The 113,119-nt window shown below is 43.3% G+C and overlaps 1 protein-coding gene across 1 annotated transcript; it reads left to right on the top strand.

Moving 5' to 3' along the window:
* The first annotated feature begins 6,892 nt into the window (after nt 1–6,892).
* HORMAD1 (HORMA domain containing 1) lies at nt 6,893–96,892 on the top strand. The gene is made up of 15 exons (XM_089678957.1): nt 6,893–7,114; nt 15,470–15,525; nt 22,184–22,328; nt 34,325–34,388; nt 36,667–36,703; nt 43,359–43,379; nt 46,097–46,123; nt 48,330–48,397; nt 61,964–62,109; nt 66,844–67,100; nt 68,924–68,990; nt 77,016–77,083; nt 81,494–81,559; nt 84,538–84,609; nt 93,930–96,892. The coding sequence occupies exons 2-15, from the start codon at nt 15,490–15,492 to the stop codon at nt 94,014–94,016; spliced, it is 1,161 nt and encodes a 386-aa protein (XP_089535083.1). The 5' UTR covers nt 6,893–7,114; nt 15,470–15,489; the 3' UTR covers nt 94,017–96,892.
* Nucleotides 96,893–113,119: the final 16,227 nt, after the last annotated feature.

Below are 113,119 nucleotides of genomic sequence, written 5' to 3'. Positions count from 1 at the left end.
GTATCTGCGCATGTGCCAGTTTCAGGCATTAGCAGCCAATCGGCGATCTCCGGCACATGCGCAGATACGTCGAGGGGGACAGATCCTCATAGGAGACAGAAATTCATGCTACACCAGTCTTCAGGGCGGACTGTGAGAGGAGCCTAGCGGGAGCCTAGCTCCGCGGGCCGGATTAAAAGGTCCGCCGGGCCGTATACGGCCCACGGGCCGTAGTTTGCCCATTGCTGCTTTAACCACTTCGCGCCAGAGCCTCCCGGGCCTTTAAGGGGTTTCAGACGCCGCTGGGTTCTAAGGTCATGTGACCAACGTGATTCGCTGTCACAGCGATCCTATGATCGGAAAAGGTCCTGATCGGGACCTTTCCGTGAGAAACTGACATACGTGCTGGGAGCGCGCAGGGTGCGCACTCTCAGCACATATGTATTTTCAAATGGTACACAAATATGCGGCCGCTCTGCGTCAAGGCCTAGCCGCCGAGAGGCCGCATATTTGAGTACGCTTGGCGACAAGGGGTTAAGGAGCCACACTTTATAAAAACCCCTTTCCATTAGGAAACTCACGTCATTACAATATTACAATAACTATACATTTTTAACATGATCCTAATATGCAAACTATTTTAAACATTCTTGTGTTTGTTGAGTAGCCAAACTTTCCGCCATATTTATATAGAAATTGTCTATACACAGTGGCATAACAATTTCTTCCTTGAATATTACAGCGCTCAAGGAAGTACTTCCATATATACTTCATTTTTTATAACATCAGCATTGTAAATACGATACAAACAAAAGTTATACTGAAAAATCTTGAGAAATCTCTATTCATTTTGTGAGTGCTGCCGGTCTGCTGCCTCTTTCCACATCTTCCTGGATTCCCTGCCGGCTTTGCAACTTCTCCTTTGCTGTTTACTTTTCTAAGGACTACATATCCAATGGTACCTTGCTGTCTGCAAGCAGTGATCCCTATACTGGCTCCTCCTACTTAACCATTAGCCGCCCGGCCAATGGCCGTTTGGCGGCTTGAAAAGCGCTGCAGCTTTCCGGGTGCACGCCATTTGGCATGCTCCCGCACATGCGCGGTTTGCGTGGTTGCAGAGCGACGCAGCAGTGCGATCTGTCACCGCCCGTGCACCTCGGACACGGCCGATGACAGATCCGAGTACCGGCTCCCGTTGCCGGTACCATGTGACCTGCTGTGACCAATCACAGCAGGTCACATGACAGTTGTATACAATGGATGGCTTCATTCATGATGCCATCCATTGTATACTAGTGCCTAGCTGTGAATGGTCACAGCTAATCACATGCACATGTCATGTGATTAGCTGTGACCAAATCACAGCTAAGCACAAAAAAAAAAAAAAAAGCTGAATGAATCGATTTCATTCAGGTAAATGCTTGCTTATAGCAAAGTAATTCTTTGCTATAAGCAAATTGTGTAAAAAAAAAAAATACTGATCACTTCCCCAAAGTAGCACAGTGTTACTATGGTAACATTGTACTATTTTGGTCATAGTAAAATATGAAAAAAAATCTTAAAAAAAATAAAAAAAAATGTAATAAAAAATTAAATACAATAAAAAAAAATATATATATATATTTTTTTTTTTCCATACTGTCACCAGTCAGTGTCGCTGTTCACCGCCATGCCAGTTATATGATGACGCTGTACTGCACTGGTGACAGTATGTAAAAAAAAAAAATAGTGAAAATAATTTTTATAATTTTTTCATTTTCCGAAAAATTATGACAAAAAATACAACTTCAAAAAACTCGCCATGCCTCTTATGAAGTACGTCGGACTGTCTACTCTGCAAAAAGGGGTCATTTTGGGGATATCTGTACTGTTCTGACATTCTTGGACCTCAAGATATTAGATTGGCTGTCAGTACTTCAGGATTGATCAATATTCAGATTTATACCATAGTTTGTGAACTCTATAACTTTCCTACAAACTAAAAAATACATCCTAATTTGGGTTATTTTCACCAAAGACATGTAGCAGAATACATCTCGGCCTAAATTTATGAAGAACAATTATTTATTTGTAAACTTTTATAACAGAAACAAAGAAAAATTTTTGGTCTTTTTTTGTTAATTTAGCAAAAAATAAAAACCCCAGCAGTGATTAAATACCACCAAAAGAAAGCTCTAGTTGTGTGAAGAAAATGATCAAATTTTAGTTTGGGTACAATGTTGTATGACTGCGCAATTGTCATTCAAAGTGTGAGAGCGCTGAAACCTGAAAACTGGCCTGGGCAGGAAGGTGTAAAATTGCCCGGTATTGAAACGGTTAAGCCCCTCCTCTCAGCACCTCTACAGTTCAGAACGCAGGCCCTGTGAAATGAGTGACCCAGCAGTGCCTACAGGACATAGTGAATAGGTCTCACAGAATTCAAGAAAGTTTACAAACTTCAAAATGGTTCAGATTAAAGGAGAAGTACAGCCAAAGCTTTTTTGACTATACCTCCTCTATGGAGTGCAGTCAGTTCTGCACTCCGCGACCTGTTTTCCGCTAAAACCCGCTGTGAGCTGACGTCACAGACCTGGTCCAGGCTCTGGAAACATTCTGAATATATAGTCAGGATCAGAGGCGGACTGACAACTCATGGGGCCCCCGGGCAATAGGGGATCATGGGGCCCCTGTGTCCATGCCCAAACTCAAAAAAGCCTATGAAAAAGGTACCAGGGGCATCTCATGGGGCCCCCTACTGACCCTGGGCCCTCGGGCAGTGCCCGAGTTTCCAAATGGTCAGTCTGCCCCTGGTCAGGATCCACCCAGAAGCCTGGATCAGCACATAGCGTAGCCTCTCAGTGATCCGCCAAGAACCTGAGCCAGATGCCCCCCTCCACAGCCAAGCGCTCCAGTGAGCACTGGAGGCGCAGAACAGAGAGCCGGTGAATAACAATCCCGGATCTCCGCTAAGAGCGGAGGGGGAGAACTGAGTGATCAGCAGTGTTTTATCCTTCTGCAATATAAACAAATACAGACCCAAATTTTTTAAAATCAAATGTGTACTTTTTGCTGCATATCCAATCATTTTTTTTTTCTTTTTAATCTACAGTAATTTCCTCATACATTTAGGCCAAAATGTTTTCTGCTACATGTCTTTGGTAAAACAAAAATCCCATTAAGTGTATATTAATTGGTTTGCGAGAAAGTTATAACGTCTACAAACTATAGTATATACCATATACTGAAAATGTTAATTATTTATTTTTCTATACTAGTAATTGTGGCAATCAGCGACTTTATAGTGGGACTGTAATAGTGCGGAGAGCAATCTGACACTAACTGATGCTGGGTGGGAACTGACTAAATGGCACTGACATCTCCAGTGACACTAATACAGTGATCAGTGCTAATAATATGAACTGCCACTGGGTAGGAAGGCGTTAACATCTGGGGCAATCAAATTTTTAACCGTGTGCCTAGGAATTGTTTATGTGTGTAATGTATGTTGATTTTACTAAGGGATCTTCTTGTTTTTTTCCCTGCTTACCAGGGAATGAAAAAACAAGATCACCTGTCATTACACAGAGCTCTGTGTTGTTTACCAACAGTGATTCATTGTTTATCAATGAATCACTGAGCAGATTAGTGGGACCTTAGTACAGTGTCAGTACATTAGTATAGTGTCAGTGCTTTTTTATTAGCACTGATCACTGTATTGGTGTCACTGGGCATGTCAGTGACACCAAGTAAGTTCCCCCCAGTGTCAGAATGCCCGCCGCAGTCCCGCTATAAGTTGCTGATCGCCGCCATTACTAGTAAAAATATTTAAAAAATAAAAATCCCAGTACATATACCGCCATTTGTAAACGCCATAACTTTCACGTAAACCAATTAATTTACACATATTGGGATTTTTTTTCTAGCAAAGACATGTCGCAGAATACATTTTGGCCTAAATTTATGACTAAATTAGATTTTTTTACAATTTTTTTACTGGATGTGTTTAATAGCAAAAAGTCAAATATATATATATATATATATATATATATACCATATTTGCAGGTGTATAAGACGACCCCCTACTTTTCCTGATAAAATGTAGTGTTTGGGCTATACTTGCCGTATAAGACTACCCCTCTTCCAATGCAAAACAGTGGGAGGAATAGTGCCCCATCATCGGTGTCAGTGGGAGGAATAGTGTCCCATCATTGGTATTAGTGGGAGGAATAGTGCCCCATCATTGGTGTCAGTGGGAGGAATAGTGCCCCGTCATCGGTGTCAGTGGGAGGAATAGTGTCCCATCATTGGTGTCAGTTGGAGGAATAGTGTCCCATCATTGGTATTAGTGGGAGGAATAGTGCCCCATCATTGGTGTCAGTGGGAGGAATAGTGCCCCGTCATCGGTGTCAGTGGGAGGAATAGTGCCCCGTCATCGGTGTCAGTTGGAGGAATAGTGTCCCATCATTGGTATTAGTGGGAGGAATAGTGCCCCATCATTGGTGTCAGTGGGAGGAATAGTGCCCCGTCATCGGTGTCAGTGGGAGGAATAGTGCCCCGTCATTGGTGTCAGTGGGAGGAATAGTGTCCCATCATTGGTATTAGTGGGAGGAATAGTGCCCCATCATTGGTGTCAGTGGGAGGAATAGTGCCCCGTCATCGGTGTCAGTGGGAGGAATAGTGCCCCGTCATCGGTGTCAGTTGGAGGAATAGTGTCCCATCATTGGTATTAGTGGGAGGAATAGTGCCCCATCATTGGTGTCAGTGGGAGGAATAGTGCCCCGTCATCGGTGTCAGTGGGAGGAATAGTGCCCCGTCATCGGTGTCAGTTGGAGGAATAGTGTCCCATCATTGGTATTAGTGGGAGGAATAGTGCCCCGTCATTGGTGTCAGTGGGAGGAATAGTGCCCCGTCATCGGTGTCAGTGGGAGGAATAGTGCCCCGTCATTGGTGTCAGTGGGAGGAATAGTGCCCCGTCATTGGTGTCAGTGGGAGGAATAGTGCCCCGTCATTAGTATCAGTGGGAGGAATAGTGCCCCGTCATTGGTATCAGTGGGAGGAATAGTGCCCCGTCATTGGTGTCAGTGGGAGGAATAGTGCCCCGTCATTGGTGTCAGTGGGAGGAATAGTGCCCCGTCATTGGTGTCAGTGGGAGGAATAGTGCCCCGTCATTGGTGTCAGTGGGAGGAATAGTGCCCCGTCATTGGTGTCAGTGGGAGGAATAGTGCCCCATCATTGGTGTCAGTGGGAGGAATAGTGCCCCATCATTGGTATTAGTGGGAGGAATAGTGCCCCATCATTGGTATTAGTGGGAGGAATAGTGCCCCATCACTGGTATCAGTGGGAGGAATAGTGCCCCATCATTGGTATCAGTGGCAGGAATAGTGCCCCATCATTGGTATCAGTGGCGGGAATAGTGCCCCATCATTGGTGTCAGTGGGAGAAATAGTGCCCCATCATTGGTATCAGTGGGGGGAATAGTGCCCCGTCATTGGTATCAGTGGGAGGAATAGTGCCCCATCATTGGTATCAGTGGGAGGAATAGTGTCCCATCATTGGTATCAGTGGGAGGAATAGTGCCCCATCATTGGTATCAGTGGGAGGAATAGTGCCCCATCATTGGTATCAGTGGGGGGAATAGTGCCCCATCATTGGTATTAGTGGGAGGAATAGTGCCCCATCATTGGTATTAGTGGGTGGAATAGTGCCCCATCATTGGTATCAGTGGGAGGAATAGTGCCCCATCATTGGTGTCAGTGGGAGGAATAGTGCCCATCATTGGTATCAGTGGGAGGAATAGTGCCCCATCATTGGTATCAGTGGGAGGAATAGTGCCCCATCATTGGTGTCAGTGGGAGGAATAGTGCCCCATCATTGGTGTCAGTGGGAGGAATAATGCCCCATCATTGGTATCAGTGACACCAATGATGGGCACTATTCCTCCCACTGACACTTGCTGACCCTGTTCTAGTATGGTGCTGCTGCAGCCAGCATATGTGGTTGCAGCAGCACCTCTACACTGAACACTTACCTGCTGCTCCTGCACTCGATTTTCGCGGGGCCGCTCGGCTCCGCCCCCTCGCCGGTGATTGGCCGCCTGTGTGCCTTTCCTGAGCTACAGTTCTGGCGGCCAATCACCGGTGAGGAGGTGGAGCCGAGCAGCCGCGCGAACATCCAGTGGCCGAACTGAAGGAGCAGCCGCGCTTCCTGGACCAGATCGTCGTGGGACCGGAGCCAGGTAAGAAACAGCCCCTGCCCACCCCTGTACTTAGTGTCCCTTCCATTGGAAGGGGGGGGGGCGGCGGCACCGATCCGCCCCCTAAAAAGTGTCAGTATGCCGTATACCGGCGTATAAGACGACCCCCGACTTCAGAGAAGATTTTCAAGGGGTAAAAAGTCGTCTTATACGCCGGAAAATACGGTAGTTTCAAAATTGCCAGTCTTTGTTTATAGAGTAAAAAAAAAAAAACGCACAGGCGATCAAATACCAGTGAAAGCTCTATTTGTGAGGAAAAAAGGGCGTACATTTCATTTGGGTGCAGCGTTGCATGACCGCGCAATTGTCAGTTAAAATAACGCAGCACCGTATCGTAAAAAATGGCCTGGTCAGGAAATCCTCTGGAGGGTGAGGGGTGTAATCCTGGCACTGTGATAACAGACCGGGCCTGAAATGGGTCAGGTGTAGGCAACCTGTGGCTCTCTAGCTGTTATGGAACTACATTTCCCATGAGGCATTGCAAAGATTAAAAAACTGAGTTACAGCTATGACTTGCAGAGGCATGATGGAACTTGTAGTCCTGCAGCTCTCAGGTTGCCTACCCCTGGTAATGTATTCAGCAGCACACTGTCATGAGAATGCTAAGCACAGTACAGGGCACACATCCAGGGCAATGCTGGCTACACTGCCACCTATAGGACTCCCTCACAAACCGCCTGAGGTGTGAGGAGAAGCCGTCTGAGGTAATCATATTCCCGCCATTGCCTCAAGGGAAGGCACGTGAGGCATAAAGGAGGGCGGAGCAAAGAGAAGCGAGGTCCGGCGCGGAGGCGGGGAGATTCATGTGGTTCCCCCTCCCTCGTTCTGCGGGATGCGGAGGGCAGCAAGTCACAGGAGGCCGCCCTGTCAGACGGAGCGCGGCGCCATCTTGAATTGTGTGAGGTAATTGGATGGTGCGAGTCTCACTGCCGCCTGGAGTGACTGCAAGCAGAGACTGCCAGAGAAGAATGTATAGAGTGCTACAGGAGTGTATAGATGGCTCTTCTTTTATTAGCCTCAGCCAGGTTACCTGTCTAGTGTTGTGTTACTAATAGCAGATGGGGACACAGTTCAGGGACATATTGGTATCAGTGGGGTTGAATACCCTCCACCATGAATTACATTGGTAGCAATGATTGAGTTAAAAACCCTCCCCCATCACTTATATTGGTATCAGTGGGGTTAAATACCCTCACCCACCCCTTATATTGGTATCAGTGGGGTTAAATACCCTCACCCACCCCTTATATTGGTATCAGTGGGGTTAAATACCCTCACCCACCCCTTATATTGGTATCAGTGGGGTTAAATACCCTCACCCACCCCTTATATTGGTATCAGTGGGGTTAAATACCCTCACCCTCCCCTTCTACTGGTATTAATGGGGTTAAATCCCCTCCCCCTACCCTTAGTTTTGTATCAGTGGGGTTAAATACCCTCCCCTACCTCTTATATTGGTATCAGTGTGGTTATATCTCCCCCATCACTTACATTGGTATCAGTGGAATTAAATACCCTCCCCCACCCCTTATATTGGTATTAATGGGGTTAAATACCCTCACCCACCCCTTATATTGGTATTAATGGGGTTAAATACCCTCACCCACCCCTTATATTGGTATTAATGGGGTTAAATCCCCTCCCCCATCACTTATATTGGTATCAGTGGGGTTAAATACCCTCCCCCACCCTTTATATTGGTATCAGTGGGGTTAAATACCCTCACCCTCACCTTCTACTGGTATTAATGGGGTTAAATCCCCTCCCCCTACCCTTAGGTTTGTATCAGTGGGGTTAAATACCCTCCCCTACCTCTTATATTGGTATCAGTGGGGTTATATCTCCCCTATCACTTACATTGGTATCAGTGGAATTAAATACCCTCCCCCACCCCTTATATTGGTATTAATGGGGTTAAATACCCTCCCCCACCCCTTATATTGGTATTAATGGGGTTAAATCCCCTCCCCCATCCCTTATATTGGTATCAATTGAGTTAAATCCCCTCCCCCATCCCTTATATTGGTATCAGTGGGGTTAAATCCCCTCCCCCACCCCTTATATTGGTATCAGTGGGGTTAAATCCCCTCCCCCACCCCTTATATTGGTATCAGTGGGGTTAAATACCCTCACCCACCCCTTATATTGGTATCAGTGGGGTTAAATACCCTCACCCACCCCTTATATTGGTATCAGTGGGGTTAAATACCCTCACCCACCCCTTATATTGGTATCAGTGGGGTTAAATACCCTCACCCACCCCTTATATTGGTATCAGTGGGGTTAAATACCCTCACCCACCCCTTATATTGGTATCAGTGGGGTTAAATACCCTCACCCACCCCTTATATTGGTATCAGTGGGGTTAAATACCCTCACCCACCCCTTATATTGGTATCAGTGGGGTTAAATACCCTCACCCACCCCTTATATTGGTATCAGTGGGGTTAAATACCCTCACCCACCCCTTATATTGGTATCAGTGGGGTTAAATACCCTCACCCTCCCCTTCTACTGGTATTAATGGGGTTAAATCCCCTCCCCCTACCCTTAGTTTTGTATCAGTGGGGTTAAATACCCTCCCCTACCTCTTATATTGGTATCAGTGGGGTTATATCTCCCCCATCACTTACATTGGTATCAGTGGAATTAAATACCCTCCCCCACCCCTTATATTGGTATTAATGGGGTTAAATACCCTCACCCACCCCTTATATTGGTATTAATGGGGTTAAATACCCTCACCCACCCCTTATATTGGTATCAGTGGGGTTAAATACCCTCACCCACCCCTTATATTGGTATCAGTGGGGTTAAATACCCTCACCCACCCCTTATATTGGTATCAGTGGGGTTAAATACCCTCACCCACCCCTTATATTGGTATCAGTGGGGTTAAATACCCTCACCCTCCCCTTCTACTGGTATTAATGGGGTTAAATCCCCTCCCCCTACCCTTAGTTTTGTATCAGTGGGGTTAAATACCCTCCCCCACCCCTTATATTGGTATCAGTGGGGTTAAATACCCTCACCCACCCCTTATATTGGTATCAGTGAGGTTGAATACCCTCACCCACCCCTTCTACTGGTATTAATGGGGTTAAATCCCCTCCCCCATCCCTTATATTGGTATCAATTGAGTTAAATCCCCTCCCCCATCCCTTATATTGGTATCAGTGGGGTTAAATCCCCTCATTCACCCCTTATATTGGTATCAGTGGGGTTAAATACCCTCACCCACCCCTTATATTGGTATCAGTGGGGTTAAATACTCTCACCCACCCCTTATATTTGTATCAGTGGGGTTAAATACCCTCCCCCACCCCTTATATTGGTATTAATGGGGTTAAATACCCTCCTCCCCACCCCTTATATTGGTATTAATGGGGTTAAATACCCTCACCCACCCCTTATATTGGTATCAGTGTGGTTATATCTCCCCCATCACTTACATTGGTATCAGTGGAATTAAATACCCTCCCCCACCCCTTATATTGGTATTAATGGGGTTAAATACCCTCACCCACCCCTTATATTGGTATTAATGGGGTTAAATACCCTCACCCACCCCTTATATTGGTATTAATGGGGTTAAATCCCCTCCCCCATCACTTATATTGGTATCAGTGGGGTTAAATACCCTCCCCCACCCTTTATATTGGTATCAGTGGGGTTAAATACCCTCACCCTCACCTTCTACTGGTATTAATGGGGTTAAATCCCCTCCCCCTACCCTTAGGTTTGTATCAGTGGGGTTAAATACCCTCCCCTACCTCTTATATTGGTATCAGTGGGGTTATATCTCCCCTATCACTTACATTGGTATCAGTGGAATTAAATACCCTCCCCCACCCCTTATATTGGTATTAATGGGGTTAAATACCCTCCCCCACCCCTTATATTGGTATTAATGGGGTTAAATCCCCTCCCCCATCCCTTATATTGGTATCAATTGAGTTAAATCCCCTCCCCCATCCCTTATATTGGTATCAGTGGGGTTAAATCCCCTCCCCCACCCCTTATATTGGTATCAGTGGGGTTAAATACCCTCACCCACCCCTTATATTGGTATCAGTGGGGTTAAATACCCTCACCCACCCCTTATATTGGTATCAGTGGGGTTAAATACCCTCACCCACCCCTTATATTGGTATCAGTGGGGTTAAATACCCTCACCCACCCCTTATATTGGTATCAGTGGGGTTAAATACCCTCACCCACCCCTTATATTGGTATCAGTGGGGTTAAATACCCTCACCCACCCCTTATATTGGTATCAGTGGGGTTAAATACCCTCACCCACCCCTTATATTGGTATCAGTGGGGTTAAATACCCTCACCCACCCCTTATATTGGTATCAGTGGGGTTAAATACCCTCACCCTCCCCTTCTACTGGTATTAATGGGGTTAAATCCCCTCCCCCTACCCTTAGTTTTGTATCAGTGGGGTTAAATACCCTCCCCTACCTCTTATATTGGTATCAGTGTGGTTATATCTCCCCCATCACTTACATTGGTATCAGTGGAATTAAATACCCTCCCCCACCCCTTATATTGGTATTAATGGGGTTAAATACCCTCACCCACCCCTTATATTGGTATTAATGGGGTTAAATACCCTCACCCACCCCTTATATTGGTATCAGTGGGGTTAAATACCCTCACCCACCCCTTATATTGGTATCAGTGGGGTTAAATACCCTCACCCACCCCTTATATTGGTATCAGTGGGGTTAAATACCCTCACCCTCCCCTTCTACTGGTATTAATGGGGTTAAATCCCCTCCCCCTACCCTTAGTTTTGTATCAGTGGGGTTAAATACCCTCCCCCACCCCTTATATTGGTATCAGTGGGGTTAAATACCCTCACCCACCCCTTATATTGGTATCAGTGAGGTTGAATACCCTCACCCACCCCTTCTACTGGTATTAATGGGGTTAAATCCCCTCCCCCATCCCTTATATTGGTATCAATTGAGTTAAATCCCCTCCCCCATCCCTTATATTGGTATCAGTGGGGTTAAATCCCCTCATTCACCCCTTATATTGGTATCAGTGGGGTTAAATACCCTCACCCACCCCTTATATTGGTATCAGTGGGGTTAAATACTCTCACCCACCCCTTATATTTGTATCAGTGGGGTTAAATACCCTCCCCCACCCCTTATATTGGTATTAATGGGGTTAAATACCCTCCTCCCCACCCCTTATATTGGTATTAATGGGGTTAAATACCCTCACCCACCCCTTATATTGGTATCAGTGGGGTTATATCTCCCCCATCACTTACATTGGTATCAGTGGGATTAAATCCCCTTCCCCATCTCTTATATTGGTATCAGTGGGGTTAAATCCCCTCACCCACCCCTTATATTGGTATCAGTGGGGTTTTATCTCTCCCATCACATTGGTATCAGTGGGGTTAAATCCCCTCCCCCATCCCTTATGTTAATATCAGTGGGATTAAATACCCTCACCCACCCCTTATATTGGTAATAATGGGGTTAAATCTCCTCCCCATCCCTTATATTTGTATCAGTGGGGTTAAATACCCTCCCCCACCCCTTATATTGGTATTAATGGGGTTAAATACCCTCCCCCCATCTCTTATATTGGTATCAGTGGAGTTAAATACCCTCACCCACTCCTTATATTTCTATTAGTGGGGTTAAATACCCTCCCCCATCCCTTATATTGATATCAGTGGGGTTCAATCCCATCCCCCATCCCTTATATTGATATCAATTGGGTTAAATACCCTCACCCACCACTTATATTGGTATCAGTGGGGTTAAATACCCTCACCCACCACTTATATTGATATCAGTGGGGTTAAATACCCTCACCCACCCCTCATATTGGTATCGATGGGGTTAAATACCCTCACTCACCGCATATATTGGTATCAGTGGGGTTAAATACCCTCACCCACCCCTTATTTTAGTATTAATGGGGTTAAATACCCTCCCCCACCCCTTATATTGGTATCAGTGGGGTTAAATACCCTCCCCCACCCCGTATATTGGTATCATTGGGGTTAAATACCCTCCCCCATCCCTTATACTGGTATAAGTGGGGTTAAATACCCTCCCCTCACCCTTTACATAGGTATCAGTGGGGTTAAATACCCGCCCCATCCCTTACTTGGGTATTAGTGGGGTTAAATACCCTCCCCGTCCCTTACATGGGTATCAATGGGGTTACATTCCCTCTCCTATCCCTCACATGGGTATCAGTGGTGTTAAATCTCCTCTTCCATCCCATAGATTGCTATTAATGGGGTTAATTTCCATCCCTCAACATCTACATTGGTATCATCGGGGATAAAGCCTCTCCCCCACCCCTTAGTACTCACCAGAGGCGACAATAGGGGTCACAGGGGTCGCAGTTGAGACCTGGCCCCATTCTTCAGGGGGGTCTGTGTGGCTCCCCTGCAATATTTGATTCCACGCCTGGATAGGAAGGGCGGCATATAGAGGAACCAGTGCTCGCCTGATGAAAGCTCACTTCTCCTCCCTCCAGTGCTCAGCATCTACAGGAGGAAAACAGGGCATCAGTTCTTGCATATGCCGCCCCCCACCATCCTTCCTATTCAGGTTACTTGTTCCCTGTTGCCCCCCCTGTCCTTGTGTGCGTTCCAGGTCCCCCCTCCCCCTCGCAGCGCTGCCGGCTTCCCCTCTTCCGCCAGCTGCTGTGGGGGATGTTTCAGGATGGAAAGTGGGGGAAGGGGCCAGTAAATATGTTATTTATCAGCCTCTTGCTTTTCTGAATGAGCACATTTAGTGATCGGTACCAATTGCTTTTGTGTCCATTCATAAATGAAGCATAGTAATCTGTGTTTACTATACTTTAGTTTATGAATGAACGGGAAGGTCTGTACAGAGCTACTGTATTCCTGTCCATTCATTCTGTGCAGCTGAGGCTGCAGAAATGGAGAATGAGGGCTGTGTCCTCAATCTAATTTCTCTGTCTCAAAGGTAAATCAAAGGTCTGCTTAGACCCCTGATATCTCACCAAAGCCCCCTAACGGGGCTCCTAAAAAAATTGTAAAAAATAAACAAAAGAAATTGGAAAAACATAATTAAAAAATTAAAAAAAAACTACTGACCCCTCCCACGGCCCTACTGACCCCTCCCACGGCCCTACTGACCCCTCCCACTGCCCTACTGACCCCATCCCTAAAAGTTTAGACTTTCCAAGATGTTCTCTCCCAGTGATAATGAAGTCCAGAACACAGAGAGGCTGAACATCCACAGCAGTGAGACGGACAGAAATAAAATCCTGACAGAGGAGTTAACCCCTCGCCCTCCTGTTCAAAACTAAAGAAAGTTTGGGCTATAGTGGAACTACACTGCATCTGAGCAACACAAACCAAAACACTACTTCATTCATTTCTAATATTTACAGTAAATGCATCCATCCATCCATCCATGTCTCTTTATTTTGCTGAGAAACTACTTTGAAAAACACCCCTTAACATTTCTGGCTGTGACCATCTTGAGTAAGGGCAGATGCTTCTTGTAGCATTTCTTCCTGGAATCCGTTTGCCCTTAGCTCAAGCATGCAGGCGTGCTTAGTTGAGAACTCTCCTCTCCTCCTGAAGACACCTGGGATGTATGACACCATTTGCCTAGGCATGGAAACAAGGAAGTAACTGAAGAAATGATATAAAAAAAGTTTAAAACAAGTAAATATATACTTTCCTATTTACTAATGCTAGCAGGATACGGATTAAATGTTACATAGTCTGGCTGAAAAAAGACAAAATTCCATCCAGTTCAACCGTAAAAAAAAAATAAATTTGAATCCTACACCCACAGTTGATCCAGAGGAAGGCAAAAAACCCAGCAAAGCATGATCTAATTTGCTCCTGCAGGGAAAAAAATTCCTTCCTGATCCCCCAAGAGGCAATCGGATATTCACTGGATCAACTTTAACCTCTTCACACTGGCCGAAAGCAAATGTGCAGCCTCCCGACATCTGGGCCTAGATGCCGAGCGGCCACACATTTGTGTTCTATTAAAAAAGAACATATGTGCTGAGAGCGCGCGCCCTGCGCGCTCCCAGCACACGTCCGGTACTCACAGAAAGGTCCCGATCTCTTTCAATCGGGACCTTTCCCGATCATGTGACCGCCGTGACATGACCCTAAACCCCGTCCCGGCTTCTGAAACCCTTAAAGGGCTGGGAGGCGCCAGCGTGAAGGGGTTAACTATTAGCCCTGGTTCACACTGATGCAGTGTGGAATTTGCAGCGATTCCAGTGTGAATTCCGCACCGCATCAGAATCGCACCCCGTTCATGCGAACCGCCTGGGGTGTGTATGTTAACAACACACCAAAAGCGGTCTGCCAAACACGGTGCTATGTGCGGAATCGGATCACATAGGTGTGAACACCCATGCGATCCGATTCTAGTGTGGACCAAAAAAAAGGTCCTGCACATTTTTGGTGCGGTGCGATTAGAGCAATACAAAATGTATGGGTCCAATCGCACCGCACACAAATCACAAGTGATTTGCTCAGGAATACAGTGTGGTTCCTGTGCGAATCACATGCGATATACCGCACCGCATGCATGTGTACCCGGGCTAAATGTTAGTATCCAGGTATATTCTGTGTATCCAAGGAAGAATCCAGGACTTTTTTGAAGCAATCCACTGAGCTGGCCAGAACCAACTTTTGAGGGAGTCTATTCCACATTCTCACAGCTCTCACTGTGAAGAAACCTTTCCGTGTTTGGAGATTAAATGTAGATTGTAAGCTCCCAGGATCAGGCCCTCCTAACCCTCTTGTATTGAACTGTATTGTTGCTGTATTGTCTCCCGTTATATTGTAAAGCGCTGAGCAAACTTTGGCGCCATATAAATCCTGTATAATAATAATAGTCAGTATCAATTGAAAGAGTTAAGTTCCATTTTAAATTAAATACGCTATCAGGCCTATTTATTATAAAGCATCAAATATTCACTTGTGGTGAATCCATCACTGTCATTTAAAATACACACCAGGAAGATTCACCTGTAGCCAATAATTTTCCTTTTTTTCCTTCACTATAGCTCAGAAATTCACCTGTCACTTCCCCCAGCTAAAAGAGAAAGTTTTCTTGGAATTTATAGTGGATGTCATATTAAATGCTTTATAAATGTGCCCCCATGTAAACAGCCTGTACCTCCGCCCCCACCTCTTACAATCAATCCCTGCGTAGTGGACTTGTTTGCTAACTGTTTAGCTATTTATTTCGCTTTTTTGAATTTCAGGTTGAGAAGAAAAATTGGTAATGGCGACAGCTCAGATACAGCGAAGTAATGTGAAGGTGAAGGCATACAAGCTCTTTTTTTCAGTCATCAGTTTTTCTTTGGACTAATGCAGGCCATACATGCGTCGAATTCCGAACAATTTTTCGTCCGAAAATCGAAACCGTGGTTCTCTCAGTAATCCGATGGTGCCATCAATGTTTTAAAAAAATCGGCTGACCAAGTCATAAAGTTCACCCCATATAACAGGCGAAACTTCTGTTCCTTCCAGGTCACGGCTCGTGCACATATTCTTTTCAGAAAAACAATCATACGATTTGACCATCATTGAGTCAAAAATCGGTAGTTTTTCACACATTTTCCTACATGCCTGATCACCGAAAAGGGGAGGAACTACGAAAATTGGCCGGTGCCGTTGACCCACTAACAGAGCGAAAATTGGCCGATTATTACTAGGTCCAATTTTCGGACGAAAAAATCAGTTGAATTTCAACCCATGTATGGCCGGAATAATTTAAGTTTATTTTGTGCTGAGTTGGAAGCGGACACAGAACGACTCCTGAATGCCTTAACCTCTTCCCGTCCGGCCCACGCCGATAATCGGCTGGACGGGAGCATTGCCGATGTTTCCAAACCACTCCCTGCATCCATTGCCTGTGCGTGCTCCCTGGGAGTGCGCAGGGCCGCAATCTGTGCCCGCTGTGTCCACCGGATGTGTGAGGTCCCTATTCATGTGATCACTGATTGGCCAATCAATGATCACATGAACAGTAGTAAACAAGATGTCACTTCCTGACATCATTGCTTACTACATCTGAAATCTGTGAATGATCACAGAGGTCACATGGTACAAGCAGGGGCGGACTGAGAACTCATGGGGCTCCCAGGCAATAGGGGATCATGGGGCCGCTGTGTCCTTGCCCACACTCAAAGCACACTCAAAAAAGCCTATAAAAAAGGTACCAGGGGCATTTAATGGGGCCCCCTACTGACCTCGGGCCCTCAGGCAGTGCTCGAATGGTCAGTTCGCCTCTGGGTACAGGGCTATTCACAACAGCCTTGTACCATGTGACAAGCTGTGACCAATTACAGCTCTCACAATACTTCCCAATGGCTGCAAGAATGCAGCCAGAGAGGAAAAATTATTGCTTTTACTGCTTTTATGGGTGTAAAAGCAATTGGTGTAAAAAAAAAAAAAAATAAATCTTCATCACCCCCCACAAGTAGTACAGTGTCACTATGGTGACACTGTACCGCTCGGGTGACAGTATTTAAAGAAAATAAATACATAAATAATAATATAAATAATAATAATATAATATACCTGATTACCTTCTCTATCTCCTCATCCTCCAACGCCTACCCCTCCAAATGTCACACTTCTACCAGCCGTAACCTCCGCAACCTTAACCCTGCCTCCCTCCACTCCGCAGCTGATCAACTCCATGACCGCATCCTCCCCCTGTCCTGCCCCGACTTGGCTATGACCGCCTACAACAATGCGCTGTCAACAGCCCTTGACTCACTAGCGCCTTTAACCACACGCAACATCAGACCCCGACCGCTCCAGCCCTGGCAGACTGATCACACCAAAACCCTCAAACGACACAGTCGTGCCCTGGAGCGACTATGGAGCAAAACCAAATCCCAACAAGCCTTCACCCGATACAAATCTGCCTTCCACACCTACACCTCCTCCCTCCATACTGCCAAACAAGCCTACTTCCTGACCCTCATCAAGGCCCTCTCCTCCAATCCTCGCCGACTTTTCTCCCCCTTCAACTCTCTACTCTCGCCACCCCCACCTCCACCCAGCACCTCACTGCCCTTGAGATTGCCAATCACTTCAAAAACAAGATTGACACAATTCGCAAGGACATTGCCGCAACTCACACGCCTTCTCACACAGCTACCCCCTCATCCCCCCTCCCCCTCGACATAACCCGCAGGGACTTCGTCACTGCTCAAACTCTCTCCAACCCCCTTCCCCCTCACTCGGCTACCCCCTCTACACCCCTCTCCCACGGCCCCACCACTGCTCTGACCTCCTCTCCCACCCCACCCTACATTCCTCATACTGAAGCTCCCCCAACACTCCCCACCTTTGACCTTACTACCATCGAAGAAGTCTCCAAGATCCTCTCTGATGCCCGCCTCACCACCTGCCCCCTCGACCCTATCCCCTCACAACTCCTACAACCTCCCTCCCCCTCCATCCTACGCTCCCTCACCCACATCTTCAATCTCTCCCTCTCCTCCGGCACTTTCCCTTCCCCTCTGAAACATGCATACATCACCCCCATACTTAAAAAGCCCTCCCTGGACCCCAATGACCCGAACAACCTCAGACCCATCTCCCTGCTCCCATTTACATCTAAACTCCTCGAGCGCCTAGTCTACGCCCGCCTATGCTCTCACCTCAACGACAACAACCTCCTCGATCCCCTACAGTCCGGCTTCCGTCCCCTACACTCCACCGAAACTGCCTTACTCAAACTCTCCAACGACCTGCTAACCGCCAAAGCTAATGGCCACTATTCAGTGCTCCTACTCCTTGACCTCTCTGCGGCCTTTGACACAGTCGACCACCCCCTCCTCCTCAAAAAACTACACTCCCTCGGCCTCAGAGATTCTGCTCTCTCCTGGCTCTCATCCTACCTGTCACAACGCTCTTTCAGCGTTACCTATAATGCCACCACCTGCCTCTCACTCCCCCTCTCTGTTGGGGTCCCTCAAGGCTCTGTCCTCGGGCCCCTTCTCTTCTCCATCTACACCTCCTCCCTTGGCCAACTCATACACTCTCACGGCTTCAACTACCACCTCTATGCCGACGACACACAAATCTATCTCTCAACCCCCCACCTCACCCCCTCGGTCTCCGCCCGAATCACACACCTGTTGAGCGACATATCAGACTGGATGTCTCTCCACTTCCTTAAACTGAACCTCTCCAAAACCGAGTTTCTTGTCTTCCCTCCAGCCCGGACACCACCCCCCATTGACTTCTCCATCATGTCCAACAACGCCACCATCAAACCTGCCCCGCAGGCCAGAGTACTTGGTGTCATTTTGGACTCCAACCTATTTTTCCAGCCCCAAGTCCACTCTTTAACAAACTTGTGCAGACTCCACCTCCGCAACATCGCCAAAATCTGCCCGTTCCTAACTCCAGAAACCACTAAACAGCTCATCCACTCCCTCATCATATCACGACTCGACTACTGCAACTCCCTCCTCACTGGCCTGCGTCGCCGCTGGCTATCCCCGCTTCAGTCCATCCTGAATACGGCTGCCAGACTCATTCACCTTTCCAACCGCTCCGTTTCCGCCACCCCCCTCTGCCAATCCCTCCACTGGCTTCCGATTGCGCAACGGATCAAATTCAAAATCCTAACACTGACGTACAAAGCCGTCCACCATACTGCCCCGAACTACATCACTGACCTAATATCCAAGTACCACCCAACACGCACACTCCGCTCCTCACAAGACTTCCTTCTCTCTAGTTCCCTGGTCTCCTCCTCCCATGCCCACCTCCAGGACTTCTCCAGGGTGTCATCCATCCTCTGGAACTCCCTGCCCCAACCCATCAGATTATCATCTACTCTCCTCTCCTTTAGGTGCACCCTGAAAACCCATCTCTTCAGGGAAGCCTACCCTACCCCCTGCTAACTTGCCGACCTCCTCCACTCTTCCTACCACTCCATCCCCCACAGCTATCTCCTCCTGTGCCACCATCCCCTCCCTCCTAGATTGTAAGCTCGAAAGAGCAGGGCCCTCGATCCCCTCATGTTTTGCATTGTATTGGTATTGTTCTGTCACATGTTCTGTTCCCCTCTGTAATGTACAGCGCTGAGCGAACTATTGGCGCTTTATAAATACTGTATAATAATAATAATAATAATAATATAAAAAAATTAAACCTTTTTGAAAAATTATATATTTTTTTAACTGAATTGGGTTTTTTATTTTACCAAAAAGAGAGATGAATACATTTTGGCCAAAATTTATAAAGAAATTATTTGCAAAATTGTATAAGAAAAACACTTTTTTTTTTCATTTATATAGTAAAAAAAACATAAAAATCCCAGTGTTGAATAAATACTACCAAAAGAAAGGTTTATCTGTCTCATAAAAATGCTAAAAATTTAATTTGGTTACAGTGTTGCATGACCGCGCAATTGTCATTCAAGGTGTGATAGCGCTGAAAGCTGAAAATTGGCCTGGACTGGAAGGGGGTGAAAGTGTCTGGACTGGAAGTGGTTAAGAGCTCCTAAACCTAGAGCATTCAGTATGCAAATATCCATGTCCAGGAAGCTGAGTGACATGCATCCCCTGCAATGCTGTCTTCTTAAAATGGAACTGAACTCCACAATACTTTCCCTCGCTGGTGTCAGCATCTTCTACCTGGCTTCTTCCAGGTGCCGGGCTGCAGCTGTCTCATTGACCAGCCCAAGATGTCACTCCTGCCAATGCGCAGGAGTTCAGTCATCCCGCCATACAGAGCCTGTGCTGGAATGTAAACAGAGCTACAATCGCTCGGCTCCGTGTACTTTCCAAAGAAAACTTCTAGTAGGCAGGTAGGTTTCTTTTATCGTTTATAGTATAAAGTGCAGCGCTAAATGAATAAATTAGATAAATAATTTAAAAAGTATTATGAAACATCCAAGTGCAGTGCTGATATAGGGTACAGCACTCAAATAGCTGATAAATGTGGAACAATCAAGTGCAACATATAAAGTTGCAATAAATGAATAAAGTCCATATATATTCTAATGAATAAAGTCCATGGGACTATAAGTCACAGCAATCACAGTGAAAAAACTGAAATCATCCAGTGAAGGAATCCACCACCTCTGTCAGATGTAAACTCACCAGAAAGCTACTGGTAAACAGCATGTAAGCACATCACATCAGGACATAGGAAACAGCCAAAAGCCTCTATATGGAATGCTCCGCCAAGGGCAAACTGCATATGGACCCTCTCCTAGGAAGAACAGCTTCCATGAGGGCACGCCATAACCAGCTCTGCCCCATGCACTAGACTTCTTTGTTTACCTCCGCCGGTGACAGTTGTGGGTGGCGGAGGTGAAGAATGAAGCTGTGAATGGGCTGCCTAGTGCACGGGGGCAGAGCTGGGTATGGCGTGCCCTCATAGAAGCTGTTCTTCCTAGGACTGTAAACTGTGATCATGTGAACATGCAACACGGTCAGAAAGCTGGATAATGCAGGCCATAGACGGGGCGAAAACTGGCCGTTTAAAAAAAAAAAAAAAAAAATCTGTTGTTCAATCGGCTGATGTTATCACCAAAAAAAATCATCCGAATTTCGTCCCGTCTACGGCCAGCAAATATAATAGCGGAGTATTACTTCTGTCCCTGCAGAGAGCTCCGCTATTATATTTGACATTAAAAAGTATAGTGGTTGCAACATTGTATCTATTTGTATACATTTCGGATACAGATGTTTTTATTCGGATACAAATAGATACATTGTTGCAACCGCAATACTTTTTAATGTCAAATATAATAGCGGACTGGAATTCTTTTTCTTATTCTTTTTCTACTTTTTATTCTTTCTTCTTTTTATTTTTCTTGCAGGTCACGGATCATGCGCAGATTTTTTATCGGTAAAACTCCTTTTATCGGTAAAAAAATCGTCCAGTCGGCAAAATCGGCTGATTTTTTTCCAACTTTACCGATTAAAAAAAAATGTGCCAAAATCCCGAAAAACGGCCGACCCATTAACCCACTAAAGATCTGAAAATCAGCCGATTTTTTTTTTTTTTTTTTTTTTTTTTTTTTTTTTTTTTTTCGGCCGAGAAATCGGCCGATTTTCGACCCATCCTGCTTAAAGCTGGTTATACAAGCTGAGTTTTTTTTTTTTTTTTTTTCCATGCAGGACCAATGCACACCATGGTAAAATGTTTGTCACCGTAGGGACACATAGGAAACAATTGTTGCATTCACACTGCAACGAGGCATAGTGCTGTGCTGCAACGTGTTGAGATAAAATGCACACATGCTGTATGTTATCGCAGTGCACTGGCCCAAATTGTACTGAGATGTCAAGCAACGCATCCTGCCGCCTGACATTGCAGTGAATGACCTGCTTCCGTGGTGCTGTCAAAACTGCACTGCATCAGACTGAAAGCAGCCTAAGAGTTTTATGGGACAGTCACAGTGCTACTGCGTGGCATGTAATGCTTTTAGTTCTGAATATTTCTTATGGCCGTTGTAAGTGGATGATACGTAATCAACAGGCGGATTCTAGTCTGTACCCTTGTTCCAACTTGCTGGATAATTCTGTAATTTATGCATGAACTCCTTCACAAAGCCAACATTTGATATACAAACAGATACTATGGGGGGTAATTAATCCCCATGATGTGTTGTTTTCTACATGATATAAACACTTGACAACTGCCTGCTCAGATACCATACACTGTAAAATCATTTGAGGTGAAAGGATTAAATCTTGGCTGCTCCATAGTTGCTTTGCAGAGGAGGTAAAAACATGTCTTCTGACACAGCACAGTTTGCCCTTGTATGGCCAGAATTAATGTAACCGTTCCTCCAAAATATAAATCATATTTCAGATCCAAGTGGATTTGAGAAAGTGGAGGAATTACTCATTTGGAATATTCACTATGTTTTGTGTATTAGTGATGGCTGTTTACATGGTATTACAATGTTATTGCTTGAAAACATTTTACAGAATGCAGTGACTCTACCCAATCGCATCGCCACAGAGCAGCAGTCATTGGTTCTCATGAAGAGGCTGCTGGCTGTTTCTGTTTCCTGTATTACTTACCTGAGGGGCTTGTTTCCAGAATATGCATATGGAACCAGATATCTAGAAGGTAAGAAAGTATAACAGGTCATTGGAAAGCAAGTTCCCTGCCACCATTGGCCTAACCTGTTTGATACAATGCACCTAGGTTAGCCAAAAGAAAGAGAAAACAAACTTTGAGTCTGCAAAATGCAGGTAAATTCCACTTATATTTTTTTTTTTTGGGGGGGGGGGAGGGCTTAAGTCTGGTTATCAGGTCAGTACTTTTGTTTTTTCATTCCTTAAAGCAGATCTGAACTCAATTGCTGTACCTAAAAATGTTAGTTGCGCTTGAATATGCAAACCCCAAATTTTATATTCCTGATGTGTCTGATGTACCATGTACCTGTTTAAAAAAGTCTCCTGTTCTCTTTGTATTACTTTCTTCGTGTGGAATCCATGGTGCTCCTGCCAGTCTCTCTGCTTTTCTATTAAAACTGACCACAGTATGCTTGAGAGCACAGTGTGGTCAGTTTTCTGGCTGTGCTGGGAACTCGGCCTGCTCTCCTCCAATGATTGGATTTGTCCTGATGCCCCCCCGCCACAACCATTCACTGGGAAGATTCATGTACTGCTGTTGCTCAGCCCCCGGCTCTTACGCCGCTGGAAACAGAAAACAAGAGATCACTAAAAAAGATGAAAAAAGAAGTTTAAAATAGAAGTGAAAGGTAAAACATTTTTGTATAAATATAAAAACTTTCTAAACTGAATGAGTTGTTTTATAAGGTGAGGGTTTACATATACTTTAAACATTACTCAGAAAAATGTATCTTTTGTCTGGAATTTCCCTGATTAGCCCTCATGCACACTAGAGGTTTTAACAGCGGCTGTTTACTGGCTGTAGAAAAAAAACACCAAAAGCTATAAACTCCCCAGCAGGTTATCCTATGTGTCCATGCACACATAGACTGTAATCAGCTTTTTATGGCAGGGGCATTTTCTGCTGGAAAAAAAAAAAACAACTAGTGGGTTTCTAGAAGAGTTTTTTAGCTGTAAAAATGCTCTAATGCTGAAAAACGTGGCAAAACACAGTAAATCGCGGCAAACCAGCGGTTTTGGCCTTTTTTTTAGGTAAAAAAAAAAACTTTAAAAAATGCAAACGCAAAAAAAACGCCGCTAAACGCTAATACATAAGAGCTATAAAGTGCTGAAAAACTCACGTTTTTAACGTGACTTTACACAGCTGATGTTACCAGTGTTATTAAAACGCCCCGTGTGCGTGGAGCACTTAATAGCAGTGCACTTCGTGCTATGTGAGTGTCTACAACAGGGGTGTCAAACTGGAGGCTCTCCAGCTGTTGCGAAACTACAAGTTCCATCATGCCTCTACCTTTGGGAGTCATGCTTGTAACTGTCAATCTTGCAATGCCTCATGGGACTTGTAGTTTGGCAACAGCTGGAGGGCTGCCAGTTTGACACCCGTGGTCTACAATCATGTAGCTATATATATCTGCTTGTAAAACCAGCGGGTTGAATGAAAAAAAACAAAAACTCAAATCCTCCCTGCTGAGCTCTTTTATTCTTACAGCAGGGAGACTTCCCTGCCATCAGAATACATTGATCAAAGCTGCCTGTGGCACTGATCGAGAACGCGAGTGGTTGTACAGAAGTCGATCAGTAGATGGACTTCTATACAACCAAATTGCCCATATATGGATTGAAATTAGTCTGGTCTCAAAATAATTGATGTTTGTACTACTGCACCATTCACTGTTCTTGATGGAAGTTCTGGCTTTGAGGAGGTAAAACCCTGCCTCTATCAAGATGGTCTCCTTCACGCAGAAACACAGGGCAGAACAAGGCATGGTAAGTCAGTAATAGGAGAGATCGGCTGCAGGGGAACTACAGTCAAAACTGGTGACTAGGCCTTTTGCCCTCTGCCTGTTTTTACGATAAGTTTCCAGAGTTTATTTCCCTTTTAAAGTGTATGTAAACCTAATAATTGTAACATTTAATGCTGCACTCTGCCTTTAAATCAGCAAATGCCAAAAACACTTGTGCAAACACCACAGTATACAAACATGCAACTAAATAATCAATAAATAAGATTAATCAAATAAAGTTCATTATGTTTTACCTTTTAAATCAAAAATACATAAACATTGTGTTAACACCACAAATGTTCAATACATGCAAAATGCATCAATGAATAAATCAAAAATAAAGTCCATCAATAAAATCATACACTTCTTTGTAACTCCTTTGTGATTCCTCCACCATACAGAAACACCAGCTTCTTATCAGAAGATTAGTCCCCAGAATATAGGAGGTCTGTGTATGGTGCTCATTAAAGCAAAAGACTTTCCACTGTGTTCTCCTATCTAGACCGGGTATTGGAAACCACAGGCCAGCAGGGATGCGATGCAGTCCTGGCAAAGATATGGGTCACAGAAGCCACATAGCATAACACCATAACCACCAGTTTATTTTTTCTAAAAAGGTACTCATACAGCATAAATAGAGTTGATATTTTAAAGTGGACCTCCAGCAGCATGATGAGGTCAGCTTTAGCCCCGCCCCAATACTTTTCGTCGTAAGGAGATGTTCTTAAGGGGATCACCAAATAATTAACTTTTATTTGCTCCCTTTTGTTCTAGCAGCACAGTGGCTAAATGGTTAGCACTTCTGCCTGGCAGTACTTGGGTTGTTGCTTCAAATCCCAACCACGGCACCACCTGGCTAGAGATTGCATGTTCTCCCTGTGTTTGTTTCCTCTGGGTACTCTGGTTTCCTCCCACACTCCAAAGACATGCTGGTAGGTTAATTGGATCTTGTCTAAATTGGCCCTAGTATGTGTATGTATGAATGTGAGTTAGGGACCTTAGATTGTACACCCCTTGAGGGTTAGGGACTGATGTGAATGTACAATATATATCTGTAAATTGATGGTGCTATGTAAGTACCTGAAATAAATAATAAATATCCCCTTAAAATAGTTTTCATATCTATTTCATGAGTGTAAAATGACCTGCTCTGCCAGAAATCTGAGTTTGTAACTTCCTGTTATCACTAGTTCTACAGTCTGTGCTATGCTAAAACACCTTTGGCCAGCATGAGTGAGAAATTTTTTTTTAAATTTTTGGATATTATGAGGATAAGTCAGACCAGTTAAATTCAACCTAATCATTAAGTGTGGCCCCCGACACTTCCAGAGGGTTGCACAGTAGCAGTGAATTTTAATGCACTGTGTTGTGAGGCCACCTATTTAAAATAATTGGGTTATAATGCACCCCAAAGCCCAATAATTTCAGTCTCGCTGCATTCTTTGCAGCACATTGCAATGCACACTGAAGAAGTTGGAGTGCAATAACCCCAGCATTAGTGGCAGTAATAATAACCCCTAGCATTGGTATCAGTGGCAGTAATAATAGTCCTTAGTATTGGCATCAGTGGCAGTAATAGCCCTTAGCATTGGCATCAATGGCAGTAATAATAACCCCTAGCATTGGTATCGGTGACAGTAATAATAACCCTTAGCATTAGTGGCAGTGATAATATCCCCTAGTATTGGTATCAGTGGCAGTAATAACCCTTAGCATTGGTATCAGTGGCAGTAATAACCATTAGCATTGGTATCAGTGGCAGTAATAACCGTTAGCATTGGTATCAGTGGCAGTAATAACCGTTAGCATTGGTATCAGTGGCAGTAATAACCGTTAGCATTGGTATCAGTGGCAGTAATAATAGTCCTTAGTATTGGTATCAGTGGCAGTAATAGCCCTTAGTATTGGCATCAGTGGCAGTAATAGCCCTTAGCATTGGCATCAGTGACAGTAATAATAACCCTTAGCATTGATATCAGTAGCAGTAATAATAACCCCTAGCATTGGTATCAGTGGCAGTAATAACTCCTAGCATTGGTATCAGTGGCAGTAATAATAAACCTTAGCATTGGTATCAGTGGCAGTAATACTAGCCCTTTGCATTGGCATCAGTGGCAGTAATAATAACCCTTAGCATTGATATCAGTGGCAGTAATAATAACTCCTAGCATTGGCATCAGTGACAGTAATAATAACCCTTAGCATTGATATCAGTGGCAGTAATAATAAACCTTAGCATTGGTATCAGTGGCAGTAATAATAAACCTTAGCATTGGTATCAGTGGCAGTAATAATAGCCCTAAGCATTGGCATTAGTGGAAGTAATAATAACCCCTAGCATTGGTATCAGTGGCAGTAATACTAGCCCTTCGCATTGGCATCAGTGGAAGTAATAATAACCCCTAGCATTGGCATCAGTGGCAGTAATAATAACCCCTAGCATTGGTATCAGTGGCAGTAATAATAACCCCTAGCATTGGTATCAGTGGCAGTAATAACCCCTAGCATTGGTATCAGTGGCAGTAATAATAACCCCTAGCATTGGCATCAGTGGCAGTAATAACCCCTAGCATTGGTATCAATGGCAGTAATAATAACCCCTAGCATTGGTATCAGTGGCAGTAATAATAACCCTTAGCATTGGTATCAGTGGCAGTAATAATAGCCCTTAGCATTGGCATCAGTGGCAGTAATAATAACCCCTAGCATTGGTATCAGTGGCAGTAATAATAACCCCTAGCATTGGTATCAGTGGCAGTAATAACCCCTAGCATTGGTATCAGTGGCAGTAATAATAGGCCTTCGCATTGGCATCAGTGGCAGTAATAATAACCCCTAGCATTGGTATCAATGGCAGTAATAATAACCCCTAGCATTGGTATCAGTGGCAGTAATAATAACCCCTAGCATTGGTATCAGTGGCAGTAATAATAACGCTTAGCATTGGTATCAGTGGCAGTAATAACCCTTCGCATTGGTATCAGTGGCAGTAATAATAACCACTAGCATTGGTGTCAGTGGCAGTAATAATGACCCTCAGCATTGGTGTCAGTACATGCAGTAATAATCCCCAGTGCTGGTGTCAGTGCATGCAGTATTAACCTCTCAACATTGGTGTCACTGAGTGCAATAATAGCCCCCCATCACTGGTAGTTATAGCAGATCACTGGTAGTTATAGCAGAGAAGGTTAATCCCCCATTCACCCCCCGACCCCCAACCGGTGGGCAGCGTGTTGAGCACCAGGGGGTTATACTCTTTATAAAAGTTTTATTTTATGCCAGAGAAGAGGTTCAACCTGTTTGGGTGGATACAGCCATTGAGATGGAATGTAAAGGGAACTCCAAAAATGTTTGTTATTATCAGCGCAAGAGAAATGCTCTGATCTGGACACCTGTTTCTATAGCAACTCTCTAAGATAGGAATGCCTTTCACTTTGGGGAAACTTTCTCTCATTTTCTGATGCAGTTCTAGGACAGGAATTGAAGGAAAATCTCCCCAGTGGGACAGAATCAGCAAAAAATAACCTGATAGTGGTTTTAACTCTTCCCTACTGTCTAAAAAAGCCTTTTCTTTGGGGATTTATTTATTACAGGTACTGATATATACTGTATATGTAAAGCACTGTGTAAATTGATGGCACTATATCAGTACCTATAATAAATCCCCAAAGAGGCTTTTTATTTAGACAGAGTAGGGAAGGGTTAAAACCACTATCACTAAACTTAACCCTCAAGGGGCGTACAATCTAAGGTCCCTAACTTACATTCATACATACACATATAGGGCCAATTTACCTTCCAGCATGTCTTTGGAGTGTGGGAGGAAGTGCCCAGAGGAAACCCACACAGGCACAGGGAGAACATATAAACTCCAGGCAGATGGTACTGTGGTTGGGTTTTGAACCAAAAACCCTAGTACTGCCAGGCAAAACCATTTAGCCACTGTGCTGCCCACATGTGTTGCAGGGATTGAAGCTTAGGTTTCACAGCTAATTGACATACTAGTTGTTCAGGTGAGATTTAGATCAGGTTTAGGTCAGGATTTTATCCTGTTCACAACTGATGACTTTCGGTTTAGAAACGGTTCCCATAGAAGTCAATAGCCTGTAATCCGCACCTGAACCGGACCACACTGTTCAGAAATCGGACATGCCTCCTTTTTCAGTCTGCACTGAATCTGCACTGCCAGTGCACCGGACATATGTGAACAGGTACTGTAGGAAGCAATGTTATTTCACATGTCATGCGGACTGGATGCAGTTCAAAACGCATATATGTGAACCTGCACTAAAGACTGTTTTGGATTTTGTTTTTTCTTGAAAGTGTGGGGGGGGGTTACTAAAATTGGAGAATTCAAAATCTGGTGCAGCTCTGCATTGAAACCAGTCAGCTTTCAGGTTTTATTGTCAAAGCTTCATTGAACAAGTTGAAGTTAAAAGCTGATTGGCTACCATGCACAGCTGCACCTGATTCTCAGTGCTCCAGGTTTAGTAAATCGCCCCCTCAGGCTAGGTTCACATATGTGCGGGTAGTGACGCTGTGGAGCCACACTACCCACACAGAAGAATGCGGGCACACGGGCCGGTGCCATTAATTCTAATGGCACGCCAACCCGCAGTGGGAACCGAGGGCTGCGGTTTCCAAAGAAGTGCAGGAACTTCTTCCCTGTCTGTCCCAGATGAATGGGCTCTCGTGCCTGCGCAAAACATGGCCCGAACGGCCGCATATATGTGAACCAGGGGTAAGTGTCTGTACACTGTATAGTTCTTGGCAGAAATCATTGGTGAAATCCTTCAATAGTGCCATTTTCTTCTACATAACAGTGGAATAATTGCTGTGTCAGAGCTCTCATATTCCTGCCATTCATGTAAATTTTGTACAATTTGAGTAAAATTACTGGTTTTATCACTTCTTTTTTTTACCTTTTTCATTTCTTTAAGGTGTTATAAGAGTATTGGGAATGTCATCTTCTGGTGTCTGACTTGTTAGTTGAATGCTCTTTTTTTGTTAAAGGTCACGTAAAACCACTGCTTCCTTTCTGTATTTTACTGTATAATAGCTGTTTACTTCACTCGGTTTTTACATTGAGAACCGGTTCACACATATACAAATTGAATGCGTTCTGAACCGCATCCAATTCGCATGACATTAGTGTGAATGCACGCATGTATGGTGCGAATTGAAGCTCCGTTTTCAGTGCTAATTAACAAGTAGTTGTTCAGTGTTTCAGGTCAAGTTTAGGATCAGGTCAGGATTTATACTGTTCACAACTGAATGACGTGGGATTCAGAAGTGTTCCCATAGAAGTCAGTGGGCCTTAATTTGCACCTGAGCCAGACCGCACTGCTCAGAAAACTGATAGGACTGAATCCGCACTCGAGCTGCATCAGGATGCACTGCTTTTGACAGGTAGCCGGTCCACCTGGCTCAGTTCGCTGTGTGGTTTAAAAAAGGAGTCTTGTCTGATCTCTGAGATGTGTGGATTACAGGCTATTGACTTCTGTGGGAACCATTTCTAAACCTGACGTGTGTGAACAGGATAAAATCCTGAACTGATCCTGTCCTGAACCTGATTTAAACCTGAGCTGAACTGGCTACTGTGTCTGCTAGCTGTGAAACCTGAGCGTCAATCCGCACTGCACATGTGTGAAGCAGCACTAAAATGTGAAAAACTAAACCAATAGTTTTACATAATGCAGCAACATCCACACATGTATGACACCCAACGTTAGAGATGTATTCTTCCAAAGCAAATACACCTTTGCATTCTGGTGATTATTATTATACAGTATTTATATAGCGTCAAAGGGTATGCTCAGCGCTGACAGCAGCAAGGGGGACAGAACATGAGACAAGACAGTAACAATACAATACACGAGGGGTTTGAGGGCCCTGCTCTTTCGAGCTTACAATCTAGGAGATGACTAGTATTCCAATGTTTCTCTCACAACATCCTCCTCATCAGCCGATGATGTCATTTGTTGTTATAATGCTGGCAGCTAGAAGGTTTTTGTGGTGTACAATGAAAACCTTTGGCTTTGTGTAACTAAATGGCAGGCTTGATCCACCCATTGGCTTGTCTACAATTTTTTAAAATATACCTGAAGGCACCCCAGGTTGCCTGATTGAAAAAGGTTGATTTAAGGTACTACTGTGAATGGTACTAATACACAATGTACAGTTTACAATGGGTATAGAATGAATCCCCCCACCTTTTAAATGATCACATTTTATTGCTTTCCAGCCTGAAATGAAGACATACAGTTTTTGTTTTATCTACCTGTATTTACTAAGTGCAACTTATAACATCCAAGTGAAAGATATAACACCAGCATGTCAGAAAAAAAATCAAAACCAGAATCACTGAATTGGAAAAAAGATCACCCCCTCCTAAAAAATGTCTTGTAAACTCAATCAGGTGTAGCTAATCATCTTCTCAATGGCACACAAAGACATTTGACTTTCAGCTGTGGTCATTTGATTAGATCAGCATGAAAAAGATCTTTTCTGAAGCATTTCAGTCCCCGGTAGTGCAACTGAAGCAAACAATCAACTATGGGTGGCAAGGCACTGTCAAAAGATCTCTGGGGTAAAATAGAAAAGCACAAGTCAGTAGATGGATACAAAAAAAATTTTGAAGGCTTTATCAATGCCTAGAAGCACAGTGAAGTATATTAAGAAGTGGAAAGTATTTGGTACAACACAGACCCTCCGTGGATCAGGATGTTGCTCCAAACTGGATGAAAAAACCAAGAAGAAACTGGTCAGAGAGACCTACAGCAACTCTGAAGCAGTTGCAGGAATTGATGACAACGAGTGGTCATTGTGTGCATGTGACAACAAATTCACAAATCCTCAACCAATGTGGCTTGTATGGGAGGGTTGCAAGAAAAAAGCCGCTCCTCAAGAAAGGCCACATGCAGTCACCACTGAGCTTTGCCAAAATGCACCTTGAAGGTTCTGAGGCTGCATGGAAAAAGGTGTTCTGGTCAGATGAGACTAAAATGGAATTATTTGGCCTCAACACTAAAGGATATCCAGTCCAGCTCACCATCCAAACACAACCATTCCTACAGTGAAACAGGGAGGGGGGAATGCCCTGTTGTGGGGGGTTTCTGTGCAGCAGGGACTGGAGCAATTACCAGGATAGAAGGAAAAATGGATGGGGAGAAATACCGTCAAATTATTGAGGAAAATCTGCTCTCTGCCAGAAAGATGTCAATGGGAAGAAGGTTTACCTTCCAACATGACAATGGCCCAAAGCCCACAGCAAAAATGAGCCCACAGTGGTTGGAGGAGAAGAAGGCGAATGTCCTTGCATGGCCTAGTCAGAGCCCAGACTTAAACTCCATTGGAAATCTGTGGAATGACTTGAAGACTGCAGTCCACAAATGGTCGCCATCACATTTACTGAACTTGAGCAGTAGAGACATATCCCAACAGACTAGAGGCTGGAATTAAAGCAAAAGGTGGTTCAACAAAATACTGACACAAGGGGGTGACCCTTTTTCCAACTCAGTTTTTCTGTGTTTGATTTTTTTTCTTTAATTCTGATATATTAGTGTTATATCTTTCACTTGCATGTTATAAGTTGCAGTTATTTACTGAGTAACTAAAGCTGATAAAACAAAAACTGTGTTTGTCTTCATTTCAGGCTGCAAAGCAACAACATGTGATTATTTTAAAGGGGTGATTCTTTTCTATACCCACTACATCTAAAGACTAATAGAGTATTATACTGTGCAAGCCATAGATTGAACGTTTAAGTGATACCAGGGGTGTGGACATTTTTAAAAAAAAACTACTTGTCCAGGGACTAAATTGGGATCCAAATCTGCTTGTTCTTCATAAAAATCTACTTGTCCTGACAAATTTTTTTTTTTTAACCAAAACCGTATTTAAACCCCCAAAACATTCTATATTTTCTGAAAGCAGTGATGTTAGAGAATAAAATAGTGGTAGTTCCAATTTGTCACACGATATTGCCACAAAGTTTCAGTACAAAATACACTTCATTTCAGGGCACAAAACAGCAATAAATTACCCTTTTTTTGGGGGGGGGGGGGTAATAAATCATGAGGTTGCACCAAGTTTCAGGTGTGCTCATGAAATGGGGACAAACTTTAGTACCCTATATTTTCTATAGGTGATGCATTTAAAGCCCCGTATAGGTCACCAGTTTAGTGTTACAGAAGAGGTCTGGTGCTAGAATTGTTGCTCTCATTCTGGCATGCGTGGCATTACCTAACGTGTTTCTATCAACATTTTCATACGTAGGTGCCCTGTCATGTGCTTTTACATTTGTACGTGCGTTTATGTGGGGGTGGGGTGCCTCAAAATTTTTTTTGGGGGGGGGATTATGTGCTTGGGTGTAACTTTAATTTTTTACTTACTTTTTACTACTTTTTTTTTTCTTCATTACATAGGGGACATTTTGTCAGGTCAAATTAGTAATTATTGCCCTCCATGTGAATATACTTCTTGCGTGGCTGTCTCCAGCTTCAACACTTGGAATAGGGCATGCAGCATGTCAGAACTCTGCATTCTTGCTTTGGGCATTGATCAGAAGCCACTAAAGACAGTCAGCAATGGCAACCCATCAGCTACCAATTCCAGATAGAAATCAGCAATGTCCACCTGATAAGACAAACTGAATCTGTAGGCACATGCTCAGTTTAGTGTGTATTGCTAGAGAGGGTTTTTTTTTTTTCTTGGGCGAATACATGTGAACAGCACTGGGTCAATCAGCACTGTCTCGACAGAGGTCAGGGGTTCTGTATTCTCCCAGAGCAGAAAGAAAACTCCTACAAGCTTTAAGCAGTGCTCAGCTGAAGTCACAAGACTGCTCTAACTGCTGATGAGAACAGGTATTTAGCAGTTATATGTACTAAAATAATTGCATTTCCATGTTCTGTGTACTGTGGGAGACCAGATATAGTGAATGCAGGGTGCGGGGAGACCAGATATAGTGAATGCGGGGGCTGGGGAGACTGGATATAGTGAATGCGGGGTCTGGGGGAGAGCGGATATAGTGAATGCGGGGTCTGGGGGAGAGCGGATATAGTGAATGCGGGGTCTGGGAGAGAGCGGATATAGTGAATGCGGGGTCCGGGGAGAGCGGATATAGTGAATGCGGGGTCCGGGGAGAGCGGATATAGTGAATGCGGGGTCCGGGGAAACCGGATATAGTGAATGCGGGGTCCGGGGAGACCGGATATAGTGAATGCAGGGTTGGGGGAGAATGGATATAGTGAATGCGGGGTCCGGGGAGACCGGATATAGTGAATGCAGGGTTCGGGGAGAATGGATATAGTGAATGCAAGGTCCGGGGAGACCGGATATAATGAATGCAGGGTTCGGGAAGAATGGATATAGTGAATGCAGGGTTCGGGGAGAATGGATATAGTGAATGCAAGGTCCGGGGAGACCAGATATAGTGAATGCAGGGTTCGGGGAGAATGGATATAGTGAATGCAGGGTCCGGGGAGACCGGATATAGTGAATGCAGGGTTCGGGGAGAATGGATATAGTGAATGCAGGGTCCGGGGAGACCGGATATAGTGAATGCAGGGTTCGGGGAGAATGGATATAGTGAATGCAAGGTCCGGGGAGACCGGATATAGTGACAGTGGGTTTAGTAACAGTTTAAATAAGCATGTTTAGTCCAAGGGTAGAGGAATACAGTGTAATACTTACCTAGTTACTTGCTCCAGCAGAGTCTGGCGCCCTCCTTTTCTCTTTGAGTTGTGGGCAGACCATCTGTGTTGTCATGTACATTGCAGGACTTTTGGCCCTGCATTGTACTTGATAACGTTAGTATGTGACCACCCTACGGAGGCTTCAGGGGCACATCTTGGTATCAGGTAGGTTGCTAATGAAAAGCAGTGAATCTGTGGCTCCCCAAAAGTGAGATGGAGATATTCTCTGAGCACAGACATGCATATGCCATGGCTGCACCCTCATTTTTGGAAACATGATTCAAACAAAACGAAATATGCATTTGTTTTTATACCACCGTCTAATGTCTGTGAGCAGCTGGGGGACCTCGTTTTTGCGTGTTAAATCAGGTATTTCTAAGGTGCCAAAAACTCTTCTTGTTATATTTTATTAAAAATCATTTTGGTTTAGTATTAGCTAAGTTATGCAATGTATAAAAACACGGCCATTTCTGTCTGCTGAAAATCTAGTTTATCTTTGCTCCTAGACGTATGTGTGAAAATTCTGCGGGAAGATAAAAGCTGCCCTGGTTCGAGTCAGCTTGTGAAATGGTAAATGATGTGCCGACGAATCTTTATCCAAATCAGGGTCATTGATTGTACAATTCTGAGTAATTTTAGAAGCATGAGAAGACGACTTGTGAAGAACAGTCCCGACCCCTATTGTTTTGGGTATTAAATAGCTAATGTATGTAGTAAGCAACCTAATGGTGTGCTGTCTGTCTAGGATATCTATGAGGGGGAGATTTACTAAAACTGGTGCACCGGTTTGCTAAAACTGGAGCATGCAGCTGTGTATGGCAGCCAATCAGCTTCTCACTTCAGCTTGTTCAATTAAGCTTTGACAATAAAACCTGGAAGCTGATTGGTTTCTATGCAGAGCTGCACCAGATTTTGCACAGTTCAGTTTTAGTAAACCTCCCCCATAGTGTCCAAGGATAGGCAGAGAACACACTGGAATTTTGATGTATGTAATCACGTTCTATTGACTTCAATGCAAAAGCGCCCCCTATTGACTTCAGTGCTTTATTTTTTTTAATTTTGTATATATTTAATTGTATTTTCTGTCCAGTTTTTGTGTGTTTGTCTTTTTCTGATTGTAGCTGTACCAACTAGTGATGCACCGATATATCGGCCGAAAATAGGGTTATCTGTGTTTTGCCGGTAGAAGTAAAAAAAGGTGCCGATAATGATAATTGACTTCCATGCAAAATTGCGTCCCATTGACTTCAATGCAAAAACGCCCCCTCCCATTGACTTCAACGCAAAATTGTGTGCCATTGACATATATATTTCATTTTTTTTCTGTCCAATTTTTGTGTCACTTTCAATAAAAGTTATTTTACATTACTGGATTGTATTTTTTAAGTTCATATTCATTTAAATTTGTGATATTAATTAAAAAGTCAAATATAACACCATTATATATATATAAAAAATACATATTTTTTAAAAACTGTCCACTTCAGTTTCAGTTTTTGGCCAAGTGCATCCTGAATTTTCGGTTTCGGTCCAGAATTTTAATTTCGGTGCACCACTAGTAACAACCATCGCACAGCAGTGCCTTAGGCAGGCCATACATCATGCAATTTTCTTTCCTTCAACCAGGGTTTGAAGGAACGAAAATTGCTTGATTTCCCCCACCCCTTCCGCTGCTGTATTGAATTCTGACAGTGGGAGGGTTTCCAGCCTTCAGAATACAATGATCACTGGTGGCAGCCATAACCAAAAAAGCGACAAGCTGCTTGTACTGAAGTCGATTGATGGACAACGAGCTTGCCCATAGATGGATCGAAATTCAGCTGATTTTTGCTGAACCCGCTGAATTTCAATCCGCCTATGACTGGATTAAGTGGTTAGCTCTGATGGCTTGTTGCACTTTAATTCTCACCAGGTAGACCATCCTGAGTTTGCATGTTCCCTTTTTTGTGTACGTTTCCTCCAGGTAATTCTGGTTGCTTCCATCCTGGAAAGTTAATTGGGTCATGAACAATGTGATCTTTTGTGATTATGCCAGAGACATCGGATTGTGAACACCAATTGGGGCAGGAAGTGATGCAAATAGAATACATTTCAGTTCAGTATACTGTATCACGCCAGTGTTTTAGAAAAGTACAAATTAACTGAAATAATTCTAACGCTGGTTCCACGCAGTCCGAATATCGGCTGGATCAGCGGGAACTGGCCAACATTCTACGGACCGGCTTTTGTCGCTTAGCTAGTGCCTCTGTGACCGAGGTTGCCAATTTATTTGCTGTGACACTCTGCAGTCACTTTTGCAGCAGTTGTTTTTTTATTCTGGGTCACAATGCTGCGCAATGTCCTTTTTGTCTCTTTCGGTCAGCTGACCGCGTTGACTGCGCTTATCTTGATCAGACGGAAACTATGTATGCCATCATAACCTCTGATACTGAACCTCACCACACAGCAAATACTATAAATTGGCAACTTCGGTCACAGAGGCACCGGCTAAGCAGCACCAACAGTTTGCCCTCTTTGAAGCTCAATAAGCTCTGACATGACTCCATATTACTAGCAGCGCACGCAGTGAATGACAAAAGTGCGGTTTCCCACCTGTTAGGTGTCTCATCATGCAGCGGAAGCAAAAGAATGTTACATCACATCCGCTTTCAGCGCGAAACGTCATCACTTTCACACCTGCAAGTCATGGAGTGTTTCCATTTTTTTTGTCTAACCCCTGTATCTTGGCTGTCAATAAAATTTCATAGGGCTTTTTTTCAGGGATTTGTCCAGTTCTTTTGTTTATACATTTTGCTGTAATTTGTTTGTTTGTTATATACCTTGTACTGACATCACATATCTGTTCTAGGATGTTAGGATGTTACGATGCATTGCAAAAAAAATATGTGAGTATCCCAGTTATAGTTTGTGAGAAAAAATGTCCTCAGATTCTATAGGGTGCATGTTGTAGGGTGCGATCTGAAAGAAAGGAAGACTACTGCCGGAGGGATAAAATGTATGCATCACTCCTTGTAGTAATCCTCCCTTTTTTCCTGATTCCCCCTTGCCATCTGTTAAAGATTTAGCATCTAAAAAATAAAAAAGCATTTATATTGCAATTCTGTAAGCCAGTACACCGTGTTCCAAATTATTATGCAAATTATATTTTTCTTATTTACCTAAATAATTGATGTAAATAACAGTCAGCATAATTCTCATCTATTAAGAGTACAATTCAACTTTTATTGAACAAACCTCCTAATGATAACAGGATTTTTTTTTAAACATAAACTTACAATGCACTGTTCCAAATTATTACGCACTGTAAGTTTCAAAACACTTTATAGGTTGTAAAGAACTGAAAATTGTCATTTGTTGTGTTTGCAGCATATTTACTGAAATCAAAAGCTATTTCAATCAAACTTTTAACAACATTTTAACTTTTTAAACATTTTAACAGGTCACGTTACATTGTAACATAGGACCCCTTATTTGATAGCAGCTTCACAAGTCTTGCATCCATTGAACTTGTGAGTTTTTGGACAGTTTCTGCTTGAATTTGTTTGCAAGATGTCAGAATAGCCTCCCAGAGCTGCTGTTTGGATGTAAACTGCCTCCCACCTTCATACATCGTTTGCTTGAGGATGCTCCAAAGGTTCTCAATAGGATTGAGGTCAGGGGAGGATGAAGGCCACGCCATGACTTTCTCTCCTTTTATCTCCATAGCAGCCATTGATGCAGAGGTATTCTTTACACCTTCGGGGACCTTAAAGGGGCTGACCAGCTCTGTTCCCATGATTCCAGCCCAAAACATGACTCCACCACCGCCTTGCTGATGTCGCAGCCTTGTTGGAACAGGGTGGCCGTCCACCAGCCATCCACTACTCTATCCATCTGGACCATCCAGGGTTGCACGGCACTCATCAGTGAACAGGACTGTTTGAAAATTAGTCTTCATGTATTTTTCTGCCCAATGCAGCTGTTTCTGCTTGTGACCATTGGTTAGTGGTGGCCGAATAGAAGGTTTATGCACAGTTACAAGACTCTGGAAGACTCTACACCTTGATGTCCATAGGACTCCAGAGGCACCAGCAGCTTCAAATATCTGTTTGCTGCTATGTAATGGTATTTTAGCAGCTGCTCTCTTGATCCAATGAATGGATCTGGCAGAAATCTTCCTCAATGTGCCTTTATCTGCACGAACCCGTCTGTGCTCTGAATCAGCCACAAATCTCGTCATAGTACGATGATCACGCTTAAGTTTTCGTGAAATATCTAATGTTTTCATACCTCGTCCAAGGCATTGAACTCTTTCACTCTTTTCAGCAGCAGAGAGATCCTTTTTGTTCCCCATATTGCTTGAAAATGGTGCTCTGCTTAATAATGTGGAACACCCTCCTTTAGTAGTTTTTCCTTAAATTGGGCTCACCGGCCAATCTAATTATCACAGGTGTCCGAGATTGTTTTCAGTGATCAAAGGAGCCCTGACACACAATGCCATCCATGAGTTACACTGAAAAACAAAATATTTAATCTTTGTGACACTTAAATAGAATTTGCATAATAATTTGGAACACGGTGTATATTGTGACTTAATGTTTTTTGTTTTTATAAGACAATGCGGTAGATTTACTGAAGGCAAATCTACTTGGCACTCTGCAAGTGCAGTTGCTCCAAACTTAGAATGTTGTTCTGACCAGGATGTTGTGTTTAAAGTGATTCCTCAGTCTGTTTAAAAAATATTGTATCTGCTGACTTTTTAAAAAAAGGATACTTACCTGTCCAAGGACCAGTGCCATCCTCACCCGGCACTGGTCCTTCACTGGTCTTCGGGTCACCGTTGCTGACATGTTTAGTGTGGGAAGATGCTTGTGACTCCTTACGGCTTCACAGTCAGCTTCTCACTGCGCATGCGCCAGCTGTGCTGCACTGTGGAAATGGTCCCACAGCCGGCTGGTACCTGTGATGTGTTCCAAAAAGGCTCTAGACAGGGAGGGGGAGGAGAACTTTTGGTGGAATCAAATAGGCAATCCAACCGGCAATCCACCTGGAATCACCTAGGCCAGGGGGGGGCAACTGTGGCCCTCCAGCTGTTGGTGAACTACAAGTCCCATCATGCCTCTGCCTTTGGGAGTCATGCTTGTAACTGTCAGTTTTGCAATGCCTCATGGGACTTGTAGTTCTAAAACAGCTGGAGGGCCACAGCTGCCCACCCCTGACCTAGGCAATCCAAAGCTAGCACCTTTTGCACTCGGGCTCAGATCAGAGGAAGGTTAATCCAATACTGATCAAAGGTTGTGCAGCTCTAACACAAAGCTGGGGAAGCTTGATATAGACTGTAGTAGAGAACAAAAAAGAGCGCACCAACCTTGCTCATTACCTCAGTAAACAGTTCATGAATTTATTGATAAATTATACTCGCAAGAGTAGCAGCAAAAAAGGCATATAACATCCATAACCAACACAGGGTTAAAAGACACGTGCGAGTTCCATCCGGAAGGGAGATAAACATTTGGTCAAGCTGACGCATTTCGAAGGGGGATCCCTTCTTCCTCGGAGCTTAAAAGGTCTACAATGAGCACCTGGATTACTGATAGAAATATTCTATTTAGATTCAGTTCCTATTCATAGGAGGCATTCTGCCACTATGTGTCAGTGTTTCTGTCACTTTTGCGTCAGCTTGAGCAAGGGTTTATCTCCCTTCTGGATGAAACTTGCACGTGTCTTTTAACCCTGTGTTGGTTATGGATGTTAAAGAGCAGGGCCCTCGATCCCCTCATGTTTTGCATTGTATTGTTATTGTTCTGTCACATGTTCTGTCCCCCTTTGTAATGTACAGCGCTGAGCGAACTATTGGTGCTTTATAAATACTGTATAATAATAATAATATATGCCTTTTTTTACTGCTACTCTTGTGAGTATAATTTATCAATAAATTCATGAACTGTTTACTGAGGTAATGCGCAAGGTTGGTGCGCTCTTTTCTTTTGTTCTCTACTACAATCCAAAGCTAGCACCCGCTAACTCCCCCCTCTCACCAAAAAAAAGTTCCAAAAGAAAAAGAGTAGGAGGGAGGAGGACATAAAGCGGTCCTTTCCTTTTAGGGTGAAGCTCTGCTTTAACTTGCTCTCAGAAGCCAGGTCAGGCATACATAGTCAGTGACCTTTCAAACAGGATGATTCTCTGATCTTTGTCTTTCATGGGGAGGTCTGGGGGCACTAAATTTTTTAAAATATAGCAAACAATAGAGAAAAACTCCCCGCTGAGACTTAAGGCACCAATACATAAATTAAAATGTTCACATCGATCTTTACATTGTATCACAATAAAAAGGTCAGACATTTAGAATAGCATGTTGAAAAGGCTGTTATATTACATCACCATTATATCATATTGACAGATTACAGTTTATTATGCAAATCTGACGCATTTCAGAGTAAATTAACAGTGTCCCTGATCACCACCACACCAGTTACAGTATCCTGGATCACCGCCACTCACAGCCATACAGAGCAATACAAAGCAGTGTGCTTACAGTGGAAAGCACACACACAGCCCCCATAGTAAAAAAGCACACAGCTAACCAGATCGCCCCAGATATTAACCCCTTCCTGCCCAGTGTCAGTGCTTTTTATTAGCACTGATCACTATATTGGTGTCACTGGGGATGTAAGTGACACCAAGTCAGTTCCCCCCAGTGTCAGAATGACGGCTGCAGTCCCACAGTTCCGCTATAAGTCACTGATCGCCGACATTACTAGTAAAAAAACAAAAACAAATTCCAGTATCTATACTGCCATTTGTAAACGCTATAACTTTCAGGTAAACCACCTAATTTACACGTATCAGGATTTTGTTTTAGCAAAGACATGTAGCAGAATAAATTTTCCCTAAATGTATGCTGAAATTTGATTTGTAAAATTCTTTTTTAGGAATTGTTTAATAGCAAAAAGTCAAAAATATTGTTTTTTTTCTCAAAATTGTCGGTCCTTTTTTTGTTTATAGTGCAAAAAATAAATAACGCACAGGTGATCAAATACCAGCAAAAGAAAGCTCTGTTTGTGGGAAAAAAGGACATAGATTTTATTTACTATATGTAGAAAGCTGCATGACCGTGCAATTGTCAGTTAAAGTAACGCAGCTCCGTAATGCAAAAAATGGCCTGGTCAGGAAGGGGGGTAAATCCTCTGAAGGGCGAGGGGTTAAAACATATACAATGTACAGTAATTGGGACATATCTTGTTTATATACATATAAATATTACTCACATGTCCAATGAGTCTAATCGAAATGACCGTCAGCCATAACATAAAACCAAAATGAATTGTCACCACTCCCTGACAAGCACTTTGTTTTACTCTGAAACGCGTCGCATTTGCATAATAAACTCTGTAATCTGTTAATATGATATGATGGTGATGTAATATAACAGCTATTATAAATGTCTGAACCAGGGGTCCTCAAACTTTTTAAACGGGGCCAGTTCACTGTCCCTCAGACTGTTGGAGGGCCGGACTATAGTTTAAAAAAAAAGTTAATGACACCCGCAGTTTTGTTCACATGTTATGGCCCCCCATGTCACTGAACCCCCCCCCCCCACATGTCAGTGTGTAAGTGTAATCAGTGGTGCAGCAGAAAAGGGGTTAACTGTGACAGCTCTGTGCTATGGTTGTTGATCGGCGATCGGCTACTTCTGCCGAAAACAGTGACATGCGCAGGTGCGTCAGGAACACACATCTTCATAGGGGAACTCATCTTGCTGCTACACCGCCGTGGATCACAAATATTACAAAACAACCGGCGAGCCGGATAAATGTCCTTGGCGGGCCGCATGTGGCCCGCGGGCCGTAGTTTGAGGACCCCTGGTCTAAACTGTCAATGAATCCAAATGCAGTAAAGAGCCATCCATATATGGAAATATAATGCATGAAACGTATGAAACATGAGCACCCCACTGCTGCTGTGTTAAACACCTATGTAGTGAATCCAAGAGCATCAAAGAAAACAGCGCTGTGAGAGTGTCTTGACTTTATTATTATTATTATTATACAGTATTTATATAGCGCCAAAGGGTATGCTCAGCACTGTACAGTAGCAGGGGGACATAACATGAGACAAGACAGTAACAATACACTACACGAGGGTTCGAGGGCCCTGCTCTTTCGAGCTTACAATCTAGGAGGGAGGGGAAGGTGGCACAGGAGGAGGTGGCTGTGGGGGATGGAGTGGTGGGAGGAGAGAAGGAGGTTAGTTGTTAGGTGAGGTCGGGTGTTAGGTGAGGTTGGGGTAGGCTTCCCTGAAGAGGAGGGTTTTCAGGGTGCGCCTGAAGGTGAGGAGGGTAGGTGACATTCTGATGGATTGGGGTAGGGAGTTCCAGAGGATGGGGGAAGTCCTAGAGAAGTCCTGGATAAGGTGCATGCGCACGAAACGCATTGTCTAGGTTACTGGCCTCCATCTTCAGCTCGCGGTCAAAGGCAGGATTCTCCCTCCCGCTTCCTCCGTAGACCGCGGTGATGTCATTCGGGGACGCCGCAGTCTCGTTGTCCATCGCTGGTGACAGGAGTTCTCGCTGTCCTATACTACCATATCGGAGCGGACAGGCTGTCCATCCTGGCCCAGGCCTTCCATTGTGATCTACATTGACTCTTTTGCAATAAAGGTACACCTCCTAGTGAGGTTTAAACTACAGTCACTCTCACAGCGCTGTTGGATATTCTAAATGTCTGACCTTTTTATTCTGATACAAAATAAAGATCGATGTGAACATTTGAATTTATGTATTGGTGTCTTTAAAGTCCCAGTGTGGAGTTTTTCTTTGTTGCTTGCAATATTTAGGGATGTAGGCCCATATCAGGCATTACCTCATTGTTTCTTATTTTAAATATAGATACAGTATTTGGTAAAGATGAACACCTGACAGACAAACACAGAATTGAAATACAAACAAGCAAACTTTTTTTTATCAACTTTAGGATTTGTAAATCTGTTCAACCAGTCTTGTAGTGAAGTCACGATTGCCAGGTTCTATCTTGAATTAAAAATTAAATTAATTAAAAAATTAGCTTTAGCCCGGGTTCACATATATGCGGTGCGGTATATTGCATGTGATTCGCACAGGAACCGCATCGCATTCCTGAGCAAATCACATGCGATTTGTGTGCGGTGCGATTGGAGCCATACATTTTGTATGGCTCTAATCGCACCCGCACCAAAAACGCGCAGGACCCTTTTTTGGGTCCGCACTAGAATCGGATCGCATGGGTATTCACACCTATGCGATCCAATTGTGCACATCGAACCGCGTTTTGCGGATTGATTTTGGGGTGTTGTTAACTTAACATACACCCCTGCAGCGGTTCGCATGAACGGGGTGCGATTCTGATGCGGTGTGGAATTGGCACTGAAAACGCTGCAAATTCCGCACCGCATCAGTGTGAACCCGGGCTTAAACTTGTATTAGAAAAATTGAAGTTGATTGACTGTCTGTTATTTCAGTAAAAAAGAAAATGTTTAGATGTTTTGTGAACACTTTCTTAGACGATCTCTTTGTTTCATGCACAGCTGAGAATGGTGGTATTGGCAGTAAGTAGTTGATATCTCTTCTGTCTGTATTATATAACTTTCTAGTTCACTGGGATACGCTGGGCACCGCCAGGTACTTTTGGGTAGAGCTTTCTAGAAAATCTGTCTCTGCAGGATGTCAGAGAATCCCCTGAAAGCTGAGACTGTATGTAGTGTACCATTCTCTGATTCAGCAAAGACATTACTGAGGAACGCCACTGTTCTGCCCCACAATGCAATGCAGGGCGCCTCTCAGTAGTCTGCATTAGAAAAATGCCTCAATGCACTTCTTATGTTATGCAGCAGTTCAAAGCTGTCCACCATACTGCCCCAAGCTACATCACTGACCTAATATCCAAGTACCACCCAGCACGCACACTCCGCTCCTCACAAGACCTCCTTCTCTCTAGTTCCCTGGTCTCCTCCTCCCATGCCCGCCTCCAGGACTTCTCCAGGGTGTCACCCATCCTCTGGAACTCCCTGCCCCAACCTGTCAGATTATCACCTACTCTCCTCTCCTTTAGGCGCACCCTGAAAACCCATCTCTTCAGGGAAGCCTACCCCACCCCCTGCTAACTTGCCGACCTCCTCCACTCCTCCTACCACTCCATCCCCCACAGCTATCTCCTCCTGTGCCACCATCCCCTCCCTCCTAGATTGTAAGCTTGAAAGAGCAGGGCCCTCAATCCCCTCATATTTTGCATTGTATTGGTATTGTTCTGTCACATGTTCTGTCCCCCTTTTTAATATACAGCACTGAGCGAACCATTGGCACTTTATAAATACTGTATAATAATAATAATAATAATTTATTAAATAATCTCTGAGCCCAAATGTGAGCAGTTCATTTTCAGGGGCGGACTGACAACTCATGGGGCCCCTGGGCAATAGGGGATCATGGGGCCCCTGTGTCCTTGCACAAACTCAAAAAAGCCTATGAAAAAGGTACCAGGGGCATCTCATGGGGCCCCCTACTGACCCCGGGCCCTCGGGCAGTGCCCGAGTTTCCAAATGGTCAGTCCACCCCTGGTCCTGATTCACTCTCTAGTTAGGAAGGAAGAACATCCGAATTGGAGATAAAATAGCCAAGTAACACTCACTGACTTCCTTTGCATAGAACAATTGTACATGCAGTTTCGCAGGAGGGATAGCTCTGCTTATTTTTTAATAAATACACCTCATTATGAGCCATTATTTAATTTGTAGATGGTCTATGTACTGTCTTTAAGGCCTCATTCACACCATACGTGCAGAAAAACTGATGGAATCCGATGCACAGATTTCACTTGCAGAGACATCAGTTTACATCAGTTTTCATGCACCCTCCAATGAGTTTTATACACATTGCAGGTTCCTGTGCAGAAATAAAATCTGTACGTGATACCAGTGTTGTGGTGTGAACAAGGCACTTAGAGAACAATTGATTTAGTTGTGTCCTTGCAGAACGCGTGCAGAAAAACTGACATCTCTGCACCATGGTGTGCATGAGCCCTGACTGATCATCTATGGAAATTGTAGAGTGCAGAATTAAAAAAAAAAAATAGAATCAGCCGAGTGACCTTTTCTTCCGATCTACTTAGAGTGGGTGTATTTGTCTCATATTATCCATTACTTAGAGAGTGATTCATTGTCACCACTTGTGGTGGTTCCTGTCTCTGCCTTAACAGTTGTCACTTCTACATTAATATTATACAGGATTTATATAGCGACAACAGTTTGCTCAGCACTTTACAATATAAAGGGAGACAATACAGCAACAATACAGTTCAATACAAGAGGATTAGTAGGGCCTGATCCTGGGAGCTTACAATCTAAGAGGGAGGGGCAAGTGGTACAAAAGGTAATAACTGTGGGGGATGAACTGATGGGAGAGATAGAAGATTCCGTTATTAGCTGAAGGCTGGATAGGCTTCCCTGAAGAGATAGGTATTCAGAGATTGCCTAAAAGTGGGCAGAGTAGACGATAGTTGGATAGATTGGGGTAGAGAGTTCCAGAGGATGGGTGAGGCTCTGGAGAAGTCCTGGAGATGGGCATGGGAGGAGGAGACAAGGGAGCTAGAGAGCAGGAGGTCGTGGGAGGAGCAGAGGGGACGGTTTGGGTGATATTTGGAGACAAGATTGGTGATGTAATTTGGAGCAGAGTTATAAATGGCTTTATATGTGATTGTTAATGTTTTTAATTTTATTTATTGGGCAATGGGAAGCCAGTGGAGGGATTGGCAGAGAGGGGTGGAGGACACTGAGGTCAGTGGAGGGATTGGCAGAGAGGGATGGAGGACACTGAGGTCAGTGGAGGGATTGGCAGAGAGGGATGGAGGACACTGAGGTCAGTGGGATTGGCAGAGAGGGATGGAGGACGCTGAGTGAAGGCCAGTGGAGGGATTGGCAGAGAGGGGTGGAGGACACTGAATGGAGGCCAGTGGAGGGATTGGCAGAGAGGGGTGGAGGACACTGAGTGGAGGCCAGTGGAGGGATTGGCAGAGAGGGGTGGCAGATACAGAACGGTTAGTAAGGTGGATGAGTCTGGCAGCAGCATTCATGATAGACTGAAGAGGGGATAGCCTGCGATGAGGTAGGCCAATGAGGAGGGAGGAGTGAACATCATTCATACTTCAACTTTCATGTAATAAGCACATCTTCACCTGTCCTGAGAATCATACATTCAGTGCGATTATATTACCTTTATATTTGAGTTTTAGCAAGTTTAACAAGTCCTTCGTTTACATTTTCCCCTATAGATATATACAGATATTGATGATCCTCAGGTATGTTTGGTGCTATGCTGCCATCTACTGTACATTTATGTCATGTCACCTTACTTTGACTTCCTAGCTGTCTGAGTCGCTGACCTGAAACAAGTAGTTCAGACATTTTCCTGACATTCATTCACATCATGCTTGTTCCAGAACTGTAATTGAAATCTATGCGTCAGATGTGCCAGGCATCTAGCATTTTCAGAAGGCCTGCAGTGGCAGCCTACCATGCTTTCCTCATGACCGAATCACTTTAAAATTGCTGTTAAGAGAGAAATATGATTGCCTGCCTGTCCTGTTGTTTCTTACATTGTTACATAGTTAGTCGGCTGAAAAAAGACAAAAGTCCATCCAGTTCAACCAAAAAAAAAAAAGTTATAATCCTACACCCATCATTGATCCACAGGAAGGCAAAAAAACCCAGCAAAGCATGATCCAATTTGCTGCAGGGAAAAAAAACGTACTTCCTGATCCCCCGAGAGGCAATCGGATATTCTTTGGATCAACTTTACCTATAAATGTTAGTATCCAGTTATATTAGTTATACAGTTATATGCAGTTTCAATTCTTTATACGTCGCTTGGCCTCATTCACACAGGCAATCTGAGGCAGCTGCTGGCAGGCATGCACGTAGTGTGTGTGTGAACAGCTGTGTGCAGCACCCTGTAGAAATCAGTGACAGTCGCTGTCACAGTTTCACAGTTTGCATGTAACTGTTTATCTGAGTGGTTACATGCATTTAGGGACTGTGACTGGTCCTGGACCCACACAGTTTATGTCCGATGATGGCTTTTCTGGCTGCCACTAAATAGACAGTTTATGTGTCCATAGCATAGTGCGCTGTTGTAATCAGAGGCGTCATTTAACTGACTGTGAACGCAGCAGCCATAATCTGCTTGATTTCACCTACTCACTAGGTCACTGAATAATGCAACAAGCAATTTTAGAAGTAGGTTCAGAATGACAGCCAATGGGGTTGATTTACTAAAACTGGAGCACTGAGAATCTGGTGCAGCTGTGCATGGTAGCCAATCAGCTTCTAACTTGTTCAATGAAGCTTTGACAATAAAACCAGGAATCTGATTGGTTTCTATGCAGAGCTGCACCAGATTTTGCACTCTCCAGCTTTAGTAAATAACCCCCAGTGTATTTTTCCTACAACTGGTTTACCTAACAGGATAAGTTCACCTTTTGGACAAAAATAAATGAACATTTTTTTTGCAGGTAAAAAAATGCACATTTATTATTTTTGTCCAAAGGAGCCTGGAAAGCATTGAACCAGCGATCAGTAGATCACTGATGCCACGCAGGTCTCCTACAGACCTATCAGAATATCTGCCTGCCGTACGGGATGTATGAGCAAGTAGATATTCAGACAGGAATCTTCAATGGATTACCACGGCGCTCCAATCCGACAGCCGCTAAGGCTGCCGGGGCTTATAGGCACTCCTTCACAGAATTCTATGAATGCGTGACAGGGCCATGTGGACGGAGCCCCGCACGGCCGCGCTGTTTTCAAATCTGACAGATACCACAGGGAAACTTCTCCCCATACTATCTGTCAGAGGAGGGGGGGGGGGGGGAGGCTGCAGGAGCGGCTGCGCCTACGGGAACATCTTACATGTTCCACCCTAAAAATGGGTGGAACATGTAAAATGTTCAAAAGGCGTTCTTATCCTTTAAAGTCCAAATCCACATTTGTTCTAAAAATCTATTGCCCAGCATGTGTAAGATTTAAAAACAAAATTAGCTTTTGCTGATCTCTGTGGTCCATTGCTTGTCCTCTTCCAGTTGAATGAAACCCAGAGTCATTCAACTGACTTCCAGTGAGCCCAGGCCATCATGGGGGCACCCTGGGTGTACATGATCATGCAGTCTGAGGCTCATAGTACCACTGCACAGAACGGTGCTGACCTGTGAACGCCATTCTGTGCAGGAGTAAGGACCATGGAAGTCAGAGAAGGAGAGAAAGGACCCATGACACCACATGACTGGACGGAGGACTGCTGGATTTAAGGCATGTATAAAGGGATTTTCTAAAAAAAAATATGGCTGGGTGGAGGATGTGTGTGTGTATGGGGGGCGGAGGAGGTGAGGGGGGGGTGGAAGAGGTGAGGGGGCAAGGGGAGTCACAAAAGTTAGATTCCTCCAGTAAGCATGAAATGATAACATTTTAGCCATCTTTGTATGTGCTAAATACCTTTTTCTTTTTTCTAAGACTATTACAGAATGTTACCAGTTTAAGTTTAAATATACTCCTAGTGGGGCCACTATGGATTTCTCAAGGCAAGTAGCAATTTTTCTGTTTGATAATCACTGTAGTTTTGAGATGATATATTTATGTATTAACCAGCGAGTACCCAGATCCATTCATATCGGTATCTGTCCCAAAGAAGCTTACAGCCCTGTACCCAAACCATAGTCATATAGACTTACACACAGTGGAGCCACTTCAGGAGTTATCCAGGTAACCTACCTGTATATGTCAGGGAGGTAGCCAGAACATCTGGAAGAAAAATAGGAATAGAAGGAGAACATATCGTATACTACATGCAGAATTATACTCAGGGCTCCGGGGTTGTTGGAAGCCAATGGTATTGACATTGTAGAGGTATACACTTTATATCTGAATGACACCTAGTGCCTACAAAAAAAAAGTTTGACAACCTTTGTTTTCATTCTTATTAAAATGCGTCCTGCAATGGATCATGTCCACTTTTGACCCTTAGCTCTCTTCCTAATGCACAGTAAAAACATTTTTATAATTTTAGATAATACTTTTAGAGTAGATTATGTTTGTAGTTTGTGTGATATATCATCAGCTCCTTCCTGAAAGGCAACACAGGTAATTGGCGCTGAGAGAAGACAATAAACACCGTAACATAAGGTTGCAATATCAGAAAACCTATATTAACCACTTCAAGCCCGGACACTTGTACGCCCTTCCTGTTCAGGCCAATTTTCAGCTTTCAGTTCTATCACACTTTGAATGACAATTGCGCGGTCATGCAACACTGTACCCATATGAATTTTTTAGCATGAGAGAAGACAATAAACACCGTAACATAAGGTTGCAATATCAGAAAACCTATATTAACCACTTCAAGCCCGGACACTTGTACCCCCTTCCTGTCCAGGCCAATTTTCAGCTTTCAGTTCTATCACACTTTGAATGACAATTGCGCGGTCATGCAACACTGTACCCATATGAATTTTTTAGCATTTTTTTGAGACAGATAAAACTTTATTTTGATGGTATTTATTCATCGCTGGGATTTTTATTTATTTTTGCTATATAAATGAAAAAGTTCAAAAATTGTGAAATAAAAGTGTTTTTCTTATAAAATTTTGCAAATAAATAATATTTCTTCATAAATCTTGGCCAATATTTATTCGGTTATCTTTTTAGTAAAAAAAAAAAAAACAAATTAGTTTATAACCAAAAATTATCATTTAAAAAAAAATTTTCCTACATTTTTATTTTATTTTTTTAGATTATTTCAGTTTGTTTTTTTTTACATACTGTCGCCTTAGCAGTACAGTGTCACCATAGTGACACTGTACTACTTGTGGAGGGTGATGAAGATTTTTTTTTTTTTTTACACTGATTGCTTTTACACCCATAAAGGCTGTAAAAGCAATAATTTTTCCTTCTCTCTGGCTGCATTCTTGCAGCCATTGAGAAATACTGTGCGAGCTGTGATTGGTCACAGCTTGTCACATGGTAGAAGGCTGTTGTGAATAGCCCTGTACCATGTGACCTCGGTGATCATTCAGATTTCACTAGTAGTAAGCAATGATGTCAGAAGTGACATCTTGCTTACTACTGTTCATGTGATCACCGATTGGCCAATCAGTGATCACATGATCTGGACCTCACACAGAGGTCCCGTACAGCGATCGGTGTTCCCAGGGAGCGAGCATAACCTGAAAATGCAGGCACCGTTTATGAATGGCAACCCTCTCCTGCACTGCTCCCGTCTGGCCGTTCGTGTACATGGGCCGGGCGGGAAGTGGTTAAAAGGTCCTTAGAGTTCATGTCATAAGCACTATATAGCGGCAGCTCCCCATAGAGTGAAGCAAAAAAACAGTGGAAATATAAAAGAAAACATAAGGGGGCGCCAGCCTAAGTGCAGTACAAAATACAAGTTTATTAAAATTGGCCTTAGTACTGCTTGGACCTTGAAGAAGGCAACATACCCTGAAAGCTTGTCCTGAAAATTGTATGTTAGCGCAAATAAAAAATAGTATCACGGACAGTACTCAATTGTGTCTGTTAAAATTAGCCAAATTACTACGCACCACTGAGGTAAGTATATGGGCGTTTATCGGGTCCCAATAGGACAGATGCAGGGGCCTGTGTGTGTTCACTGGAGCCCGGGCACTGCGGGTCTGGTGTAAAGGTGAGCCTTCAGTTGGGAAGCCGTAACCACTGTGGAACGCACGGAAGACCAGCATCCAATACATACACACATCTAGAACAGGGGCATAAGAGATTGATACATGATATCTGCAAATCAATTATATTGAGTGACAATCCAGCCAGCCATTTGAAACGTGTCACCTGACTCATCCTTGCGTTCCTATTGGATGTTGCCTCTGGCCCGGTCTTCCGTGTGTTCCACAGTGGTTATGGCCTTCCCGACTGACGGCCCATGTTTACACCAGACCCTCGGTGCCTTGGCTTCAGGGGACACACACCGACCCCTGCATATGTCCTTTTGGGACCCACAGATGCCCTATATACAGTGGGGCAAAAAAGTTTTTAGTCAGCCACCAATTGTGCAAGTTCTCCCACTTAAAAAGATGAGAGAGGCCTGTAATTGGCATCATAGGTAGACCTCAACTATGAGAGACAAAATGAGAAAGAAAATCCAGACAATCACATTGGCAAATTATGGTGGAAAATAAGTATTTGGTCACCTACAAACAAGCAAGATTTCTGTCTCTCACAGACCTGTACCTTCTTCTTTAAGAGGCTCCTCTGTCCTGCACTCATCACCTGTATCAATGGCACCTGTTTGAACTTGTTATCAGTATAAAAGACACCTGTCCACAGCCTCAAACAGTCACACTCCAAGCTCCACTATGGTGGAGCTTCACTAGGTCCCCCCGTGTGGTCCTGGGATTTTTGCTCACCGTTCTTGTGATCATTTTGACCCCATTGGTGAGATCTTGTGTGGAGCCCCAGATCGAGGGAGATTATCAGTGGTCTTGTATGTCTTCCATTTTCTAATTATTGCTCCCACAGTTGATTTGTTCACACCAAGCTGCTTGCCTATTGCAGATTCAGTCTTCCCAGCCTGGTGCAGGTCTACAATTTTGTTTCTGGTGTCCTTCGACAGCTCTTTGGTCTTCACCATAGTGGAGTTTGGAGTGTGACTGTTTGAGGTTGTGGACAGGTGTCTTTTATACTGATAACAAGTTCAAACAGGTGCCATTGATACAGGTAATGGGTGCAGGACAGAGGAGCCTCTTAAAGAAGAAGGTACAGGTCTGTGAGAGCCAGAAATCTTGCTTGTTTGTAGGTGACCAAATACTTATTTTCCACCATAATTTGCAAATAAATTCTTTCCAAATCAGCCAATGTGATTGTCTGGATTTTTTTTCTCATTTTGTCTCTCATAGTTGAGGTCTACCTATGATGCCAATTACAGGCCTCTCTCATCTTTTTAAGTGGGAGAACTTGCACAATTGGTGGCTGACTAAATACTTTTTTGCCCCACTGTATATTCCCTCCCCCCACTCTTCACAAATTCTCTCTCCCCCCCTCCCCTTCACAAATCCCCCCCTCTCATCACATATTCCCTCCCCCCAACTCTTCACAAGTTCTCTCCCCCCCTCTCCTTCACAAATTCCCCCCCCCCCCCCACTCTTCACAAATTCCGCCCTTTACAAATTTCGACCACACTACAGACTTTGCTCGTGTTCATGACTCACCAGGGACGGACTGACCATTTGGAAACTCAGGCACTGCCTGAGGGCCCGGGGTCAGTAGGGGGCCCCATGAGATACCCCTGGTACCTTTTAGGCTTTTTTGAGTTTGGGCAAGGACACAGGGGCCCCATGATCCCTTATTGCCCGGGGGCCCCATGAGTTGTCAGTCCGCCCCTGTGGCTCACTCACATCTCCTCCTAGGACACGGTAGTCTGTTGGCCGTGATCTTCTGCCTCCTGCTCCTGCCAGATCCTCTCCAACAAAGCCTGGGGGTGCCCCAGGCAAGATTGTATTCCTTCTTTTAAGCTTTTATTATGTAACTATTTTATTATCTTGATTTATAGTATAATAATAATATCAGGTGATCCTACTATATGCTGTACAGCAGGGGTCTCCAAACTACGGCCCTCCAGGTGTTGAGGAACTGCAACTCCCATGAGGTCTTGCAAGACTCTGACAGCCACAGGCAAGACTTCCAGAGACAGAGGCATGATGGGACTTGTAGTGCCCAAACAGCTGGAGGGCCATAGTTTGGAGACCCCTGGTGTACAGTATATTGTCTTCAGTGAGAGGACATACTGTACTTAGCTTTACAATTGCAGCATCTTGTGGTGACTGATAGGTACTGCACAATGTATGATCTATAGACGCCACTGATAGGAAGAATGTTTTCTTAGCAGCTGGTAGAGCCAGGAAAGTTTATTCTGATAAGTAGAGAATGTGATAAACAGTTAAAAGAAACCTGTACTAAGAGTAATACAGAGGATAACAATGCTAACGTCACCTTCTGAAATTGTAATATCAGACCCAGGGATACACACAAAAGGATTTACTACTTACTTAATATTTGTTTCAAGCCCATAACTCAGAAAATATTGAAGTCAGAGACAGCCAGGTCAACAATGGCAACCCCTGTATTTCTCTTAAGGCTCCATGCATACTGGCTTAAAAAAAATATTATCCTATGTGTCCATGGACATTAGGCGGTCTAGAGGCATATTTTAATGCATTACTAAACCCACAACAGTACAATCAGTCTGTATATGCAGGAAAGCATGCTTGTTAAACTCACTGTGGAGCCTAAGGGGCTAATCCTCTGCATTGTGTAAAAAGGCGGTTTGATCCTTTGTTCTCTGATACTCTCCTTCTTCTACTGTCCCCAGTCCATCTGCTGATAGTACAGAGCTCTAGGAGTCACTCTGTACATGCTCAGTTTAGTGTGTATTGCTAGAAAGGTTTTTTTTTGCGAGGGTGCATGTGATCAGCACAGGGCTATTCAGCACTATCCAGACAAAGGGTCAGAGGTAATGCAGCCTCATAGGACAATCAGGACAGAATGAAAACTTCACCTACAAGCTTTAACTAGTGCTCAGCTGGACACTGATAGAAGTCACAAGACTGCTATATACTGCTGACAAGAAAACATATTTAGCAGTTTATATTTACTACAATAATCACATTTCCATGTTCTGTGTACTGTGGGAGACCGGATATAGTGAATGCAGGGTCCGGAGAGAGCAGATATAGTGAATGCAGGGTCCGGGGGAGACTGGATATAGTGAATGCAGGGTCCGGAGAGACTGGATATAGTGAATGCAGGGTCCGTGGGAGAGCGGATATAGTGAATGCAGGGTCCGGGAGAGTGGATATAGTGAATGCACGGTCCTGAGAGATCAGATATAGTGAATGCAGGGTCCGGAGAGACTGGATATAGTGAATGCAGGGTCCATGGGAGAGCGGATATAGTGAATGCAGGGTCCTGGGAGACCAGATATAGTGAATGCAGGGTCCGGGGAGACCAGATATAGTGAATGCAGGGTCTGGGGAGAGCGGATATACTGAATGCAGGGTCCGGGGAGACCGAATATACTGAATGCAGGGTCCGGGGAGACCAAATATACTGAATGCAGGGTCCGGGTAGAGCGGATATAGTGAATGCAGGGTCCGGGGAGACCGGATATAGTGAATGCAGGGCCTTGGGTTTAGTAACACTTTAAGCTCAGCATTCAGAGGCAGGAAAACCCCTTCTGTTTTGCATTTTTGAGAATGCTCCTAAACGCTAATACAAAAGATCCCAAAATTAGCGTTTTTTTTAAAGCCAGTGTGCATATACCCATAAACTGCTTTCCTTTAAAATTCTTTTGATGTGCACATCTCATAGTTGTTGTAATAATAACTCGTCATCGGTCAATACCTTATTGCAAAATCTTTCTTATTATCAGTAATAATGTAATGTCATATACTGATTTATATTCGGACCCATTACATGATATGAACCATTCTGGGCACTTCAGTGCTGCATCACTGTATTGTGCCTTCTTTCTATCACTAGCCTTACTTAGTATGTGAAGCTGGCAATTTCCTTTCATCTCTGTTTTGTTATGAAGCCTTCAGTATAGAATAATCTTCATGCAGTAGTCCAAGTGTCTCCACTTGCCCTGACCAACCGCATCACCAGAAGCCACATCACCAAAGATTGTGACAAGCTGCTAGAAAAACTCTATGATGCCATACATTACATGGCAACAAGAAGAATGGGTGCCAGACCACATTGCACATGATTTCAGGAGTAGAATAAGCCCTGGTTCACATCACTGTGGCTTTAAAGTTGCACAACTTTGACAGCTAACTTTTTTGTGCAACTTCATTTTTATTTATTTATTACAGGTACTTATATAGCACCGTCAATTGACACAGCTCTTTACATATATATTGTACATTCACATCAGTCCCTAACCCTCAAGGGGCGTACAATCTAAGGTCCCTAACTCACATTCATACATACACTTAATAGGGACAATTTAGACAGGAGCCAATTAACCTACCAGCATGTTTTTGGAGTGTTGGAGGAAACCGGAGTACCTGGAGGAAACCCACACAAACACAGGGAGAACATGCAAACTCCATGCAGGAGCTGCCATGGTTGGGAATCGAACCCATGACCCAATTACTGCAAGGCAGAAGTTCATTGAAGCTTACCCTAACTCACATTCATACATACACTTAATAGGGACAATTTAGACAGGAGCCAATTAACCTACCAGCATGTTTTTGGAGTGTTGGAGGAAACCGGAGTACCTGGAGGAAACCCACACAAACACAGGGAGAACATGCAAACTCCATGCAAGAGCTGCCATGGTTGGGAATCGAACCCATGACCCAATTACTGCAAGGCAGAAGTTCATTGAAGCTTGCTGCCGGTCAGTGCGACGTCACTAACTAATGTAAATGCAAGTTGTAATAAAGTCACACAAAAATAGCACGGGAACCTTTTTCGACTTGAGTCGCACTGATTAGAACGTGGCCATTGCTGGTAAAGGGATGCGACTTGTCATGCAGCTTGCAGGTTTGAAGTCATGCTGGTGTGAACCGGGTGTTAAATGATGAATTCAGTTACAGTCAGGTCCATAAATATTGGGACATCGACACAATTCTAACATTTTTGGCTCTGTACACCACCACAATGGATTTGAAATGAAACGAGCAAGATGAGCTTTAACTGCAGACTGTCAGCTTTAATTTGAGGGTATTTACATCCAAATCAGGTGAACGGTGTAGGAATTACAACAGTTTGCATATGTGCCTCCCACTTGTTAAGGGACCAAAAGTAATGGACAATTGGCTTCTCAGCTGTTCAATGGCCAGGTGTGTGTTATTCCCTCATTATCCCAATTACAATGAGCAGATAAAAGGTCCAGAGTTCATTTCAAGTGTGCTATTTGCATTTGGAATCTGTCTGTCAACTCTCAAGATGAGATCCAAAGAGCTGTCACTATCAGTGAAGCAAGCCATCATTAGGCTAAAAAAAACAAAACAAACCCATCAGAGAGATAGCAAAAACATTAGGCGTGGCCAAAACAACTGTTTGGAACATTCTTAAAAAGAAGGAACGCACCGGTGAGCTCAGCAACACCAAAAGACCCGGAAGACTACGGAAAACAACTGTGGTGGATGACCGAAGAATTCATTCCCTGGTGAAGAAAACACCCTTCACAACAGTTGGCCAGATCAAGAACACTCTCCAGGAGGTAGGTGTATGTGTGTCAAGGTCAACAATCAAGAGAAGACTTCACCAGAGTGAATACAGAGGGTTCACCACAAGATGGAAACCATTGGTGAGCCTCAAAAACAGGAAGGCCAGATTAGAGTTTGCCAAACGACATCTAAAAAAGCCTTCACAGTTCTGGAACAACATCCTATGGACAGATGAGACCAAGATCAACTTGTACCAGAGTGATGGGAAGAGAAGAGTATGGAGAAGGAAAGGAACTGCTCATGATACTAAGCATATCACCTCATCAGTGAAGCATGGTGGTGGTAGTGTCATGGCGTGGGCATGTATGGCTGCCAATGGAACTGCTTCTCTTGTATTTATTGATTATGTGACTGCTGACAAAAGCAGCAGGATGAATTCTGAAGTGTTTCGGGAATATTATCTGCTCATATTCAGCCAAATGCTTCAGAACTCATTGGACGCCGCTTCACAGTGCAGATGGATAATGACCCAAAGCATACTGCAAAAGCAACCAAAGAGTTTTTTAAGGGAAAGAAGTGGAATGTTATGCAATGGCCAAGTCAATCACCTGACCTGAATCCGATTGAGCATGCATTTCACTTGCTGAAGACAAAACTGAAGGGAAAATGCCCCAAGAACAAGCAGGAACTGAAGACAGTTGCAGTAGAGGCCTGGGAGAGCATCACCAGGGATGAAACCCAGCGTCTGGTGATGTCTATACGTTCCAGACTTCAGGCTGTAATTGACTGCAAAGGATTTGCAACCAAGTATTAAAAAGTGAAAGTTTGATTTATGATTATTATTCTGTCCCATTACTTTTGGTCCCTTAACAAGTGGGAGACACATATGCAAACTGTTGTAATTCCTACACCGTTCACCTGATTTGGATGTAAATACCCTCAAATTAAGGCTGACAGTCTGCAGTTAAAGCACATCTTGTTTGTTTCATTTCAAATCCATTGTGGTGGTGTATAGAGCCAAAAATGTTAGAATTGTCGATGTCCCAATATTTATGGACCTGACTGTACATAGTTTACAGTAAGTGGCTGAAAAAAGACAAAAGTCCATCCAGTTCAACCATAAAAAAAAAAAAAGAAGTTCTAATCCTATATCCACAGTTGATCCAGAGGAAGGCAAAAAAAAACCCAGCAAAGCTCGATCCAATTTGCTCCTGCAGGGGAACTAATTCCTTCCTGATCCCCCGAGAGGCAATCAGATATTCCCTGGATCAACTTTACCTATAAATGTTATATCCAGTTATATTCTGTGTATCCAAGAAAGAATCCAGGACTTTCCTACAGCAATCCACTGAGCTGGCCAGAACCAACCAACTATAACTCTAGTTGTAGTGAACCTACCCTCAGTGGCCCTCCTCCCTTCCCCCAAATTTTTTTTCGTTATTGCTCTTACCTGTAATGTCACTCCTCCATGATCACACAACCTCTTCTGCAAATTCTTACAAGTCACTCCCGCAGTTATGTACTGCACACTGCATTCATTACAGTGGATCGTCTGTACATTGCCAGTCCATGGCAGGAAGATTTATAGAAAGACTTTGTGGCACTGAGCAGGCTACATAGCAAAGTCCTCAGCTGGATTACAGGTAATTTAGTGGAAAACAAAAAAGATGGAGAAGGGGAAGGCACCAATGGCCAATGCCAGTGACAAGCAAAGGAACCACTTCCCCTAATGGAATATCTGCCTCACTGGCCTGCAACAGGAAGCAGAAAAAGAGGATGACATCTCCCTAATCTGGCTAGTGAGAGGCCAAATCCATAGGAAAATGCAAGTGGTCTGTTAGGGATACTGTAGTTGGTGAGCTGCCACCAGCACATGGAGTGCTCATTTGACGTGACCCTAAAGGTAAATTTTCAGTCAGTCATCTTCAAGCAAAGTACAAATATTACACCCTTATAGAACAACAATGGCAGCTGGCACATGAAGCTTGCTTTTGACATCAGTTTAAGATTTTTCTGCAATTGGGAAACTCATACAAATGAGCGCAGAGAGGCCACTCCAGATGGAAACATGTGAACAGTTAATCATGAGCTCACCACTGCTGCCTTGTTAATCATTTGCATGATGAAGAGAACTGAAAAAAATAGGCGCTGTGGAAAATGCTCTCAGACAAGCACCTTAACCTCCCTGGCGGTATTCCCGAGTGTAGCTCGGGGTAAAGTTTCAGTACCAAAAGCGGTAACCCCGAGCTACACTCGGGCTTACCATGCGGCGTTGCACAAGGATTCCCTACAGCGCTTACCTTGTCCTTCGCTCCCGCGATGCGTCCCCTGCAGCGTCCCCGGCCATCTCCTCCGGCTGATGCCGGCATCTGGCTTCCGTGTTCCGGTCCCTGTGACGTTGGGACGTACAGGCGCCGGAACCAGCGGCAAATTTGAAAATTTAAAAAAAATGACATTTTTTTTAAAACGATTATTTCATAGCAAAACATTGCTGTTTCAAACCATTTCACATACATGTTGTCCCTACTGCTTTGTCCGGCGCCCTGCCTGAATTTTGACTGTTCTTTCTGCCTGGAAACTTAGAAAAGTCCACGGCGTCCAAAAAGCGTCCCTTTAGGTCAAAATCGGTTTTAGACCGGCTAGAGAACAGCGATAGTAAATCAGAACCACTTGCAGAATTGAGTGATAATGATTCGTGGGGGAAATTCCTCATCAGACACTGAAAACGATTTTGCGACTTTGCTCAGCGATGTGCGAACTTGGCGCTATATTTCAAATTTCAGTGTTTTTGGTTTGATTATATTATTGAATTAAATTTATTATTATTATATTATTATTTTTTATGAGTATTTATTAAATTATAATATATAATTTCGTGTTTCAAGTTTTATCATATCTGGAATGTTTACTAGACTCTTGTTCGGACAGATTTCAGGGAGTTATTCCTAAATTACAGGCCTACAATAAAAAACTACATATTTCCATGCAAAAAAATGGTACCGCTTTCAGCACCAAAAATCTGAAATAATCATACCGCCAGGGAGGTTAATGAAGGTGCATCTTTATTGGGTGAGACAAAGTAGCAAATATAATAAAATGTGACTAGCCTGAAGTGAACAGTGTGACTCCAACGGACGGCCGTCTGTTCTCAAGGGAGCTGAGATCGGAGAACGCTCCTGTCGACTTCAAATCATGTGGTGTCAGCGTCCCGGCGTCCCGGGTGGTGTCATCATGGCAAGCGAAGGCAGTTGGCTTCAGCTGGGAGCATGTGTAGGGTTACCAAGACGACATGTTTTGCGCACTTGCGCTTTGTCAAGTTTCTGGTAACCTAGCGCCTATTTTTTTCAGTTACCATTTTTCTGCAATTCCCCATTATTCACTGACAGATGCATATGACCTTCAGTTGATCTTCTGATCTGCTCTGGATTCACACACGTGTGGTGCGAATCAAAGCTCAGTTTTCACAGTTAATTGACACAGTAGTTGTTCAGTATTTCAGGCCAGGTTTACATCAGGTTCAGGTCAAGATTTTATCCTGTTTACAACTTAATAACGTGCGATTCAGAAGCATTCCCATAGAAGTCAATAGGCTTGAATTCGCACCTGAGCTGGACCGCACTGCTCAGGAAACTGACAGGACTCTTTTTCAATTCTCACTAAATCTGCACTCTGGTTGTACAGGACATATGCGAACAGGCACAATAGAAAGCAATGTTCTTTCACGTCAAGTGAATTACATGTGATTCAAAACGCATCCAATTGGTATATGTGTGAACTGGAATCTGCTTTTGCAATGCCATGTACTTGTAGAGGGGGAAAAACTTTTTTTATGCAAACAAAACCCAGTGACCATGGGCCTTAACCTCCCTGACGGTATTCCCGAGTGTAGCTCGGGGTAAAGTTTCAGTACCAAAAGCGGTAACCCCGAGCTACACTCGGGCTTACCATGCAGCGTTGCTCAGGGATTCCCTACAGCGCTTACCTTGTCCTTCGCTCTCGCGATGCGTCCCCTGCAGCGTCCCCGGCAATCTCCTCCGGCCGATGCCGGCATCCAGCTTCCGTGTTCCGCTCCCTGCGAGCATTGGGATGTACGGGGGCCGGAACCGGCGGCAAATTTGAAAATTTTAAAAACCGTAATTTTCTGATAAACAAATATTACATAGTAAAACATTACTGTTTCAAAGCATTTCACATACATTTTGTCCCTACTGCTTTGTCCTGTGCCCTGCCTGCATTTTGACTGTTCTTTCTGCCTGGAAACTGAGAAAAGTCCATGGCGTCCAAAAAGCGTCCCTTTAGGTCAAAATCGGTTTTAGAACAGCTAGAGAACAGCGATAGTAAATCAGAACCACTTGCAGAATTGAGTGATAATGATTCGTGGGGAAATTCGTCATCAGACACTGAAAACGATTCTGTGACTGAACTCAGTGATGGGCAAACTTGGCGCTATATTTCAAATTTCAGTGTTTTTGGTTTGATTATATTATTGAATTAAATTTATTATTATATTATTATTTTTTATGATTATTTAATAAATTATAATTTATGATTTCGTGTTTCAAGTTTTATCCTACCCGGGATGTTTACTAGACTCTTGTTCGGACAGATTTCAGTGAGTTATTCCTAAAAATTACAGGCCTACAATAAAAAAAATACATATTTCCATGCAAAAAAATGTACCGCTTTGAGCACAGAAATATGGATATAATCAGACCGCTAGGGAGGTTAACTTTTACAGACCTTGCACCTGCTCAGTATAGAACACTGTAGCATCCAAAAACCCACAATTATAGTGAAAAAATCAAGACCCAAAGAGATTACCCAAAAATAAAAAATATCCTTGTTGACAAAGTCCGGAAGAGACGAAACGCGTCCAGGGCAGTGCTGCGGCAGCCATTTTGGATTCTGGAATCCCTGTGTGTTGGAGGTCTGGAGAGTAACGGTGCACTTCAGGTGTCCCCCAGAGCTACAAAGTGATAGTGCTGGATAGGAGTAGCAAGGGGGAATTACCTGGTGATCGGGAGACCCTCTACACACGGAAAGGGGATCGTATACTGGGCATGAGGAGTTTAATGCTGTCTTGCTGATCTTATCGTTTTTATATGTAAGTGGCAACAATAAATTTTATATATGATTATAATTCACATACTGATTCCTGGTCTGTTTGTGAGGTCCTGATGAACAAGAGGATACCAATCTAAGGACACTCTGTACATATGTGGTTGATTACAAGCTGGAATTTGTTTGTTTTAGGGTAATTATGCACTTTATATATAGTTTGCAGTGATATTTAAAAATTTTATTTTTTTTTTCTTCACATGAGTGCTGTGACACTGGAGTGTTTTTTTTTTGCATGATACACGTGTGGCACTTTAGTTCTGGGATTTAAAAGGTAATATACTATGTTGAGATTTTGTTTTTTGAGGTATTTGAAGAGCACCTGTGATTGATTTGCATCTTCTTCAGTGGAGTAGGAAGCGTCTTTCTATCAAGAAATTGATCTTTGTTTGGACACATTATTTGGACACTTTGCATATTGGGACTTTATTTTATTTTTGTTCTTTTATATATATTTGATATTTTTTATTTTTGGGTAATCTCTTTGGGTCTTGATTTTTTCACTATAATTGTGGGTTTTTGGGTTTAAGTCAATGAATATATGTTTTTTATTAGTACTTCAGGGGAAGGATATTGATATGACTTTAAGGGATTTCTGAGGATTTTATATATATATGTGTGTGCTGATTTATACTTATACTGTAGCATCCAGCCTCCATCCCTTTAGCTATGCTCTTGGATTTTTCTATTTGGATATGAGCAGATTAAAACAATAACAGAAAAAGAAACCTAATTTGTAAATTATGTGATTAGCAATCCCTCGGCATGTTTTCTTTTGTAGTTTACGTTTTCATCAAATTAATCTACAATTTTCATTTGCAGTGGCAAAGGCACTTCTATCTCTGCCAGCTCAGACGTGAAGAAAGCCAGTGTCCTGCTCGTCCGTAAACTCTACATCCTGATGCAGAATCTGGGCCCCCTGCCAAATGATGTCTGTTTAACCATGAAGCTGTTTTATTATGACGAAGGTACGTTGATGACCGCAGTTCAGCTCTTATGAAATCAGTCAACCTGTTAGATAAATTTACTGCTATGAAGTCTTAACAGTCGACAGTCTGTGTCCTTTGGATCATGAGCTGTTCCAAGCCTCCTCCACACTTTTTTCTTCCCGTCATTCTGGTACAGATTCATCTTAGTTTTATCCGTCCAAAGAATGCTTTTCCAGAACTGGTCTGGCTTTTTTAGATGTTTTTTGGCAAAGTCTAATCTGGCTTTTCTATTCTTCAGGCTTATGAATGGTTTGCGCCTTGTGGTGAACCCTCTGTATTTGCTCTCGTGAAGTCTTCTCTTGATTGTAGACTTTGACAATGATACGCCCACCTCCTGGAGAGTGTCCTTCACTTGTCTGGATGTTGTGAATGGGTTTTTCTTTACCATAGAGAGGATCCTGCGATCATCCACCACTGTTGTCCTCTGTGGACATCCATGCCTTTTTATGTTGCTGAGCTCACCAGTGTGTTTTTCTTTTCTCAGAATGTACCAAACTGTTGATTTGGTCACTCCTAATGCTGCTGCTATCTCTATGATGGATTTTTTTTTTTCATTTTTGAAGCCTTACAATGGTCTGTTTCACTTGCACAGACAGCTCTTTTGAACGCATGATGTAAGATTCCAAATGCAAATACCACACTTAGGATCAACTCCAGATCTTTTACCTGCTTAATTGATGAAGAAATAATGAAGGAGTAGCCTACACCTGGCCATGAAACAGCTTTTGATTCAATTGTCCAATTACTTTTGGTCCCTTGAAAAGGAGGGAATGGCTACTCTGAAGAGCTGTAGTTCCTAAACCCTTCCTCCAATTTGGATGTACATTCCCTCAAATTAAACCTGAGAGTGCACACTTTCAGCCCATATCCATTATATATCTATAGCTTGAATATGTTTTGGTAAATACCTGAAAAAAACTAAAATTGAGCCTGTGTCCAAATATATATGGACCTAACTGTAACTAAAAGGAAAACTTTTTTTTAGTTTTGGATAGAGTGGAGAAGGATTAGAACCCCTGTCAGGTCTTTATTGCTGTCTGTGCCCTCGGCAGGGAGATACATCCTCTCTATTTATCCTGTTTACTATTATCATTAAAAGTGAAAGTAAAAGAAACCCCATTAATAGAGGGTAAATCTACTATTGGGGACACTGGTTCTGGTGCCCTGGGAGGCCCCAAAGAATTCCCTTAATTTGCAGGGATTTCCTCTTACTTCCTGTTTTGTCTACGGGACAGGAAGTGAAGGTAAATCTCCCCACTGGATTACAGATGGCAAAAAAAAAACAGAAAAGGAAGTAATAACCCTTGTTTACTCTATCTAAAATGTGGAAAAAGGTTGCCTATAGTTCAATTTTAACTGTTTTTAAAAGAGGAAGAAACTGAAGAATGGAGACCCCCCTCCTCTCGTTTGCATCAGGAAGATAGGCAGAATTCTTTTTTTAGGTTATTGTTGAAAGCGGTAAACCTTTTTAATCCCAATGTGAGAAGCATCAGAAGAAAGCTGCCAGTATAACTCTTGGCTTCCTTGCAATGAAGCAGAATAGGTTCAGTTTCTCTGCCCCAGAAATAGCATGCAACCTAGAAATGAGAGTTTCCATCTGAGACTTCTCAAGGTATTATGTTGTACAATATCTATAATTGTAATGACTTATTTCAGAGCAGGTCATTGGCTAAAAAAACTGGTACTATAATAATTGGTATTAATATTATTATAATATAATTTATTTATTTATTTAATTAAATAAAATTATAATATAATGATTATAATAAATACCCTTTAGGGGGAATTTTGTGGAATTTCTGATTTATGTTTACAATATTTCCTGTTAGCATTAGTAGATTGTTGATTGAATCAAAGCATATCTATAGCCAAAACTTTTCACTTTTTGAATAATATGGGGAAGGATTTGAACCCCTGTTATGTTATATTGCTATCTAAGGCCCCTTTCACGCACGTAGTGAACGTCGATGTGATCAGCCCGCTGATCCCCTGATGATAACAGAGAGGGCAGATGGCAGGTTCATGTCCGCTTAGTTTCTGCAGAGCAGACAATGAGAGAGCCTGCTCTGCTCTATGGTTGGCTGAGAGTAAACACACTCCACTGTCCTTTTGCACCCGAATACCCTCTGATCCAGTCCACCCAGACACAGGGGGGCATACTCCCTTCCGTGTTTTTTTTTAATAGACAGGACAGGGGCGGACTGACAACTCATGGGGCCCCTGTGTCCTTGCCAAAACTCAAAAAAGCCTATGAAAAAGGTACCAGGGGCATCTCATGGGGCCCCCTACTGACCCTGGGCAGTGCCTGAATTTCCAAATTGTCAGTCTGCCCCTGAGACAGGATCAGATTGGAGGTAGGTGGATACAAGTTGGATTACACCTGTGTGTGAAAGGGGCCTATTTTTTATTTTATTTCAGGTACTTATATAGTGCTGTCAATTTACACAGCACTTTAGATATTGTACATTCACATCAGTCCCTAACCCCCAAGGGGCATACAATCTAAAGTTCCCAACTCACATTCATACATACACTAGGGCCAATTTGGACAGGAATTAATTCACCTACCAGCATGTCTTTGGAGTGTGGGAGGAAACCAGAGGACCTGGAGGAAACCCATGCATGCACAGGGAGAACATTCAAACTCCATGCAGGAGGTGCTGTGGTCAGGAATTGAACCCATGACCCATTTACTGCAAGGCAGACATGCTAACCACTAAGCCACTGTGCCGCCCGAAGCTGTTTTTGGTGAGATCTGTAGACAAAGTTTACCCAGACAGGAAATCTGGAAAATCTATGAAACAGACAACAATAAAAAGCTGACAGCAGTTCTAGCATTGCCCTGTTTAACTTTTTTGTCAGTGTTGCTGTTGGAGTGTTTGCTTCACTTCTTGTCTCATGAAAAGGTTGTCGCTGATACAACGGGTTATGGAAACCCCTTTTACTGCCACCACCATAAGTCTTACAGCAGTGGCAGTAGGGGAGGGGTTGTTTGCATACACTCCAAAAGCCAACTGTCAGCTTTCTGTTGATGTACATTTGCATTTTGTGACCTCTGGAGTGTGCCTCAAATCCCCACCCCCACCCCACTGAGTGTCACTGAGTGGGTGGAGGGGAGAGAGACCAGTGAACATCCACTTGCTGATCACCCCTAGCTAGATTAAACCCAGAAGCAGCATGTAAAAAGTATCTTCCGGATTCTGGTTTCACTTTCCCTGAAGCTAATGGACTGTGATCTGCACTCCATTAGCTTACGTGGAAGGCAGATGAGACATCGGGGTTCTAAAAGACCCCTGAATATCTTTTTAAAGAGAAACCATCTGAAAAATATTATATTACATAGTTACATAGTTAGTCTGGATAAAAAAGACAAAAGTCCATCCAGTTCAACCATTAAAAAAAAAAAAGTTATAATCCTATACCCACAGTTGATCCAGAGGAAGGCAAAAACCCAGCAAAGCATGATCCAATTTACTCCTGCAGGGGGAAAAATTCCTTCCTGATCCCCCGAGAGGCAATCGGATGTTCCCTGGATCAACCTTATCTATAAATGTTAGTTTCCAGTTATATTCTGTGTATCCAAGAAAGAATCCAGGACTTTTTTTTAAAGCAATCCACTGAGCTGGCCAGAACCAACTCTTGAGGGAGTCTATTCCACATTTTCAAAGCTCTCACTGTAAAGAAACCTTTCCATGTTTGGAGATTAAATTTCTTTTCCTCCAGACGTAAAGAGTATTACATAGGGGATTTTTTTTATATGAAGAAAGTTTTAGTGAAAAAAGTAAAAAAAATAATCTATACCCAAGTATTTAAAAGCCATCCCCAAAGCTCCCAAGTTTGCGCACATGAGAATGTAAACACACCTGTTGGGGGTGCCTAGGTACGAAAGCGACACTCGCAATACACATGTTACATATGGCCACGCATACCAGAGGGCAATAATTCTGGGCTCATTATTCATGGTTAGCTCACACCGATGAGCTGTAGGGCCTTTTAAAGTGTTGCCTATGGAAATATAGGGTACCGAAGTTCATGTCATTTTGTGGGCTCATGCAAATTTAAAATTTGACGTGTTGGGTTTATATTTACTCAGCATATTCTCATCTTTTATATTTTACCAAAAGATTGGACAACATATTGCGTTTTGTGCCCTAATATTAACTTTAGTGTAATTTTTACTGAAATTTTGTTCTTGATAAACCGTTGCACAGATATTGTGTATAATAAGAAATTGGAACTAACACTATTTTATTCTACAGGGTGTCTGATTTCAGAAAATATATTATTTATTATTATTAATAATAATAATGAATTAATTAATAATAAAAATTAATTAATACTTTTTTTATTATTAATTATAATAATAAAAAATATATAATGATTGGTTTAACTAATCTTCAGGCCTAAAATGATGTTTGCAACATGGACACAGACAGCATTGAAGAAAACACAGGGGTCCTAACCTTTTTCTGAGAAAGGCATTCTTCTTTCTGCCTGTGTTGGAGATTTATATTTTCTGTCTGGTGAAAGCGTTGTCACCATGACAGTAGGCAGAACACCAGAGAGCAGTAAGAACCTGAAATGGTTTCTAACTGTTCCCTACTCTATTCAAAACTAATTATTTCTTTGTGGGAAAGGCACTTTAATGTTTTTATGACAGCCGTTTCCAGACATACAGCTTTTGATCTTTGCTTCTTTGTTTGTTTATTGCAGTTACTCCAGTGGAGTACCAACCTCCAGGCTTTAAAGAAGGAAGCTGTGAAGGCATGATGTTCGAGGGGGAACCCATGTACCTTAGTGTTGGTGAGGTTGTCACCCCTTTTCATGCTCTGAAAGTCAGGGTCACTACAGAAAAAGACAGAATGGAGAATGTTGGAAAAAACATATTGAAGGAGTCGGGGAGTAAAATGCCTACACAAGCTATCAGGCTGGATATTGATGAAGCACAGCTCTCTGACTGCACTCTAAGTGTAAGATTAATAAATCATTAAATTAATTATTAAATTCACTCAGGAATTTCTCCATGGGACCTAACCAACTTCTTCCTACAGTTGGGTCTGGACCAGGGGCGGACTGATCATTTGGAAACTCGGGCACTGCCCGAGGGCCCGGGGTCAGTAGGGGGCCCCATGAGATGCCCCTGGTACCTTTTTCATAGGCTTTTTTGAGTTAGGGCAAGGACACAGGGGCCCCATGATCCCCTATTGCCCGGGGGCACCATGAGTTGTCAGTCCGCCCCTGGTCTAGACCAATGTTTTGGTCTCAGCACCATGGATGGCCAACCATGAAGGGCAACTCACAGCACTACTCCAGAAGAATGGACTACCCTGTCCAGCCAAGAGATCTCTGGGCTGCTTTAGATGATCATCATTCAGGCTTATGATATCAAGGACTGGATTCTCCAATTTTTATTCCAATTATCAGACAAACTAATAAAATCACAAATCCAGTTAATATCTTTTAAGCAGTTACAGGGACAGGGTTTGTTTTCAACCTGTGGGACGCGGGCCCCCCCCCCCGGAGCCCTCTGATGTGGCCCTCGACCTCAAACTGAATGCAGGAGCTTTGGTGCGCTTTCAGAAAGTGCACCACACTAGCAAGATATAATAGAAGTCTATGGCAAAGCGCAGCTGACCTGCAGGAAAGCCTCAGGTGCACTGTGCTGCACCCGTGGTGCGGGTAAATCTCAGTGCATCAGCAGCGAAAGCAGTCTTATGACTTAGGACGGTAAGGGCTCATTTACATTTGCAGTTTGGGGGGTGGTAAAACCCCATACTTGAGATGTGTTTTTACCACAATCCTTTCTCCTCCAAAACACTGAAGTTGTATCAGGTTTCACTCCAGGGGGCCTGTGTGGCTTCCCTGTCACATTCTCTTTTACACTTGGACAGGAGGGGCAGCAGGGGTGGCATAAACATGATCTGATCCTCTCCATTCTCCCCTTGCAACTGCTGAAATCTGGCTTCTCCTCCTCTCACTCCCACTGACATTCAGCAGCTGCAGGAGGAAAATGTTCATTATTCTGTTCAAAATAAAAAATATGAAATTCTGGACCATTTAATTTCATTGTGGCCTGTGACCAGTTACCAAATAATTTCAAAAGGTTCAGCATCCCTGCTTTTACCCTATAAATCAAAGGTGATCATTGTAAGCACCCCTGGTAGTAGCATATGGTTTGGCCCAAACTCTATAACTGCCACTTCTACAGGTCAGCTTAGCCTGCTACAGGAAGTGGGAAAAAAGTTTTGGTTGGAGTTAGGTCAACATTCCCTGATTTCAAGGATCGGGATGGCTAGAAGACCAGGTGAGATTGGATATTAGGCTGTAGGTGGACTTTAAGCATGGAAGTAACGTAAATTGTACATCCTTCAGATATTCCGAATGCTGTATTATGGGTATGATCTATTCTTAGTAGAAACAGAACATAATCTATACAACAGTAAACATGACGCTAAATGCTGCCTTTTACTTATTCTTACATTGCAGTTGAACAAATACTATTCCTTTGTTGCTGCTTATTTAATGTAATCAGACGTTCTATGCAGTCTTATGTTTAATAATGCACTGAATTTATCCATTCTATTTGAACTGAGATGCACATATATTGAAAGCCGCATTTCTGTGATTTACCTCGTAAATGCTGAAACCTAGTTATTATCTTCCTGGTGCTGTCTGGCAGTTAGATTTCTGAAGCTCATTCCGTTCTACTACACAAAAAGCAAAATCAATAGGCAGAAATGAAATCTGTTGCAGGAAGAATAAACGGTTTTCTTTTCTATTTACCTTTATGAAGGATGAGCCGCTGCGTTATCATCAGGCTGATGTACAGAAGAAGGACGTTTCATCTTTTAGTGTGGAAGGTAAGAAATGTGGCACAGGTTGGATATATACGGGCTATCACTGCTCAACTGGTATTAGTAAATCTAGTTGTATTTGCTCACTCCTGTTTCAAAGGGTATCTTATTGGTGAAGAAATAGACGGGGCATGTGAAATTAGAACAAAGCTGAAGCTGGACTTTGTTTGTTGTGCTTTTCTAAATCTGTTCTTTATCTCTAACTAAAATAGTAAAATAAATGTTCACATATCTGTAACTTCTAACATACCTTCGTGACCGGGCCAAATTTTAAAGTTTGGTTATGCAGCGTCTTACTAAGCTTTCACACTGATCCGAGGCAAAAACACAGCAACAACAGCACTTGTTCTACGCTTTCTGAGCATTTGTAAAGAACACGTAACTTAAAAACTTCACCAAAAACGCTTCTCAGAGGCGTTTTTTGAGGCGCTTTTCATGCATTTTCCATTGATTTCAATAGGAAGAGGCGTTTTTGGGGCATTTTTTTAATGCGCCAAACATGCCCCAAAGATGCAGCAAGCAGAACTTTTTACACCACACTGCAAGCACAACGCCTCTGTGAAAAAAAACATAGATGTACATTCACATACACAGGGAATCATTTTTCTTGAGCTTTTCAGGCGCTTTTTTTTAACGCAAAAAGCTTCAAATACTCCTCAGTGTGAAGGTAGCCTTACTCAACAATAACTTTTTTTTTAACCCCTTAGTGACTAAGAGTAAAAAAAAAAATTGCTGAACACATTTTCGCAACAATGACATGTGTTAGTATTTATTTCAGGTACTTATATGCGCTGTCAATTTACGCAGTGCTTTATTGTACATTCACATCAGTCCCTAACCCTCAAAGGGGTGTACAATCTAAAGTCCCTAACTCACATTCATACATACACATACTAGGGACAAATTAATCTAGCAGCATGTCTTTGGAGTGTGGCAGCAAACCCACGCAGGCACAGGGAGAACATGCAAACTCCAGGCAGTTGGTGCCGTGGTTGGGATTTGAACCAGCGACCCTAGCACTGCCAGGCGGAAATGCTAACCATGTAGACACTTTGCTGCCAACCAGTTAACAAAACCATACATACTGTATCATCGCAACTACTGTGTGCATCCAAGTGGATTATACCTTGTTTTTTTCAGGACAACTTGGGCTTTCTTTTGGTGCTCAATGGTAACGGATGTCTCTTGATTTTTTTTTTAATTATCATAGGAAAACTGTTCCACAATATTAAAAAATATTTTTTTTTTAAAATGTAGCTGTATATTTCTTGCTGCTTCCAACCTGCCACCAAAGAACAACCCAAAATAAATTCTCCTGCTCCTAACGATCGCAGCGATACCACATATGTGCTTGTAATTTGTTGTATGTACCCGTAGTACAGCCCAGAATCAGTGGTTTGCATTTCGCTTTTTTTTTATCCTACCTAAAACACACTGACAATAATGGGGGGATTTACTAAAACTGGTTCGCACAGAATCTGGTACAACTGTGTATGGTAGCCAATCAACTTCTGCTTCAGCATGTTCAGTTAAGCTTTGACAATAAAACCTGGAAGTTGATTGGTTTCTATGCAGAGATGCACCTGATTTTGCACTCTCCAGCTTTAGTAAATAAACCCCTAACTGACACTGTACTAATTTTCAAAAATTTAAAAAAGTCTGCACAAAATATACTGGCCATGACCTTTGACCCTGACCTTTGACCCTTGCTTGACCCAAACACTAACCCTGACACTGACCTAGATGAAAGATTGATCTAGCTATTTTTTCTTTCATTTTTTTTTTTTCTTAAATTTAAATTATTATTTTTTTTTTACACACTTTTGTTTATTTCTTTCTTTTTCCTTGCAAGGAGAGAGACATACAATGTCTCTCTCCCTCCATTCAAAGACAAAGAAAACACAGGGGTGGCCTGCACATTGACTGATCACTGTGATAGCCAATCAGAAGCTATGACAGTGATCAGGTGACCTGGAATCGAGAGTCCCGGGACCGCACTAATAGAAAAAGATAAAGACAGATATGCATACATGCAACCTCATGGAAAAAATCCAGTTCATATATGCGTACTGTAGGTGGGAAGGGGTTAATAATCTTTATTTAAATTTTTTGCAGAAGGACAATGACAATAATAAAGCATGTGCATGCATAAGTCAGCAGAATATTTGAACATACACTCAGCAGCCACTTTATTACACTCAGCTAGTACCACGTTGGACCCCCTTTTGCCTTAATAACTGCCTTAATGCTTTTCGACATAGATACAAGGTGTTGGGAACATTCCTCAGAGATTTTGCTCCATATTGACATGATAGCATCACGCAGTTGCTGCAGATTTGTCGGCTGCACATCCATGATGCGAATGTCCCAGTCCAGCACATCCCAAAGGTGCTCTATTGGACTGAGATCTGATGACTGTGGAGGCCATTGGAGTACAGTGAATTCATTGTCATGTTCAAGAAACCAGTTTGAGATGATTTGAGCTTTGTGACATGGAGCATTATCCTGCTGGAAGGGGCCATCAGAAGATAAGTACACCCTCAGGGATGGACATGGTCAGCAACAATACTCAGGTAGGCCGTGGGGTTTAAACAATGCTGAATTGGTACTAAGGGGTCCAAAGTGTGCCAAGAAAATCTCCCCCACACCACCACCACCACGACCACCACCACCAGCCTGAACCATTGATACAAGACAGGATGGATCCATGCTTTCATGTTGTTTACACCAAATTTTAACCCTACCATGAATGTTGCAGCTGAAATGGAGATTCATCAGACTAGGCAACATTTTTCTAATCTTCTATTGTCCAATTTTCGTGAACATGTGTGAATTGTAGCCTTCGTTTCCTGTTCTTAGCTGACAGGCGGTATCGTCTTCTGCTGTTGTAGCCCCTCTTCTTCAGGGTTCGACGCGTTGTGCATTCAGAGATGGTATTCTGCATATCTTGGTTGTAACGAGTGGTTATTTGAGCTGCTGTTGCCTTTCTATCACCTCAAACCAGTCTGCCCATTCTCCTCTGACCTCTGACATCAACAAGGCATTTTCGTCCACACAGCTGCCACTCACTGGATATTTTCTTGTTTTCATACCATTCTCTGTAAACCCTAGAGATGGTTGTGCATTAAAATCCCAGTAGATCAGCAGTTTTTTTTAAATACTCAGACCAGCCCATATGGCACCAACAACCATGACACGTTCAAAGTCACTTAAATCCCCTTTCTTCCCCATTCTGATGCTCAATTTGAACTTCAGCAAGTCGTCTTCACCACGTCTAGATGCCTAAATGCATTGAGTTGCTACCATGTGATTGGCTGATTAGCAATTTGTGTTACCAAGCAACTGAACAGGTGTACGTAATATAGTAGCCGGTGAGTGTACATGTAGAAAAGGATGTAATAACAGAGAATACGACTGGCTGCAAAGATACAGTGGGGTTTATTTACTAAAGCTGGAGAGTCCAAAATCAGACTCCCTTCTGCATAGAAACCAATCAGCTTCCAGGTTTCATTGCCAAAGCTTCATTGAACAAGCTGAGGTTAGAAGCTGATTGGTTTCTATGCAGAAGGGAGTCTGATTTTGGACTCTCCAGCTTTAGTAAATAAACCCCAGTATGTCTTCAAATAATTGCAGTCTGAATATAAGTTGTTGATGCAAATTACATGTCTTTCGGGGTCATCTAGATGCACCAGACAGCCAGTAATATGTCCAGTCCTTCACTGCAAGGCATATGGTTGGTGGAATAGCAGGAAATAAAGGTCAGGGTAGAAAAAGGAAGGGAAAAAGAAGAAGAGAGAAAAAAGAAAAAAGCAGTATGAGTGGATTATCTTAAAAAAAAAAAAAAAGAACCTGACTGACTGGTTGTACTGAAGTTGATTGCTAGATCAACCTCAGTACAACCAGCTTTGCCATAGATAGATCGAAATTCGTCCGGTCCTTACTGAACCGGACAAGTTTCGATCTGTCTATGGCTAGCTTTAAGGCTATCTATTGTGCAATAGATGTTTGTGTGAGTTCATTCTGACTGTGTATGTGTATTTATGTGCATGTGTGTGGGCAGGGGGTCATTACATTTTTTTAAACTATCGTTTAATTATATTTTACTTTTTTATCCACTTAAAGAGCACCCGCTGTCAGTGCAGCTACAGGATGTTTTTGCATCCACATATAAGTCTATGGAAAAGTATAACCCACTTGAAGCACATTAAATGCAGGTCAGAAGGAAATCAACAACAGGTCAGGTACACCGATCAGTGAATTCTTGATGATCTTAGACTGATGCCAATGACACAAGCTCAAAACCTGTTGAACCAGACCCTAGTGGCATTGGCATTCATGTAAGTCTGATCTGCATTACACTTTCTGTGCATCCTGTAGTGCAATGTAGTTGCCTCTCTATAGATGGCTGAGGTACAGTGAACTGTGGGATGCCGTGGTAGTATTCAATTAAAATTTGCAGGAAGGCTTTATATTCACACTACGTCCCACTCCTGTTATGTTCATGGGTTCCCGGGGTTTATTCCAGCCACCTTCTATTAAGCTAGCCACCTGATAATATCTCATTTCTGTTTATAAGCTTACATTTAGAAACATTTAGGAAATAACAGGGCTGCTTTAATAAAATTATGTGCAATGTTCAGAGTGCAGTAATGCATTTATAATAAAATAAAAAGATTGAGCACAGCTGGTGTTTCTTGTAACCATCACCTCAGGAAGGCGAGTGTCTGGTGGCCTTATTCTGCAAAAAAAAACCCTCTTGTTTTGCAGAGTGTCAAGGTGGTGGTCTAGTCCAGGACTTCTTTCTTGTATAAGAGGGTTCTGTCTTTCACTTCAACCAGGACATTGTTCTATCCTGCTATTACCAAAGGGAATATTCCCTACCGTGTTTCATGCTGTGAGTATCTATCTCTCCACCGCCAACCTGCTTCTTCAGGATGTCTGATTCTTTTTGTATGGGCTTCATAAGGATACTTCAGCTTTTCATTTTACCATCTCTAGGTAATTCAAGTTGACCATTACGGTCTTTAGGATCGGGTTCTACCTTTACTAGTCATGGCATACTTTACTAGATCTAGTGTTTCTTGACCTCTTAGACATCAAGCATCCTTTCCAGGTTTGCAAGGCTACCTGTTGGTCTTCTGTACTACCAGGCTGATATTTAGGTCTCCTCTGATGCCAGCTTCGAGCCGTGAGTCCCTCTAGTGGGAGGTTTGAGCTGCAGGCAATCCCCAGTTTTCTGTTATTTCTTTGCATATGTTAGTGGTAGTTGCTATGTAGCCCACCCTCTGTTGGACTGCTTTTGGATGTCCCGGCAGTCTAACAATTCCTGTGTCGCTCAATGGATGAGAATGAAGATATCATTTTTATACTGGGCAGCACAGTGGCTAAATGGTTAGCACTTCCAACTGGCAGTACTATGGTCGTTGGTTCAAATCCCAACCACCGCACCACCTGCCTGGAGTTTGCATGTTCTCCCTGTGCCTGTGTGGGTTTCCCCCAGGTACTCTGGTTTCCTCCCACACTCCAAAGAAATGCTGGTAGGTAATTGGATCCTGTCTAAATTGCCGTAATATGTGTATGTATGAATGTGAGTTAGGGACCTTAGATTGTACACCCCTTGAGGGTTAGGGACTGATGTGAATGTACAATATATATGTGTAAAGCGCTGCATAAATTGACGGCGCTATATAAGTAACTAAAATAAATAATAAATAAAATATACGCCTTGTAAAATCCTTTACATGGATGTAATAGAGAGGCTTGGGTGTTTCCTACTCGCGCAGCTTCCCTTTTTTCCGGATGTGTGCTCATTTCCGGTATTTGGAATTAAGATGGAGCCCAATTTATTCCAAATTGAGGTTTGGTTGTTACTTATATAAGCGCGATGGCAGAGGGCGGTCTCCTAGCCCTAGAAGACGTGTGGTTATGACGAAACGCGTTGGCCGGAGCCACCCTTCTGACGTCATTGCATAAGGATCGCCATTTTAGCTTGTTTATGCTGATTGATGTTTTTAAGCTTGTAAGTGCATTTTCGTTTTCTAAATAAATTAGCCTTAACTTACTGCACTATGAGAGGAACCTCTTTATTTTTATATGAGTATATGTTGACCCCATAACATCGGGACGGCCTGAGGAGCCTTGGGTGGTGCACATGATCCGATCTGAGACACATAAGCCTGGACGGGATTATATATATTGAGTGTGTATTGACCCCCTATAATTAAGGGGTCAAAGGATCTGGTAAGCTTCCAACTTGACATCATGCTGGTGCAAATTCACATTAGTGGTTATATTGGAGGGAAGATTTTTCATCATTTATCACAGAAAAAAGGAGCCTGTTCTATACACTCTATAAGGACTGTTTTATTTATCTTTATTTAATTTATTTGTTTTGTGGCAATGGTTCACTCTTGAGCACTTTCTTGCTTATCCTCTATTGGACATATATTATTTGTATAATATTCATAAATTTTTTGAGGTATTTATATTTAATTTAGCGCAAGACAAGTTTTTTATTTAATTTGTGATTTAGAGGGGATATCCTCTTGGCGTGTTTGCTGCTTTGTACACAATTAGGGTGGGGTATTTGCGCAGTTTAACTATTTTATATTACTGGGTGCTATGTTGCCCACCCTCTGTTGGACTGCTTTTGGATGTCCCAACAGTATAAAAATTCTTGTGTCCCTCAAAGGACGAGAATGAAGATATCATTTCTATACTCCCTGTAAAATCCTTTACTCAGAGTTCATGAAGATACATGTGGGTTAGGTGGCACGTGGTGCAGCGGCAGTAACGACACTGAGGCTCGGGATGCAGAAACCAATGTATTGTAGAAATTGGAGATCAGTCATAACAACTCGGCGGGGAGAATGTCTGTCCAGGATTTACAGTCAATGCAGCGGAAGGACATTGGTAGTAGGCCTGAGCTGAAGGCAGCGCCTGCTGAGGGAGGTGGAGTGCGACATGGCCGGTCCAACCCAAGAGGGAGCTTGTGGAAGTGTAGACGTAGGGCCTACGCTTTCCCTACTCTTCTGGAACCTTTCCCACGCTAGTGTTGTCCCCGGCAGGCGGGTGATCTCTCCCTACACTAGCCACTTCGCAAATGCACTCCTAAACCTAGGGGCAGGGACTTAAAGAGACTTTGCTTGACCCAAGATGGTCATCAGGGTCACCTGGATGCAGTGCAGCCAACTGGAATGCTGCCCCAGGGGACAGAGGAAACCATAGAGAAACAAGGTTTCTCTGGACTTCCTCTCTAGCTGCAGTACTGCTCTGGTTGAATGCCACCTACAGTGGCAAAAACAGACTGCACCTGCCTACATACAGGTCCCACCCATCTATGTTTATTTTCATGTTTTTGGTTTTACTTAGCTACAAAACTGAGGTATGATGGTTCTAGGTGGGGTTATCCCGTGCTGTAGTGTAACCCTTAGAGTTGCCTGTATTCCTCAGTGGACTCCAAGAAAAGGATTTTACAGTGAGTTCAATAAAAATATAAATCAGTGAAAACCTAAGCTGGGTATACACTAGTAGAATTTCTAACGAACATTTGTACGAACATTCTAATTGCATTCGAATGGCGTTCATTTTAAAATGAAATGAAAACGAAATGGAATGAATGGTCTTTACTGATTGAAAAACACATACACTGTTAGGAGTTCATACTGTACATTTGAAAAACATTTTCCATCCCGCTCCTTCGAATTTTCTCGTTGGTTGAAAATGAACATCAATTTGACCCACTAATGATTAGAAAAACAAACGTTCTTACAACCAAATTTGTCAAATGAATTTCTACTACTGTATAGCCGGCTTTATCAATTAAAATGCTTTTGCACCTATTTATTGACATAGCAGAAAAATTATAGTGTGTCAGTTTCCTCTTGTAAATGACTTCTACATATTCAAACCCTGGCCTTTCCTTTTTGGTAATAGTTGTCAATTTTTCTATTCTTAAACAGAAAAACACAAGCCAGTGAGTCTCCTAGCAGATGTTATTTTGATGTTTAACATTGCTGATCCTATTTTCAGATCTCAGTCTCGGTTCTCAGGAGGATGAAATGATGAAAACTGATCATAGAATTAATCAGCCCTTGCAGGTACTGTCTGACAATATTTTCTGCTCTATAAAACATGTTGTATTTATGTGTACTTATGACAAGGAGAGGCTGGCTGGTAAATGAATAGGTGTTTGCAGATTTTTAGGGAGCGGGGCAAAGATACTGAAGGCACAAGATGCCTAATCAGATGACAAGTCATAATTAAAGGGTAACTCCACCTTTATGGGAAAATAAATTTTGCAAATAAATACAATTGCGACACAAGCCATATTGTAATGTAACGTTATTAAAAAATTAGCTTTCCTTCTCAATCTGCAGCTCTGTAATTTCCTGTAAAATGCAATATGGCAACCTGGAGGTGTTCTGTACAAAGATGATGTACTGAACGTCCCCCCAAAACTTTTCATTTCCTGCTTGTGTGATTGGCTCACTGATTTTCCCAGAAGCCTGCACTAAGATACAGCACATACAGCGGGCAAACTAAGTATTGAACACATCACCATTTTTCTAGGTAAATACATTGCTAAAGGTGCTATTGACATGAAATTTTCGCCACATATCTGTAACAACCCATGCAATCTATACATACCAAAAAAAACCAAAACAAATAAGTTCATAAATTAAGTTATGTGTAATAAAATGGAATGAGACAGGGAAAAAGTATTGAACACGCTAACTGAAATTTATTTAAACTTCGTACAAAATCCTTTGTTGGCAATGACAGCTTCAAGACGCCTCTTGTATGGAGAAATTAGTTGCATGCATTGCTCAGGTGTGATTTTGGCCCGTGCTTCCACACAAACAGTCTTCAAATCTTGAAGGTTCTGTGGGCCTCTTCTATGAACTCTGATCTTTAGTTCAGAGCAGTGATGCAGTCGTGGACAGTGTTGGATTGGTGAAGGGAGGCAGGTGAGTATTTAGGGACAGTGGGGGGTGTAAACAGGTAGTGGGTAATTTTTCTACCATAATGCATAGGATTGCTTTAGGACCATTTCAAGGAACTGATGTTTGATTTAGACTGCACCCATAGCTGAAATGTCAGTTCAGTGCGGTCTGACCTTTTGAATTACAAAAGGCTCCTATATTACAGTCTAAAGTCCCAGTAGTAGGAGCAGGCACAGCCTAGGTGAGGGTGGTAACTCTGATCTGAAGTCAGGAGCAGTGCAGCTTCATTACCACACCATTAGAGGAAGCTGTATGAGCTGGACATCACTTGCAAGCTAAAGAGGCATTTGTGGTACCTTTCTTGTGTTCATTGTCATCAATGACCCGGATCAGGTGGGGCTGCGTTCATTTGAAAGTCAAACATTGTGGAAATACCCCGACTTAGCAATGAGCCATTCACTGTGCGCAGTAGTTGAATATACAGTTCCTCTGTGAAAGTGCTGTCCCGTATCACTACATACCCTGCTGCCAAGTGTTTTCATTTAGGCGGGACAGCGCTGAGCCTAGGCCCCCTCCACCCGTACAGCGTTCCTCTGCCACCTTGCTCCCAGTAACAGAATGGGGGGTGCACGTAGTGAACTCTTGCTGCTCTCTTGTACCAGTTGCCTTGGTGAACCAACCACTAAGAAGGAAGCCAGTATGCCAACCCTGGTTACCCATAGCAACTGCATTCCTCCTCCACTTGTTTTGCCGAGTTAAACCCTTTAGTAGGGGCTTTGCTTCTTACCCCACATGTGCTTTGCTGAGTTCTTGCATAAGCCAGAAACCACCATGCACCCCTTTGATCTACTTCACACCATGCTTGAGACAGTTTGATAACTTTTACTGAACTGTTCATGGCAGAACAAAGGACAGGCGTAACAACGTCCAGACCTAAACTAACTAACGGAGCTCGCTGCCCAGGCATACTTTTACAGGTGTTAGTCCATGATTGGTGATTTCCAACTGCTGGTAGTGTCTACTGGAACCCTGGAATCTCGTAGGGTCACATGCTGGTTCTCCAACTCCTTGGCTCCTTGACTCTCGCTCTCAAGCTCTCACACCAGCCAACCACCGAACCGGACCTTTCCCCTCTTTATGTATCACACGATGTTAAAGGCTGGCCCAAGACCAAAACGCCTAGGAACTGAGGTCGTGGAAGTTAACGCTATCACCAGCCTGGGCAAGCCAGCTACTATACCTTACTATTGTAGCAAAACCCACACTGTTGACAACCTGTCTGCAACTACATCTATGCAAGATCCCACAAAGGGGTAGATTACTGGGTAATCTAATGAAGCTGCGATGAAGGAAGGAGTGGCTGGGAAGTGCTGTGAAGAGGAGTATAAGTGAGTCAGGAGACTTTAACCTTTTCCCGATCGCCCTATATCAGAAATGCTGCTACAGGGTGGCACAGGTGCGCAAAATCACATATATATACGTGATTATGCATCTATGGGTAGGGGGCGCGCGTGCCATACCTGCACCACCATTTGAGGTTGCGGCTGTCAATCACCGGGTCCCGTGATTGATGTCCAAAAACTTGTGGGAAAAAAATAAATCTTCCATGGACTCAATATGCCTCTCAGCAGATAGCTTAGGATGTCTACTTTCTGAAAAGGTGTCATTTGGGGGTGTTTGTACTGTCCTGGTATTTTAGCACCTAAAGAAATGTGATGGGCAGTCAGAAAGTAAAAGCTGTGTAAACTCCATTATCTATACCAGCCTTTCTCAACCAAGGTGCACAGGCGTCCTGGGGTGCCTTGAGGTTTCTTCAGGGGTGCTTTGGCAAAATGTCTAAAAATTGCCCCAAACTTGTATACAAGCCAGCAGGTGCAACAAGCCCGCCTTTTAGTTATACAAAGTCACAGGTTTTCATTGTGCACCACGACCTTCTAGCCGCAGGCGTCCTGACAACCAATGACATCATCAGTTCATAAGGAGGATGTCAGCTGCCTTTACAGCATCCTAGTTTGACCCTCCCCTGCCTCTATCCGTCAGTGCTGGGGTCACATTAGCTCAGTGATGGAGAAAAACTGAGGGAGAAGAGAAACATTGGAATACTAGTCAGTACCAGTGTGCAGAAGTGTATTTGCTTTGAAAGAACAAATCCCCTCTAATGTTGGATGTCCTCCATGTGTGGATGTTGCTGTGTTATATAAAACTATTGGAATCGTTTTTCACATTGTAGAATGGGGTGCCTCGGGACTATCCATAATTTTAAAGGGTGCCTTGACTGAAAAAAGGTTGAGAAACGCTGACCTATACCATAGTTTGTAGACGCTATAACTTTCACACGAAGCAATCAATATACACTTATTGGGATTTTTTTTAACCAAAAACATGTAGCAGAATAAATTTTTGCCTAAATTTATGACGAAATTTGAGTTTTTGGATATTTTTTATGACAGAAATGAGAAAATATATTTTTTTTTCAAAATTTTCGTTTATAGCACAAAAAATAAACAGTGCACAGGTAATCAAATACCACCGAAAGAAAGCTCTGTTTGTGTGAAAAAAAGTACACACATTTCATGTATATACAGCATTGCATGACTGCACAATTGTCAATTAAACTAGCGCAGCGCTGTATAGCAAAAAATGGCGTAAATTGCAGTATCTATACCATAGTTTGTAGACGCTAGAACTTTCACACAAAGCAATCAATATACACTTATTGGGATTTTTTTATACCAAAAAATGGAGCAGAATACATTTTGGCCTAAATTTATGACTAACTTTGAGTTTATGATATATTTTTTATAGCTGAAAGTAAAAAAATCTAGTTTTTTTTCAAAATTTTCAATCTTTTTTTGTTTATAGCGCAAAAAATAAAAAGCACACAGGTGATCAAATATAACCGAAAGAAAGCTCTATTTGTGTGAAAAAAAGGATGTAAATTTTGTTTGGGTACAGAATTGCATGACCGCGCAATTATCAGTTGAAATAGTGCAGCGCTGAATAGCAAAAAAAGGCCTAGTTAGGAAGGGGGGTAAATCCTCAGGAAGGCAAGTGGTTAAAGAGACTCTGTAAGGCTAGGTTCACATCTGTGCGGGTGGTGCGGCTGCAGATCCACACGAAAATCCGTGCAGCCGCACCACCCGCACAGAGGAATGCGGACCCGTGGGCTGGTGCCATTAGTTCTAATGGCACGCCGCCCACACTGGAAAACGCAACCGCACTGTGAACTGAGGTTCCCGTGCGGGCTGCGTTTTCAGAAGACGTGCAGGGACTTCTTCCCTGCGTGTCACTAGAGCCAAATGAATGTGCTCTAGTGCCTGCACTAAACACGGCCTGCACACCCACATATATGTGAACCAGGGGTAAATGCTGCTGGATGTATGATTATAATAGATGCAGCTAAATGCACTGGATGCTTCAGTATTTAATCTGTATTTCCCCCCCCCCGGATAAAAAACAAAAAGGTCCATTTTACCTAAAATATAAATCAATGAACAATCAAGATATATTTCATTATCATTGTTAATTGTATATACTCTGAAGTAAGTAATTTTTTTGTTCTAGCCTGCAAAAACTAGCTCTATTACTAGTGAGCGCAGAACCAGAAGTGGACGGATCATTTCAGCAAAGGTTTGTATAGTCAGCTGTATTAGGACATTAGCAATGCAAAGTATTTCTAAGTATTTGTAATTACTAGAAATTAGGACATCGTGTTTGGTAAATTCATGTTATGCATTGTACATTTTGTGGTACAGGTTTCACATGTTTTTGGGCATTTTGTAAGCAGGCAGTGAAGCTTTCATTGGTTGGCATTCTTTACATTATACTGTCTTCTCCATTATTTATGCCAAGATAGTGTTCATCACCCTTAGGGCTCATGTACACGGGGCGTTTGGAAAACTCTTCTGAACGATGGAAACTGACTGCTGGAAAACGTAGGTTAAAAAACGTTAGTTTAGCCGCGTTTGCATACCGCGTTTATGTGCATTTGCGTTTAGAAGCGTTTTTAAAAGATAACCTCAGGAGACCTTCCCAAATGCACTGAAAAACTGTAAAAAAAATTGCTATTTAAGACATTTTGTGACAAATAGAGAGAGCAGAAGCAGAGAGCAGTATGTGTTGAGATGACCTGTCTTTTCTGGTTGTATTCACTATGGATCCCATCATGAGCATAATGCGGCACGTTCTACAAGTTTTTCCTTTACGCAAAACCTGGAACTGACTGCGCTGGTGTACCGGGTCCATTGGAATACATGGAAAATGCTTTGTATGCATTTCTGATGATGAAAAAAGGCTCTGGACGGCATCTGGACATGGAACAGTTAAAAAACGCTTCTAAACGCGGTTAACTGCGTTTACACACATTTACACACGCCTTTACAAGCGTTTGAAACGCTGGTAAAATCTACTCCTGAATGCAAGTTTGGTGCATTCAAAAAAACGACTGTAAACTCAACTGCCTGTAAACGACTATGTGTGCATGGACACCTAGGAGAACATTAGGGAGAGTTCAGGGGCTGCTGAAAAATATCCAAAAAAGCTCCTGAACATCAGTTTATCAGCTGCAGTGTACATGAGCCCTAATACTTTATTATTTATCCCTTTGACGGTATATTTTGTGTCTTCAGCAGTTGTAAAGGATATATTTTAGTTAAAATAATGAACATGCTATACTTACATATTGCAGAGCGGCCCATTATCTGGAGTCCCCCCCCCCCTCCCCCGGTGGCACTCTCTGCTGCTCTTGTCCTGCATGTGACTCCATAGCAAGCTGTGTGCTATGGGGGCACGTGTGCTGAGCCAGGCTATGTGCATCCATAACACCCACAGGGCTTCTCATCCTCGCTCCCTCCTCACAAGATTTGACTAACAGCAGCAGGAGCTAATGGCTCTCACTGCTGCCTGAGTCTCCAGTGAGACCAGGAAAAGGGGAGAGAAGAACTGCAGCCGGGCACAGAGGATTGAAGGGCAAAAATTAAAACAGCTTTGTATTCACTCATACATTATTTTATACTGTATATATTTTATTTTTCTCAATGCACGCCTGCGCAAGTGCAGGAGCTAGGCATCCAGGTTCTCAGGGACTGGTCCGGCACTGTAAGCAGAGCTGCACATGCACAGTGAGTAGGTAGGTAGGTACATTTTATTGCAAAAGACGCAGTGCATGTTTCTTCTGGAATAAATGTGTGCCTGCTTGCTGTTTCTTTCAGTGAAACTTCCACTTTAAATAGCCTTTGCATGAGAATAAAATTTCCTGAGACAATCACCAGTGTCTTTATTTCATCCTGGATCTCCTTGCATTTCTTCCATTGTGTCCCATACTGTCATGACCTTGTTTCCTGCTTGGCATATCTGATCTGTAGTAAAATAAGTCTTATTATGTAGAAGGCATTTTCACTGCTTCCTCTTCTTCACAACAATGCATGCACACCCAGGTGGAGTCAAGATGACCTTTCATACTTGATAAACAGAGGTAGGGAAGGAATAATTTACTGTCAGATTCTAACTTTCTTGGGAACTGTAATTACACAGCTATACCTTTTGGCAAGACTGTTATAATGTCTCCTCTGGAAATGCTGAATGAGTTAAAAAACTTACTTTGAAAAAAATATTCACGTATCTGACAGAATTTAAGTTTTAGCTACACACTGGGATTGATTTAATAAAGGCAAATATACTGTGCACTCGGCAAGTGCAGTTGCTCCAGAGCTTCGTAAATGAGGTAAACTTCAATTTGCAAAGAATACCCAATTGCATGCAAGGAAAATAAAAAAGCATTTTTGATTGCACGTGATTGGATGATAGAAATCAGCAGAGCTTCCCCTAAGATCTAGAGCAACTGCACTTGCAGTGCCCAGGGGGGTTGATTTAATGAAAGCAAGTAGACTGTGCACTTTGCAAAGTGCAGTTGCTCCAGAACTTAGTAAGTTAGACAAAGCTCCACTTTGCAAGGAATGCCCAGTCACGTGCAAGGAAAATAAAAAACAGCATTTTTGCTTGCACCTGGTTGGATAATGGAAGTTAGCAGAGCTTCTGCACATTTATTAAGCTCTAGAGCAGTGGTTCTCAACCTTCCTAATGCCGTGACCCTTTAATACAGTTCTTCATGTTGTGGTGACCCCCAACCATAAAATGATTTACCCAGTAATTATAATTCATGAAGTGTCGTTTTACCTCCAATACTGCTGCTTTCAACACAGTAGCTGCTTTTAACAGAGTAGCTGCTTTCAACACAGCAGCTGCTTTCTACACAGTAGCTGCTCTTTACACATCGGAAATATGTGTTTTCTGATGGTCTTAGGGGACCCCTGTGAAAGGGTCGTTCGACCCCCAAAGGGGTCGCGACCCACAGGTTGAGAACCACTGCTCTAGAGCAACTGATTTGCAAAGTGCACAGTCTATTTGCCTTTAGTAAATCAACCCAGTATTTTTGCCTTTAGTAAATCAACCCCTATGTGTGAAGGCTTACCAGCTTGGGTATTTAACAAATATAGGTGTTTTGGAAACATCACAGGATTGTTGACAAATCACATTCACATGTCTGTTTTAATATAACATACGTTGCTGCCAGGTATCCATTGGATGGTATTGATTTTATTTGTTTTTAGAAGCAATCACCAGATGAGAAAACCCAGGCCAATAATTCCAGAGCAGGCAAGAAGAGACAAGCCAGCAAGCAGGTATTATTATTATTATTATGTTTTAAAGCTGAACGCCAGGCACAAAAACTTTCATTTAAATATGTTAATTAACAGCCATAATTCATATAAATCCTGTGTGTGTTTTTTTAAAGTGTTTGTAAAGTCTTTTTTTATTTATAATAATAAAAAAGTTATACTTACCTGCTCTCTGCAATGGTATTGCACAGAGCAGCCCCGAACCTCCTCTAATGGAGTCCCCCATGGGCACTCTGGGCTCCTCCTCTTCTATGTCTGACCCCATAGCAAACTGCTTGCTATGGGAGCAGACATACGGGCTCTCTCCTGAGCTGGCACAACAGCAGGAGCCAACGGCAATGAGGAATTGGGGGGCAAAGACTTGCAGCTGAGAACAGTGCTGGACTGAGAGAGTGTTAGGGAGGGGTAGAGGGTACAGACAGTGCAAGGTTTTTTACATTAAAGTGACACGAAAGGTAAAAACGTTTTCTATTTCTCTGTCCTCCCCATCCCCTGTGTGAAGGGGAAGAAAGGGGAAAACAGGTTCAGTGCTGTGCCCAGCTCTCTCTCTTCTCCGCTCTCTTCCTCTTTACACAGAGACTCGAACAGCAGCAGGAGCCATTGACTGCTGCTGTCAATCAAATGCAGTGAGGAGGAAGTGGGGGTAGGGCTAAGTTCTGCTGTGTGTGTCTATGGAACGCGGCTCCATAGACACAGAGCTCAGGAGTGAGCAGACACACTTGTGCCCCCATATCAAATGGCTTGCTATGGGGCACAGGAAGAAGATGTGGGTGAAGGCGCGCACTGACGCACTGTTTTTAAAAAGTGACAGCTAGTACGGGGAACTCCTCCCTGTACTTCTATTGGGGGGGGGCAGCAGGCAGCGGCTGCAGCATCAGGAACATGTTACATGTTCCATTCTAAAAACTGGTGGAACAGGTAACACGTTCCCAAGAGTGAACTTATCCCTTAATCCTGGTTCACATATCTGCATTCCTGCAGTCCGCGTTTTGCGAGGGCACGAGAGCCCATTCCTTTGAATGGACTTCCGTGCCCTGGGACATGCAGGGAAGAAGTCCCTGCACTTCTTCTGAATGCAAGTGTACAATCCAAACGCACATGTTCCTGCGTTAAAAATGGCTGTGTGTATAAGTGGGTGCTGCAGTGACTGTCGGCTGGAACCGAACAAAATCAGCAAGGAAAAATGTCACCAGCACACCGATGATCACCAATATGGGTCCAAAGGTTTTAATGAACGATCACATAAATACAGCAAGGCAACGTTTCGGAGTCTCGCAGGACCCCTTCATCAGGCATGTGACCAAATGGACTCCCGTGCTCTGGGAGATGCAGGGAAGAAGTCCCTGCACTTCTTCTGAAAACGCAGCCTGCAAGGGAACCTTGGTTCCCAGTATGGTTGGGATTTCCAATGCAGGCGGCATGCCATTAGAATTAATGGCACCCGCCCGCGGGTCCGCATTCTTCTGTGCGGCTGCACGGATTTTTGTGCGGATCTGCAGCAGCGCCACCTGCACAGATGTGAACCTAGCCTTAAGCTCTATCCCCATTTATTAAGGCTAGCTGATAAAATGTGTTTTCCATATTTAAGCATGTATTACTCTGCAGAGCGGTTTCTTGGTGTCATCAGATCTATGAATCAGCATCTTTTTTCCCTTTCAATACATGTATATTAAAGGTTTATTAGTCATTCCGGAAAAGTTCACAGATAGGAGTAACACACAATTCGAAAGCTAAACTACTGTATATCAGCCAGTGTCATGAAGTCACATTTAACCCCTTCGCGCTGGCGTCTCCCGGCCCTTTAAGGGTTTCAGAAGCCGGGAGGCGGTTTAGGGTCATGTGACCGCCGTGACACACAGTCATGGCGGTCTCATGATCGGGAAAGGTCCTGATCGCAAGAGGAGATCGGGACCTTTCCGTGAGTACCGTAAATGTGTGCTGGGAGCGTGCAGGGCATGCGCTCTCAGCACATATGTCTTTTTTTAAAAGAACGCAAATGTGCGGCCACTCGGCGTCTAGGCCCAGGCCACATTTGCGTTCGGCCGGCATGAAGAGGTTAAACATAATATAGGCCCACAGGTTTTTAAATGAAAAGAGTAGAAGTGATCTGTGGAAGTTTGAAAAGCATATACAGTGGGGCAAAAAAGTATTTAGTCAGCCACCAATTGTGCAAGTTCTCCCACTTAAAAAGATGAGAGAGGCCTGTAATTGGCATCATAGGTAGACCTCAACTATGAGAGACAAAATGAGAAAAAAAATCCAGACAATCACATTGGCTGATTTGGAAAGAATTTATTTGCAAATTATGGTGGAAAATAAGTATTTGGTCACCTATAAACAAGCAAGATTTCTGTCTCTCACAGACCTGTACCTTCTTCTTTAAGAGGCTCCTCTGTCCTGCACTCATTACCTGTATCAATGGCACCTGTTTGAACTTGTTATCAGTATAAAAGACACCTGTCCACAACCTCAAACAGTCACACTGCAAACTCCACTATGGTGAAGACCAAAGAGCTGTCGAAGGACACCAGAAACAAAATTGTAATCCTGTGCAATAGGCAAGCAGCTTGGTGTGAACAAATCAACTGTGGGAGCAATAATTAGAAAATGGAAGACATACAAGACCACTGATAATCTCCCTCGATCTGGGGCTCCATGCAAGATCTCACCCTGTGGGGTCAAAATGATCACAAGAACGGTGAGCAAAAATCCCAGGACCACACGGGGGGACCTAGTGAATGACCTGCAGACAGCTGGGACCAACGTAACAATGGCTACCATCAGTAACACACTACACCGCCAGGGACTCAGAACCTGCAGTGCCAGACGTGTCCCCCTGCTTAAGCCAGTACATGTCCGGGCCCGTCTGAAGTTTGCTAGAGAACATTTGGATGATCCAGAAGAGGATTGGGAGAATGTCATATGGTCAGATGAAACCAAAATAGAACTGTTTGGTAGAAACACAACTCGTCATGTTTGGAGGAGAGAGAATGCTGAGTTGCATCCAAATAACACCATACCTACTGTGAAGCATGGGGGTGGCAACATCATGCTTTGGGGCTGTTTCTCCACAAAGGGACCAGGACGACTGATCCATGTACAGGACAGAATGAATGGGGCCATGTATCGTGAGATTTTGAGTGCAAACCTCCTTCCATCAGCAAGGGCATTGAAGATGAAATGTGGCTGGGTCTTCCAAGATGACAATGATCCCAAACATACCGCCTGGGCAATGAAGGAATGGCTTTGTAAGAAGCATTTCAAGGTCTTGGAGTGGCCTAGCCAGTCTCCAGATCTCAACCCCATAGAAAAACTTTGGAGGGAGTTGAAAGTTTGTGTTGCCCAGCGACAGCCCCAAAACATCACCGCTCTAGAGGAGATCTGCATGGAGGATGGGCCAACATACCAGCAACAGTGTGTGCCAACCTTGTGAAGACTTACAGGAAACGTTTGACCTCTGTCATTGCCAACAAAGGATATATAACAAAGTATTGAGATGAACTTTTGATATTGACCAAATACTTATTTTCCACCATAATTTGCAAATAAATTCTTTCCAAATCAGCCAATGTGATTGTCTGGATTTGTTTTCTCATTTTGTCTCTCATAGTTGAGGTCTACCTATGATGCCAATTACAGGCCTCTCTCATCTTTTTAAGTGGGAGAACTTGCACAATTGGTGGCTGACTAAATACTTTTTTGCCCCACTGTAAGTCCTCATGCACACGAGTTTTTCAGCTTCTTTTAGCGTTTTTGCATTAACGTTTAGCAGCATTTTTCTGCGTTTGTGTTTTTTAGCGGTTTTTTTTCACCAAAAACGCCAGTTTGCGGTGTTTTACTGCGTTTTGCCACGTTTTTCAGCGTTAGAGTTTTTACAGCTAAAAAACTCCTCTAGAAACCCACTATTCCTGTTTTTTTTTTTCAGCCAGAAAACGTCCCAGTCAAAAAACGCTGATTACAGTCTGTGTGTGCATGTACACATAGGATAACATGCTGGGGGGGTTTACTGGCTGTAGAAAAAAAACGGCAAAAGCCAAAAACAGCCGCTGTAAGAACATCCCGTGTGCATGAGGACTTATAGTTGTTGGAAAATTGATGAGAATATCTGATTAGATCCCACATTGGTGAGTATCTGCTATAATGAGAAAAGAGGGACCGAATAATGAAAGTGTCCTCTTGAGGTTAGCAGAGCGAGTTGTAGCATTAGTTCTAAGAAGTAGGAAGAAGAAGTATGTACAAGGGAGAAGAGTGCAAGGTGAGGGGAAGTGGTAGGAGGATAGGGACAAGGAAGGGATGAGTAGCTTGCAAAGTTAATGAAGGTTGAGCATGTTGTTTCCAAGAAGATCATGTCACAAGGAATATCTTATGGGTGTCCAGAGACCACCATCTCATTTCTATGACTAGATCAATACCAGCCTGATAGATTCATACTCAGGACCTTGTCGACATTGCTGTACTAATGCAACCAGAAGCAGAAGCATGTCCGTTGGGAAAGAGATATGGGGGTGGTGTTAGATGAAGAAAAACAAAAAAAAATAAACAGATTAGTTCACGAAAGTGTAAGTTTGAGAGAAGTAGAAATAAATTATAAATGTTTGACAAGATGGCACATTACACCAAGTGTAGAATGTAAGATAAGTGGGGAAAAATCACAATGGTGTTGGCGAGAGTGTGGGGAAGTGGGGACAGTGTATCATATATGGTGGGAATGTCCAAAAATTCAAATATTCTGGAAAACAATAGTACATTTAATAGAGACCCTTACTGAAATGAATATCGGGTTAGATCCAGGGATGTGTTTGTTGCACAACTCAAAGCTATCAGTTAGCAAATATAAGAAATTAGGTTTAGGGTAATTTATGAACGCAGCAAAGAATCTGATCCCCAAGTATTGGAAGAAAATAGAAGTACCGAAGGAGGAGGATTGGATAGAAAGAGTAAACTGGATTAGTAAGATGGAGAAGTTATACTATATGCAGGAAGACAGGATGGAGGTATTTTTCGTGAAATGGGAAAAATGGGAAAACTTTGTGGCGGATGCGAGAAAGTGAAATGTGGAGAGATATAGAGTTGATGGATGGATAGGAAATGTTTGCTTTGGGGAAAAAAAAAAAAAAAAAGAGGGTAGTAAAAAATTCAGAGTGGGAGGGGGTTCTGGGGGGTGGGGGGGAAGGGGGTAATGTTCTAAGAAGGGGAAAAACAAAGTAATAAGAAACATTGTATACTTATGAATGAGATGAAAGTGTTCTTTTTTTTTGTGTTTTTTGTTATTACTGTGAAAAAAAATAATAAATATTTAAATTTTAAAAAAAAAAGAAGCATGTCCGTTGAGACAGGATCTGAACCATGCTGACACAGTTGGCACCAGAAAATAGGCTGCAAAGAATCAGAATTGTAATGACCACGGAAAGCCAAACAGGTTCCCTATATCAGATTTGGGTTTTATAAACCAAGCGCCAGGTGATTGACCCTGGATAGCCGAGTTGTAAATTCTCAGTATGCTATTTCACTAAAGAAAACAAGCAGGTAATGTATAGACAAGGAAGTGGGGCAGCAAGAAAGATCCATCCAGATGGCCATTGTAGGGATATGCAAAACTGTGGTGAGCAATATGGAAAGAGAGGTGAGAAAGTCTATGAAGATGGGGACGACAGGCTACCATTTTATAATAGTCAAGCTGCGAAATGATCAGCGTGTGAAGAGGTGTCTTTTGTGGAAGGATGGGAAAGATACATAATATATTTCTTAAGTGAAAGTGACAAGCTGTACTGAGTGATTGAATGTGGAGCCTCAAGGAGAGGACAGAATCAAAGATAACCCAAAGGCAGCAAGCAAAGTGACTAGGGTGATCTCAGTGTTATTAACAGGAATTGTCAAGCCAGATGGAATAGTAAAGTTAGCTGGGGAAAATCAATAGGTTTAGGTATATTAGGTTTTAAACAGCAAGAGGACATCCATAAAGGTATGACTGGGAGGCAGAAGAGAGGGAGGGAAAACAGTGAAGAGGGGTACATGTGAATTTCATTAGCATAGAGGTGATATTGGAATCCAAAGCTGTACAGAGCCAGATGCATAGAAGGAGAGGAGTTCAGGGGCAAAGACAAATCCTTGGGGTAGGCAAACCAATAGAAGACAATAATGTAGAAGTTGCCAGGTGTCAGGGGATCATAGGCACCAATAGAACAAAAAAATACGGAAATAGGGATTTTTAAGGTGCCAAAATCAATATTTCACAAAACCATTTATAACAAATATAATAATTTATAATGGATACATTTGTTATTGTTTTATACATTTATAAAATTGTTATATTTTTATATCTAAAAATGGTTTTGTGAAGTATTGAAGTATTGATTTTGGCATCGTATGTACTCTCCAGCGCCTCAGGATATGCACAGCCAAAAGGGAAGCCAAGGGTACCAGGACAGCGACAACCAAAGGAAATGTTCCAGGGGTGCAGCCCTCCTCAGACGGGGAAATCAGCCACTGGATATAGAGAAAACAGGTGGCGCACACACCTAGTGCATTATCCAAGGTTTATTGTAGGAATGAAATAATAAAAACATACTCACAGACGAAGCATGTATCTAAAAAGCATAGAAAAATGACAATGGCCACAACGGCGGGCAAGGTGTTCTCACTGTCAGTGCGGTCAAACTGACGCGTTTCGGGGACGAATCCCTTTCCTCAGAGCTGATGACCAACCTCTGATGCTGATGTATGGTGTATGGACAGAAAGAGCCTCGCTGTTGATGCCTGTAACAATGCAATGCAAAACTACAAATCAGGGGAGTAGGAAGAGATCCAGGCAGAAGTAGCCTCCTGAAGTCTTGAGTTGCCCATAGATGGATCGAAACCTGGCCGGTTCAGCAGGAACTGGTCGTATTTCAATCCATGTATGAGCACTGTGGTTGTACAGAAGTCAATTTGTTGATCGATTTCTCTAAACCTGGCCTGTTGGATTTTCCCTACTTGATCAGCTCCGCAGGCTATAGCCTGCAATGCTGATCAATGTATTCTGACAGCAGGGAAGTCTCTTTGCTGTCAGATGACAATAGTTCAGTGGGGAAGATTCCCCCATTCACCTTGAACATATGGATAAGGGAATCGGGTTGGTGCTGCTGGTTGAATGAAATAAAAAAACTCCTCTATGGGCTGCTCAGGGTTTGAGAGATTATGCAGAAGCAGATTGTTATTTTAGTATCAAAAGACAGTAGAAAGGTTGTTTAGTATTAGTGGTGTACCTAAAATAAAGACCTTTCAAGTGCATTGCAAATGGAAACCAGATTGTCCTGGCTAAAGAAAGGAATAACTTGAAGTGGTTCTAAGGCTAGGTTGACATCTGTGCGGATGGTGCCGCTGCGGATCCACACGAAAATCCGTGCAGCCGCACCACCCGCACAGAGAAATGCGGAGCAGCAGGCGGTGCCATTAGTTCTAATGGCACGCAGCGCGCACTGGAAAACGCAACTGTACTGGGAACTGAGGTTCCCATGCAGGCTGCGTTTTCAGAAGAAGTGCAGGGCCCTCTTCTCTGTGTGTCACGAGGCACAGGAGTCCATTCAAATGAATGGGCTTTCATGCCTGCGCAGCCGCATATATATGTGAACCAGGGCTAACGGCTGGGTGTTTATTACCTTAATGCATTCCTTGCTTTAAGGTAAAAAAACACCCCACTATATCCCTCCCCCTAAACACTTACCTGAGTATGTCAGGGATCATGCGTTGTGCCTGGCTGCAGTCTTCTCTCCCTCTCTTCCTATTCTCACAGGGACATGGGCTGCAACAGGAGCCATTGGCTCCTGCTGCTGTCAATCAAATGCTGTGAGGAGGGACCGGAGGCAGGAACGAGCTGCGTTGTGTGTGTCTGTGAAGTGCAGCTCCATACGCACAGCTCTGGAGTGAGCACAAAGATGTGCCCCCATAGCAAGCAGCTTGTTATGAGGCACACAGAGAAGAGGAGGAGCCAGGATAGCCATCAGGGGACCCCAGAAGAGGAGGTTGAGGGCTGCTCTGTGCAAAATCATTACACAGAGCAGGTAAGTATAACGTTTGTTATTCTAATAAAAAAAATGTAGACTTTAGAATCACTGCACATGCTTGTAAAATATCTTGGTGGGGATGGGAAGTAGCAATGGGTTTAAATCAGGTGGTGAGGAGGCAATATATCACTTCTTCCCCACCTCTCAAACACATTTGGATCATTTTTCAGAGGAGCAGCAGTGCCTGCTGCACTTTTGAATGAGTTGCATTCGGCAGCCAGCACCCATATGGCTCATTCACACATAAAGTTTGGGGGTGGGAGAACCCTGCAGTTGAGTCACAGTTTTACTGCCCACAATCCTTACCCCCTTTAGCTGTTGAGGGAGCAGCCAAAGGTGTTCACATGCTGCAGCAGAAATTAAGCCTTCTGTTGTTTCTGGTGGGTGCTACTGCCTGTCAGTCGGGACCCATTCAAATAAATGGGGCCACTCTGCAAGCGCCCTGCATACTTCTGAAGGGTCCAAGGAGTTAAAGCAGGTGGTGAGAAAGCAATACAGCGCTGCCTGCTTTACTGCTGTACAGTAGTACAAGGTTGCAAGGCACTTGCAGAGCGGCCTCATTCACTTGAATGGGTCATGCTTGGCAGGTGCTACACCCACCAACCATCACAAGGTGTATAACTCCTGCTGCAGCTGCGATATGTGTACACCCCTGGCCACTGCAGCTAAAGCGGGGCTCGGACACACAGACTGTAATCATCGTTTTTTGACAGGGACGTTTTTTGGCTGGAAAAAAAACTCAGGACTAGTGGATTTCTAGAGGAGTTTTTTAGCTGTAAAAATGCTCTAACACTGAAAAACGTGGCAAAATGCGTTAAATTGCACTAAACCGGCGTTCTTGGATTTTTTTAACAAAAAAAACAAAAACGTGGCAAAACGCTAATGCAAACATGCCAAGAAATGCTAAAAAACTCCAGTTTTTAACGTGACTTTACACAGCTAACGTTACCAAAACGCCCCGTGTGTGTGGAGTCTGAGAGCGGCGTGGGGGTGAGGGGGAACATGCTACATATTCCACCCTAAATACAGAAGGAACATGTAACATGTTCCAAAAGGTGAATTTTATCTTTAAAATTGAATTACAGAAATGTATATGCCCCACTGAAGCTAACACTGTTAAAGGAATACATTAGGACATCAAGTTCAGTCAGCAGTGATCATTTTAAAGTATTTGGGTGTTTCACAAACATAGGAAATATTTACCCATCAAACACAGCTGTGTCATATCACATGTTCTACATGTCTTACACTGCTTACAACTTCTACCTTTCTCTTTAACAGAGCCAACCTTTCGATGTCTCCAGTAGCCAGGACGGTTCTATCGGGCCAAAGAAAAGGAAGTTCAGTGAACCAGAAGACCCCATTTAAACCACTTTACCCTTTCAATGTTCTTCACCTCAGTTTATCCACCTCAGTTGTCATAAAAATGTTAGGATTTCCCTCTTAATTTTTATTAACGTCTTGCCGCCAGCTGAACACAAATGTGCGGACTCCCCGGGGTCTGGGCCTAGACGCCACACATTTGCATTTGCATTTGCGGCCACACATTTGCATTCTATTAAAAAAACGTCTCGAGAGCGCGCACCCTACGCGCTCCCAGCACACACGTACGGTACTCACGGAAAGGTCCCGATCTCCTCTTGCGATCGGGACCTTTCCCGATCATGTGAACGCCGTGACAGCGAATCACGGCCGTCACGTGATCCTAAAACCCCGCCCGCCCCCTGGCTTCCCGAACCCTTAAAGGGCCGGGAGGCGCCTGCGCCAAGGGGTTAAATTACAAGTTTAAGTTCAAAGATTAAAAATTGGAAGGTGTGAGTTTAACTACCTTTACCCACCATGCGTCTGATCTGGAAATCTGCACCTTCAAAGTACATGGCTACCAATTCACTGTCAATTTCTTTTCAAATTAGACCCAGAATGAGCGCTCAATGCCTATGGCTGGCCATACATTATACAATTTTCTTTAGATTTACCAAAAACCATATAATATGAGGTCAAACCTAAACAACATTTTCAATTGTATCTAATTAGGCAGGTCCTTGCACTACATAGTTGAAGGTAAATCTAAAGGAAATTGAACAGATAATTGTAAGAAGATTGTATAGTGTATGGCCAACCTTAGATATCAGTATCAGGTATCTGGGACAACACTGCAGAGAGCATAGGAGTTCTATGAGTCGGCACAGATCTCTGTAATCAGAGCATGGAGGTAACTATGTTTTAATTTATGACATCCTCTTGGTTTCCTAGGCTTCTGCTTTTTTTTTTTCCTGTATTATGTGAACTTTGTTCTTGGTTTATCTGCAGGAAGAAAAGCCAAAGTTATTGTTCTTGTTTCGTGGTTTGTAGCCCCTCTTTCGTCTTTCAGTTTTCTGTGTTTATATTGGGGTTTTTTTTGCCCTTCAGCATTATTGTGACAGCTCTCTCACAGTCCATCCTCCCTGTGCTGTTGTGGTAGTATGCCTATAGAATGGAGTGGAGGTAGTGATAGAAGGGCTTAAATAAAGCAACGAAAGGTCAAACAGATCCACCCTGTAAAAGATTACTCATGCTAACCTTTCAGGTGTGCAGTACATGAAATATATGTTCTTTTGCAGAGCCGAGATCACTTCTGGAATCTGACACTTTCCAGTGTGTCACATGTTTGCTGCCCTGCTGTGCTCTGTGGTTCCTCCCGCAAACTCCTATGCTAGTACTGTGTCCTGTAGTGATGTAGCTGTTGTGGCAGAAACTATAGTACCAGACATGGGACACAGATTCCAGTGGTGGCTATAGCTCTGGAAGGCTAGGTTTACACCTAAGTAAAGACATGGTTGAGACACATTTGCATTGCAACAAGGCAACAATTATCCCCCTCCTGTTGTATTCAGTGGACAGTACCTCCTGCTAAATGCGATTCATTTCATTGAAGGTTGGTGTGCATTTTTAGAGGTTAAAACAGATGGCGAGAAGGCAGCCTATTGCTTTATCAACATGGTGCTGTTCTAACGTGAGCGTTCGCATCGCGTTGCGTCACGGCAAAACGGACGCCTCTGGTCACTGGCTTTGAAGCCTCCTATTCTCGTCTATGGTGCTGCTCCGCAAACGCCCGGCCGGCGTTTGCGGTGCGGTTGCGACGCGGTTGCGGAGCGGTAACACCACTCAAACTGCATTATAGGCATTTGTGGGGCGTTATTAACGCTCGGCAAACGCCTAGCAACCTCCGCTAAACCGCGCATGCGGCGTTTGCAGAGTGTTAAAAACAACGCTCCGCAAACGCCAGACCAACGCTTGCCAAGCGCTATAGGGGCGTTTGGCAAGCGTTGGTAAAACAGCCAAGTGTGAACGAGCCCTAAATGTACTAGTGAGCTCCTTTTACAAGGTTGTTTCAATTTGAGTTGAAGTGCACCGGTCAGGGGCGGACTGACCATTCGAGCACTCGGGCACTGCCCGAAAGCCTGGGGTCAGTAGGGGGCCCCATGAAAGTCCCCTGGTACCTTTTATAGGCTTTTTTGGGTGTCCTTTGACTGTGGGCAAAGACACAGGGGCCCCATGATCCCCTACTGCCCGGGGGCCCCATGAGTTGTCAGTCCGCCCCTGGTACTGGTACTACCTTCTTAACTTCTCTTTGGTCTCCCACTAGTCTGTTCTTCGGCACGGGCAAAGAGAAAGTCCTGTTTAGGCTTAAAGCCAATCCTAGTTGTAGTGTACACAGCAGGGAGGTCTCTCTCCCTGCTTCAAGTGACAGCGCTGGAGTGGCCAATGCCATTTACCAATGCTGTCATGTGGGACAAAGCTCCATCATACTCAGAAGTAAAAGGCATTCCTCCTTTGCTTCCTTTGCTTCCCTACGTGAGCAGACAGGATGCAAAGGGAAGGTAAAGCACCTCCAAGGTGAACCTGTTGCTTGGCAATGCGCTGAGAAAGCGCAATATCCCTTTAATGTCAATTTCCCAAAATGTATTAAATAATAAAAAAGGCAAGTGTGTTGTTTGTATTTTGTACCTTTCTTGGTTGCATTTATATTGTTTAGCTACATAGTAACATAGTTTAAAGGAAAAGGATTAGTTCACTAAGTAAAATGATTGTGTATGCACCAGTTTCATGTCCTTGTGTGGTCCTTGAACAACAGGGTTGGACAGACTTGTTCCAGAATGCTTTTGTTTCCACACATAATTTGTTTACAAGTTAGACTGAAAAGATGAACCAAAACTTGAATTTATTGTGTTTTTACATTAGAGTAATAAATACGTTCGCTACAACATTTTGTGTGCTGTCATTTCAATAACAAGTATTCGGGGCCTAGTCTATGTGGATAATTTGTAGCTATTCAGTCATGCCACTAAAAAGCACTTCTGAGTAGTAGCAGAAGAGTAGAAAGTGATTGTTAACTGATGGGCCAATGAATTGCCTGTTGTACCGACTACACTGGTAGCGTATTTTGTGATTAATTGCTCAGAATTGCAGTATTGTGGGATCACACTCATTAACTACTTGCCCTCCTAAGGATTTACCCCCCTTCCTGACCAGGATAGCGTATGTACTCTCCAGCGCCTCAGGATATGCACAGCCAAAAGGGAAGCCAAGGGTACCAGGACAGCGACAACCAAAAGCAAATGTTCCAGGGGTGCAGCCCTCCTCAGACGGGGAAATCAGCCACTGGATAGAGAGAAAACAGGTGGCGCACACACCTAGTGCATTATCCAAGGTTTATTGTAGGAATTAAATCATAAAAACATACTCACAGACGAAGCATGTATCTAAAAAGCATAGAAAAATGACAATGCCCTTGGGCATCAACAGCGAGGCTCTTACTTTACTTTCCATTCATCGTGCATCAGCATCAGAGGTTGGTCATCAGCTCTGAGGAAAGGGATTCGTCCCCGAAACGCGTCAGCCATTTGACCGCACTGACTGTGAGAACACCTTGCCCGCCGTTGTGGCCATTGTCATTTTTCTATGCTTTTTAGATACATGCTTCGTCTGTGAGTATGTTTTTATGTAATTCCTACAATAAACCTTGGATAATGCACTAGGTGTGTGCGCCACCTGTTTTCTCTCTACCCCTTCCTGACCAGGCCTTTTTTTGCAATACAGCGCTGCGTTACTTTAACTGACAATTGTGCGGTCAAACAACGCTGCACCTAAATGAAATTTACATCTTCCCACCTCCCCCCCACAAATAGAGCTTTCTTTTGGTGGTATTTGATCACCTGTGCGCTTTTTTAATTTATTTTTTTTTAAATCCCAATACATATAAATTAATTGGTTTACGTCAAAGTTATAGCGTTTACAAATGGCGGTATATATACTGGAATTCATTTTTTTTTCTTTAACTAGTAATGGCGGCACTCAACGAGTTAGAGTGGGCCTGCGGCAGGCATTGTGACACTGGGGGGAACTGACTTGGTGTCATTGACATTCCCAGTGACACCAAACACAGTGATCAGTGCTAATAAAAAGCACTGACACTGTATTAATGACACTGGGCAGGAAGGGGTTAACAAGTGGGGTGATCAAAGGGTTAAGGCTAGGGTCACATCTGTGCGGGTGGTGCTGCTGTGGATTCGCACAAAAATCCTGCACCACCCGCATAGAGAAATGCGGACCCACGGGGGGGTGCCATTATTTCTAATGGCACGCCGCCCGTACTTGAAAATGCCACCGTACTTGGAAACCGAGGTTCTCGTGCGGGCTGCATTTTCAGAAGAAGTGCAAGAACTTCTTTTCTGCATGTCACGGGGCACGGGAGTCCATTCAAATGAATGGACTCTCGTGCCCGTCCAAAACACGGCCTGCGCGGCCTCATATATGTGAACCAGGGCTCACTGTGTGCTGTGTTACTGTGGGCTGTGTGTGCTTTATACTGTAGGCACACTGCTTTGTATTGCTGTGCTATGCAGAGCCATACAAAGCAGTGTGCAGGAGCTGACAGGGGAGAGATCTGTGTTGTTTATACACAGGTCCCTCCCCCATCGATAATACTTGCCAATCGCCGGCGGGGAAGCATCGGCCGGGACCTGGTGATTGACAGCCGATGCCAACCCGGAACTGCAAAATCATGTGTGTGTGTATATATATATATATATATATATATGTGTGTGTGTGTGTGATTTTGTGCACCCGTGTCGCCCTGTAACAGTATTTCTGCTATAAGGCAGCATGGAAGCGGTTAAATCACTGACTGACCACTGTAGATATAAAAATGTCCTGTCACCATGACACATGAAGCTGGAAGCAATGATGATTTAATCACTTCTAGTTTCAGGGCTGTCATTCTCTGTTACAGCCAGGAAAGCAGCTTATCAAGCACTATATGTGCTTGATTAGCTACTTTGGAGGGCAGGGTAGACACCGGGGGTCGAATAGACCCCTGATGTCGTCATAAAGAGTACCTGTCACTGCCCAAAGCTATCACATAGGGGGCCTTGATGAAGGGGGATGTTTCTGGCCCCTGAAATGCATTGGCTTCCCTTTGTTTTTTGCCATCACTAATTGCATTTTTTTAAAAATGCTTTGGACTTTTAAGACATTTGTTTTTGGTTCAACTAGACGTGGCTTTCTCAATTTGGCTGACCCCGGCTTGTCTAGCGCTCCCCCCCCCCCCCCCATTTTTATTTGGAGAGCTGCTGATGCCCAGTGATCAGGTTCAAGGAATATCTTTTTACACTATCTGAAAGTTTGAGGCCATTTCTACCTCTTTGTGGAAATAATGGTGTCACTTCACTATCCAAACAGAACACACACACATAAATGTACATTTATTTCAATGAATATGATTGCTGTTTTTAGTTAAAGAGGTTGTAAAGCTTATTTTTTTAGATAACAAACATGTCATGTCTGTGCAATGATATTGCACAGAGCGGTTCTGAACCTCCTCATCTGGGGTCTACTGCTAGTGCTCTTGGCTCCTCCTCTTCTCTGTGTGCCACCATAGGAAGCCACTTCCTAGGGAGGTGCACATTCAGGCTCGCTCCCAAGCTGGGCTGTGTGCATCCATAGATACACACTGTGCAGCTTGGCCACGCCCCCTGCTCTCTGCTAACAGGTTTTGATTGAGCCATTGGCTTCCTGCTGCTGCCTTTCTGTCCTGTAATTGCATGGGGAGAGGAGAGAGCCGCTAGAGACAGCTACTGAAAACTGATGACATGAATAAGGTGGGATTGTGAAGAGTGGTAGATTTTCTTTGGAAAGATAAAACTTTTAAAAGACAAGTAAAGAAACACTTCCAAATTTTACTCCATGCATTTTTACAAAAAATTAAAAAAAAAAATCAACATTTTTAAGTAGGTTTATAATTTCGCGTTGGGCCGCATTCATAGCCATCTTGGGCCGCGGATTGGACACCCCTGTTCTGATAGATTATAAACTGGCATGTTTTCCTTTCAATAATTTTTATGGGATTTTTGGTATTTTTTAAGTACAAAGTACAGTTTCTAAGCTGGCAGGTTTTCTACCTGTAATAAGAACTGTCGGTGGAGTTGTGTGACATGACGTCAGTAGCGAGCATGGACGTGCTGTCATTTCAGCGTTCACCGACAAGTCCAGGGGCGGACTGACCATTTGTAAACTCAGGCACTGCCCGAGGGTCCGGGGTCAGTAGGGGACCCCATGAGATGCCCCTGGTACCTTTTTCATAGGCTTTTTTGAGTTTGGGCAAGAACACAGGGGCCCCATGATCCCCTATTGCCCGGGGGCCCCATGAGTTGTCAGTCCGCCCCTGGACAAGACTGTTACCTAAAGATCTTTTGTAATCTACTAGGTATGTCGGCCCATACAGTCACTGCTCAACGTCTATCTTTAACAATCTGTAAAGTGACACGTGTTTTCCCGGTGACTGTAAAAATAACTTCAGGAAAGCAATTTGATATTTCAAAGAAAAAAAAAAAAAAAAAGGAACTGGTTTATCGACTTGTAATAATGAAGCATGCCTGCCAGAAATGGCAGGGTTATTCTTCTGTGCAGGTTTCCACCTAGAAATATGTAGATCTCTAAAAAGAACAGGACCTACCTGTATTCCTTCTAGATTGTGACACTGTACGAAAGCGAACATCGTCTAAAGGTAAGCAATGCACAATGAATGGCTCCACAGCCAGAAATATTATCAACAATATGAAGATAAACAATGTTTATATGGTGAGAAGATGGATTTTATGGAAGATAAAGAATGTTTTATATGGTTTATATGGTGAGAAGGAACCATAGCAAACAAAGAGCCCTCCAAATGAAGCTTTCTTACAACAGAAGGTATTCACATCTCATTCTACACATATCCCAAAAATAAGAGGATTACTCCTCATTTCAGGATAGTGTGCAGAGTCATCCAAATCTCTTCTTTATACTTAAGGGCTCATGTACACTGCAGCTGATAATTCACATTTAGGAGCTGTTCAGCGTTTTTTTCAGCAGCCCCTGAACTCTCCCTAATGTTTTCCTATGTGTCCATGTACACGTCGCCATTTACAGGCAGTTGAGTTTACAGTCGTTTTTTTGAACGCACCAAACTTGGGTTCAGCAGTCGATTTTATCAGCGTTTAAAATGCAAAACGCTTGTAAATGCGGCTAAACGTTGCAAATCGCGTTTATAAGCTTCTGAAAGTTTTTTTTTAACTATTCCAGTTCCCGGTGCTGTCCAGAGCCTTTTTTCATCATGAAAAATGCACGCAAAGCGTTTTCCCAGTACTCAAATAGACAAAACACTAAACACAGGATGTTCCTATCAAGCTTATTACACATTGTAATGACCAATTCACACCTCAGACCTCTCCCATGGTTGGATACAAAAGATATGTTAATGACCATTCACACCTCAAATTCCTCATGAAGACCCCCTGCCAGGTGGCCTTAATGACTCCCTCCACCAGACACCTTCCCACCCTTGGAAACAAAAGATATGTTAATGACCATTTACACCTCAAATTCCTCATGAAGACCCCCTGCCAGGTGGCCTTAATGACTTCCTCCACCAGACACCTTCCCACTCTTGGAAACAAAAAAAATGTTAATGAGCAACTCACACCTAGCTAATGTCAACACATACTGCTGTGTCTGGGTCTACTCTCTGTATTTCCCTGAAACAGTCTGAAATAGTTAATAATTTACCACTTTTCAGTGCATTCTGGGCGTTTGGAAGGTTCTCTTGTGCTTATCTTTAAAAAATGCTTCTAAACGCAAACGCGCATAAATGCATATATGCTAAACAGACGTTTTTTAACCTACGTTTTCCAGCAGTCAGTTTCCATCGTTCAGAAGTGTCCCGTGTACATGGGGCCTAATCGTCTAGATCAGTGGTCTCCAAACTACGGCATAGGGGCCAGATGTGGCCCTTTGCTTGCTTTCATCTGGCCCTGGGGGAACTATTCCAGCACCAATGATGGAGCACCATTCCTTCTATTGACACCTTCAATAGGGACATTATACTTCTCATTGATATCAACAATGGGACACTATTCTTCTCACTGATATCAACAATGGGACACTATTCTTCTCACTGATATCAACAATGGGACACTATTCTTCTCACTGATATCAACAATGGGACACTATTCTTCTCACTGATATCAACAATAGAGCACTATTCTTCTCACTGATATTAACAATGGAGCACTATTCTTCTCACTAATATCAACAATGGGACACTATTCGTCCTATTAAAATCGATGATGGGGCACTGAGTGTTATGCTTTAATGGTTGACTTATTAGTTATTAACCACTTCCAGTCCGGACACTTTTACCCCCTTCCTGACCAGGGCAATTTTCAGCTTTCAGCGCTATCACACTTTGAATGACAATTGCGCGGTCATGCAACACTGTACCCAAATACATTTTTTACCATTTTTTTGAGACAGATAAAGCTTTATTTTGGTGGTATTTATTCACCGCTGGGATTTTTTTTTTTTTTGCTATGTAAATGAAAATGTCCAAAAATTTTGAAAAAAAGTGTTTTTTTTATAAAATTTTGCAAATAAATAATATTTCATCATAAATCTTGGCCAAAATTTATTTCGTTATCTTTTTAGTAAAAAAAAAAAAAATCCAAATTAGTTTATAACCAAAAATTATAATTAGAGATGAGCGAATCGAACCAGGCGAACCGGAATTCGATACGAATTTCAGGAAAAATTCGATTCGCGTCGAATCCGAATATTTGCCTACTTCGGGTGCGCGAATCGGATTTTTCCCGATCAGCCGGCAAAAGTGTCCCTGCAGAGAGCTCCGCTATTTCTGACAGTTCTCTGACAGAAGGAACACATGTACAGCGGTTGAAACATTGTATCTATTTGTTTCCATTTAGGATACAGATGTTTTTATTCGGAAACAGATGTTTCAGTCGCTGTACATGTGAAGGAGCTGTCAGAGAACTGTCAGAAATAGAGGAACTCTGCAGATACACTTTTTGCCGGTTTGGAATTCTTATTTTCATCCTACTTCTTCTTCTTCTTCATCCTCATCCTCAGAAGTAGAAGAAGAGGATGAGGATGAAGAAGAAGAAGTAGGATGAAAATAAGAATAATTCCAAGCCGGCAAAAAGTGTATCTGCAGAGCTCCGCTAAGTGTATCTGCAGAGCTCCGCTATTTCTGACAGTTCTGTGACATTCACTCCATACAGCGGTTGAAACATTATATCTATTTGTTTCCATAAATGGATCCATTTATGGAAACAAATAGATACAATGTTTCAACCGCTGTATGGAGTGAATGTCACAGAACTGTCAGAAATAGCCTAAGAAATAGCGGAGCTCTGCAGATACACTTTTTGCCGGCTTGGAATTCTCCTTCTTCTCATCCTTCTTCTTCTTCTCATCCTTCTTCTTCTTCTCATCCTTCTTCTTCTTCTCATCCTTCTCCTTCTTCTCATCCTTCTCCTTCTTCTCATCCTTCTTCTTCTTCTCATCCTTCTCCTTCTTCTCATCCTTCTTCTTCTCATCCTTCTCCTTCTTCTCATCCTTCTTCTCATCCTTCTCCTTCTTCTCATCCTTCTTCTCATCCTTCTTCTCATCCTTCTCCTTCTTCTCATCCTTCTCCTTCTTCTCATCCTTCTCCTTCTCCTTCTTCTCATCCTTCTCCTTCTCCTTCTTCTCATCCTTCTCCTTCTCCATCTTCTCATCCTTCTCCTTCTCCTTCTTCTCATCCTTCTCCTTCTTCTCATCCTTCTCCTTCTCCTTCTTCTCATCCTTCTCCTTCTTCTCATCCTTCTCCTTCTTCTCATCCTTCTCCTTCTTCTCATCCTTCTTCTCATCCTTCTCCTTCTTCTCATCCTTCTCCTTCTTCTCATCCTTCTCCTTCTTCTCATCCTTCTTCTCATCCTTCTCCTTCTTCTCATCCTTCTCCTTCTTCTCATCCTTCTTCTCATCCTTCTTCTCATCCTTCTCCTTCTTCTCATCCTTCTCCTTCTCCTTCTTCTCATCCTTCTCCTTCTTCTCATCCTTCTCCTTCTCATCCTTCTCCTTCTCCTTCTTCTCATCCTTCTCCTTCTCCTTCTTCTCATCCTTCTCCTTCTCTATCTTCTCATCCTTCTCCTTCTTCTCATCCTTCTCCTTCTCCTTCTTCTCATCCTTCTCCTTCTCCTTCTTCTCATCCTTCTCCTTCTCCTTCTTCTCATCCTTCTCCTTCTCCTTCTTCTCATCCTGCTCCTTCTTCTCATCCTTCTCCTTCTCCTTCTTCTCATCCTTCTCCTTCTCCTTCTTCTCATCCTTCTCCTTCTCCATCTTCTCATCCTTCTCCTTCTTCTCATCCTTCTCCTTCTCCTCCTTCTCCTTCTCCTTCTCCTTCTTCTCATCCTTCTCCTTCTTCTCATCCTTCTCCTTCTCCTTCTTCTCATCCTTCTCCTTCTCCTTCTCCTCATCCTTCTCCTTCTTCTCATCCTTCTCCTTCTCCTTCTCCTTCCTCATCTCCAAGGGCATTTAAATTAAAGGTACAGTGTTCTGCACTAATTTAAAGGCTCTCTGAAGCCTAGAAACCCTTTTTATAAGTTAACTTCGTAGCGAATGAATTCGCATCGAATCAAATTTCTTCCTGAAATTCGGCGAATCAGCCGAATCGAATTTTTGAATAAATCGCTCATCTCTAATTATAATGTTTAAACATTTTTTTTTTACATTTATTTATTTTTTTATATTATTATTTTTTTTTGTTACATACTGTCACCCTAGCAGTACAGTGTCACCATGGTGACACTGTACTACTTGTGGGGGGTGATGAAGATTTTTTTTTTTTTTTACACTGATTGCTTTTACACCCATATAGGATGTAAAAGCAATCATTTCTCTTTCTGTCTGCTTTCTTGCAGTCATTGAGAAGTACTGAGTGAGCTGTGATTGGTCACAGCTTGTCACATGGTACAAGGCTGTTGTGAATAGCCTTGTACCATGTGACCTCTGTGATCATTCACAGATTTCACACGTAGTAAGCAATGATGTCACCAGTGACATCTTGCTTACTACTTTGCATGTGATCACTGATTGGCCAATCAGTGATCACATGATCAAGACCTCGTACAGAGGTCCCATCCGACGATCGGTGTTTCACTGTGTCCGGAGGACACAGCGGGCACTGGATCGCGGTGCTGCGCGCTCCCAGGGAGCGCGCACAAGTAGGGTGCGGGGAGGCCGTTTATAAACGGCCATTCGATCCTGCACTGCCACCGCCCGACCATTTATATACAACGGCCGGTCGGGAAGTGGTTAATTTACAATTTGTGCCTCCAAAGTCCCACCAAGTAGAGGACCTTTCCACCTTCTTTTTCGGCACTGATGCCCGGGGCATTTTCTACTCCCACCGGCTACAGTCCGGCCCACCTTAAGGCTAGGTTCACATCTGTGCGGGTGGTGCCGCTGCGGATCCACACGAAAATCCGTGCAGCCGCACCACCCTCACAGATAAATGCGGATTCATGGGTGGGTGCCATTAGTTCTAATGGCACGCCGCCCGCACTGGAAAAAGCAACCGTGCTGGGAACTGAGGTTCCCATACGGGCTGCGTTTTCAGAAGAAGTGCAGAGACTTCTTCCCTTCGTGTCACGGGGCACGGGAGTCCATTCAAATGAATGTGCTCTCGTGCCCGTGAAAAACGTGGCCCCCACGACTGCATATATGTGAACCAGGGCTCAGTCTGAAGGACAGTAAACTGACCCTTTACTTTGAAAGTTTGGAGACCCCCTGACCCAGATACACATCCAGAACTGCTGGTGTACAGTGCAAGTATTGCCTCATATTAGAGAGCCATTCATTCCACATTAACACAGCTGTTTCAGGCTTTTTGGCCACTATCAGTGCAGTGTATGGAAGCCAGCTTGTCGCTGTGAGCTTTCTATGGTTCTGAGTATTGATAATCGGTGTTTTAAACATGAAAATGTTCTTTGTAGGCTCATATATGACCATTGTGGTCCTTAGAGACAACATTGCATACGACTGGCTGGTGTTCACTGTGCCTGCTAATTTAGCTTTCTCTCTTCTGCTGCATTATGCTTACATTCAGCATTGAAAACAACATGAAAACATTGAAATAGGGGAAGCCAGGGCTTCAAACTTTTAAGAATTATACCCAGTGACATGACTGGCCTCAGGCGACACACAGAGATGACACAAATCCTCTTACATAAATTGTACCTGTCTATATACAGCTGTCTGTCCCCAACATCCATTCAAAGTCCAGAATTTATAAAGCGTTTCTGAGAGTTCAGGAAAAAAAGGGGACAGAGAGCTGAAATTACTCTGCAGAGCTCAGTGAGGAGAGCTATGAGAGCTGATTAAAGAGAAGAGACATTATCACTCCACACAGCACACAGGAACAGAGCTGAGGCTGTCAATCTGCTGGAGGTCCCTCCTCTGTCACCATCTTTCTCTTGCTGTCAGGAAACCTTGTCAGAAATTATTTATGTTGATAGCAGAGAAACAAGGCAGCAGACAGAAATGACACTTTGTGCTCTTAATTGAGACAAGTACACACTATACTGTACAGGGATACGCTTTGTTCATATTTCATGTCTGAGGTTTACAACCAATTGAAACCTTTTGCTGCCAGCTCCATATGTGGTACGGAGCTGACAGCGGCAGGTTTTACACGCAATCTTGTGGCTGTTTGGTGGAAGAATTCGGGTGACCCAATTGCTTCCACACAGCTCTGGTAACGGTGACCTGCCCCCCCCCCCCCCTTTGTGCACCTTCCATGCATTCCAGGTCCCGCTTGCCCATCTGCGGGCAAAGGAGCAGCATAGGGCGTGCCAACAAGTGGAGGACAGCAGACACACATCCGCTCTCCTCCCCTTCTTGCTGTGACCTGTGATGTCACTTCTGGGTCGCCTTGTCACTTTCCTCAGCTAGCAAAGGAATGTATTGCTAAGCGATCTGCATTGCAATACATTAACCTCCCTGGCGGTATGATTATTTCAGATTTTTGGTGCTGAAAGCGGTACCATTATTTTGCATGGAAATATGTAGTTTTTTTATTGTAGGCTGTAATATTTAGGAATAACTCACTGAAATCTGTCCGAATAAGAGTCTAGTAAACATTCCGGATATGATAAAATTTGAAACACAAAATCATAAATTATAATTTAATAAATAATCATAAAAAATAATAATATAATAATAATAAATTTAATTCAATAATATAATAAAACCAAAAACACTGAAATTTGAAATAGAGCGCCAAGTTCGCACATCGCTGAGCAAAGTCGCAGAATCGTTTTCAGTGTCTGATGATGAATTTCCCCACAAATCATTATCACTCAATTCTGCAAGTGGTTCTGATTTACTATCGCTGTTCTCTAGTTGGTCTAAAACCGCTTTTGACCTAAAGGGACACTTTTTGGACACCATGGACTTTTCTCAGTTTCCAGGCAGAAAGAACAGTCAAAATGCAGACAGGGGACAGGACAGAGCACTCGGGACAAAATGTATATGAAATGGGTTGAAACAGCAATGTTTTACTATGTAAAATCGTTTTGAAAAAAATTACATTTTTTTAAAATTTTCAAATTTCCTGCCGGCGCCCGTACGTCCCGATGTCACAGGGACCGGAACACAGGAGCCGGATGCCAGCATCAGTCGGAGGAGATGGTCGGGGACACTGCAGGGGACGCATCGCGGGAGCGAAGGACAAGGTAAGTGCTGCAGGGACTCCCTATGCAGCGCCGCATGGTAAGCCCGAGTGTGGCTCGGGGTTACCGCTTTTGGTACTGACATTTTACCCTGAGCTACACTCGGGAATACCGTTAGGGAGGTTAAGTGGAGCATAGAGGAGACATTGGAGGTCTTTAAGACCCTGCATGTCTCATTAAAGAGAACCTGTCACCAACAAAAATCATCACATAGGGGACTTTTGTATGTGATGGGAAAAAAAAGTTAACCAATAAAAAAATTTTTGTAGCTTCAAAAAAATTTACACCCAAGCACATAAAATCCCCCACCCCCAAAAAATAAATTTTTGAGGATGCCCACCCCCACTTATATGTATGTAAATGCTCCTGACACTTGGCACTAGCTCTGCCAAACCCAAGAGAAAAAAAAATCAAAAGGTGGTGAAGCTCAGACACTGTTCTGCTTCAACATTGAAGAAGGGGCAGCTCAACCTATAGAGAAGCACACTAAGCGGAAGGGCCTTCAGCTACATTGCCAGAAGTCAGAATTTGAATACTGAGTGCTGCCAGGAAGTGAAAAGAAAGTCACCACTTGGTCCAAGCTTTTGATGTGAGTATTCCTGAGCATGCCAGGCTTGTAGGCACCTGCATATACTGTAAGTTTAGCAGCAAATATGGTTGGAAAACATTTCCTGTCATTAAAACTACAAAATTCAATGGTAGGGAAATGCTGCAATAGGACAGGCTTCCTGTCTACATGCCTTCCAGCGATGGCAGTATGGCTTTTGTTAGGTTGGGTTTCCTCGTGGTTACAATAATGGAGCATACCTGTGCATAAAGGGGTTATGAATAAGTGCTAACGGGCGAAACTCGTCAGCCTTGCTCATTTTTCCCCAGCTGCATGTTGTCCTGCCTTTTGGATTTGATCACATTATTATACAGTGTTTATATAGCGCCAAAGGGTTTGCTCAGCGCTGTACATTAGCAGGGGGACAGAACATCAGACAAAACAGTACAATACAATACACAAGGGGTTCGAGGGCCCTGCTCTTTCGAGCTTACAATCTAGGAGGGAGGGGATAGTGGTACAGGAGGAAGTGGCTGTGGGGGATGGAGTGGTAGGAGTGGAGGAGATCGGTTGTTAGGTAAGGGTGGGGTAGGCTTCCCTGAAGAGATGGGTTTTTAGGGTGCGCCTGAAGGTGAGGAGGGTAGGTGAAAGTCTGATGGATTGGGGTAGGGAGTTCCAGAGGATGGGGGAAGTCCTTGAGAAGTCCTGCAATCTGGCGTGGGAGGAGGAGACTAGGGAGCTGGAGAGTAGGAGGTCCTGTGAGGAGCGAAGGGCACGGGTAGGGTAGTATTTGGGTATCAGGTCGGTTAGGTAGTTTGGGGCAGCGTTGTGAATGGCTTTGTAGGTCAGACTTAGTAGTTTGAACTTAATGCGTTGGGCAATTGGGAGCCAGTGAAGGGATTGGCAGAGGGGGGTGGCAGAAGTGGAGCGGTTGGTGAGGTGGATGAGTCTAGCCGCTGATTTCAGGATAGACTGGAGTGGGGATAGCATTTGTTTGGGTAGGCCAATGAGAAGGGAGTTGCAGTAGTCTAGGCGTGAGGATGAGGGAGTGTATAAGTTGTTTAGTAGTGTCTGGGGTGAGGAATGTGCGTATCTTGGAGATGGTCTGGGGTGAGGAACGTACGTATCTTGGAGATGGTCTGGGGTGAGGAATGTACGTATCTTGGAGATGGTCTGGGGTGAGGAACGTACGTATCTTGGAGATGGTCTGGGGTGAGGAATGTACGTATCTTGGAGATGGTCTGGGTAGAGGAACGTACGTATCTTGGAGATGGTCTGGGTAGAGGAACGTACGTATCTTGGAGATGGTCTGGGGTGAGGAACGTACGTATCTTGGAGATGGTCTGGGGTGAGGAACGTACGTATCTTGGAGATGGTCTGGGGTGAGGAATGTACGTATCTTGGAGATGGTCTGGGGTGAGGAACGTACGTATCTTGGAGATGGTCTGGGGTGAGGAACGTACGTATCTTGGAGATGTTGCGGAGGTGGAGCCTGCATGACTTTGTATTACAATATAGAGGACGGAGTTGGAGTGCTGCCGTCTGGTACCTAGTATGGTGCGTATCAGGTGGGTGAGCACCCTTCCTACAGGTGTGTGAGGTGTGGACCGACCTGGAGGAGTGGCTATTCAGTGTTCCTGTGTGACGGGTGTTGAATTGGTCACATAATTAGAACACCCAGACAGAGCATTGTCACCCCATAACAACAAGTGCCTCACAATAGTACTAGAGTCTGAAGTGTTTTGGAATAATTACACAGGTATAGAGCAGCTGACCATAATAGTCCAAACATTCTTACAATTTGTGAGCTTCACTGCTGCAGCCTTTGGATTATTGTACCCCTGCGCTCAAAATGTAAATAAAAGCCATGTGATCCTGTACTCAGGACTACATATCCCATCAGGCAAAACGCTACAGTGCATGCCTACCCCCATTGGCTTTTGTTGGGGACGCTCCATGTGCCCACACACACAGGTAGCCTGGAAGCAGCCCAGCTGTCAATCACTTCCCTTGGAGGCGGAGCAGAGGCAAGCCTTCTGTTTGGTGTCCTGGGCTGTCTGCAGGGAAGGAGAGGTTGACATCCATCACCTCCCTCCGTGTCCCGCATGCTTGCCTGGGTCAAGTTCTGGGATCCGGAGACAGGCAATACAAAGCAACGCAGCCTTGCAAAGTGTGGGGTATTAGGAGGCCTGGAGCTAAGAGGGGGCACCCTAAGTGACATTGCAGCTAGTGTTCTAGGGCACCTAGGAAGAAAGGACTAAGTACTACATGTACTTTGCCCCATCAGGAACAAAATAATGTATTAAAAAAGTAATTCTTCTTTATACAACTATAAAAAAAGAGTCAATAATGTCATATTAAACCCTTTGGGTATTTTAGGCGCTTTTCATCACATACTCCTTTATTTTTTAATCCTTGCCTATGCTCCAGTTGCTGGAACCATGAACGCTTCCTCAGGTTTCCCCGTTCAGGGTGGCTCCCTCTTGCAGCATCCTATGGAGCAGCTGACAATAATAGTCCAAACATTCTTACAATTTGTGAGCTTCACTACTGCAGCCTTTGGATTATTGTACCACTGTACTCAAAATGTAAATAAAAGCCATGTGATCCTGTACTCAGGACTACATGTCCCATCAGGCACCTTGCATGCAGGGACTGGAGTTGTGTCTCCCTACACTGTGTGCATCAACAGAAACACACAGCCCTCTATCCTAGAATGGCAAGGCTCTCCCCTGTCCCTTCTCCAAGCTAACAGACTGCCTGGAGACTGCCCTGTCCACTGTTAACTATTTCCGGTGAAGTTCAGGGAAGCAGCTCTGAGAAAACAGGAGCCAGCAGCATTGAAGGTTGTAAAGTGTAAGTGCTGGAGTAAGACTTTTAACAAATAGTTTACTTGGGAACAAATGTTTTATTGTGCTTGATGTGTTAAACTAAAAAACGCTGAGAGTTGAATACTATTTTGATGTCACTTTAACCACGACTTTCATGTCACGATCACTGGATATTATTTTAATGAATGCCTCGGATTTTAAAATATTGAAAATCTTTGGAACTGCACATATTAGAGCTTTTGGGTGGGTCAGATATCTGTACTCCCCCCCCACCACAGACTGTAGTTCCCCCCAACTCATTTATTGCTACAGGATGTGCAAGCTGGTGGGAGAAACCACTTTATGTAGCGGGGGGAGTGGGTATTCCATACTCACAGAAGTGTGGATTGTATGCAGCAGTCAGGGGGCACTGAAGCAGCTTTCAACACAGGGATGGCTTTGTATGTAAGTGACCCCATGCCATCAGAGTCCATTTAAAAGGCCCACATAAAATTTACTTTATTAATTATAAAGCGCTGCGCAAACTGTTGGCACTATATAATTCCTGTATTATAATAATAATATTAAGAATCATAATAATAGTAATAATTAACCGCTTCCCTGCCGCCCTACAGCAGAACTACTGCTACAGGGTGGCAGGGCTGTGCATAATCATGTGTGTATATATATATATATCTATAGCCCCCGCGCATGCCGCCCTACCTGCGCTGCCATTGGCAACTACAGATGTTGATCACCGGTTCCCAGCCGGAAATTCCCCACCGGCACCTGGCGATCGCCGAAGAACAGTAACACGGAAGAGACATGTGCGTTAACAACACAGGTCTCTCTCCTGCCAGCTGTAACATGCTGCTGTGTACTTCTGTGCACAGCAGCATGTCTTCATAGTACAACACTCCCAGCACACAGTTAACCCTTTGATCACCCCAGATGCCCAGTGCCATTAGTACAGTGTCAGTGCTTTTTATTAGCACTGATCACTGTATTGGTGTCATTGGGATGTCAGTGACAGTTAGTGTCAGAATGCCCGCTGCAGTCCCGCGATAAGTCGCTGATCGCCGCCATTACTAGTGAAACAAAACAAAAAATCCCAGGATATATATACCGCCATTTGTAGACACTATAACTTTCACGTAAACCAATTAATGTACTCGTATTGGGATTTTTTTTTCAGCAAAGACATAGAGCAGAATACATTTTGGCCTAAATTTATGACGAAATTGGATTTTTTTAAAAAATTTTTTACTGGACATGTTTAATAGCGAAAAAGTCAAAAATATAGTTTTTTCAAAATTGTCTTTTTTTGTTTATAGTGCAAAATATAAAAAAACGCACAAGCGATCAAATACCAGAGAAAGAAAGCTCAATTTGTGGGAAAGGACGTATATTTCATTTGGGTGCAGCGTTGCATGACCGCGCAATTGTCAGTTAAGGTAACGCAGTGCCCTATCACAAAAAATGACCTGGTCAGGAACAGGAGGGAAATCCTTGGGAGGGCAAGCGGGTAATAATAATAGTAATAATAAGAATACTAAGGGCCAGTTCACACTCCATGCATTTCAGTTGCTTTTTTTCTGCATCCAAAACGCAGGGAAATTAGGTGATATGATTGTCAGTGTCATAGTTCACATCAGTGCTTGTACTTCCAGTGCGTTCCGGTTGCAGAAAAAAAGTAGAACAGTCTGCACAGAACTGCGCTGGATGCAAAAAACATAAAACGCATCAAAAACGCACAGGAATGCATATGTCCCTATTTACATTGAAGAAAAAGGGGGTAAAATTAACTGGAATGCATAAAAAACGCACCGGATCGCGTGAAAAACACATCAAAATCGCACCGGAACATGGCAAAAATGCATCCGAAACCCATCTGGACTGCTTTTCTATAGTGTGAACCGTCCCTAAAAGGAATAATAACAACCCATTTATACTGGGCTACACAGCTATCACTTTATACATTCACTATCACCTATAGAAGGAAATGACTTGATCCCTGACATCACGTCCGCC

This window comes from Staurois parvus, unplaced genomic scaffold (assembly GCF_062004578.1).
Source record: "Staurois parvus isolate SC_StPar_1 unplaced genomic scaffold, SC_StPar_1.0 ptg000213l, whole genome shotgun sequence".
NCBI lineage: Eukaryota > Metazoa > Chordata > Amphibia > Anura > Ranidae > Staurois > Staurois parvus.
Note: the sequence above shows the minus strand (reverse complement) of the source record. Positions and strands in the feature narration are given on the sequence as shown.

Bases quoted from the DNA above. Each gene is read 5' to 3' on its own strand.
- HORMAD1 (XM_089678957.1), top strand. From the start codon at position 15,490: ATGGCGACAGCTCAGATACAGCGAAGTAATGTGAAG. The intron at 22,329-34,324 runs GTAAGAAAGTAT...CTTTGCTCCTAG, and splicing joins TGGAACCAGATATCTAGAAG to ACGTATGTGTGAAAATTCTG. The intron at 77,084-81,493 runs GTACTGTCTGAC...TTTTTGTTCTAG, and splicing joins GAATTAATCAGCCCTTGCAG to CCTGCAAAAACTAGCTCTAT.